Source organism: Bombus impatiens, unplaced genomic scaffold (assembly GCF_000188095.3).
Source record: "Bombus impatiens unplaced genomic scaffold, BIMP_2.2 scf_0136, whole genome shotgun sequence".
NCBI classification, from domain to species: Eukaryota; Metazoa; Arthropoda; class Insecta; order Hymenoptera; family Apidae; genus Bombus; species Bombus impatiens.
Window position 1 is genome coordinate 1,733,174 of NT_176555.1, and position 102,329 is coordinate 1,835,502.

General features: G+C 43.9%; 6 protein-coding genes across 9 annotated transcripts in view; all 6 read left to right on the forward strand.

Moving 5' to 3' along the window:
- The first annotated feature begins 4,652 nt into the window (after positions 1-4,652).
- On the forward strand, positions 4,653-8,363 carry LOC100744286 (L-lactate dehydrogenase-like). The gene is made up of 6 exons (XM_033319162.1): positions 4,653-4,717; positions 4,943-5,089; positions 5,163-5,280; positions 7,247-7,760; positions 7,836-7,959; positions 8,147-8,363. Exons 1-6 carry the CDS (start codon positions 4,658-4,660, stop codon positions 8,339-8,341), a joined length of 1,158 nt encoding a protein of 385 aa, XP_033175053.1. The 5' UTR covers positions 4,653-4,657; the 3' UTR covers positions 8,342-8,363.
- Positions 8,364-9,269: 906 nt separating this feature from the next.
- On the forward strand, positions 9,270-16,874 carry LOC100747280 (L-lactate dehydrogenase A-like 6A). The gene is made up of 6 exons (XM_003486992.3): positions 9,270-9,550; positions 13,342-13,459; positions 13,555-13,728; positions 13,822-13,995; positions 14,072-14,313; positions 14,388-16,874. Exons 1-6 carry the CDS (start codon positions 9,389-9,391, stop codon positions 14,562-14,564), a joined length of 1,047 nt encoding a protein of 348 aa, XP_003487040.1. The 5' UTR covers positions 9,270-9,388; the 3' UTR covers positions 14,565-16,874.
- Positions 16,875-23,942: 7,068 nt separating this feature from the next.
- On the forward strand, positions 23,943-27,576 carry LOC100747399 (L-lactate dehydrogenase). 2 transcript variants are annotated; one of them, XM_003486993.4, is made up of 5 exons: positions 23,943-24,297; positions 25,327-25,456; positions 25,543-26,008; positions 26,213-26,454; positions 26,615-27,576. In XM_003486993.4, the coding sequence occupies exons 1-5, from the start codon at positions 24,293-24,295 to the stop codon at positions 26,777-26,779; spliced, it is 1,008 nt and encodes a 335-aa protein (XP_003487041.1). In that variant the 5' UTR covers positions 23,943-24,292; the 3' UTR covers positions 26,780-27,576. The 2 variants fall into 2 exon arrangements, with proteins under 2 accessions (XP_003487041.1, XP_003487042.1); XM_003486994.4 differs by having other exon boundaries at positions 23,943-24,215.
- Positions 27,577-27,841: 265 nt separating this feature from the next.
- On the forward strand, positions 27,842-30,488 carry LOC100747594 (L-lactate dehydrogenase-like). Its single transcript, XM_012381829.3, has 8 exons — positions 27,842-28,068; positions 28,480-28,606; positions 28,864-28,981; positions 29,106-29,279; positions 29,388-29,561; positions 29,695-29,812; positions 29,888-30,011; positions 30,199-30,488. The coding sequence occupies exons 1-8, from the start codon at positions 27,842-27,844 to the stop codon at positions 30,361-30,363; spliced, it is 1,227 nt and encodes a 408-aa protein (XP_012237252.2). The 3' UTR covers positions 30,364-30,488.
- A 1,499-nt stretch (positions 30,489-31,987) lies between these two features.
- LOC100747717 lies at positions 31,988-73,348 on the forward strand. Of its 3 annotated transcripts, none has more exons than XM_003486996.4 (10): positions 31,988-32,399; positions 47,638-47,748; positions 49,848-50,019; positions 53,507-53,636; positions 64,150-64,388; positions 67,655-67,786; positions 67,875-67,982; positions 68,100-68,360; positions 68,521-68,779; positions 69,751-73,348. In XM_003486996.4, the coding sequence occupies exons 1-10, from the start codon at positions 32,329-32,331 to the stop codon at positions 70,833-70,835; spliced, it is 2,568 nt and encodes an 855-aa protein (XP_003487044.1). In that variant the 5' UTR covers positions 31,988-32,328; the 3' UTR covers positions 70,836-73,348. The 3 variants fall into 3 exon arrangements, with proteins under 3 accessions (XP_003487044.1, XP_033175040.1, XP_024221237.1); XM_033319149.1 differs by lacking the exon at positions 31,988-32,399 and adding an exon at positions 43,843-44,188; XM_024365469.2 differs by lacking the exons at positions 31,988-32,399; positions 47,638-47,748; positions 49,848-50,019; positions 53,507-53,636 and adding an exon at positions 63,289-63,682.
- Positions 73,349-88,879: 15,531 nt separating this feature from the next.
- LOC117151296 overlaps positions 88,880-102,329 on the forward strand; it is a 24,169-nt gene continuing 10,719 nt past the window's right edge. The window contains exon 1 of the mRNA XM_033319152.1: positions 88,880-90,686. Coding sequence (XP_033175043.1) covers positions 90,532-90,686 — 155 coding nt within the window. The 5' untranslated portion in view covers positions 88,880-90,531. The remainder of the gene's footprint in view (positions 90,687-102,329) is intronic.

The window sequence follows — 102,329 nt, forward strand, 5'->3', positions numbered from 1 at the left end:
CTACGACTGTGCTTCAAGGTCCCCGTCGCGGAGGAAGATCGAAAGAACGCGGACCGATTTTTAGTAACGAGGTAAACGTTGCAATTATGGCCGAACAACCATCTGAATACGCGTCCGAGTTCTAGCCGAGGGATGCTCTTCGAGAAAGTCCCTGTGAGTGGATCTTACGATGTAGTTTTTTCTCCTCTGTCTCTGAGACAGACACGCGTGCACGTGCGGCGTCAGGGACGTTATCCGATTGGTCGTAACGGTTGCTTTTACGAAGTTGTTTCACTTTTGCATCGAGCTTCGACTGATGTATCTGATGTTATACAAGCGGTAGGTTGAGGTTTTTATGATGGCAGGTTTTTACGACTCGCGGTTTTTTCATGTTTCACCGTGTTCTTGTAATTGGTAGTTTCTTCGTGATTCGTGGGCGGGAATGTTTATGACATGCGAGTTTACGTATTAAAATATTCGTAGCTTTGTTACGAGATTCTTTTTGAATTTACCTATATATCGAGAGTTGGCATGTTCCGCGCTATTGTTTAGTTTCTTCTCAAAAATTCGAAAAGAATGCTCAGAAAGAGTTCGAAGTAAAAGTAAAAGTTCATAATTTATCCAAAATGGATCGAGGCAAACCCCGTTTCTACATACTTCGTCTTATCATTCATCTGCCATGCACTCGCCCTTAACAACTGAAGAGTAAAAATCGAGCTAATAAAAGAACGAAGTTTGGTCACGATCACGAGATATTGTACTTAGGTAAGCGACGAACTTCGAGTTTGGTTGCTTATTTGGGAGATGGTGGCGGGTTTCTCCGGGTGGACCGGGTGCGGCCGTTTAATTCGAAGCCGAACCGGAGGCTGACCTAAAATAGAGGTACGATTTTAATTGGAATAAGTTCCGCGGAGCGTGCAAAAAAGTACAGAGAGCGTTCTTTCTGGCCGCTTCGGGCAAGTGGTCGGTCTCTCGCGCGCTCGCGTGCACGCGGTCCAGACGGACAAGCGGTCCGTGTCGGTTCTTGCGCCGGCGATTAAACCGAATCGCGGACCTGTCGCTTGCTAATTTATTAGGGCGCGTTACCGAGCAGAATACCCCGACCGGGACGGGGTGGTCGGGTGAATTAAATTCGTATTTCGCCGCGCAGGCGGCAGCAGGCGAAATTAGATTCGACGGAGATAAATCCGTGGTGGACGAACGGAGAGTAGTCGGGACGCGTTCACGCCGTAGTCAGTGCCGAGTAAATTGAGACATTCGCAATGGCGGCGTCGAAAGAAGATCGTATCGATGATTAATGTCCGTCGTGGTACCAACGCAACGGTTCGGTAAAAAGCGCGCAATTACACCGCATAACGCTTAATGACTCGATAAGTGGTACCGCGAAACGATACGTATTGTGATGCGGGATTATACATGCAGGCCCTCGTCCGGTCTCCGGCCGGTAATAACTGCAATTTCATCCGGTCTTAATCTTGCTTGGATCGTTTCAAACGGGGGAGGGAGGCATCGAAAAATCGTACCTCACTCGAGGCGCTAGCCATGGCGCGGCCTAGACGCGAGCAGCACTTCGAAACAAAAAGAGTCATCGCGCGGAGGGACCCGAAGAGAACGAAGGAAGAAAGATAGATTGGGCTCTCACCGAAGAGAAGACTTTCCTCGAGTCGGATTAATACCGCGTCGGTGAAAAGCAAACCAAACGAGAGAGAAAGAGGAACGGAGAAAAGGGAAGGGAAGAAACGGTGATCGTTCTTCTCCGGCAGGCCGGACAATAGCAGCGCCGCGAAGTGTAGCGGACAAACAAATAGCCAATTAAAATTCCGGTTGCACGGCGAACATACTTGTATCAGCTGCAGTACTACCAAGCATTGTGCACCAGAGGCATGCGCGAGCCAGTGTCTGGATCGGTTGACTGGACCCGAGTACCAGAAGATCGGTTGCTTACGACCAACCTTCAAGGACTATCTCGAGAAGGCGAATCGTTTGCACCGTTCGCTCAGCTGAATCTTGCTCCGCGCTCCGAAGAGACATCGTTATCGACCGATCGCGCTTTTATCGCGGCCGATTCCAGCTCTCCCGCTGTCACGTTTCGTGGAGATGGTTAATTAAAAAAGCGTTCGCTAGTTCCACGCCAATTAATCATAAGCGCCCGCGGCGATGCGCGGTTATTGTTGCTTACGATTCTTTCCTTTGCTTTCGTCTTCTTTTATTTTTCCGTGTCTTTCTTTAAAGACGAACGCTATAAACGCGGATCGTGATTCTACACGTAGTTGGATCGTCGAGACAGACTGGAAATTAGCCATAGACGGTCGGTCGTTTCGTTAATTGGAACAGATAGATCCGCGATAGTAAATCAAGCGGCACAACGAACGTGATAACCGATAAAATACTGACTCTTACGCTATCTTTGTTACTTGACCCAGCGCGATAAAATCGTGCGGATGATTAATTAAAGCGGGGAATTAATTATCTAGGTGCGGGTCGTTCCGCTCCCACTTGCCGCGCTTAACCATAAACATCCAACGTTAAATTACATCCCCGCTTCAGTATTTCTGGTCGATCGTTTAATCGATAGACATCGATTTTAACTAGTATCACGAGCGATCCCGTGTATCGTTGGCCTCGAAAGAAACACACAGTACGCATTATCCAATTACAATAATTCGTGATAACGGATTGTTGGAAAATCCATGGCTGATCGTGGAAAGATAAAACTGTTACAGCACATTCTTATGTAAGAAACTCACTCGAAGTTATCAGATATCGGTATTGTCACACGGTGGACGATGGCGTTTAAAAAATAAAGAAAACATTTACAGAAATCGAGCTGCTCCGATATTCGTCGAATCGTCGGCAAGAATGAACGATTACTAAATTACAACGCGCCCTTAGATACGATCGCGGGCCCATAATTGCAGGACTATTCATACATTATTGGCTCGTATATTATTTGACGCGATTCAATAACTCTGAACCGGGACGTTCGATGTTATCTCTCCGTCGTTAAGCCGCATTCGCAATATCGATCGTCCCTGATGAATGGCCGCATTTAAGCCCGTCATTTTTCCCGGTGATTATTAACGTTAAAATTGAATGTGTCCGGAGTGTAGCTGCTACGGCAGCAGAAGCAACAGCAGCCGCGTAGCCTGGCGCTCCCTCGCGAGGACCACGTTCGAAAAAAAGCCACCAGCTCCTTCCCGTTCTTTTTCTTCGATTTCTTCTTCCTCCTCCTCTTTCTTTCTCCACCGAGAGGAAGATCCATCTTCGAATGTGTGTTAAGGTCCCGCGACGCTCCAACTACTGGGAACGCCTCGGCTGCCGCTGCTCCGAGCAAACAGGGGGCGTAATTTATCGAAGGGGTCCAAGGTAAATGAGAAAGCCTCGCGCCAAGAGTTCGGTCACTCTTTGTTCACCGGCGAATCGAGTCCACGCGAATTGCTCGCATGTGTAAACTGTACGCTTACGCGAGAAGTGTCTGATGAACTTCAGGTGTCGTCCGTTCCAAACTGGAAGCGCGAGAATGTTGGATTAAGGAGGAGATTCTTGGTAGTGGACGGTTGATTTATCGATTCATATTGTGTATCGTATCGATGTTTATCGTATTGATAATAAAATGTACAAACCGAGTTGATCAACGTGTCATAATTCATAATCATAACGTGTCATATTCGAGCTATTTAATTACTGCTGGATAAAATGAATTTCCGCTAATTGAATCTATTTATTTGGACATAAATACCGATTATATGAACGGAAAATCATTCATTGGAGAATCAATGTACTCCGGATATATAAACTTCAGCTACATGAACTGCTTGTCTCTTGACAAAATCATATAAATTCTAAGCCCTACTGTATACATAGCAATATGTTCTAATATTTAGAAACAAGTAGATTTCTTTATTAGCTTAACTTTGACCATAATTTTACAGTACTTACTATTCCCTCAAAGTCGTAATTTTCATTAAGCACAAACATACGTTAAACCAGTCAACATTCCAAATGGAATGTACGTTGGTTAAAGATCGATAATAAAAAGCCGACGGCACAGCTTTTACAACCTGCCAATATACACCTATTCGAAACGTATCGCTGTTCGGTGCCGGTAAATAAAGACGCAGGGGGACCGTGGTTCCGCGATTGATGCACGAAAATAAGGTATTTTACATCGATGCGCGTGGGTATCGGGCAGAAATATATGAACAATCCGGCGCGATGTACCTGCGCTCCTGGGGCGACTACCTGCGGCTAATTTACAGCGAGGAGCGCGGATAACTTCCGTCGTTATTCTCTGTAGTTTCCCGCGAAGAGTTCTTTCTCCACGAAGAGTTTCTCGTAACGGGGAGCACGATTAGTCTGAAATACCTGAGAGCGGGAGGCTCTGCTCGAACGTCGTTATTGCGTAGGTTGATCCGGATCTGCATAAGAACCAGACGACGACCTTTCTCTACCTGCCGTTTTACCCTTCTGACCACGAGAACGTTAAGGAACAGCGACCACCTCGGCGATCTTGCGAATAACGATAACGTGGATGGAGTAGCTGGCAACTGGACTCGTGGAACGATTCTACTTGCACCCAATTAGCTGGCTAACCGGTAAATGCAAAGCTTATATTCGACCATCGAATCGCGCCAATGAAACAGGCGAATTAAACGCTTACGATTTCAGGTCTCGCAAAATGGATGACGCGGAAGTTGCCAAGAGCGAAGCTGAAACGGAGAGGGAAGAATGCGAAGATGTAAGATGTCTGAATATGTTCCTTATAGAGTCTTTGATACAATGTGGTTGTTAATTCGATCGTTTAGAAGCTGCACCGATCGACTCTATAAATAGAAATATAATAGAAAATTGCAATTACAAGGATTATTTGTTAAAATTCACCTTGCTATCTACAATTATTTACACCGTCTCTTATTACGCTATTTACGTTGTTCGGGTTATTCAACTATAGATCTGGTTTCAGGAAGAGCTGCCGATCACGACCACCACGAAGAACGCGTTGATAACGACCCAGCTTGGTCCCTGTGACGTTTATCCGCATCGCGTCAAAGTGTCCATCATCGGCGTAGGAAAGATTGGAATTGCCTGCGCTATCGCGATCTTGATGAGAGTTAGTATCAGTGCGGAGCGAGCCGCGCGGACCGCGACGCTCGGTCAACCGTCTGATTCCCCGTGATTTTTAGAGAATGGCCAGCGAGGTCTGCCTGATCGATCACGACTCGAACAAGGCTTCCGCCGAGGCCGAGGATATTCAGCACGTTGGAGCTTTCTTGGGGTGTCCTCTAGTAACTGGCACATCAGGTACTTGACAGTCTCATATACGTATTACATATTGTATGTATCTTAATCTGATGGATTTTGATGAATACTTTCATGGAAATTGAAATTGAATAACGAGGTACTCGTTCCTTGCTATTCCTTTTGCAATTGTTTTGTACAGTGTACTTCCTTTGGTCATCGGTAAAAAAAAGTTGTAGGACTTATCGATCGATTTGGTTATTTTATCGTTTAAAAAAATGAAATACTGACACATAAAAAATATACGATTTATAGTTTAACACTAAATCAGAGACTCGAAGACGACGAAGACATCCAACATTTACACGCTTAAAACAGGAACAACTAACGAAACGAATACCTAACGTTTCACGTACATACTCCGATCGTCGCTTGTCTGCTCGCTGCGGAAGAACCAGGAGTCGAAAGCTAATCCCTCGGCATGGTAATTTCTTCCGCGTGTCAGTGGACGTGACGACGAACTGACGATGCTTGGGGCGAGCATCGATCGCGATCGTTCGGCCCGATTCAGGACTGCCGCTTTTAAAAGACGCTGCCGTCGCATCGACTTGTTCGTCAAGAGACCTTCTGTCAACGTGCAATGGGTCAGAAAGAACGGTCACCGTCCCGAAAGGGGGGAATGAATTTTCGGGACGGCGAACAGAGTTCCGAGATCCGGAACCTTCTCTCTTCTCCTGGTCCTGTCTTTTAATCTCGTTGCTCATCTACATCGCCGCGTGCTTACACGCAGGACGCTACAGCAAGCGTTTCCCCGAGCTTTTCACCAGCCAGCTCGTAAATTCCGTGCCACTCTTATTTATCTCGACCGTGATCGACTCCACGATACATATTTTTTTTTTCTCTTTTTTCGGTCCCCTTTCTCCGTTCTTCGCGCAGAGCGTCCTTCTGTCATCCGTGCGCGGCCTCCGGCAGTAAACGTGGCTCGCTCGTGAAAAAAAAATATACCACCTTGCTCCGGAATTCGGGAACAAAAGCTTGGCTCTCTCGCGGTCGTCCACGATGGAAACACCGTCTCGAGCTGGCAATTTACCGGTCTGACGACGCGACTTCGTGAGCCACGATTTGCAGCTACATGTGTTTCCAGCCGATTTCATTTTGTATTATTTCGCGGTCGTAAATCTTCGGCTTTGAATTTTAAACGGGATGTTTCGATCGAGTGGATCTGGTGTCTCTCAGTTGTCGTTTTTGCACAGTTTACTAGCGAGTATACGCTGTAATCGTTGGTAAATTCGAATGCTCACGACGCTGTGATGCGATGTTCTTGAAATATTCTACTCGCAAATTTTTACTTCCCATCCGCACACATAGTTTCCTTTTAATCTCGCCCGCATCCGAGAGTAGCGATTACCGGTACTACAAGTAGAACAGACTCGGCTTTTTACCGACTAATTTATCTCAAGTGTCATCTCTACGTAGCAACGAGTGTATCTCGGTTGCGCTACAAGGTCGCATCATGCATCGTGAAGGTGTTAGCTAAAATCGGTGCTTCTTATTTGTCTTGACCACGTTATGTACTGTACGCGGTTATCGGCGCATCTCTATAGACAAAAGAGAGAATCCTCTCGGATACGGGAGAAAAGGTGCGTTCGATCCCTTCCAGCGTTTTGTATTCCAACAGCTTCCGATGGCTTTATTACCGAACGAGATATTTCCAGCGAGAAATTTCCAGAAAGGGATGCCCGACTTCTAACGATTCTTTCTTTGGTATTCTTATCTCGGCTAGGGTAGAACGTGTTTCGCATAAGCATTCGACGAATGCGCGTTAGCCGAATTTAAGACAGTTCTTCTTCGTGGTACAACCACTGTTTTCGACAGAATTCCACGATACTTGATCGGGGGAAAGTATGCGAGTGAGAATCTCGCCGGGTAACGAGTGAGGAATTATTTCGAAAATGCACGTGGAAATTTGTCTGCATATGGCAAGAAGTGCGTTATTACTTGAATAATTATCAGGAATTTTTACTGACAGATTTCAGTATGGTGAAGGAATCCGCAGTGGTGATAATTTGCACTCGCGAAACCGCACCTGGTGAAAGCCCAAACGTAAGACACAATTTCAAGGTCTTCAAGAAAATCATACCTGCTGTAGCAAGATTCGCATGTAAGTCCGTCATCCTGGTCGTTACTCAGCCGACCGATGTGATGTCCTACATCGCCTGGAAACTATCAGGATTTCCTTCTAATCGCGTCCTTGGCCTCGGTACACTGATAGACTGCGCGAGGTTTCAAGACTTCGTCAGCAGAAGATTAAACGTGGCGCGAAGTTCAGTTACTTGTATGGTGGTCGGGGCGCAAGGAGACATGGCTGGTATTTTATACTCAATAATGAACTATTATCGTATATTGGACCGTGTATCTTTTGTAGTTCCTATATGGTCGAGCATCCAAGTGGGTGGAATGAAGCTTCGGGATATAAATCCTAGAATAGGGGAACAAGACGACCCTGAGAAGTGGTACGAAATCTCGGAGAACGTAAAGAACGTGTGAGTGATCGTTACGGGCGAGATCGTTAAGGGGAACGAGATCGTTTAAACTCATTTTGCGCGGGCACGTTTCAGTGGCACACAACTGGAGGAGAAGAAAGGATCGTGCTGTTGGGGCGTTGCTGTTTCTACGGCGGAAATCGTCGATGCAATTGTTAGGAACACCAAAGTCGTGCTCCCGGCGTCAACGCACATTCTCGTGAGTCGAAATCCTCGCTTGCTACAAACTCCAAATTTTACGATGGCTATGAAAAGTATTATATTTACGCATATCATTACTTCTCAACGAAACTTTTCTCTTGGCAAACTTTCGCAGTACATGTTCGTCGATGTATTACCAACTACCGAGTTACATGCTTTTTAAAGAAGGAAAATACTGTCCACAGAGTTGCGCTCACGGTACGGACAAGGACGTGTACATGTCCGTGCCCTGTGTGATCGGTCGAGAGGGTGTGTACTGTACCGTGCGACAGAAGCTAAGCGAACAAGAGAAGTCGGCGGTGCAAACGTGTGCGGACAGTATTCGAAGTATACTGCGGGAAAGCGGAATTCTCCAGGAGACAAACCACGAGACGGAGTAGCAAGGAACGAGCGAAGAGAAGAAGAGGGACGTGGTAGTGTAATCGCGAGACGGTGGACTGCGTGCTACCGGAAATTACGCAGCAAGGAGTGCGAGATCGAGACGAAGGATGTAGCGTTTTAGAAGGCGTCTTCATCAATAACAAACGCGCGCACCTGGCGACCGGTTCTCTGTACGGGTACATAATAAATGACACTACAGGAATTGACTTTCTAGAAAACTATCGTGTCCCTCGCGAAAAACCGGTCGTTGGTGTAGTTTGTGTCCTATTATGAGCTATTCGTGGCGTTTGTCGATGGATCATCCGTGCGTTGATCACGAGATGCGACGTATCTCGATGGAAAGATGGAAAATGTATCTCAAACAGCCACATATATATAAACACGCACGTAGTTGGGATTTATTGTAAATTACCATTGTTGTATTATAACTTCACGTTGTTCGCTGTTTCATTCGAGGGAAGATCGGGGGCAGCTTTGGTAGTTACTCAACGACCGTTCGAATATTTCCGGCAATAGAGTGGTGAACGAGGAAGGAAGGGTGGTTCATGCGGAGCGCGGTGTTCAATTAGCAATTTAATATTCGTTCGTGGCTCATGTGGAGCCCAGTGCCACGAGCAATTGGATCTCAAGTGTCCGACGAAAAACTCTTCTCACGTGACCGGCAAAGCGGAAATTGAAATTCGCATACACGTTCGATAACGGCGTATCCCATCTGTGCCGATTCGACAGCTGTCCATCGATTTCGTACGTTCGTCATTAGCTTGGGCTATAGAGGAATCGAAAGAGCAGTTTTCTGAAAAGACTGTATAATCTTTGTTCCTTTCCAATCGATCTCGATCTTATCGCGAATCAACGTTTCGCTCTGTGAATAGACAACTTCAGACTTAAAGAATGATGCAACGTTTGACTGTCACTTTCGTTGTTTAACTTAATGGAGATGAAATTTATAGAGTATTACAGAGATACTCCAGGTTACTGATCTAGTTTCGGTTCAATCAAATCCTCGGGATGTTACACCTGAGTCCTGAGTATCAGGTTCATTGACGATGGCCGTACCCAAGAAGAAGTTACTCGATACCGTCTGGAACACCACGACGTTTTTGCTCACCAAGCAGCCGGAAGATTTCGTGGAGTGTCATCGCGTTAAAATCGTCATCGTCGGCAGCGGTTACACGGGTGTCGCCGTTGGAATCGCGATTCTCTTCAAGGTTCGTCGAATATTTTGTATCTCTAACCTATCTCAATTTCCCTCTGACTGAATAAGCGAATAAATTTCCTATTACTTCATAGAAATATGAAAATTTATAAACGGAAATCGTGGTCTTCGAACATTAAACATACGGTAAAACAAAAAAATTAATACAATTTGAGAGAAATTGGTGATCAAGCAACGAGTAAAACATAAAAAGGATTAAGAAAAGAAGAAATCAAGCGGTTGTTCAAACACTCGAAAAGACCTTGCGACGATAAAAAGCATGATCGTCTATAAACAACATTCAAGCCCTCGCCAGTCCACCAGCGCGCGTGATTCGTGTTTGCCCAAGGAGAATCATCGTTGCGGTAGCAAACCTACTAGATCTATATATTCTAGTGGTCGACAAAGGGCAAGGAGTCGGAGAAATACTTGGATAGGCGTGTGCGCTCGTGTACGTGCATTCAAGCGAGGGACGAAGGCTGAATGTGGGCTCGTTAGTGTGCCGGGATCAAATGGGATATTATGCAAATGATCCACGAAAGACCAGAAGAGGGAATTCGGCGACAAGAAAAGGCAGAGAGATTGGAACTTAAAAGCAGCGAGAACGAAGAAAGAATGAGGGAGGACGAGGAACGTGCTTCCCTTTGCTCGTTATCGGATCGTAACGCGAGCATTTACACGTCGGACGCCCCCGCAGGATCGTCGCGGCGCTGATTTATTCTAGTCGCCAGAGGAAGAAAGCTGAAATCCATACTTGTCTACGAGGACATCCAATCCTTATCGCATTCGCTGATCCAAGGGCCTGGTTTCTTCGTGCGTGCGCGGGTGGAGACCTTTACCTTCGTTTGTCCACGGAAGCGGTGGTTTAAACGAAATTGAAAAGTCCTCCCTCTTTGTCGATGCAAGGTCGAACGAATGACGCTGTCATTACGAATCGTTTCACTGTTCCCTAGAGTGTAACGTTTCATATTCTTCTCGTATAGCTAACGAGGGTGAGTCAGGTGGTTAACCCATTAAGAGCCAGCGTTGCGTTAACGCAACCTTTTCATTTACAATTTTGCCTTCAGTCGATTCACATTATTGAATTTTGTTTTTATGTGATTATGAAATGGAATTTGTGCGACTTTACGTCACGTTTCTGCAATTCATATTGCGTTACTGTTCGGTCCTTGGCTCCTCGACGAATCAATGATTAATCGAAAGATTGACCCGAATTAAACATACATCACTGCGCGTGATAACTGCGCGGACGTCGTTAGGTGAGAGAAAGGCCTGGGTAAAACGGGGTGAATCGTGGAAGGAGTGGCAGTCTGGTAATCGGAACGCTAGCATATTCCGGTAGGAGATAATGAACGTGGGCGACTAATTCCAGGTTTCGGTTTCCGTGGATCGTTACGAGGGCAAACAATGAAGGCCGCGCATGGTGAATGTCAGGGGCGGGTCTGAATGTCGTTATATTCCGCTCGTAGAGTAACAACGTTATACACGTTTACAATGTCCCTAATAGTGACCACGCTGTTCCCGTTTCCTACTATTTCAGTCTGTCATCAAGATCTATAATGATAGTTGCCGGGACGGGCACTCCTTTGGACGCTGCATTATAATTTTCCTTATGAAACCAAGTAATAAACGTTACTCGAAGATATTCTTAAGTGCCATCGAACTCATTAACGTCACCAGAAATGTTTGATATCACGGCAACGATGAACGAGGTGAATGGATCGAAGGGTAATATCGTATAACAAAGAAAATGATGAAGCAGAAGCAAGGAAGGCAAAGTGAGAAGGAATAATAAGAAGTGGAGACAGTGAATCGTGCGGTTGTTCCGTCGGTCCTGGCTTGGCAGATCGCATCAACGAGATGATCGCGAGGTACCAGCGTTCCAGTACCATCTCCACGACTTACTGTCCACCTTACGAGCCCGCTACACCCAACTCGCTCGGTAGTGCTTGCATAAGACGTTCATCTTCTTCTTGTTCTCGTCGCTTCCCAACCCGTTGTTACGTGTCATGTCCGTCGGGTCGCATTAAATCGTACAAACTATCTCACGGGTCGGTACTGATGGTGAAAAGTTTCCTGCTCGTGAAGCTATATTTCATTTCGAGTTACAGTTGTTACGATTCAGAGATTGAGAGAAAGTAAGTGAAATATATACATAGTTCGATTATTCGCATATGATCGTAAGTTTAAATGGTAATGTTTACGAGTGGACTACATCGGCTAGAAAATAGCGTTGCATACTAAAATTAATTCAGTGGAAGCATAATAAAACCTGACCTGATGACGGATCGAGTGTCACACCTTCGGTACCTTACGACCTGTGATCAGCTGCGCTTCTCTGAAGCGGAATCGACGAGGGTAGCCAAGAGTGAAGCGCTGACTGGCATAGGTAACTAGAACCGCATGAGAGACTGCACGAGAAGTAGGAAAGGATCGGCGATCGGTTTTACTCGATCGAATGCAAATTACACGACGCAGGTCGCTTCACCGGAATCGTTAATGCGTTCGTAGCGATCCTCGTCTCGGTTGTCTCGTACGTTCGCTCCCTCTCTCGCTGTTGTCCACGGTCATGCGTCATTAAAAATCTCGTTACAAAACACACACGGCGGAGGAGGGTTTTTGTGAGTTAATTACCGCTCAATATCGTCGCACGATACGTGTGGGTATTACACGAGGGATAGGAAGAGGAAAAAGAGAAAGTAGAAAAAAAAGAGGAGGAAAGAAGGCATAAGGGAGGAACATCGACGAGCTGGCGAGGAAACTTCATCAGCTGCGATATTATGCATGCTGCGGAAGTCATGCTTGATGAAGTATGGTGATTAAGCGGTGTACAATAACAGATTGGAAGCACAAGGGCGTAACGTAATATATTAAGAAGCCGTTTCTGTTGGTAGCCGCGGGTTTGTCTTAACGTGTGAAAGCACCATCTGTCAGAGAAAAATGTGTCCATCTGCTGGCGCGGAAACGAAAGCGGACGAAGCGTGCACCGCGGTATACGGTTCGGCTATTTGCTACGAAAACGTGTGTGCTCGTCCCACACCGATACCCTATTATTCAACCGGACGAATTAGACCGTGATTAAGAGAAATTACCGAGTTAAAAACGCGCAGCGATTGATGCCCGAGGTGTCGCTGAAAAAATTTCTACACGAAATTATAGACGTTAGACGATAGAGGAACATCAATTACCAAGAGGAAACGAGATTTTGACAAATACGTAATCGCCCCGGGGAACGTTCCTGATGCACGATCAATTATTTCAGCCGCGTTCCTTCGACGTTCGAAGCATCTAATAGCTCTTTCTTTGGACGAAGAATCGGTGCAATAGAAGAATTATCACAATACGAGGAGGAAGCTCAACGGGAGCTTTCTTTACTATTCATCCAGCCAGACCGACGAATATCGCTCGATCAAGACGTTCCGAGCAAAAACTAGCGATGCAATCTGCTAAACGCCAAAGATAATTACCAGGACAACGTGAAAAATCTCAAATTCCATCAAATTCGTGTTACGTAACATCGGCAAAAGGGAAGACTCGTGATCGAGCGAACGCCGACAAAGTGGTCCTCTCCTCTCACGGAATAGTCCGGTCTCGCTCGAACGAAGAGATGATCAGACCCTAACGATCCTTCGCATTAAGGGATCGCTCGAATGGCGCGATCGATCGCGCGCGCGACCACGTACTCTTAATGCGATTCCCGGGGGTCTTGATTGCGTAACGATTTCGAGTGCGTAATAACTCCCGGCCGTTGGCTAGTTCCTGTTAATTACTCTTTATAATCCCCGGTTCTGTTGCTCGTTGCAGCGTCTCGCCTCGGAGGTGGTGTTCATAGACGCGGACGAGGAATTGGCGAAAGCAGAGGCGGAAGACATCAGCCACGCGGCGGCGTTCCTCGGCAACCCGAAGATCGTCGGTACCAAAGGTGAAAATAAATTTCATCTTTCAGCCGTTTTTGTGTCCGAGAGATTGTTAATAAAGAAAATCGCGATGATTTATCAACCGTGGGACCATCCTTAGATTATTCCATGGCTAGAGATGCCACGGTCTGCGTGATCACCGTGGGGGATAGAGCTACGAGCGACGATGACGAAGCAACTTTGATGGATCAGAATTTGAATATTTTTAAAGACGTTATCCCGAAGGTCTGCAAGTATGCACCAAACAGCATACTTTTAATCGTGACGGCACCAGGTATAAGCTATCAGGCTTCGTAGTTGCACTTTACATTTTTTAATATCGATGCATGTACGTGGTGTGGTATAACGACGTTACGTCGTGTTTCAGTCGACATACTGTCGTATGCAGCCATGAAGCTCTCAGGCTTCCCACCGCACCGTGTGATGGGGTTGGGCACATTTTTGGATAGCTGTAGGTTTCAGTACTTCATCGCGCAGAAGCTTGGAATTTCGGCAAACTCGGTGCAGGCCTCTATAATTTGTGAAAACGGACCCACGTCTGGTAATTAGCGTACCGTATACTATCACTGTTACGTTTAATCGTTTCTGAAAGTGCGTTGAACGTTGACACCGAACAGTACCCATCTGGTCCGCCGTGACAGTCATGGGCATTAAACTGAAAGACATCAACAGAGATATCGGTACTAAATCGGATCCAGAATCGTGGGGTGAACTACATACAAAAGTAATCGAATCCGATAAAGATCTTATCACGAGGAAAGGATATCGCTGTTGGGGTACTGGTATTTGTGCGGCGGAAGTCGTAGATGCCATCGTGCGAAATACTTGTATTTGCATGACGGTATCTACCTACTTAAAGGTAACGATTTAATCCTTACTTCTACTTTCTTCTTCCGTTTTAACGCGCGATAGTTAGTTATCAATCTTTTCCAGGGTTGTAGACACGGTCTGGAGAAAGATGTCTACATGTCACTGCCCTGTATAGTCGGCAGAAATGGCATACAAACGCTTCTTCGTCATCCGTACACGCCGGAGGAGCAAGAACTTACGGAGGCCTCGTGCAGAGCCATTTACGAGACTCAAAAATCAATTCTTCATACTTTGGAGTGAATCTTTACGATCTCACCAAGTACAAACGTTTTCATCACTTTCGTCGACTCGTGCATTCGTTGGAAAGTCCATAATTCTAAAAGTTCACTCGTGACGCGAAAGAACAATGTTGTATTGATTAAATTACACAAAAACCAGCAGCGAGATGAGAGTTCGGTGGCAGAATCCATGCTTAAGAAGCACAGCCAGTTTGTTTTACAAACCGAATTTCTTTTCTTTTTCTTCGGCAACCGATGAATAGGGGAGGCGCTATAAATCGCACGCGCACGCCACTCGGCCGATTTCGGCCAATTTGCCAAGATTAATGTAGACCAGGGATAATTAATTGGCGGACGTACGAAGCGGTTAACCGTCCCGCCACCGGCGACCGGTCGTGATAAAACGATCGCTATTACAAACACAAAGAACGCCAGTTTCGAAGACGCGATGGTCAACGATACAGCAATCTTTTATAAAATTCGCTTTCGCCGATACCGGCCTTTTGTCTTTGTCAGCAGCGGCATTAGTCAACAAGTTCTCGCGTCGACGCTCCTCGACGCTACCGTCCTACCCCACAATTCGATAAAGTCGTTTCCAAAGGAATAAAGATACCCGTGTTCAATAATGAATCCGACAACGGTTCCTACTTACGCTACGGACTGCCAGAAGAAGAAATTTATTCATGGAATTCAGCGAAACATCGTTGTTGCCGGTATAAGCTTCGTACGAAATAATCGACGGTGATTCATTACCTCGATTACAGAGTCGAAATTTCGTCGAGCAAACCGGCCAACTCCGGTGGAAAAAGCGCGTGAAACAGAGACGCGATCGTGGCAATGCCGATGCCTGCTGCTTTTAATGGCTGTTCATCCTCTTTCTGGATTCATATTCTCGAAATGAGCAAGGAACCGTATAACGAAGAGAGGCTTATAATGTAAACGCGGCTCGTTGTCGTCGCGACGACCAACCACCAGCAAATTCTTCGTCGTTCTCTCGCAACAGGAGCACGGGGACACACCGGTGATTCATTATACATGCTAACGAATGTGCGTTACGAGAGAGAGAGAGGGAAAGAGAGGCTACGAAGGGTTTCCTGCGGCTGGAAGCCACACCAATAACGACGGGGAGTACGGCAACGTCTTCATCTCCGACGCACCGGCTTCTTCTCAGGCGAAGCCGTTTTTCTGTATTATCTCGATGACGAGTCTCGAGCACGTAATTTATATCGCAAACCTAATAACACGATTCTGTTCCTCCATGTCTTCCCTTGTCAACATCAAGTCGTCTATTTCCCTACTTTTCGCCTACCATCGCTAATCTTCGTTATCATTCAGTTTCTTGTTCGAAGTGTATAAAAATGAAACAAATATCGAATATATTCCTCTATGAACTTTCCAATCAGCAACGTTTGGGAAGTAATTTGGCGAGGAAAATTCATAATCCTCTCGGTGTCGGAATACGAGCGAAAAAGAAGGAGGTTCCCGAGGACATCGTTCACCAGCGAAACACCGCGGTAGGTACTACTAATTACTGTACTTTTTATTTCGCTCCGACATAATGCCCCGCCGGTTCGAGCAGCGGGTTCGGTTCACCATGAGCGGAGGTGGCCCGGCCGCCGCGTCACAAGGAGAAAAAGGAACACGTGTAGGAGTAAAAAGGAAGAACGAACGGAGAGTGGCCAGAGGCCGATGGAACACTGTCTGGCTCCCCTCTTGTAGTGCAATATCCGATGCGTTCGGATCATTTATGCAGCGATCACGACACGTATGCAAGCACGGCAGATCTTAAAGCATTCGGTCGACGTCGTAAAACCGCAGCGGTACACGACGGAGCGTGGGGGCCAGGTCGGTCCTTGATTGAGTTACGATTTAATTAGTCCGTGCGGCCAATCAGTAATTAAGATATCCGCTAATCAACGGACCCAAGAGCACCTCCGATCTCTTCACCCCTGACGCGCATTAGCAGAGGGAACTTTTCTCTGCTCCCCTCCCGTCTCGATGCGTACTTCCATCTTCGTCCTTCGTTCTTCTTCTGCTTTCTTCCCACACTTTTTACTACCTTATCCTTCCTGGTTCCCGGTCCATTGCCAAACCCGTGAATCAATCGACCGGACAGTTCGGCCGCCCGCAGGATTCTACGCGCGTGACTAATCTCCTCGTAAAAAACAAGGGATCTAAATCGATAGCTGGACAAAAAGTTGATAGCTTCGGGAAATGGTAACGAAAATTTGGTTCTTGCTGAGAACTTAGGCCTCTGATGTTTAGTTCGTTTATGTTCTGAATACATTTTCTGGGAGCTATGATACTTATGAGTTTTGTTTCTTTCGAGACAAGTATGGTTGTATTTTCTCTCTGCGTTGGTGTATTAAAAGCTCTGCAGTAATAAGGCGCGTTGATTCTGTTGACCGTACAAGAAAAGCCAATTACGTCACGTGTCTATTACCTGACATTTATGCAAAATAAATAAAGATATATGCGTAATTGCATGTCTAAAAATATAGCACGTAACATAACCACTTCCTTCGCATCTAATCAAATGACTCACGGGCCAACTTTTGCTCGGATTTGTGGATAAGATATGTCACGTCTCGGTGAAAAACACGCAAGATATCTCGTCCAAGCCATCGCGAGGTTTCTCGTTCATAAACGTGAAAGGATTAATGGATAAGCTAGGCTAGCTAACGATACAGAAGCATAACGTATGCTAATACATATAAGATTAATATACTGTCAATGGAGAAGAATATAAGATGGTTAGGTTCCAATACCCAGTTAAGGTTTAACGAACAGGGACTCTGTTACTCTGAAATAGATGTCACTTTAAACAAAATAGGATGCGTCCAGGCAAAGCTCTCAGGTAGAAATCATGGTGCGATTAATCACCTGTTCGGGTTCTTGCTATAGGTCTCGGTGCACTTGTTACCTCATTAAATCAAATATATGGCATCGGATCGCACAGAAATCGAACCGTAATTCATAATAACTGCGACATTTATGTACCCTGTGCACGCCCTGTGACAAATATTCTAAGTAATCGTTTAATATCTCGGTCTGTCCTCTCGAAGGACCTGCTTGATCTGAGCGAATCTCGATACGACTATTTATTACTTATTCGTGTCATCAAGATATAAAACATCAATTTAAATTCAAACTTTATTTGCTCCAAGAATAAATTCCTAGATCAAGATTATTCCAGTAATTTGACATAAAATATTAAGAAATATCAATGGACATAAAATAATATGTTTAATATCAATAGAAATTGATCTGAAAATCTTGTCGTAAAAATCTTTCAAAAAAATCTTCATAACGACGGCATCTGTCGGGTACAACGAGAACCCAGATAAACCCACTGCCTCAGGTGACTTATGGAAACTTTTCTCTTCGTTCCAGAATCTTTGTTCCCTTTCTCCAGTGACTTTTTTCAGCACGTCACTTTATCGAGTGTAATCGATCATGAAACAAGCTAATGATCAATCACCAGTATCTTCGTATAATTTCGAAATTTTTTAATAGCCATTCCATTTTGCAAGATTAGAACAGGGAACTTGATATGAATTCGGCCAGCGAAGGTTTCCGGACGCGAGATTAAACGTCGTATCGGTACCGCGTGCGTAAGATAGCGTTGATTGTAATTAATAGCCGGCCATTGCGTTAGCCCTGCAGCCAGTTAATTGTCGAGAGAAGATTAATGGCACAAAATCACGCCAATACTGGTCGATTGTCCGAAACCGATCCCTGTCTCGAGTCGTGCTCTCGTGTTTCGGCCGTGGCGGACGCGAAACTCGTTTCTCGTTACACTTGTCTGCGCGATAAACTCGAACGAGCACGCGGGACCACGCGGAAAATTATTCGCGACCGGTTACCCATGATATTTTTAATCGCATACAGCAGTCGGGTTCTCTATCGCGAAATTAATTAAGATTTATTAGAAGGGGCTTCTCGTATCGTATCGAATTGTTAAATAGTTCGCACTTGCCTCGAATTTAAGCAAAAAGTGCGATACGATACGTCGATACGTCGCGGGTATAAGTCGCTAAAGCTTTATGACGTTTCAATTATATTTTAAGAAAGATAAGCAAATCTGAGATTGTAAAAGCTTGATTACTTTTCAATTACATGTTAGGAACTGTGTCGAGAGATAAGAGAACCTAATATTAGGTGTGGATATTTCATAGATTACCAATCTGACGACGACTGAGTTAACCAACGTGGATTTCAGGGATTGTATAATCCCTCGGTAAGCAATTGGACAAAAACAGCCAACTAATCGAATCCCTATAGATACACGTTCGTGAAAGTAATTACCTTCTGCAATAATGCATCGTATGTACGAGATGAACGCGGTTGCATCCCTTAATACGATACGTGACCGTCTAGAGTCGGATACCGACTTCGAATCTATCAAAATCGTAGAAAAAGACCTAATTCCAGCCGCAAAAGATAGCCGATTAATTCATATAACGGAAAAATGTTTCTTTATCCTAACCTTTAACCGATGAAGAAATACAAAAGCACTTCGTTCAATATAGCCAGGCTACTCTTTCCTCATCGTGTTATTGAACTTTATTACGATGGGCAAAAAGCTATTGCTAAAGTCTGAAGGTTGTGCTTGAGATAGCACAAGGAGATATACTTAGGACCTTTTGTAATGATCAATCGGAGTTCAATGATAACTGGGTTTTTACAATACAGAAATTACAGAATACTTCGACTAACGATAACGATTCCCCTTCACGAACTGCTTAATCGTTGTTATAATTTTCCATAAAAACAAATGCAGCAATGATTTCATTTTAAATTTTCAAATTGATATGAAATTGTCTTGACCGTATCAGTCGGGACTACTTATCTCCTACTAGCTAAGAGATAACACATCCACGCATGTACGCTTCCTCCTTCTCGATCATGGTTCTTTGCAAACTCATCGACGAACGGTGTTTATAACCTGCGTGGATCGCATACTCGTGAAATTGCTGTCTCGAAGAGGTCAACACAGCCAAGATAATAAGACTAGGGGTTGTAATTCCAGCGGAATAATTTCTCTACGCGAGACCGGTATACGGCTGTTAGACGAGGTAGCTGATTTATGGCAGAATCCTGGATTACCGATCGTGAATAGTCAGATCCAGCTTTACCGTCGACGGTAAGCCGGCGGATAAAACGTAATCGAGAATGCACGCGCGGTGGATCGCGAGCCACGGAGCCTCGATCCGTGCTAGATTCCAGATTGTACGCCGATTATGCCCCGATTTCAGATTTACGAGCGAGCGAACCCGTTCCTCCGGCATTTATTTATAGTTACGGGGAATCACTTGTTGAGTTCACCGACGATCTACACCCTTTCTCTTTCAGTTCTCTATTTCTTTTGCACGCGTGAATGCACCTTTTAACACTGCGCTCATCCAACTGCGACCACCCGTGTTTAATGGATAAACGTAACACGGATCAAAGTAACAGGCTATCGGTCTTTTCGGATAATTTCATAGGAAATATTGCGTGTGACTACGTGTAATTACGTTCGTTTTACTGTGCTGTGTAAAAAACAGAGATAAAATAAATGTTCTATGAGCGAAGAAATATTTGATGTTGTTTATTTGGCTTGATATTACGTTAAAAAATAGAAATCAACAAGTTATTCAATTAAAGTAATTCTATTATCTATAAAATTAAATTTCCTACTTAAAGACAGGCTTAAAGCTACGTTTAATTCTGTTCAATGTGAAGATTATAAAAAAATATGACCTTTAGATTATTTGTTGTTGCTTATTTCGATAAAATCAAAGTATTTTACCTTTTAATGGATTAAAGTATTTATCTCTTAAACAAGGAACACTTCAACGAATAGGATGTGGTAACACAAGGAATTCAACGTTCTAAAATTATCAGTCATAAGAGGAACGTTCGGGGCAAATATGTTTAGTATTTTGTTGAAATATTTGGCACAAGCAGGGAATAAATTTTCGCTCGAGTAGTAATCCAAACGAAGATTTGTTTCAGTATCTCATAACTTTGGCAAAACGCATAAGAACACGTACATTCTCAGAGGCAATCTGGTGCGTCGACAAAAACGCAACATTGTAAGATCTCCGCCCAAGTTACTGCGCGAGATTATACGCAGGAGCAATTTGTATTTGCCCTTTTAAGATTGAAACGGCTGCCTCTTTTTCTTCCCTCTTTTCATTCGCTGCTCGTTGCAACGATTACGAGATTAACGGTTGCAAGACATCCGGTGAGAGTGGCGACCATAGTACTGTTCGGGAGAAAGAAATAAAAGGGAAAAGCAAGGAAGGACTTATTTTTACAATTTCTTGGTCGTAGCACACGAGGGATACGCAATTAGTCGGTCGATATCACGGCGGTTCAACGGATCGATACCGAATTGCGATGCAATTAGCAATATCGAATCACGGGAGATTTACAAAGTCCGGTTTTCGGATGCTAAACCTCGTCGATCGCCTTGCAAAAATACGTTGTATCCCAAATTGAGGCTAATTGGATGATTGACTTCGCGCTTTATGCGATCGATTAATTTATCATGACGCGATTTAACGAAAGACACAAATGGAACTGTGTACGCGACTCTCTACTAATTGGCAGTAAAGTCGGCGAATGTGATTATCCTGGTATCATGTCGTAAAACACCGTAATTAACTGTAACGTATTAGAATTAATCTTATTGAACGGAGCGATTAAGTGTCATGAACTTTGATTATTGTCAAGATTATTGTAAAAGAAATGTTATATGCAGAAGATATTTCCATATATTAATTCGACTGAATCTCAGTATCTTCAGTATCTGAGAGAATTTAAAAAAGAAAATTATTGATAACGAACGTAACAGCCTTTTGATTACGGATTAATATTAAGGCAATGATCGGTAGCCGCGGGGGAAAAACAATTACAGGAAGAAATATTATGGGATTATACGTTCACGAAGACAACATTATCTTTTTGTGAGATAAACCGTACTTGAATTATATTATAAATGCACCTGTCTGCTTGTCACGTGATTTCTGCTATCTAGAAACATTCAAACGCTGTACTTATTGCGCAATTCGTGCAAAGCCAATGTATCTCTAACATATGCAGTGTATGACATAGCAGTTGTGTGATATAAGAATTCAAAAATTTATCAGCTATTGTAAAAATAATGAAAAATTAATAGTAATCTTCGTTTCACTATATTAATTCATGAATAAATTCATAAACTCCTAATTATCAAACCAATCTTCTAATACTACTTATCTATCAAGAAAATAAGAAGATGCAAAGATTCAAAGTTCTCACCGTCAGTAGAGTGAATGACTCGAATATCGCACTTCCCTATAAACACACGTCTAACGATTAGATAGAATATAATATCATATACGTAACAATACATCCGATAGAAGTCATAGCTCAGTCTTGGCCAATTACAAATTACATGCTATTTTGCGACAAGTTGCCCTATTTCGCGTACGGCTTTTACAGTTATGTGCATAGATTAATTTCGGACGTTGACTCTAACTCCTTCAACTCGTTCATTATGCGTGGCATGTGATGCGAAGATTATGCAACCATACGCAGTTCGATAGTAACGCATTGTTCGATCAACTTAACTTTCAAACCATAAAAAAGTTAGAAGCGCTGCGTGTTCGCGCTAGGCAAATCATCGCTCAGGTTCCCTTCTAAATTTCTTTTCAATTTTCTCGCCAGTTTGAGAGAACGAAACGTGCTAGCCACGGCGATGCAAATGATTATAATTACGGGACGGATGGCGGCTCCGTTACTCGAGGAACGTCAATTTCATCCACAAGCATCTCTTTTTTTTTTACGCCGAGCGGCGGTCAAAGTTAATGCCCGGCGTGTAAAGAGCAATTGCAAAAACGCATTATCTCTATGAAATGTAGTAACCTTTCATCCCGTCTCCTTCCGATTAGATTATGGTGAAACGCGGAAAAAATTGAAAGTCTGCAATTTAAGCTTAATGTAAATAAACTAGAAAACATAAACGATATTCTGTTTTAAAGCGATATTTTATAATCTTTGAGAACGTAAGTAAGAGTATGATGGACGTCTTTGTGCATTTTTAAATATTGATCAATTTCGAAACCTAGTACAAAAATTACAAGATATTTAGTACAAATACATCTATATTTCGCAGTGATCACAAATATATTACTAAACTTCAACGCTTATTATATGGTTAAAAATGAAAATACCAAGATTATATTAGATATTGAGAAGCGGAATTCCTGTAATCCGTTAGACAACGAATAAAGAAGCAGTTAACTAATCGAGATAATTTTAATGTGATATTGCATCAAATTCAACGAAACTGAAAAACGTGACGCCTCTCACGTTTTTCCTTTCGTGACTGGCGCGAACACTATTTGTGTAGGCTGTAGAATCACGTGAGACGTTGGAGGAACGAAAATAACGCTCGAGAATACAAGAGAAGGAAGAGTAGATGAAAAGGTGCTTGTGATCACGTAGAACATATAGTGACGAACATGTGAAGATCCGTTGCGTCATTCTCGACTGCATTCATCGTGGTATTCCTAAATATGATTCAGCTAAACGGAACACGTGACGATATGTGTATTCTCCAACAAACCAGCAGATTCGCGCAAAATGTACGCGTCGATATTATATCTGCGGCATACTATCGACAAGATTATTCGATAAAAAAAGTTGATGGATGCTCTACTCTGATTCGAGATAAGTACTAGACGAGGTTTAATTTTTTGCACACGAGTTTTTAAATAAGTCTATTGTTTCTCGCGGGATTCCTCTTGTAGCAAATGTTGTTCAACGGGATTGGTCAATCCTAATCGTTTCATTCAATTGTCATGTACATTCCACCGCGATGAAACTTAAACTATGATTGCCGAGAATGACATCACTCTTTGCATTATCAGTTTTTGGAGCGACGATAATGAAAATTGGAGAAACAGTTTCAATAAAATTTCTGACGGATGAATCCAGACATACAAAATTAAGCTAATTAATAAATACAACATACTTACATATGTTCCCTAGAGTTTTAAAATCCCATTACCTCTAAAATTCCACTATAAAAATAATCGAGCGCGTCGACTAGATCCACAAGAACTCCCTTTTCAAATTATATAAATCTTTATGAAAACAGTTGGAGTAAATTTAACGCAGTACTAAGTCCAAACAAAATATCCAGTTAGATAGCATTCCACGGACCCCAATCGTATGTATTTTTAGTCCCCTTAAAACGACACACATCCTGAAAGCTGATTTTTATTAGCCGCGCAGTGGGGATCGAGAAGAAAGCACCACATGGATCGATAGACACTGTTTCTCGGGGAAAAAGGAACGCACGTTGCGTCATACGACGCGTGCGCAACGTCACCTTCAATTTCCGAAAATCTATGCCGCGATCTACGTACTTCGCCGCATCAGCCAAGTTACCGATGAATTCTAAATAACGTCCACGCGATGCGTGAACGATCGACACGTGACACGGGGTCAATGTGAAAATTTATCGGAAAAACCGAACGCGAATTTATCATTTCGGCGATACTCGGTTGTATTACCGGTTTCATCAGCCCCAACGCGCCGGCTGAAGCCTATGGGAGGTATAAAAGGCGGGGGCAAGGTCACCTTAGCAAACAGAAGTCTCTGAGCTGTCAGACAAGTTGGACGTACGGACCTCCTGGTAAACCGCCCAAATAACCTGCTTGGTGTTAGCTTCATTTCTTTCTCTGCTTTCTGTTTTTCTTTCTTAAAGCAACTATGAGGTTAGTGTATATATGTTTTATTCTTTACGTTCATCGTGTTTCAAGTTATTATACGGCGAGATTAGTCGATGTGTCGATGTTTGAAAGTTAGTGTATAACGACGCGTCGTATAAGGATGAATTCCGTTACGCGATGTGGGGCACCATTCCCATAGAAGAAACTGGGTCACAGCACAGTTCTGTATTCCGTGAATTGTTCACTTGGTGATACTTAATTAACAGAATTAGTTCGCTCGTTTTGCTAGTGTATTCTAGCGGTGATGGGTACTAATATCTGTTCTCGATGTTGTTTGTAGTTTCTTAGTTTGATTTATTTGAGTAATTGCTTGCAGTTTCCTGTGTAACCTGCATTTCTATAGTACGTATAACTTTGAACGTTGGTACACGTGCTTGACGTACTACTAGTGACACCTTCAGAGCTTGCTTGTATTATCTACGTTCTACGTTTCATTCACGTAATCGATATAGTAAACGAATAGATAACTATGAACGAGGAAAAATGTCGCTTCCTACCTAGCTGCTTTAAGCCAAACTGGTAAAAATTCATTTCTGATTCGTCTAAGTGTAAATATATAAAGCGCCATGTAATTAAAAATTAACGACATTATTTTTATTGTATTTTTCTTTCTTTTTTTCTTGTTTTCTTCTTCTTCTTTTTTTTTGTGTGACTAACATATTCTATTTTTTCTTCCTCTATTCTTTGCATGAACGAAACGTATCATTTGGAAGATGGAGAGATCACGAAATTTTCAAATTCTGAAATTTTTCGTAACCTTTCCGGCTTTGAGAGACTGATAAGCAAAAAAATAAAACGTTAGGAATTCTTGCAATACAAAGAGTAGCTATTCTGACACATACGCTGATTCAAGCACATTTTTGTAACAATAGAACGTTTCTAAAATTTTCGCAATAGCACGAGCGCACGCTATGACCTTTTTGACCTTCATCGACCTTTGCGTGCAGAAAATTCAAAAGTAGATAAGAATCAGCTAGCCTATTACACATTAGACAATATAATAATTTTTTCTAGGAGAATGGCATTGTTGAAAAATAAATTATTAAACACGGTGATAGAGCCGGTTGCCACGGGAAAAAACAAAGTTACCGTGGTCGGCGTCGGCCAAGTCGGTATGGCTTGTGCCTTCAGCATCTTAACAGACGTAAGTTTTACATTCCGAAATCTGAATATTTATAATTTACTAAACAACAATCTACAACCGAAATTTGAATTTTTTTCGTATTGCAGAATGTTTCGAGCGACTTGGTGCTCGTAGATGTAATGGCGGATAAGCTAAAGGGAGAGATGATGGATTTGCAACACGGTAGCGCGTTCTTGAAAAACGCGAAGATCAACGCCAGTACCGATTACTCTGCTACAGCGAATTCTAGTTTATGCGTTGTGACCGCCGGTGCTCGTCAAAGGGAAGGCGAGACGAGGCTGGATCTTGTTCAAAGAAACACAGATATCTTCAAAGGCATCATCCCGCAGCTAGTCAAATATAGCCCGGACACGATTCTCTTAATCGTCTCGAACCCGGTAGACATTCTGACCTACGTGGCGTGGAAGCTTTCAGGCCTGCCAAAGAACCGAGTGATTGGAAGTGGAACCAATTTGGACTCCGCCCGATTCCGCTTCCTTTTGTCGCAGAAATTGAACGTCGCACCCACATCCTGCCACGGCTGGATTATCGGAGAGCATGGCGATACGAGTGGTACGTTGATGCGCAATATTCAAAGGTTGATTGGTTTTTTAGTGCTCACAGCTGATTAACGATTGTTATCTGTGATAAGGAAACAAAGTGTCGCGTTATCAAACTTAAATCGTAATTTTACCGAATTTTCACGTGAACGACGAGTGAAATGTATTTTTATAGACTGCTGGTAGTTTGTAATATTTGTTTCATTATTATTTTCAGTACCCGTATGGTCTGGAGTGAACGTTGCTGGCGTCAGGTTGCGCGACCTCAACGAAAACGTTGGTACGGACAAAGACACTGAAAATTGGGGTGAACTGCACAAACAGGTTGTAGATAGCGCATACGAGGTGATCAAACTAAAGGGTTACACATCGTGGGCTATTGGTTTGAGCGTTGCGAATCTCGCGTCTGCTATATTGCGAAACTCCAACCAAGTTCACGCCGTATCTACCATGGTTACCGTAAGTCGATAACTCGTGTTTCTTATATAAGTAACGCGCGATTGTAGTATCATCGTGGATTGCAAAACGAGTTGCTGAAACGTCTAGACGTTTAAAAAATTGATTTGTTGCTGAACTGATCGTTCAGTGAGCAATGATCCTCATATTCGATTATTTTCAGGGATACCACGGAATCAAGAAGGACGTGTTCTTGTCTCTGCCTTGCACCTTGGGTGAAAGTGGTGTCTCGTGCGTTGTTCAACAGAAGTTAACAGAGGGCGAGACTGCTCTTCTGCACCAGTCAGCCGATATGATGCACGACGTGCAAAAGGACTTAAAATTCTAAATAATTCGTTTCATTTTGCGCGTTGAAATAACTCTTTCTCCTAAACAAAGGGAATCAATCATCTTGTAACTCAATGTGGTGTGTGTTTATGCACTCAAAGTATTGATTCTTGACAAGCACCTTTGGTTTCTACTTACAGTTTATTACTTAAGTTCATGTGGCCAATACTTAAGAGTGCTATTAAAAATATTTAAATTTTATTTATATACATAAACACGCCAAAAACACGCTCTGATTTGATGAATGATATAAATGATTCAACAATTAGAATAATCTTTTGTATAAAGAAAATATGTGTTCGCGTGACCACGAAGTATTAATTACTGTTGTATCGATGTTTAACATTTACAACAAATTTGATTGCATTCAGTTGGTTTAATATGACATTATATATTATAACGTACTAATTATATTATTATCATATATAAGTTATATGATACATTAATTCTACTATGTACGTAATTATGATTTGACGCAAGACAAGATACTTAATCGATAAGTCGAAGTACAAATATGTACGATAAACAATTATTAGCCACGATACGACTATCAGACAGAACTTGAAATAGAAATTTAAATTGATTCGTAATTTATGTTTGTCTTATACTTGTCAGAGATACCAGACGATTCTCAAAATGTTCAATGTCTACCTCACGAAACTCGCATAGACTGATCTGTATTTTCATACGAAATCTAGAGTACTATTTCCTAATTGATCCTGTTATCAAACGTATCACACATTGTCTTGTATATTTATACCAGTGATATAATAAATCAATACTGTTTAGCTAAGCCAATGAAACGATTATTTTTATCTTAAGATTTGTCATACGACTGTTTGTTATTATAAGATGAATCTATCACAATCATGCGCTGAAATCGAATCCTTGTAACCATGGATTGTTTAACAATTGATAAACCGACGCAATGACGATTCACTAGGCGCGTTATGATCGGCAGCGCCTTCTTTTTAATGAAACGTCAATTAACCTTGTGCGATGTGACATTTTTCGCGATAGAGGGGACACGGGAATTAAACAAAATCATCAGGTGTTAGAAGCAATGGTTTTGTCGCGCATGCTGTCGATTTCGTCGCTGCCGGCATGTGTGAAATGTACGATATGTACGATATCGAGGAGAAGCTTTGCCAGCAAACACTTTCGTCGTAGTTTACCGCCAACGATACTAAAGGACATTTTCGCCGGTGGCAAGACGAAGAAAATCGCGTCCGCTGATTTTGGCAAAGACGCCACCGCTGGAAACGATTTACAGAGAGCGGTCAGTTTCGTGTAAGCGATCTATACTCCTTTACCTACTGACCGCTCTTTCTTTAACACCTATTTAACATTGGAATTCTACGTATAAAATGCATATCTCAAATTACTTCGTTGTCACATTAAAATTAAACAATTTACCAAGTTATTTCTTAAATATTAAGTCAGTATAAAAATACGATCATTAAATATAACGCAAAGAGCCAATAAAGAAAGAATATTGAAAAGTACATTAAGAATTGGAATTCCGAGAAGTTGATCTTCATTAAAAATACATAGCTTGGAATCGTACCAACAAGACTGTAGCCTCTTTTAAACGCAAAATACCACTCATTTCATATGTCGTAACTGGACAAATGCATCGTGAATGTCGAATTGACAGAAGGTGTACCAGTGTTACGATAAAATGATAACTTTTCATTTTAGACCACCATGTCTGAAAGAAGAGCTGCTTTGCAAGTTTGCGGAACCAGTACGAGATTGCTGTCACAAGGTGACGATCGTAGGTTCGGGAATGGTCGGCGTGGCCTGCGCGAACTCGCTTCTCTTCCAGGTACATCGGTACCAACCTTTTACATTTTTCGACCCTTGAACGACGAACTTATCGAACGTTCGAGACTATCGAGTTTATTTTGAACACGAGTGAAAGTTCGATAGACGTCTCACGTGGTAAATCCGCGGCAACTAAGTCCAGGAATATGACAGAAGTCCTGGAAAATGTCCTCGTGTTACATACACGTGCATTCTCGATAATGGAAAGTCACGTCGAGTCACTTGGGCATTTGTAATTTTTCCGTTGCTTCATCGCAGAACATCACCCCGCACATTGCGATAGTCGATGCATTCCCGAAGAAGCTGGAGGGGGAAGGAATGGATTTTAATCACGGCGCGGTATTTTTAGGAGATCCACGCATAGATTTCGACACAGGTAACGATGTTTACTTTAAAAATAGTTTCATTGAGCATGTGACAACTTTCACGACAAAGGTTTAATTATAAAGAGCGTGGTAAATGATTAAACAGATAGAGGAATAAGAAGAATGTTGTTTCAGACTTTTGTATTACAAGCAACTCGAAGGTGATCGTTATAACCGCGGGCGCGAGACAAAAGAAAGGTGAATCGCGGTTAGATTTGGTACAACGCAATTCGGAGATTATGAAGAACATTATACCTACTTTGGTTAGTTATAGTCCGAATGCTGTGTTCGTGATCGTCAGTAACCCAGGTTAAGTATAACTTAAAAAGAGAAATCTTCAGATTTATCTGTACAACGGAAGACAATACATCGAAGTCAATGTTAAGCCGCGAGTAGAAACGGAACTTTTACTTTCAGTTGACATTTTATCGTGGATAACGTGGAAAGTGAGCGGACTACCGGCCGGTCGAATAATCGGAAGTGGGACTAGTCTCGATTCAGCAAGGTTTCGTTACTTAATCGCTGATCGTATAGGGATAGCACCGAGCTCGGTTCACGCGTACATCGTCGGCGAGCACGGGGACAGTCAGGGTGAGTTCGAAAATCGGCCACGTTTGCGGCGAATTCGACGCGTACTCTACGTGATCTAATTTTTTACATTTTGCCGGAGGAGAAAGCACACGTTACGTATCGCGTCTGTTTAAGTCCGTTTGACGTTTCCTAGTTCCACTCTGGTCTGGAATAAATGTCGCTGGTGTGCAATTTCGCGACATTCTGCCGAATATCGGCCTCGAAACCGACGAAGAAAGATGGTTCGAAATTTCCAAGGAAGTCGTCAGACTGTGAGCTCCTGTTTCCTATTATATCTCAAATTGGTAGAAAGAATCGGCAAAATGAATTTTTTCCTTGTTTTCCAGTGGCGCCACGGTTAGGTGTTTGAAGGGATATTCCAACACAGCAATTGGCCTTTCGGTTGCTCACATCGTAACGGCTATTCTGTCCAACTCGCAGACGGTTATACCGGTTTCAACTTTAGTTCAAGTATTAATTAAACTTTGAGCCTAAACTTTTTACTTAAACTGTGACTCAGATCGTACTTTGTGATCGAAGTCGATTACATAAAAATTTCAGATCAGACGTGATAAGGACTAGACAATTCTACGCAGAAGATTGCTTTGAATCTTATAATATCTCTAGTCGATTTTGATTGGACAAATTTCGTTTGTAGGGTCATCACGAAGTTTGTCAAGAGATTTTCTTGTCGCTGCCCTGTTCCATAGGTGAGAATGGCGTCACGAATATCGTGCGAATGCGAATTACAGAATTCGAGAAGAAATTGTTTCAAACATCAGCGAACGTTGTATACAACGTGCAAAAGGATATCAAAACGTGATCGTTCGAATCGTCTTTCTAAATAATATCGTATTGTTTAATTGTGATGATTAACTTTTTTGTAAAAAGTGTATTTAAATATATAATGTGCCATGCTGCTCGATAAATGATCGAATATTACATATTCGCGGCTTTCGATCGATTATTTCAACGAGAGAAAAATAACATTCAAACTACTTCCCCGACTTATCTCACCTGCAATCGCAGCCTGTCTCGAAGCACGAGTCAAATACGTGCGATGACGAAGCCCGCGTCTACCCGCCTTTTTTTTTCTCTCCTCATTTGTGAATCACTGATGTCGTTTTCATCCAATCGATGACGTCAATGACCTATCTACAGATGTTCCGAAGAACATTTAAGGATATTTCGCCGATTTGCATACGCATGAGTTCCCTGAACTCATTCTTAAAACGATATTTTTTCAAATGAAAATTCAAATTCATAGCTCTGTTGTTGCATCAAGGATTTAAGTATTTCGCTAAAATTCAGCATTAGTACACAATTTTTAGATTACGCGAATAGGTGCGTTCCCTATGGTACACGTAAAAAAGGTAATAGGTGACCGGTGGATGGTACCAGAAGGTCGCGATTCCGCCGCAGGCTAGGCCACGGCAAGGTGAGAGAACAGTGTGGAGATAGACCGCGAGATGTCGCATTGAAATGCTCGGGTAAGGCGACAGCCACACGAGCCGCGATGTTACAGCATTCGAACGCTAACAGTGCCGTAAGAACAGCGTTATTTTTCGAAGAATTCTCGTTTGAGAGCGTTTGGAGTTCTCCGAACAAAATGTTGCATCGTTATAAAATCTGTTCGCAACCACAAAGATCTCGAGATTATCGAGAAGTTTGATGGTTCTAATCACCTGAGGAGATTGTCAGTTAAAGATTAATGAAGGGATAAGAAAAGAAGGATTAACGCGATATCTCTGATTTAAAAACGTAAGAAGGAGAAGCAGGAATTGCGAAAATAAGTAGTAGTCTTGATATCGAGCAAAGAAGAAAACACCAGGTCAGAAACGCTCTCCTTTTACTTGGTTCGAAAGCAGATCCATTTGAAAGGCGAGGCGTGTCATTGATTTTTAAAAGAATTCTTCGTGAATTGTGTCGTAACACGCGCGCGAATCCTTTTGTCGACCAATAGAAATTCTTTCGATCGTTTCGGACTGGACGCGTGCCTTGGGACCTCGACGTGTCTCCAGGAATCGTAATTAGCAAGGAAAATATTTTACAAACGACAATCTGTTTGCTTGGCAAACCGAACCTGGAACTTATAGTTGATAAGCTTGACGAACCTTTGCTCGAGAGTACAGCACTGATGAATCTAATGAATTTTAATTTTAGAGCGAAGCTTTCCAAAATATTAAAGTATCCGCTAGTACGTTTACTGCATCAATCAGTATTCTTAATACGATATGCCGTTTTTAATATTACCATGTTAACGACTTTTACCATCGATCGCGTCAAATACAGAGTCCACAAAAATTAAGATAAATTGTTATAAGAAAATAAAAGAAAAAAGTAATCTCGGCTCGAGTGTACAAAACGATCGGCAAAGGAGCAAGGTAACAAGACACGTTTACACGGTACTGAGGCCCAGGTGGAGGTGGTAGCCGGGCCCCGTTCTCTGTTGGTCCTGTCGTCTGTCAGTGGAGCTCAGTCAGCAGACAGTCGGTCCGTCCGGTCAGCTGGTTCCGTTTATTCGTGTTAGAAGCTTCCTGATGGTAAGCCAAACGTGAAACACCTGATAGAACCCGGTAATCGAACCTCGATCATCAAGGATTGGCGAAAGACTCAGCGGCCCGCGCGCCGTATGTGCGCGAGTGTACAACTTCTCCACCGGAAACACCAACGGCACGGTGCGAGGTACCAACTAAATCGAACGATAGGAACAAGTGGCGGAGGAAATCGAAACATAGGAAGAAGATAGAAACGCGATAGGGACGGTGTATACCTGGTCAAGTAGAAAATGACTATATCGTACGCGAGCGAAGTGCCAAACGGCTCCAGCTTCGGTTGCTTCTGGAGGATCCTGGTCAAGTGAGTTTACGATATCGATTTCTTTCCCCCGAACGATCGTTCGTTTCTTTACGCGAAATCAGACGAATTTTACGATTCGTACACGCTATCGAGATTGGTCAGAAATTTGGTGACAGTGTGACAGGTTGAACAAATCTGATGCGCACTACGAGGCCTTAGCAACAAGTTTGTCAAGCTACGTTGTCTGTAGTTGTTTTCATTCTGCTCTGTTCTCTATCCTCGATCGTTAGAACACCACTGCTCGCGCTATCTGCACTTTGTCCCTTCATCGACTCCACCACGTTCTTTGGTCGCGAGTCGCGACATTATCGTCTCGCAGCTCGGAACAGTAGGAAACAACGCGACACGGTAGGTTACGGACGGTTCTCGACACACACGGAACATCGAAAAGGTGGTGCTCTCACTTTCCTTACGGTGGATTAATTTCACGCTGACTACGAAAGAGGACGAGACGCGACGGTCTGTTCGACCGGTCTCTCTAGCTAAAATTCGTACACGCTCGCGTTCCTCTACGTAAAGTAAACGGAGACGTTCTGTAACGAGAATGGACTTGCAAAATTGTCACGATTCGTGATTCGTATTTTGAGCAGAAACGTATGAAAATAGCAAAGCGAGCAAAACTTTCGACACGCGTGCGCCCGAGCCAAGCGTTCCAAGATACTGGAGCACGCTTCTAGACAGTTTACATAGTCGGCATGCCATGTAAGACGAAGATATTGCGATATTGTGACCAGTGGATCGTTGTGCAACGTTTAACTTTCGACTCGATGTACTGTGTTCTCGATTTAGAGCCCGGCTGCATAGGAGGAGAAGAAGGAGAGGCTAGCCGAGTCCTTGGACAAGGATTCTGTAAACGCACGTGTAGAAAATAAGGAAAACCAATAACGTATAGACTTTTCTGATCGTTGTTCTATTTTCCTCGTTTTTTTATATTTGTCGTTCGATCGATTCGCTATCTTTACGAGCGATACGTTAGATGGTCGTGGAACAGGCTGGTACGCGTCGAAACAGAAATTGTCCTGATTTTTTTCCCTCAGAACGTACGGTTATATGAATCACAGTAGCGGAGCACGTAAAACCCGCTAGCACAGAAATGGTGCTCGGTCAACGCTTGCCTGTACGTTTTAAGGAAATAAGGTCGTCGATACATTGATTTTAGCCGTAACGACTCGAACGTTACGTGGAATATCGGTACGCTGTTTCTGTACTCTTCTGCCACGGGATTTTCGTTCCAGTTGTCGCTTACGACCAAATGAAACGGTAGTATTTGAATACCCCTATGTCGTGCCACGTTTATTGTGTACCGTTCAATTGTATTATATTATCTAGATACTGATTCATCTAACCGTACTCGATATGAATATGGACTTGTTCAAAGTTTCGTTTTTTTTCTTTTTTAACTTATTTATGTAAATTTTTCGTGTCGACACGATGTTGTTAGGATCTTTTAAATATTATTTATCGTCGATGGTCGACTTAATTTCCGTTTAGGAAAACTATCCATTCATTACACAACTTTGCTCAGAACTCGATGACATCAATGCTCGCGTAGATCCAATGGCGCTAAATTATATGTTATACAATGAATCTTATGTAAATGTTCGATGATCATCTGTACAGTTAAAGACGGGTTTGTCTACCCGTCGAAGTCTAAACATCGTGCTAGCCAGAGTTCTCAGAACGGGACAACAGACGCACAGAATCACTTGATTAAATAGTATCCGTTCAACGGTATCGACATAGCTACATTTGTGAACGCGCGAAACGCAAACCTAAGTCTGTCAATAGACTGACGGAAGAAGCACGTGATGCACGTGTAGAATCACGAGTAAAATCGGTTTCCCCGTTTAGTATCTTGTCCAGATTTTACATCAGTTACGCGGAAATGTCTTTCTACGTGATACCAACATGACTCGACTTAATAATCGACAGGTGAAAAAAATCTATAATTTTCTATAATTTTCTGCGGTTGAAATAAACGACCGGGCATTAATCAAAGACATTAATAAAAATTTCGTGACGCAAGGTAAATTCTGTCGACGCAGAATCGCATCGCGAATTCCTCGCTCGTGATTGTTCGTGAAAACGCATAATCGTAGTCGGAATATCGTTGCATACGATTTGCAACGTCCTTGCCGAAGCTCGTTTATTGACATTTCCACGACCTTTAGAACCGCGGCGTTGGTGGATCCTCGGTTGATCTCGGTTTCTCTCCGGACTGTGGGCGCCAGCTTGAAAACGGCCTTAACGGCTTTCACGTAAGATCTCGCTTTCCTAGGCTCGTTACACGCCGCGCGACACACTCCTTGCACGCAGAGTAATAGCGACGACCGACGACTATCTATAAATAACCAGCAACTTCCAGAAATAGAAAACACTTTCGTGATAGCGCACGCAAAACGATACCGTAGTGTCACCGCTGGTATCTGTACGAATGCAATCTGTAGGTATTTCATGCTCGATTCAGAGGAGATATTGCCGTGTAGTTGGCTGTAATTTACCATCGAGCTCAGCAAGCTCAGAACGTTCACGAATAAGTACAATGTCCAAAAGCTAATTGTTTCGATATCGCTGTGCAATTCCAATATTCGTATTCGATCTTTCTCTTCTGAATAAGTATTGTATTTTCAGCCAAGGTACTTGACGTACCGTGTATCGTTGCATGCTGATTTACATACTGGCAGCTAAATCATTTTCGCAATAGATTATACCGTTGGCTTGCGAGGCAAACGTGTTGAACGAACCCAAAGAACAGGGGGACTTCTGCCGTGTATCTCAAGGTTGTGCCATTTTACCTTTTATTTCATCGTGTGTATACTGCAAATGTTCTTCGATCGTACGTACTCATCTACCAATACGCCTTCACTATAAAAATATCACGTAATAGAGAGGCAAAAAGACAAGGAATGGTCGTAAAGAGGCAGGCATACAGAAAATCTTGCAGTTTCAATATACGGTTCCTGATACCGTAGAGTTTCACGCTAGTCGAGATGGAACCGGCATGCGAGAAGCTTCTTTTTCTCGTGTAAGTCTTCCGGAACAGTCCATACCAGCTTTCCTATCCGCCTACCGGACTGGGCAACCAAAGAGAATGACGCGATCGAAGATCTATAAATACCCAGGAGAGTCCAGAACGATCTATAAATACAAATCCACTATCCAGGAATAGAAAATCGCGGCTGATTCTCCGCTGGGATGGTAATCATTAACCGTATGAATTCTCGAGGCTTGCCGATCTGTTATGAGGTTAGAAGCGTGGTCATTAAGTCGATTTCTGATTGACGGTTAGAAATAGTGCGTTCGCGTGTAGATTATGAGCTAGAAGAAGTTAAACCGACCACTACGATAGACACGATAGGCAACGGTAGAAGTTCGCGGGTGTTTATTTTTCTGATGTTTTGCCAGGTTTAGAATCCGAGCATCGATATAGAGCCACCAACGTGTATACCTGTATACACATGGACGCGTAACAGTTGCGCCGATCACGCGCGCTAAATAGGCCTAGCGCGTGAACGGAAGAACTATGGCAGCGAATCGCACGCGTGAAAGCAAGAACGGTTTTCACGGTGCACGGAAGACTGACCAAGATAAAGCGGCAGGATGACGATATTCGTCTGCAAGCTCGCGAAAAAGTGAAATCCAGGAATTCTTGCCTGATTTCAAATGACTCGTCATATTTCTCGTTCGCCGCGGTTCTTCTCGATCCCTCATCGCCGGCGCCAACTCGGAAATAGAATTTCTAACGGAGTGAAATCAATTTAGCATACCGAACGAAACACCGTGCGCACTTACTTTACGAAAGCATTACCACGTAGAATTATCTGTAAAAAGACGCACAGCGAGAAACTCTGTCTGATTTCACGTGGAAAATATTTCCCATCCGATGCTGATAACTCGAATCGCGCGAATGGCGATAAAACACGAAAAGAGAGAATTCCTACCGATAATCCATCGCTCATATACATTCGTAAACGTTACAAATTGTGCTAAAATTCTTTGCAAATATGAAATTACTTGTAGTCTAAATATCAAGACGACGACGATCGGCGACGATCGAACAGCCGAACGCGACAACTTTCTTCGATCGGCGACCGTGAGGAATCGTGCAATGGCGCGAGCTCGGGGAACTAGGCCATTGTCTCTCAAATTGGACGATCAGGAGCGTCTCATAAGAATGCAAAAAGCCGGGATCGGTTAGTCCGTATTGCAGCGGCGCGCATCGGTGGTCGGCGGCGCGTCGAAACGACGCTACCGATTGGTCACGTTCGTGCTCGTGTGTCGCGACGACACACCGTCCTGTCGTGTCCTGTCGTGTTGAGTTGTGTCGAATGGTGCGCGCTTCTCTCGCGAATTTAACGCTGCCTCGCGCCGTCTTCGTTTCTTTCACGAGGCTGCATCGAACCGGGTGCACGAACGTTGTTGCATTCGCACTACGCCGAATGACAATGAGACACAGACCGCGCACCGCACACACGCTCCTAGTGTATGACACACATTTCGTTCACCTCTCTTGTCTTCCGCGGACTGCAGCGGGTACTAAGCGCGGACGCGCGCGCGTTTCTCGCACGCCAGAGTACAGGTGTGTGTACGTGCACCGGATTGCTTGCGAGTATGTTTGTACTTATGCGAACGCGCTATCGAACCTCCTAGAAACATCGGGTGGACCAGAATTCCCTTCCTTCTTTCCAGGATCATCCTGGAGCAATTTCCTTAATAATTTGTGCGTTTCGAGACTTGCAAAGTAAATTAAATTCTGGTAATGTTTGCGAAGTTGAAGCCGAATTTTTGTTTGCCCTTGGAACACAAACACAAAGCCTGTGAAAGCACAAACAACTAGCGAGAATAAGTGTAAAAACCTTACACGTATAAGAACTGTTTAATTGTTTCCATGCACTTCTATTCGCGACCATTTGTTTTCCCTCATCAGCAAGGATTGTATGTGCACTTGCTTGATCATTTCCTGGAAGAAACTGAACACGTCTAAGAAGAAACAATTTAGTCTAACGATTTACAGTGTCAGATGCTGGCTCAAAAATTCATTACAAACTTTTCAGTTCTTTTGTGTTGCAAAATACCTATTACCGACTTCTATAGTTGACGTCAATTATTCAGAAGTCACTACAACAACCCATTTTTCTATTCGCTTCTTTTTTTTTACCGCAAGATACTCGATGCCTACATTAATTTACAAGCTTTGATAAATCAGAAAACTATTGTATCAAGAAGTATTTCCGTATTTTCACAATTTCTGAGACTATTAACAGCGACATAAATATTTCTGTCATAAGAGATATTTCATAAGAGTTATTCCATTAAAATTTACTTTCGTATGTTGCACTTTGACTTAAGAAAGTCCTGCAATTTGTCTGATATGCATCTCAATGCTTGTAAGAGGGGATAGACGTTTTTCGGGCGGGCACAGGCGCGGAACAAGAACAGGGAACTCGTTCTCTCTTCCGCGAAGACACTTGTGAATAGTTTCCATTGGTCCTTGATCGGGCCGCAGAAGAGTACGCGTACGCGGGTTAAACGACACGACACAGGGACGAGCGAAGCTCCTTTGCGAGGAGCAATGGCGAAATAAACGTTTTACTGCCAGACGTGTGACGGGTACTCAGCTTTGCTCGTTTACTAATTAAAATGTGTTTCGTCGTCCCCGAGATCACAGCGTGACCGAGGCTTACCGGTCGTACCTTCTGCTCCTCGGCAGTGGATATCATCAGCACCTGCCTGCCTTCGAATGTGTATTGCCTTTTGGATGCAATTGGATGGCTCGTGGATTCTGATTTACTTAGTCGGATCTGTCATATTTCAAATGTTCAAGGAATCCGCGTTTTCTCAAAGATATGGAGTTCCTGGTATTATCGATGATAGCTGTTTCAGGTTAAAGATAATATTGAACAGTTTATTCTATGAACAGAATATTATATTTTCTACTCAAGGGAGAGATTTTTATTGTCTTCTGAGAATTTTCCTTAGAAAAGGAAAATACATAGAAGGATCAAGATTGCTTAGTAAATCTGGTCTTATGTGAGAAACCGTTGTTACGTTTATAAAATTGCTATGTTCCATTATCTAAATTTTACTCTTATCTATATCCACGACTGTTCTATTACATAGCCCAATATCGTATTAATTATGCAACTTAACTTCTTAGTACTAGATTCGTTTCTTTTTCAAGTCGGACGTTGCTATAGAAATTTATGTTTTCAAAATACGGCACATAGAATAGAGGAACGAGAATCTCTATTGTTTGGACAGAGGGCCAATTTCACGTGCACGGAAGCATCGATATCAAGGAAGCGACCGAGAAGTTTGCCAAAGTGAGGACGAACGAGGAGCATCACTCCGTGGAGCGTGACCGGCGTTAGTTATGCAACGTTTTGTAGCCTCGCGTCCTTGTTGCCCGCATTGGTATTATCTTGCTTAGAGCGAGGAATCAATTACAATTTGTTGCCTTGATGATGATTTTCTTGCCGAAAGGTGAAGGAGACTACCGACCGATCAATATGCCGATGAGGCTTTTCAGAACGAGTCAAATGATTTTCATTTGATCGACAGATGCAAAACGAGGTCGTTGGAAAAGTCGCGAGACCGAGGAGAAACTTCTGTCTTTCTCTGTCCTCATAAAGAAAAAGAGGCGCCACTTGTTTTAACTAAAACACTTGCACAGTAACTCTTGCGAAATACGTACGAGCTAAGATATAATCTCGCATATCTGACAGAGACGTCTTCCACGCTATTTACGTTTCGTTGTCCTCAACAAGGAACGTTTTAACTAACAACCTACTTTGTACCAGTATTGAGACCCCCGTATAGATGAACGTGTAGAAATAAAAATAACGATTAAGAAAATATTCAGTCTTCGTCGAACCTCCTGAAAATCAGTAAGTCAAATGGAGCGACGAATTCGTGAGTCATCCCATGAATATCGACGAACCACCTGATCGTACCCAGAATTGACCTTGCGTCTGGCATTTATTCGACTCCACGTTTCCTTAAAATAAAATAAACAGGAAGATCCTCGGAAACGACAGATAGCGAGTACGTATCGAGCTCATCAATAAACAAAATAAACTCGTATTTTCTCTATGATTAAGAAATTCGTTGATCGTTCGAAACTTCCGCCGTATTGGGGCAGAAGTATTGATAAATGATCATCAGAAACGAAAAATTGATCAATGTAATATTTTTCTTCTGTTCGAACGACGATAAAAGACATGATACGAATGTTGGATGTTTGGCACGAATAGCGTGAGCTGAAGCAGCCAAAGGCACACACGCAATACCCGCGAGTACCTTCCACGCATAATCGACGCACTTCTCGCACCTCGGTTCGAGATACAAGGTTGCTCGTAACTGTGTCACTGTCAATCAAACTCATCGGTATGTATAACGCTCATCTAAACACTAGTCAATATGCGATTTAATTATTCTCATGGTCTGAAGAACGGGAAGAGAATGTGTCGTTCCATTCTATAATAGGGAAAAAGAATTTAGTACGAGTATCTGGTAAGAAATACATTCCTCTTGACATTGTCGACATAATAAACCGTCAATGTTTGAGTACTCTATTACTAGACATTTTTTGAAGGTGTTTTGTAATGCCGAATAAGTGTTTGATCAGCGGTCAACAACCACTTAGGAACCACTTATGATAATCAGGCGATCAATTCATTCCAAAAATTCTTCGAATTGTTTGGAACTGATGACACTTACCCATTAACAGGAAGACAGCGAGTCTTTATTCTTTGATCACATCATCGACACTCGAGATCGTAAATCGTAATCTACAGGATCGTTTCCTTCTACGACTAGCCGGTTTGATTTACCTTTCTGGAATTAATCGAGAAACGTTCATCAAATGGCATAAACTCGTTAGTAATGCAAACAGTAGGATGGTTCGCGTTTCTCGCGTGATTCTCTAGCAACTGCATATGTCTTGTAGCCCAGCGGAGCGTAATTTTCAACAGTCGAATCAACGTTCTTCCTCACAATGCGATTAATTAGCAACCAAATGGTCGATGCTAATCGTCCGCCGCGCTTATGTAAACTGGCCATGCCGCGTACTTCCGCAATTGCTTTCATGGGATTATAGCCAGCGTCTTCTGATGGAGGAAATTACGTCGAAACCGTGTTTTTTTTTTTCTTTCGGAATTCTGCTATCGAATCTGGTTGTATCTTTAGAGATGATGATTTCGAGATATCGCGTATTATGCGTCTGTTCTTGACGTAGCCGCATAATGGGAAAGACCCAATCCATCAGAATCGAAAATAGGATAATCTTATTTCTCGAGAGTTGCTTTGCATTTGTTGGAAAAGATCGATTCTCCTCTTTTCATATTTACAGAGTGCAAGCAAGTTCCTACATAATTATGAAATCAATGCATTTGAAAATCTAATAACTCAGTTGTCAAATTAGAAAACACGTTTAAAAGCTATTGCCAATACCTGCATGCACGCGTTGACGTTTGCATGCAACGGTGTTTTTGTTATTGTCGAAGACAATTGTGTGTGATTACAGACGCAAATCGGTATCTGTCACTGGTGATATAGTGATGCTGAGTTAACAGCGAGAAGATCGAAATACATCTATATTATTCGCTAATCCACAGCTTCATGTCAGTATCGGTTCTTCGACCACCTGTTCCGAGTTGGCTTTCGTAACAATACTTATCGAGATTCGTTCTCGTTACGAGACCGACCGCAACGTTCGTAGGCGGATGAGTTCTCTTCCTGGTACAAGATCGCAGCGTTGAATCACTTGCTACACTTGAAGTTACTTTTCAGATTCTGATCTTGTACAGTGATAAAAATACACGAGTCTGTCTATTCTAACTTATTACCAAAATGCTAATCCGTTATTTACTAATAAGAAATTCTATATAGAATAAAGATACGTTGACAAACAATCGCAAAAGTTCTTGCATCTTTCGAATTCCTTTCCGCTTGAACTTTCAATGAATAGCTCCGCATATTTCAAAGCGGTCACGTCTGGCTCGTTCAAAGGTTCGAGTAAATCGGCTCCGAACACAATTCATATTTCTCTCAAACGGCCATCACGATGAGAACTCCATAAATCATGCATTGAGCTACGATTTCAACGATCCATAAATCATTGGAAACGCCTCGAAGAAGGTGGTGCTTCTGCCCAGCCAAGGATCGTTCAGCGAGCCACTGTTCATCGTCGTGGATCCACCTTCCTCGGTTATTGTCTTCCAACAAATGGAAAAAAAGATCTTCGAACGGATAAATAAAAAAGATAGAGTCGACGAGTCGCGAGGAGTTCGACTAGTTATCGCATTCCACCTCACGGAACCGTAGTTGGCTCGTCTACTATATCCCGAGAGGCTCGTTTCCTCTACGTTCCTTTCTTGCTCGACCAGAAGCTTCGAGCTTCTTACAAACGAAGCGTTTATAGAAGCGCTTAAGCGTACTTTAGCCTCTAGAACAAGAGAATCCGTTTGCAATGCTCGTTTTAGCAGACGTTAGCATAATTCAATGCAGACCTATCCTTCAATGTCGGGTAAACGGATCGGAGCAAGGAACTATCGTAAAATACATTTCGATCGGATCTAACAACGAGTGAACCTTACACTCATCGATACACCGTCGTAAAGATTGCAGGAAATACATTTTTAATCTCGTGATTCAGCCGTCTGAAAGCTTAATTATGCAACACTGTTTCCAACAGATTTTTCTGTGCACTCCGTACAGCGTTCTGCTAAGATATCCTTCTAATAAAATGAAGCTGGGTAATTTCTTTCTGAGAAGTATTTATGCAGTTTCAAACATAAAAAATGCGATTAAGATGTTTATCGAAGCATTTGGAGGGCGTAGAGAAGGTACGTGTAGGCTTCAATGACCGTGACCATGAAAAACACAGGAGGAAACGGATATCTCTTCATCGATGGCTTGATGTATTGCGGTGGGATCATGACGAATTCTAAATACGTAGTTGAAATCACCAACTTTAGAACAAAGAATACATCGGTTCGAAAAACAAATAGCGTATCAGATTATAATGTCTTTATATGAGAATGCAATTTTGATGTTACGTCTCATTTCCCACTGCACTCTCCGTAGCGGGAAATTTTCAAAAGCGCATTTTACCACATCCCTTTGGTCTAACTATCCAATTGGTCTCAAATGTTAAAGAAATCTTTTTTCAACATCCAGCAAGAAGAATCTAAATGGATGGATTATGTCATTGAAAGAACCCTAGTACCCATCAGCTTCTTTGAATAAGAAAACAAACAATAAGACAAGTTCCCGCGGCCATTCATAAATAATTCACTAACGCTTGTAAAGCACGTACAACCTAGAAAAGATGGAACAGGCGATTCGACCATGTTTCAGCATCCATGTCGTGATTATTATTTCACTTCCGCTTTCGTATCGCACGAACGAGCCGTTTTGGTAAATCAGAGTGATGTAACTCTTGCTCGAGAGCGGTGCAAAAACGTACGCTCGTGTGAATTCAGCGAAGTGCACGAAGAATCCGGAAAGATGGAGAGAAACGAGAACCTAAGAAACAAAATCGTAGAGAGAAGTATAATGTAGTCTGGTCGACAAGAACGATAAAAGGCCTTGGCGAGCCTTGACCGGTGGACCGTTACTTTACGCCATCCAGGAGCGTGGATCAAGCTCCTTATTTCCCTCTTACCGGAGCAACTTCGTTGTATAGTGTTGTTGTTTTATCGTCTTGCCTTTCCTCGTTCATCTAAAGTGCCTTCCGTGCGCTAGGACACGCGACATCGCTAGGGTACGATGTCCAGCGTCTCCGCATCGGTAATAAATAGATTGCAGATTTTTACCTATTTATAGAAGATTTTACGGTATCTATATTCATAAAAATACGCATTTGCAAAAATATTCACAGCCTGGTAATAAAATTGGCATACCACGTTGATTCTCGATAAACGTTTCTCGTGTGGTAAAGCAATTGAGAAACGAATCGATCTACCGTTCTAAAATTGCCAGTAAAATTATTTGAGAGCGAACAAACGTTTTTCTGGTTACGTTTCCAAGATGATGTTCCACGTGTAATTATTTCGTAACCTGACGGAATTGCCGCGTTTACGCTATGCTACGAAAGCGCAGCTGTTTCGCCGTTAACGTGTCAAACGACGCACGAAGTCTCGCAACGAGATATACATTATAATACGGATCGCGTAAATTAACCAAAGTTTATTACCGTCCTGTTACACTGTGAAAAAGTGGCGACCGCCTGGCGGCATTACAGAGATCGCGATCTAGATCGTTTCGCGAACGCTGTCGCACAGTTCGTGCCCATGGTGGCGCAGCTACGATAGATAATCGACTTAGCGAAGGTAGAGAGTATTGTTGGCTATTTAGCGGAGCAAATGCAACGGTGACTCACGTTTCAGCAATATTTAGCATTCCGCGGTGCTACGAAAGCAGTTATAGCTCACCAGTCACTTCCTACGCGTCTTTGGCCGTCTCCGACCGGTATTTGTATTAACCTTCCTCGAAATTCATCGGCTAATTATAGAAAAAGTTCGCATGCGAAACTATCGATAAATTGCTTTCCGTTTCTTAACTGTTTTGTTTTTGAAGCGACAAAAACGATTACCGCGAACATAAAGTGTAATAACAACACTCGGCGTAGTAACATCGCTCCAAATTTCTCTCGCGGCGTTAAACAGTTGTTACGTAAACACTGGAAATGTGAAGAAACTTCGCGCATCGATGGAAACCGGAGTGAATGATTAAGATCATACCGCGAACGCGTCTTGTCCGTGGCATTTGCAGCACGGCAATCAGAAGTAAGCAACAGCGGTTTAAACTCTATTCGGAGTTACAGAAACACGCGAGGTTTAACCGCGCTACGGCTGATTTCGTGTTCTGAAACCGCGACAACCATGAGCCAGCGGAGAAAGGACGAAAAAGGAAATACTTTTGCGCCAGGCTAAATCACCGCTACGGCATTATGTTATAACGATCGTGCATAAATGCTCGACATCTGGTCTGCTATAAGATAGCCCTTGCCCATTCACTCGGGGATGAACGTTTTAACTCGACTACGCGCGTACATCGTTAACTTCTCGCTTCGAACGTCAATCTTTACGATCTGCATCAACGTCTTCTTCGCTTCTATTTCCATTCTGGTGGAATCTTTTGACGCCGATAAAAAATGTCTGTCGCCCGGCGGGGGATCTGAATTTATTACACAGGAAATTTACGAGGCTCATGCTAGTCTCCACACCCGTATTGACGGATAGGTATAAACGGAATAATTTCAATTATTTTTATGTTTTAATGTAAAATTACAACTCGTGAGCGGTATAGAAGAAGAAAAGAGTGAACAGTTTTTTGGGGAGGTCGAGTTTGAAGTTATTGGAAAAGCGTATTTTTCACACAATGAGTATTAAGGTTTTTTGTACTCTATATACGTGCGATTCAAAGACTATTCGTTTTGATGAAAATCATCAGTATTCGAAGTTCTATGTGAGATTTGTAGAGCGATAAAAATATTTGTAATGTTATTAGATAGTTAAACGTGACGTGAACCACGCTGTTTTTATAGTGATAAACGGCAGTTATCGATCACGTGGAACCACTATGTATCTAATTCGTAGAAAAATATGCGAGTCGCGCGAATGGGAAAACACCTTTAGCAGTGGTTCGCGATGTTTGTACCCTGCTCCGTAAAGTATCGTTGAACGAAGATGCGATCCAACGTACAAATTTATGTAAATCGTAGCCGGTCGATGACGCAATGTACATTATCTTTGACGACGCGGTTAGATATGCAGCGCCATCGGGTCGACCACTTAATTACATTCATCCTTGTACATCATTACGTATTATTTCATAAATTGTTCGGTGGAAGATCTTCCTGGATCGTGTGGATGTTGATCTACACGATCCAACGGATTTATCGGAAACGATCTACGTATCGATCTTACGATCGACGAATGATTTACAAAAAACTAATTTACCCAGCTATTTCATGAGTCTGCAGAATTTATCCGAGTGGGGCAAATCAGAGACAGGAGTCGAGTTCGTTAAATCACAGTAATGAAAAGGCTAGCGAAACGATTAATTGGAGAAAAAACAACTTAACTGCTGTATTGTTGTTTCCCTGTCAAATGAATCGATCATTGTGCTCGTTAATGAACGTGTTTACTGCCTTCGCAGGTCGTTAACGGTGCGTCTAAATATTCTCACATAAAACAGTGGTATTCCACATTCCTGATAAATCTCGTAAATATCGTAGAAGATCGATCCGTAGTCAATAGGCCGACGATGACGCGCAATCGTTTTGGCTCGCGTGTCGGCGTAATGGCTCGCGAACGTACGTAGAAACGTCGCGTAACGCGTGCAACGCCACGCACTTATACACGTGGGGGTTTCACGGGCGTGCGGTCGCGTATCGTATGAATGGTGTGGGACAATGCTTCTCTACCATGACCTACTGACATACAAATAAAGAAATAACTCGATATTCATAGACACCGCGATTTTTCTCATCTAGCAACAATGTTTCCGCGCGAGGAGTTACGCAACGATTTCGTCGTCTGCTGCAGCCACGTCGCGGTTTCGTCGCGATTCTCCACGAAAATTATTGAGAAACAGGGAAGAAGAGTCCTATGCGAGTACTCGGAATAGCGTGTTAATATTGTTTATGATGTTTCGAAACGTGTTTGAGAAACGTTGGAATTTTACGTATTCGTACGTGGTAAGATATGAAATGTACCGCTATACTTTCACTCGTTTCCAACGTATCATTTCTTCTTTTTTTCCTGTGGGATTTCCGAAAATATAAATTTGATACTCTTCGCGAGAAGATCTCATCATTGAAAAAACATGTTCCAAGGACTTCATCCATAACGCTCACAGGTAAATTTCGTACGTTGTTTGTACAATCTCTTACAACGATCGATGACTCGACGTGGACAAGAAATAAAATGTTCCAGCAAGATCTCGATAGAAAAACAATTCCTGAGAATCTTCTTGTGTGCCAGTCGACGATTAGAAAACCACGATCGAACGCTACCGCTTGTTACGGTCTTGTGAATACACTAGGATAAAGTACTTTCAATGCACCGGATATCCGAGATGGTTTTACATAGCTTTCTTTCTCCATAGCCATTTCAATGCCAATAAACTGTGTTCCCCTTTGTGAATTGTATTTATGCATAAATACAATTCTTTTTCATATTAGAATTTCCTACCACAATTTTATGATACAAGAGGTTTTTGACGATCGATAAATAAACGTGGTCAACGTGTTTACTTACAGCCAACAGCCAAACAATGTATTATAGATACAACAACAGAAACGGCCGTCGATAATCCACAGCTTTTCACTTTGGCCTCGTTTGCACTACGTTTCATCGTGCTATCTACAGTTGCGGGATTTGAATTTAAAGTCATTGTCGCTTCGCGATTGGTATTGACGAAACCTTCGATATAACCGTCCTTCGATGATTTCAACGTGCCTGCCGCAATTATATCTCTCAACGACGTTCCCAACCAGTAATGACGCCATAAAATACACGAATAACAATGAATCCAGAAGCGTGCACTTGCAATGTAAAGCATTGGGACCACATGCATGAAGTGTTTCGACACGAAAATATTGCGAATTCAATGTACTCTCGAAGCTCGTAAAATCGGTCTAACCCTGACACACATTTCACTGGGATTTAACAGTTCCCGAATGGCGTGTGTCCAACGTCGATCGACTCCTATCGTTATCGTCGAAACGATCGCGCGACAACATTCCACTCTTTACAATCTAATTTCTGAACGAGCAAAATGGCAGCTATCGAAAGAGCCGTTCGCCTCATACCTATTTCATCATAATCGTTGAACATCGAAAAGGGAACTCATTTCGTTTTGTTTTTGTGCGCTACTGCTGCATTTCTATCAAAACCAGTCACATTCTACACGAGTTCCTTTTCTAAAGTGCCGCATCATCGAGATTATTAAATGAGATACGACCTATCGACACAAATCTTTGAACTTTGGGCACGAGCCAAGGAGCGTGAGTTTTTGCATTGCGTTTTGCAAAGTGAAATAAGTAAAATGAGAATAGTGCTCGTAAAAGAGAAACGTACTTATCTAAATCCATGTGCATAAATTTGTTGAGCGATGAGAATACGACGTCAATACTTAATACGATTATTACATGAAAGTGACGATTATGTAAGTACCTACATAATAAACTTCGTTTCATCAGAGCTCTTTTTCTTTTTCTCCTTCACAGATGGCGGGGGTCCGTTTACAAGCTAATCTGGCGAGAATTGTTGGCCTACCTGTTCGTCTACTACCTCATCAATTTTACATATCGATATGGGCTGAACGAGCAGCAGCGGGTGTGAGTACATGAATACGTTCATTTGAATATCTTCTCGCGGTGAAGTTTCCTCCACGAGCCGAAGGTTGACGCCTTAACCGGTCGAGAATAGCGCCTCGCGATAACGCAGCCTATCTCCTTGAAATTAAGACGCACCGATAAAAACAAAGAAACGAAATCTTTCTCTCTGTTCCTTTCGCAAAACCTTCCAGAAAGATTCACGAATGGCAATGACATGGATCCTTTGAATTGAAAAAAAAAAGGATAATTCGAAGACAAAGACTCTTTCATCGCGGTTCTATCTGGAGAAAAACGGAGTGGATGAAACAGAGTGGTGTATCGATTACCACCAAGTTTACGCCGTGAAACCCACGCGACATCGACCTTGGTCGAGCAACAAAGCCTTCCACGCGTCGATCGACAGTATATTTCGCCGGTTAACATCGATATTACCGTTTTATTGATATTAACATTGCTGGCTCCTTTGTTCAGAACGCGGTTACTTAACCCCTCTCATCTTTCGTTTTCTTTTTATCGTCGCGTTTCGCATTCGTCGGTTCTCTCTTGTAGGACACTTTACGATGACCACGATAAACGCATGAAAATCGCTGGTAAAAAGAAACGACCGTCAATCGCGGCAATAAAAGCCAATATTTCAATTAATTTAAATAGAGATGGTGTTTCTCCAGAGTCACCATCGTGTAGAAATCACGATTCTCAGGAAAATCCACCGACCGTGGGTATAAACGTCATAATGCTACAACGATCGACGAGAACCGTGTCCATAAGAGAGAACATTTTAACGTTTCTGTTCCAGACATACGTATATCGCGTGTAGTTAAATTGCATGTATCGTAAATAAAATTGTTCCTCCCTTACGAGGCTCGCGTTTTGTATAATACGCCATGGAATGTGTCGACTCGTCCGGGCTCCGTATTAAAAAACACATAAAAACGTAACCTGTTATTTACGTCGGGATAAAAAAAGAAGCGAAGAAGCACGATGCACGAGGCTGGCGGATGTTAAAAAGGACCCTTCTTTGAGCCGCTTCGATTCGCATGGTCTAAATTTAGAACTGTAGGGCCGGTTCGTGGATGGCTTAGGGTCCAGCAGACCCAACGATCATAGGAAGGATCCGCCAATTCGAAATAAAGGCTTGCCTCATCGTATATATCAAGAATCTTCAGCGATAAATTATAGCTTTTTAGTGGAATTTTTAGTGTTACTATTGAAATATAAAACTTTTTTCTCTTAACAGCGTGTTTTCGACAGTTTTTAATCTATTTGAGGCTAAAATTTATAAAACATCGTTGAAATCCTTTTATATGTCATTTACTAACATTTCATATGAGCTTCTGCGATTTTTACGGACTTTTTACAAAAAAATCGATAATTTCTTTTAGGATCTTTCTGACCTTCTTAATGAAATTTAATGAAAATTAGATCCTTCTAAATTGCCTGATAATTCGTTTAGAATTTATTGAATTTCTTCGCTTATCTATCTATCGGGGAGTAAATAGAATTTGGAATTAAATGATAACCAAAGCAATGAATGAAATCTAGAAGTGCATTAACCTTACAATGCTCTAATTGCAAGCTAAACTCTTTGACTTTCGTATATATAACTCTTGTGCAAAAGCAAAACATGATAAACTCGCGAACGTAAAATGTACATATATAGCATCGAACGTTAAAAAGTTCCAATGAACATCGAATCTCATCATCGGTTACGTCGAGTGCTTAAGATAGATAGGACCAGCCGCTAACAGATTTTCGCGAGCAGCTGTGAAATCTCGATGGAAATTCCCAGTTAACAGGAATTACCTGTACATAAGACCGGTAGTGGTATCTCGTTCGATGACGGTATCACCTCAACCTTGCTCCACTTGTAAGCGAGGCGATATAAGAATTCCACCACGCGTATTACTAAACAAATATTTAACCGTACACACACATAATTTGCGAACATTCGATTCGTCTCGCGAAACATGTTTCGTTAATTGCTCGAATGGGTAGTACAGTTCTTTCGAAACTATTCGTTCAGGAGGAAAGAACACACGTGGAAGATAACAGATGATAATTTACATTCAATAAGGATTCGTGACGATTATCTGTTACAGAATCTTCGAAAAGATCAGGTACTACTTTGGAAACTCCAGCGAATCGATACCGATGTCATTCGTGCTGGGATTTTACGTGAGTCTGGTCGTGAAGCGATGGTGGGAGCAATATAAACTATTACCCTGGCCAGACAACTTAGCACTCTTTATCAGCGCAGCTATTCCTGGTAACGTAAGTATAAGGATGAAAGAAACATTTCGACGAATCCGCATTCGTGCTGAATCGTGGAACAGCGGGTATACTGGAAGATGAAGTTCCCAGTAAACGAAGCGGCTCAAAAGAACGATAAACGCGCAGCCTTGCACGGATAGTAGTTGTCGCTGCGTTTGTCTCATTACGCTAATGAATTGCCGTGACACGTTTCGGTGTCGTTAACCTAAGTAGGTGCCAGCTCTCGGAGTCACGCCACGCCCAGAAGTGAAAAAAATGCGAAGAGCGATCATCCCATAATTGGCAAGCGAGCAAATCTTCTTGTAACTCTTGTACATCCGCTTAACAGATAGCCAGGAACGATAGACGCGGTTCCTCGAGAAGCGATTCGCGTGACCCTTGGCATGTGACTCTAACTTCTGGCACACGTGTTCGCGCGCGACACGCTGCACACCTTACAAGAAATTCCCGCTTGTTATCGGTACTTTCTCTGATCGTCTCGCCTAAACCGAAAACGAAAGTTCGTTTCTATGAACGAGTGGTTCCTGAGTATCTTCGATCATTTCAAAATGCTTAGTTTCTGAACTTTAAGTCAACGACTAAGGCTTCCATGCTTGGTTGCCGCGATTACCGAGAATCTCAAATATTTTTAAACGAACATGGTAGCGACCAGTTCGGCGAAGTCGAAGACGAGCTTCGTGGCTCGAGTTTCGTGGCTCGTACTTCGAATTCGTCGAGGAAGGGTCTTCCAGCTGTGTGGTCAATGACACAATGTCGAAGTGAAAGTGCAACGTATACATCGTAGCAAGAAAGAAGGACGAACCTACGCGTTGTGCTACCTCGCGCACAAGAGAGTTACTCGAGAGAGTCCGTCCTCGTTGCTCTCTGCTAACTGCACCGCCATCAACGCTCTACAAAGATCGTGCTCGCACTATGTACCACCCGGTTAGAAACTGGTGAACGCGTACCAAACTGCGAAACTGGCTATAAGTTTCCGTGGCTAACGATATCGTATTAATAGAACGGGCCGATCAAGTACCAAAGGGTTTAATCGCTTCCTCGTGCAACGAAGTTCTCTTCGCACAGTGTTCTCCTATCGTGTCCGTATCGAGGTCCACACCTCGTACAGTATATACGGTATGTACGATGACGGCGAAACAATTACACGTGCCGATTTGATCGATGTAACGCGTATCGTAGATTCCGATTATCACGTCACACACACGAGAAAGTTACACGCGGAGAGTTCGAGACCGAACAATGGCAGCTGCCTAGAACTGCAGCTGAATTTCTACACGTTGTCAACGGACAAGGTCTCGAGGCGCGGAACGGGACTGTAGTTTTCTACGTATGTAGAAGAGAGCCGCGGTCATGTAGTCACGTAACGCAAAGTATCGGATTTGTGAATGAGCAGCGCCGAGTGGGCAGCACGAGCTTCTGGGCTGTGCCTTTCATTGAAATCTAATTGGAATTCAGGCCCCGAGGCGAGAAGGATGCCTCGACTCCCACCTTCTCCCCCGTAAGGAGGATCCTTTTCAAGCTGCCAAGCCGTGCATTTTTGCACGCGCGACGTTAAGTCGCTGTATTCCGAGGAAGAAGGGACGTTTGTCTTTTGAAAGTACAAAACCGAGGGGGGAAAAAAAGGGACACGAGTGTTCGTTACAGAAACACGAACCGCCTCGAAGCATCTCGAATCCCTTGACGAAATCTACAAGCTTCTACATCTTCGAGCGACGCGTCTTTATTCTCCGTTATTCGTGTGGATTTACAAAGAAGATTGCGATTAATTAGCCAAATTAAAAAAAAAAAAGAGCTCGTTTAAAGCCCAGCAAGCGAATTAACCTTTGTAGTGAATCGTTGCGCGAGTTTCAAATGCCTAGAGAGATTGATAGCGTAGCATTGCTTCGGGCGAAGAATGCGAAGAACCTGTACGAAGGTGAAACTAATTAATCTATAACTATGACTCGTTCAAAAAAAAAAAAAAAAGAAAAAATGGAGTCTCTTTATAGAGCGCAGCGAAACCCTATTTTCTCACATTTCTGAATATTCCTCGAGAATAGAAGTCTTTGAAAACGCGGATAATGTAAAAAGTAAATTCTTTAATTACAAGACTATGTATGCAGCTGTATACATTTACTTGTAACCGGTATGCCTCTAACTAACGTGCCAGTCATTCATATTTCGTAATTAACGTAAAGCTCAAGAAAGCGTAATTCGATCGTCGAGGAGTGCAAATGAACGGACGATGTTGAAACATTTGCGGAACACGCCACGTACGAGTTTAATTAATCAGGAATAAATTGCGTTTCCTCGGACTTTCAGTGGATCGCACGGCTCAGTTCGCAGCGAGCAACTTTCTTCGTTCAGATCGCGATACGCGATCGTTCTAAATCAGCACGTGGCCTCCGCTGTAGCGTTCACCGTCCACGTGTTATTAGCTAAACGAAAATTTTAGTTTCGACAAACTTTCTTCAGTCGTTGCATGCATTATATCGAGCGAACGAGACGTGCCTCGATCCACAAAATGCTTCATCTGAATCTCGTCGTGTTCTACATACGTAACGATTCGACCGATCGACCAGTTGTCCAATTAACGATTACCAACACGATTACCTGCTACACGATTGCCAATGGTGATTGCGGTTAGCGGCGGGTACGACAATCGTTTCACAGAGGCGTTCCATTTCATGTAAACGCATTTACAAAAAGACAGTTTTTATCGCGCGTGGAAAATTTCGATCCAGGAACCGTTGGCTGCGATTTCCGACTAAATTGACATTCCAGCAAGCGTGCGCGATCGTTTACCGCGATGGTCGTTGATTACAAAACGCGCGGCCGATTACAAAATGCGCACGCGTCGTTGGCCAGAATCGAAAGGAAAAATACGCGGTAGGCGCCACCGTGGATTTTTCTCCGATTATTATTGGAATCGGCTCGAAACCGGTGACGATTCGCGATCACGGGCCAAAAGAACAAGGGGAAAGTGTGTACAAGACATGGGAAACGTGTCCGGCATTCATGCAGCCTCGGAAACGAATTTTGAAGCAGACACGTCCCGATGATACCGATTTCCTTCGATTCTCCCATGCTCATTTATTTAATCTGTGCTTATAAATATTCCATTGTAATAGACGTGTGATAAAATACCGTTCGATGGCCTTGAGAGATATAGCCAGACAAGAAACGAAAGAAATGTTTGCTCTGCTACTTAGTCAAAGCTTTGGTGAAGTGGTACTTAATAGAAACGGTATCTCGCGTTTTTGAGTTCTTTTTCTACAGAAAGTACTTTGTTTGGTGCGTGAAATCATTTTAGCTTCGTGTAATTAAAGGCATTAAAATTATTTGTCAGAATCACGTGTTACGTTATTTTTCTGTAACCATTAACAAAGAAATTATTGTTGACGCATGGTCACGAATAGACACAGTTTGATGTACACTAAGCGTCGTAAAAGTAGACATCTAAAGAGAGTGCCCGAGGTAATAATTTTGAAACATTTTCACATTACAGGACGAGAGAGGCAGACTGATGAGGAGAAACATCGTAAGATACGCGGTGCTCGCGTACGTCATTACGCTTCAGAGGATTTCCTTGCGCGTGAAGAGACGGTTCCCGACGCTTCAGCACATCGTAGACGTTGGTCAGTGAGTTACTCGTTCATATATATTACCTAAATCGTTTTACTTTCTTTTATTCGACGAGAGCAAGGAACGTGTGTCGTTTTTAGAGACTCTCATTTTGAGTACTCATTCCGCTATTTACGGAATTGAACGTAAAATACGAATGTATGTATTAAAACGCAGCGAGGAAGAATAAATATTTTTGTTGTAACGCGATGAAAAAAGAAGAAAAGTAATAACTTAATGGAACAACCGATAATATAAACTTCTGTCCGGGGCAGACATTACAAAATATTTATTCCACTGTTATCTACATTCATAGACTGATATGTTACGTAAGAATGGTTTCTGACGAGGAGTATTAAATCGTTACTTCACTTTCTATGCGAATGATCTTATCTGTTATTCACCGCTAAACGTTTTGTCTACATTTGCATCTGTACGTTGACTAGCAAACAGATTCGAACACGAAATTTTGACGAAGACTGAAGAATTATATTTTTTATTATCAAATGGATTAACTAATAATACCGTTAAAGGTTTAAGAGTTCAATGCAAAATATAACTTGGGAGCGGACTCGGTTGCTACTTCAAGGACGCGTAGTCAATTAACACACATGTCAATTCCTATACAATTAAGCGACTCTTATGGTAACAAGGACAGTTCAACGACAAACGTACGCGAATTCTTTCCAAAATAAAAGAGTCGTCAAGATTTTTGGCATCCGCAGAAGAATTACAATCAGTCCTTAATAAGTAATTCGTATGGATCAATTGTATGATAAGCAACGTTGTATTTGCGTGATGGAACCGTTATTTAATCGAAATTGAACCATGTGTCATGCATAACCTTCGAACGATTGCCCAGCGATCTGTAACTGTATGTCTCTGATGGAAACGTTATTTATACACATGTTTCAAATCATTAACGCTCTTGTTACTTCGTGTTTCGACACTTTCTCTTCATATTTGAAAACCTTGGAGCAATTTATGAGTTTACGATCTGTCCTTACTACCGATAAAGAGAGAGGAAGATACGCCAACTTCGAACACTGGTAAACAGTCTTCAAAATTCCGATAATCATGCAATCTATTCACAAATTACACGACTCACCATTATCGTTGCTTGTGGCCGCCATTTTCTTCAAAATTTCCTTTCTTCTACATTAGGATTAGAATTGGCGATCACTTTTGCAGATACGTAGTTATGTTGAGCCAATTTTTTCTGTATTATACGTATTTGTTTGTTTTATTGTGAACAAACAGACGTTCGTGATTTAAAATACTGTATATGTCAAACTCACTAAAACACAACTCCCTCCCATCAAAGAATCCTTTAGAATATTTGCTAAAATAATACTTGACACAATTTGCAAGTATTATAAATTATCATTAAAGTAACTACTGCTCACAATATTATCGTTTTGAGAGAGAACTATGAGTATTATTTTAAGAAAATTTCACAAATATATTAAGAGGCATGTCACGAGTTAGAAGACATCACACTGTCCCTTTACTTGTCCACGTGCATTCTGATTCCAGTTACATAGACTAATAAACCAAGATTTATCACACATTCTTTGAATACGTACGTGGAAAGAACAAGTCAGATATGCATTCCTTTCGTTCTATGAACACAAAACAGTCGTGACAAATTTCACATTCAGAACAATTCACACACGACGCTGGTACCACTCAATTCGCCATACTTGTTTAACATCGGCATAGAAGCGCGCGCAGCTAAAACATAAAATACTATGGCGCTATTTTCGAAGTCACACTCCATACTCTCAAACGTGATTTTCATATAAAATTCGAATAAAATGCTTGAAAAGGAGTTTAAAATCTGAATGTAATATGTAAAACTAGATTATAACATATCAATTTAAATCTTAATTAAGAAGTGTAAAGTAAGAGATTTGAATTTGCAAATTTAGATTTACTGATTTGGATTTGAAGATTTAAAGTTAAAGATATCGGTCCGCAAATTTAAATTTCTAATTTGAATTTCTAATTTGAGTGTGACTAGATTCTTGTAACTGTTCTTATCTAAAACGTTGTTAGAGGATCTAGTGCGATTGACAGAAATTGCGCCTAACGATTTTCACAATTACGCTTACGGTATCTTTAAACATTTCTCGGGATGCAAAAGAACGACTCGAATCACCGTGGTTTTTGTCAATTGGCGGCGGCGGCGGCGAGGATGTGCATGTCGACTAGAAATAGCACGCATTTTTCAGGCGCCGGTTCCGCGAATCTTCCATGAACATGAGCATGCTCCCCGTGGCCGGAGAAATAAGTGACGAGAGCGATAACAAGAAACGATCCTTCCGTGGAATTATCTCCGCGGACACGTGAACACGTTAGCATCACGCACACTAGTCGCAAAAGAAACGTGCCGTCGGTTCGCCGGTGCCACGGTAAAAGAACTCCGCAAAGACGATCCAAATCCGTTCTGCGGCGACTCTGGAAACGAGCTTGTCTCGCCAACAAAACGTTGCGGATCGTCGCGTGAGATCTCCATCAATAATTCATGCAGCGAGAATGCAACGTATTCCCCAAGCTTCAGGAAAAAAGACGATACAGTATTTCAAGCGACTGCAAACACTACTCTAAATGCGAGACGTTGAACGCCGACCAGTAACATCCAGACGTAATTGTGATTTTGCGGTGTTACGTCCTTCCGAAGGATTGTGCCGATATTTATGGTCGCGTAAATAAAACATAGTACATAGTACCTAGCCATGATCTTGAGACAGGAAGAAGTTAGAGGACAAACGAGACATTCGATCGTTCACTAGCTACATCTCAGACTATACTGGTCCTGGTTTCTAGTTTGTCTTTCCTGAGATATGTCAATGGTAATGCTGTTGCGACATCGATGAACGTATTTCGTGTTGTTTTTAGATCTGTCAAGTAAATAGCACGTTTTGAAACAATTTCTGTTCGTGGATAAATGCAACGTTGTTTGAAAGCAAATGATGCTTAACAGGGACATGGAATACTAAGAAGGTCACTGGTAATTTTAGAACAGTGTCCTATGCATAAAATAGTAAACATTGCGTTCTATTTATAATGTACGATCGTGTTCTTTACCGAAATTGAAAAAATGTCAACTACGTCCGATTGCGATTCTCCACAATTGCAATGAGTATTCCGGGCGCAACAGTACGAAAACGTGTGCACAGCAGATTTTAGAGCGCTTAAATTGCAAACGATTCTATTTACTAGTCGCATCGCAACGCAACCGTTATGGTCGTTGACTTTTACTGTAGTTTGCGAAAGACGCAGATGCAAATCACTACTGACACGGAATAGGTACTGGTATCAACAAATGAAAAAGAATTACTGAGCCTTATTACAGCCTCTTGTGTTCTGACGATTCAATCAAACGTGGTACAATCGTACCCCACGAATATGAAACACCTGTTTACAGGTTTATGTTAAGAATATTACGCTGCTAATGATCGTCGATAAACGAAAGCATCGAAGTAGGCGTAAGTAACTATTAAAACAACAGGAACGAATTTCATGAATGTCGCTGCCGATCTGTTAGCATCGAGAGATCCGCGATATTATTAGCAGGGCGTACCAATTCCGCGAGGATCGCGGTCTGGAAATTCCCATCGGTTCGAAAGAATCTCGAGAGCTGGGTCGCCGGTGTAAATCGAACGGCACGACTCACGCCGCCAGGCAATTTTCACGTGCGTCCGGGTAATTTTCAAGAAGCGAGCCGAGGCCTTAGAAACGCGGAGCGCCGGCGCCAGTTCCTCATCCTTTTCCTTTTCCTTCTTGGCGAGATATTCGTTTTGCTCGCGGTAAGCGCCGACCGGACCAGCGCCATGTAGTTTACAGTCTATTCCCGGATCCCAACCGAGTCCACGTTACAACAGGCTCCTTTTTATTACCTGCTATGTCGTCGTCTTTTTTTCTTTTCTCCACGCGATCTCACTCTCCTTCCTCTTCGGGTATGCATAAAAATAACCATCTGGTAATTATAGTCCATCTCGAATACCGATACTATGTCATTTGATAAGATAATCATCATCACCGACTGTCTTTGGTTTCCTCGAAGGGTCTATCGACCGCGTGTCTCACGATTCTCGGTCGTTCTCTTGCCGATTTCTTGATCGGACGCCGCGACCTCCCATCGCTGCCATTGATTTTCACCGTTACCATGGCGCCTTTCGAGTTCTCCAACGCGTTCCCCGACGCATTCTCGAACCTTCTCCGATTTATCGCACGTCATTAGTCGTATACACTAGTTCCATAGATATACCGTATATACTCCATTAATTTCATCTCTTAACGACCTTGCTTTTCCTACGACTATCGTGCTAGTTCTGATTGCCGTTTTATCGAAATCGGCCAGTTTATGTCCTCGTAGCACGCTATCAACGGAAAATTGTACGTCCATAATGCATCGACCAGTTATATATATATATATATATATATAAAGCCTTACAATTCCACGTACAGCCCCGAGATCTACATACGCTCATACGCGACTACTGGATCCAACCAGGCGATAGGATATGTATGCAGACGACGTTAAATATAGCCAGACATAATGAGAGCCTTAATCTATCTTCGGCTACAGGTGGTAATTGGCTAGACTAGTATATCGAGCTCGCGATAGATGTGGCTTCGGCTCGCGAGAGTTGCGGTGGTGGCGCGTGAGCCAACCATCATCATCATTATCTTGAAGATCGACGTCGTCATCATCGTGGCCATCCACATCGGCCTGAGCAAGAAACTCGAAAACCCGTTTCCTCTTCTTCTTGACCGCTTCTTCGTCGCTCCACTGTCTCCATACCCATCCATGGACCCGGTCGCATGCATCGTCTTCTCGGTCGACCGTAATACGCCGCACGCGCTACCTATATTTAGCACAAATTATTGTTCCGACGAGAGTTTCTCTCCGCTATTATGTCGACCGATCGGCGCCTGTTCGATACGCAAGAAAATAATTACTCGCCTGGAGAGCGTGCGTGCGATGGATCTGCGAGCTAGATTACGATCGCGGGATTTTAAGAGGTGTCGACGGGCGTGGAAAATCAAAGAGCACAATGCTGCGAATCCTTTCAATGGGAACGGAAGATCGCGAAATTGCGAGGCGGTAACGCGCAAATTCAACGTTCTCACTGATTTAGCACGTATTTAGCAGTTGATTAAAAGTCGCTGCTTGCATTTTAAATGGTGGATCGAGAGAAAAAGTATCGACCATGGAAACGATAAAGACGCTGTTCTAAAATTAACGGAACACTCTAGCTTCTGCTTCTGTTTCCTTGACCTTTCCACGAACAGTTAGAATGTACATGTTCTTGAGCGTAAGATGGCCTGATTTCCACTTCTGGTGTTTCTGAAATGCCGGAAAATGCGGCGATTGTGAGGCGTCCTTGTAGAGGGTCAGTCTTGTGAAAGGTCGGATCTTTCGATCCGATTCGGATCCGCACGAACAAATAAAACGGAGCAATAAAAAACAACTAGCCATTTCTCTGTTTAAATAAACGTTTATTGGTTGTTCGATTCTCGTAGAATTTTGTCGACTTCTTCTATCTCGTCTTCGTATTGACACTTGTGTTAGAACTCTGATTTGAATTCGATCACGTGAACGAAGCGTTATTAACTCGTCGATGACGAACTACTCAAAACACCTCGCATCTGTGTAAATCGATTGTATTTTCATACTCGTTTATTATTCATCGTTTTATCGCTCTTCTGCCGCGAGCGTCAGAAGGAAACAACGTGGCAGGTTTGTAGAACATTTCTCATGTTCGTATATTCGGAAACAATATATCTGAAGTGTCAACGCGCTTCTTGCAGTTCTAAATATAACGATAAAATTGAAAGCTATAAACAAACGTTAACTTCAATTTATTAAGACCAACATACTCGAGATATGCATGGGTAGAGAAAGTAGACTAAGGTATACAAATATCAAATACCTCTCTCAGACTTACCAGTAATCTAAAAAGCAATCTTTATAGGACACGAGATTCTTCTGACGAAATCTCAAACCGACTATTTTAGCCGATTTTTATTATCGCTGAACACAGTTCGGAATTTTCTAGACGCCATGGAACTGTGAAAGGTTCTAACAAATTTCACCAGTCAGACTTTGGTCATTCGTTGATAGTGAAATCGTTAATGACGCGCGGTATCGTGACGGTATCGTATAGTTCCACGTGTCTGCGAATAGTCGCCCGTACACGCCTTCACGGGCGTGGGCTAGTCGATTTTCTCTTTGGCAGCCAGCTCTATTGACACCCAGGGCGCATCCATGATCGCGTGTGCGCGCAATGATTTAAACTTGCCCGCTTCTAATTACGCGGTGATATTTCCTAATCAGTCCAGTTTCACCGGCGCCAAGCGTCGATACCCTGCTTGGCTGAGTGTCCGGTCGTGCGCGCCAAAAACGCGCGTATCGCGATGTCGCGCGTCCAGAAAGTTTATGAAGTTCAATGTCGATGGGTGACTCTGCGTTTTCGTTGTTCCGCTGCGGATCGAAACGCAGTTTCACCCTTGAAATTACGACCGCGATGACGAAACCATTGCTGGGTTACACGTTGTGGATCGGGCTTAAAGAAGTACGAACTGGACTGGGGGACTGGTTTTCTTCGAAGGATGCTTTTCAGCGTCGGTTCGGCGCGGTGGAGCGGGCAGGCACGGATGAGGAGGAGAGACGAGGAGCATGGTTGATTTTTTACCTTCGTGGCGACCTTGCCAGCCGAGCAAGGATCCCCGCGTTTATTGACCCCTATAACCATTCTCCTCTTTAAGCCCGTTGTGCATCCGAGTTGTGCTCGGACCGCTCCCTCTCTTGCTTATCTCCGTCTTCAGCTGATGCTTTCGAGAGGTAAACATCCTTCAGAAACGAGTATGACTTCTTCTTATTCGTCGAAGCGGTTTCAATCGGTGAACTTGCTCGTTGCGCGACCACGTAATTTTCTTAGATTCCGCCTTGGTCGCCGCGTAATCGTTTCTGAAAATCAAACTGTTTTGCTCTTTGCTCGAGACTACTGTTATCCGTTACGTACAGGCTCGCCTAGCTCGATTAAACTGATAATGGAACGCCGCGTTTGCCGACGTTCGGAAATTTTACCGTCTTTATTGCACGATTAACGTGTCATTAATAACGATCGTACACAGCCTGTTGCACCGTTTATATTCGATTCGCGATGACTACACAAGATCCATGTTATTGACTTACATATTCGAGGTGTAAATAACTCGCGCCAAGATCCGATTCGCTTCCACGCGAATGCTTTCGTAATTAACGTCGATTTTGTCTCGTTAGCGGTTATTAACTGCGTGAAATAACCGACGAGATTCTCTTTCGAAATTTGTCGCGTTACAGTGTCATCGACATTTTCATCGAATCGTCAGGTCATTGTCGTCATTTCCAACGATTCCACTTTGCTTATAAATCGATGCCACGAGCTAAGCATAAAGCCCGTGAAAGCGAGTACAAGTTACTTCCGAACGACGATATTCGCGCGCTTTCGAAAAATTTCGTTTCGAGCGGATGGCGTCGCGTATTTTTCCGCGTGAAAATCGCCAAGTGTAACGTGCGAAAGCGGCTGAGTTTCGTCAAGCCCGAACGATCGTCAAATATTTTTTTTTAATCAGGGCAAAGCTAATCTCTTTAACGTCAATTTCCAGGAATAAACCGTATAGAATAATAAATAGTTTCTTTTCAGTCAATTTTATCGCTCATTTATTAACATAAATTACAGCTGTGTAATCGATTTGCTATCAGCCAATTACTCTTTACGAAAGGGACGCTATGACATTGTTTCTTGCGTCGAAGTCATTCCTAATTACAAAAATCAAGCATCTGCATCTTCTAGTTGTCGAGCTAATTGACAAAATGTCAGGCATTATGTTAATCGTCTCAGCGTACTTTAGGTGCGTTCGCAATGCCGTATTCGTGACTTTTGCGTGACTCATACGATGAGTTATCGCTCACGACTCTCTCAGTTGCAAATTCTCGAACTCATTGTATAGAAGCCATGTGACCATGCGATTGCATCAAGGTCGTACAGACCGAATAAAGAACCGATTGCATATCGATTCAGTCGGTAGCGCGGCGTACCGTTTCGATCGCATAGAATGCTCGTGTGACGTCTATAGTCGATTTCGTTCCATCGGCGATCGATAACTCTCGACGCAAAGACGCCATCGATAACTTTCATCTAACAGTAAAATATCTGTACAATTTATCCTTGAGATAGATTTTAACCAGCTATAAACGGCTGATATGAATTTCTTTTATGCGAGTCTCATAACGATAGGAACAATAAATAGGAAATTCGTCGCCCGAAACAGGGACGAGAAATGGTCCACGCACGTCGAAAAACGGGCACGTACGCGAGCCATATTGGTACCAACGGCATTTTGCGCGTTGGTTTTTCCGATTAAGGTCATTACCTGAACCTGCTCGGTAACATATGTGCCACCATTAATAACTAGACGTCAACACTTGCGTTTCTTTGATCGAGCAGACTGTTTCTTTCAGATGGCTACTTGTCGGGGAACGACGCCACGAGTTATTTCGATAACTGCTCGAACGATGGCGTCGCTTTTTTCGGCCGTTTGCTCCTAGCTTCGTTATAGATACCGTCCGTACAGAACGCACCCGTTTCTGCTGTAACAATAAAAAGATTCCCCTCGAGAGAAATTATCAGGATCCCGTTAACCGATCGAATACCAATCGAGCGTAGTTACGATGCTCACTGCGGTCGCCTGTGACTTTTAAGATGGTTTTTTCGTCTGAGGACGATCGTTAAAGTGTCCACCAGGATAGAGCCTGGAACGTTTCTGTTGCATCCATAAAACACAAAGCGTCGCATAATGTCTCCAATTGTTCAACTATCGGCGACGATTCGTTCACGTGACTGGTCGCACAAGAACGTCGTCACTTGTTTATACGGGGTGTTTCGATACGATAGGATACAAACTCGAGACGAGTAACACGCTTAATTAGCTGGTAGAGCACATACACGGCGGAGGCAACAAAACAATCATAATAAAGATAGACTGAAGATCAAGCGCGTAGCTTTAATTTCGCAGACATATACGGACGCGTAACGTATTCCTACAAGAAAGCAACAGCTTGTGAAATCGACTGTTATTTATGATAGGTGTTTTCTCACAATGCTTTTTCACTCATTATTTGTTGCACACCGCTAAGAAGGCATATCGATTTCGAGGTCATTTACTAATTGTCGGCATGTTAAACTCTCCAGGCGTTAGGCGTTGCATGATACCATATGTTATTCTAACTTTGAGGAAAACTCTGTCAATTGTAATACCTATATGCTTTTTATTTCATAATCTGTGCAATTTCAAAAACGTTTATATATAAATATAGCTTCATGATTAATAGGATCGTTATATTGTAATACTGTTTGACGAAAAAGATGAGATAGCTATACTACGTGAGAACGAAGTTCATCAAGAAATTTCACTATCTTATCGAGCCACGTTCCTTCTGCAAAAATTTTACAATAATATTTCACTTAGACGCGTAAAAGTTTCTATAACATTGCTAATTGTAACCACAACATTATCACGTTTCAGGGAAATATCGGTTAAAAGTTATGTAATAAATACGTAATGCGAATTGTGAGCGGAAATCGGCAACTTAGCATTCTTCCAGTGAGTGTTTAGTTTTCTTTCGGAAATCGACGGCCTTACATTTAGCGGCGTTATAGCTAACTATTCGACGTGCTCTTCTAAACGGGACGACCATCGCCTGACTAATAGCGTATTCTCGATTGCGCTCTTGGCTACGTGCAATGTGCATCATTCTCCACGTGTTTCATGTTTACGAACCGGTCACGTGAGCAGCCACAAGCCATTATATAATCGTCGTATTGCCTGCTGATAAACAATCGCCCTTTCTTCCTATAACGCTAATGGATACCATTTAACGATCTCTAAGTGTTCGAATTTATCACGCTCGTGGATTGTCATATAATCTTTGTAAAATATGCCGACAGAAGATTTTATGGACAATGTAGAAGGATTGGAACGTTACAAGCATCGAACGGTGTTAATAGTAAAATATCTAGCATGTTCCGAGAAACCACGGATATATAATTAAACAATGATGCGCGAATACACGTGGCAACTACAGGGTCGACGAGTTTAAAAAGTTTCGTATACATTTGCATTCGCATAACGAGTAAAGTGACTACGTAGCGGTGGATCCACGCGCGAAAGTCGCGTTGTGAAGTACAGATCGCTCGATAACGCGACACATATGCAAACGCGGTCGTCGATTTAACGAATCACGGATGAATTTATCCGATGGAGACAGCTTTGATTTATTGTCACTCGATAACTATTCCTCTTCACGTCCCGGCCAAGTTATCGGTTTGCCAGCGACAATTCGGTAACCGTCCGTTCGGTGAAAGTTCGCGGGAGATCTCTATGCCACGTTTCTACTTCGATATAGTTTCGTCTTCACGCTCGAAAGTTTTAATAGAGTGAAAATGACCTAGCGATCCCGCTGTTTCTTTCCAGGTCTGATGATGGAGTCGGAGAAGAAAATCTTCGAGATGATGAACAAGAAGGCGGCCATGTCGAAGTACTGGATGCCTCTGGTTTGGGCGACGAACATTATCAACAGGGCCAGGAGGGAAGCCTTAATAACTAGCGACCAAGTAGTGCAAACCCTCCTTGTCGAGCTAAGCGACATCCGGAAGAGGCTTGGCGCGCTCATTGGTTACGACACTGTTTGCGTTCCTCTCGTTTACACTCAGGTGAGTATCGAAATATTCTACAAAACCGTGTCACCGTTCGAACACGTATCAGTATTAATACATTTTATAATTCTTTTAATATTCTGTTCGATAACACGTCGAATGATTGAAAACGTGAAGGTGGACTAGACACGTGAAATTGTTTGGAAGGCAAACAACATTCACCGGAATGAAATTTTCGAATCTGCCGATAGATCATCCAAGTTTAAAGTTTCTCCTCGTTGACAAGCGTTACAAAAAGCGAAGATTTAATCAAGGAATGGCACAACGTATTATTCTGTTTCCAATCTCATTCAGAAATCGTGGAGAAGCCGGGTAATTGCGATGGCGTTTACCGTCATTGAGAAATGCCAAGTGTTTTAAACGAACGTCTTCATCCCGAGCTGATTCTCATCGTAACCACCTCGTCGCTTTGATACTGTTGACAGTGTGCAGCGCACGCTTGCGTAAGTCTTAATTCCGTTGTTAGCTTCACAATGCAGCGTTTTCTCTCGCCATTTCCTCTAATCAAGTTTTTCCAATAGAATCTCTCTAACATCTTTCTAACGCTTGTAAGCTTGTTTCATGCTCATCTCTTAGCGAGAGTTTCAACAAACGCGAGTCGACACGTCCGGCGTTAAGGGAACGGCCGTTCCTTCGAACGGTGCATTTCAATTTGCCCGGCCGAGCGTAGTTTCCATAGCAAGAAGTTAACGAGCTTCGAGGCAGTAGCGATCATTAGAAAGTACGTCACCTCGTTGCAACACGATATCATCGATAAAAGACTCGATGCGTAATTGCGGAGGCCGCCGACGCTCGAAGATCATTCATTTAATATACGGCAGACATTAAAAAGTTACCAACAACCCAAGATCGATGTTAACAATGTGCTCGTGGCTCTCTTTATCCAGTTCGAAGGACTCGATTTGTTGCGGCGCAGTAACAAAACGGATCCATTCTTGGAAAGATGTTTCGTATTCGCAATTAGCAGGCACGTATTCATTGTGCAACGTTAATTGCTCATCAGCTAACGTCCCTAATTGTCGGCTACGAACGCCATTATTTTCGCGGTATTAAAGAGTTGTTCGCGTCATGATCTTGTATATACGTGGCCAATGCCTGGGAAACGATCTTCGTCCAGGCTTGATAAATTCAACTTTAAATGCATTCTCTAAAACTGGTTAATAAGCACAGATCTGAAAAGCGTGATGAGCAACCGAATCAATCACAGTCGACATTGGATGAACGATGAGAAAATTGTTCATTCATTGTGCAAAATTACGTCATCGACTGCCAAGGATAATAATAAATACGAAATTGAAACACATCGAACGAGGAAAAGTATGATAAGAAAAAAACCGATCGCCTTTTTCCTTCGGGGATACACTAATACGTTAATCGTCGGGGATTTCAATACCGATTACATTTAGCTCGACCACGGACGATGGGGTAAGCCACTCGGTTAGTCAGCTGCATAGAACGGAGCTCATTTTTATTCCCGTAACTCGTACTCGTCACATAAATTATACCGGTAATGGAACTGATCGATGATTCGCGTTCCGCATTAGTTTATCAGTCGGTGGGAGAATGCTTGGGATTCTTGGTTGGAAAATAGAGCATGCTCACGCGAGGAAAACGTGCTATTAATCCGTACCACGAGAGTCAAGATGGTAATTCACAAACCAGAGACGTTTCATTACGAAGATTTCGAGAGATAAACGCACGGTCGGATTGCTTTGAATTAGCGAAAATAAGGAGAAGTGTACGCGGAGAATGTTCAGGAAGAGCAACTCAACTGTAATTATTTTCCTTGTCGTGTTTTCGTGTCGAAACAGAACCGTGACGTGCGTTCGTCTTTCACCAATCGCACTTTGTCTCCGTGGTAAAAGCAGGATAAAATCGCATGGTTAGGCGTAAACCAGTACGGTTCTGCGCGCTGTGTAATAATACGTTTACCGAATACTGTTCGACCTGCGTGGTTTACTCGTATCCATCGGTTAGCATGCACGTTTGTATAGCATGTATCCGCTTACAGAAGTTTTATAAATTTCCAAAGGAAAAGCGAGATAGAGACAGAAGGACGGAACAATTTACCTGGGATGCGACAATGCGCTTTAATTACCAGCGAATACATTGCGCTGGTTATCCTTTGTCTTCCAACACACTTTTCTCTCAAATGACGTTATTATTAAAATGAAGCATCTTGCGTCATAAGTTGAAATTCAAATGATTTATGCGTCTTTCTGTATCTTTTCCGAGCAATGTTTTTGCACGGAAATAAGTACATTGTCGATATCGTATGAGCGAAGAAGACAATACGCATGGTCAAGGATGACAAATGAGTCGAGCGGCAATCTCGTCGCGGTCCGTCGATACGGCGGAAATAAATTTCACAGTCAGTTCAACGTGCGATCGATCCTCTTCGTGTGCGCGACGATCAAAGTCTAAAGATAATCCACCGATCGTACTTTTTCTTTTATTCACAACGAGTCTTTGCATAAACTATCATTTCCTGGTGGCCTTCGATGAGAAAGGCTGTATTCTTGATGACCTTGATATGATTTCATTCAAACCTGTTCGTCCACGCGTATACAACGCGAAAAAAGGACGAAACCGACAGGAACGTAATTCTTTGCCAAGCTTGACATTACTTGCCCTTTCACAAAGAAACCTTTCACCTTAGAAATGGCCAACGTCTATCGTTTCATCACGATTCTAATTCTTTTACGAACTTCAGGATATCCAATATTACTTTCTCCGAGCCCATCATTAGCTACAGCGTAGTTTGTCCATGAACAACGTACGTGTTCATCGAGGCACTGGCGTTCCTGTATTAAGTTTCATAAAGGTATTCTTGAAAACGAACGAAGAAAGTAATTCTGAGAGAAGCGGTATTTATAGCGATGCAGGCGACGTGGACCAACGATGGATACTTGTTTCTTACCTTCGACCGCGTTTATTCGTTCTTCCTCAATACGCAGAAAGTATACGACACTCGTTCTAGGAATCAAACAATATGATGTAACATCAAGCAATATCTATCTATAAATTTCTGTCGTTTAATTTACCCATTTGTCCTCTCGGTAATCTCGCGCTGGGGACATTTGATTAGCAAATTATAATGAAGCCATTTGTTTTTTTCCTTCTTCTATCGCGCGTCGCAAAATTAACGATGACTCAATTTTATTTCGCCAATTACTAGTAGTCGACGTAACGCCGTTTTTAGGACCGTGATATTCACGGTTCTAATCGAACGAGTTTGAATACCTTTTATTTACGTTTTCCAGGTAGTCACGCTATCGTTGTACGCGTATTTCTTTTCCGCCTTACTCGGCAGACAATTTATCGAGCGCACCGACGTCGGAAGCGGAAAATACGAGGAACCGGACATGTATTTTCCATTTTTCACGGCCCTGCAGGTAAGAACATCGATCGTAAAGACGCTTGCAAAAAGACGATCCCGTCTTCGATGAATAACTATCGATCAATCCGATTCATTCGTTCCAGTTCTGCTTTTACGTGGGATGGCTGAAAGTTGCCGAGGTATTGATCAATCCTTTCGGCGAAGACGACGATGATATCGAGTTAAATTGGCTTATAGATCGTCACATCAAGGTACGAGACCAACTTTCTCCGGTTCCACCGAAATTTAAGTTAATCGTATAGAAATTGAAATTCAACTGTTTTGTCACAAGATTCATATTTATTAGCGGTGACGCGTTTATTTGATAGGCTGGATACATGATCGTGGACGAAATGCACGAGGAACATCCAGAATTGTTGAAAGATCAATATTGGGACGAGGTCGTGCCAAAAGATTTACCGTATACGGTGGCTAGCGAGCAGTACCGACGAGAAGAGCCAAAGGGTTCAGCCGAGCATTATAAGGTCAAAGACAGCGACGCTCTGTATGCAAACGTTATATTGGGCCCACAAATCCATAATCACGTTCAGCATCGCAAGACCCACCAGGATGACATGTACGCCGATTACGTAAGTACACGTCACCAGATGAACTTGAAACTCTCGATGTACAACCGGCTACCTGTATTTGGTGTCACGATCGGATCGTGCAGCAAACACGTTGGAAAAATATTTATTCCAGAGAAGTATTTATACTTGATATATTCATATTCGTTTACGTGTATTATAGGAAAGCGTCGATACTCCGTTGGTCGAGCGAAGGAAAAATTGGCTACAACGACAAATCACTAGAATGGGCTCTGTACGTAGTTCTTCGACCACTTACAGCAGCGGTGGTGGTTTCTTCTCCAGAAATCGTCACAATAGCGTTTATAGCAGCCCTGAAACTGGAGGTTTACCGCAAACGAACAATCCGAATCTTAAGATGTCCCTTTACGATAGGCTAGTTGGACGGAAAAGCATTCGAAGTCAAAGAATGGGTCGACAAGGCAAGTGATTTACGCAAATTACTTCCGACGTGTCTTCGTACGCGACAAAATAGAAACAAATAGAAGGAACTTAAAACGTAAGGAATTGCTACGCAACGTGATAATATAATTCTCAAGCGTGTCAACAGAATGGTGCACAGTCTGGAATAACGTTCGTCGTAATGACGTTTATTTAACTATTTAAATGATAATGATACGATCTTACGTAACGCCTGCGCATTCACGTTAACAGTATCTCCCGTTTCTATGAATTAAAGTCAATAATCGGTGCCTCTAACCGAACCGCGTTGTTCTTTATGAAATGATGAAAAACAATTCTTTGTTGTTATTACAAAAAATTGATTTTCAGAAGAAAAAAAAGAGCAAACAATTTCAGTTCCGTTACTCCAGCGATAATCGTATGTATTTCCGTTTTTCTTCGCCGGTATTTTCAAAGCTGCGATCTTTTTGCACGTTCCAATGTGGCACGAGAAAAACATCTTTCAATGAAAGTGTCGCGAATGTTCGAAGTTTTCCCCACCCGGCTACATGCATGCAAGGAATTATGCAATGAGTAACCTTGTGTAATCTGAACAATTTCCGCAATCGCGAATCATTCTTCTCGAAAAAACTTTTCTTAAGACCTTGTGCTTCTTTCTCCAATCGTTCCTCTCACTTATGACAGAAAAAAAGGAAAGCCACGCCAGTGGCGGAAAAATACCTAAGCAATTATACCTAATCGCATTTTATCCATCCATTCTATTCTCAACCCGATTCGAGGCGGTCGAACGAAGATTCGTTTCCTTGCTCCATAGCGGACCGTTTTCTAGCGGTAAAATAAACGCAGCCGCAAAAATTGGCATGATCATCGTTAGCCTCGTTATTATTGCAGCTGCCGGCGCTAAGAATAGTTTAATCGTAGGCTTAGAATCGAGACGCGGACTCGATCATTCCGTAACAAGCTTGTCTAATTCATGTTCGTTTCCCGACAGGTACCATGACGAAGTTGAATCCGGTGCCGGTTTCTCTGAAGAACCGACCTCGCATACCGACGCCGGACGTGACGAAAGAAGTAGTCGACCGTGAACAGAGATTAGCTCTATCAGCGACGAACGCGGCGAACATCGGGGCAGGCGTCGTAGGAGTGATACCGGCGAACGGCCACTATCCGGATCTATCGGTTGTACAGGTCGTGCTCTCGCCCATTCAAGAAACGGAGGGCACGCCTGTAACTGGGAAATCTGGAGCGGCAGCGTTGGCGCAAGCTGTTCTCTCGCCTACTTTGACCAGTGCCGGTCTCGTTGCTCCTGTCACTTTAACACCTGTCACGATGTCGCAGTTAACGCAACTAGGACTGATGACGACAACTTCCGCGTCCATGATCAAACCAACGAATCAAAGCAACGGCGTTCCTAACCAAGCCACCTTAACCGAGGTGAACAGCAGCGAGGAAGAGGGATCAGGCAGTGGAAGCAGTAGGAGTGGCAGCATTACAGGACAGGAAGAACGTTCCACACCGTTAATAAGCCAAGACAGAAGCACTCCTCTGATAGGAGAAAGGTCCAGTCCTGTGGGCAGCGACGGTAATCCGTCTACCTTCGACAATTATAACGATCGCTCACCCATTCTGATAAATCCCGAGAAACTCGGTTACGTGGTTACCACGATGTCGACTACTCAAGATGGTAAGATAGATCCACGTGGCAGGCGATCGGCTTCGTTGCCGGGTCCGCCAGTTGTGCAATTGCGAGAGGACAGGAGTATGTCTCTGCCACAGTCGCCGGGTCTTCAACCGAGGGAAAATCGCGCGGCCTCGGTATCGAATGGCCACGAACCTCCCAATATAGATAGGCTCATAGTGCACGGAAAGGACATTCGACCGAGAACTAACAGCATCGGCCACGATCTCTGTAGACCGAGTCATCGTATCCAAGACACTTCGAGGAAGATCAGCAGCGTGTCTTGTACCAACGCGTCGCTCTCCAGCGGCCTAGGTACAGCACCTATCACGGCGACCACCATAATGCCAGCGACTACTCCGGTTGCCGGTAGCAAGAGGGGAGAGGTGTACGTTTGACTCGTAAATCTAGGGACAATGTGGTAAATTATACTTGGTCGTGTACGGCTTTGATCGTCGTGGGCGATTCGAACGTGCGTCGCACTTGCCTAAAATCCGACTCCGTCCATTATAGCGACGATTTGGCGTTTTATACGCGGTGAGAGTAGGAAGCAATTTTCGCGCGACAAGCGTGAACGATAATGGGATTTTTTATCGATCGAGCTCCAAGAGCCGAGAAACGCTTCGAACGATCGTGTCACTCCGATGTAAATACGATCTTAACTTATGAGCATTTCGATCGACGAGGTAGCTAATTATCGATACAGAATTGACACTGGTATGGCGTGTTGATCGTTCGACAATCGTAACTATTACGGAAATAACAGCGATGGAATCGAATTCGTCGATTCCTGTATGTAGCAATCGCGGAAGCGCTTCTCTTCCTTTTGTCGTAAGTATGTGCAATAACGCGGTAGCAAGATGACGGTGCGTAATCGACATTATGAAAATGGTGTCGTTCTCAAGTCCTTAGCGTAAAAATTGTAACGTTCACGCGACAAGTGGAAGAAAGGGGTAGATGTTGCGAATACATCAGTGTCGCAGATACGTGTCCTATACACGATATGCGGATAGGATACTTTTTACTATTTGTGCATGCTTTACTTTGGCTGCGTCGTAACATTGTGATACGAAATATTTTTGCTACGATAAACGCAGGGGCGAATTTAAATGTGTTTCTTCTTCTTCTTCTTTCCGCGAATACGTACGTCGAGAAATGGAATCTCGATCGCAGATAAAGTCAGGTTACGCTTGTAAATAGCCGATCCTCGCGAGACGCCACATGACTCGTCGTTTTCGGCTTCTAGCATTTAGATGAAAGATTTTCTCTCTCATCTGAGCCGACTGTGTATTTATTCGATGCGCGACGGTAACTCGGGAACTCGACGTTATTAATCTGTTCGTGAATGGAACGAAACGCCTCGAGTCAGGCTCTATTGCGAACTGGAAAATGACGAGTGCATATATGCATGTGCATGAACACGCAACGTTTGCCATATTTGCCATACTCGGAGACACTTTGCGTAAAAAATTTGCGTGCAACTGTAATCGCGAATCTTCGATCGGAGCGATTTAAAATTGGGCTACAACTTCCACGATGCTCTACGGTATCGCCGGTTCGGCACGCGATCTGCATCATTTATTACTCTATAATAATTTAGGAGTTAGTAAGTTAGTTTTATCGATACGAGAAACGTTCGGGAACTCGTGTGCGTGAAGAGCAAGTGCAAACTGCGGTAGTCAACGAACAAACTCGGCTCAAAAGAACGAATTATTTTAGAAAAAAAGGATATTCTCGATGGAACCATCGATTTTATTTTTTTTACTGCAAACTGCACTTGCTTTTTGTTCACCGTGTATTCAGTCACGCGTCTCTGGAGAAACGCGTGACAGCTCAAGCTTTTTCTATATAAATTCGAGATCACGTAAATGTAAGTAACGATTCGATGTATGTACATGGTGAATGAAGCTGGCGATAGAGCCAACGAACATGTACATAGTAGATGAATTAAGTTAAGGTTACTTGGTGTATGAGATTATGAACATGCTCAATGCACGACACCCGATATTTGATAGTCGATGTGAACCGAGCGTTGTCTTTGTCTTCTTCGTTGGTGGGTAAAGTCGGTTTCACACGGAGATACGCGTATCGTAATACACATATGGCAATCTGAATATTGTATGAATATCACCATTTTTTGTAACGTTTCGTCTGTCGCCTTCATACGAAAAGTATCTATCGTAACCGAAATACGCGAAGTGAGTATGATATGATATTTAGTATCTATCATACGCGTATCTCCGTGTGAAACCGGTTTATGAATTGTAATTTGCAGTGGAAAGATGTGTAAATACGGACGTATTTTTAATCGATTTCTTATTCCACTTTTTTCTCCTTCTATCTTTGCGATGTTGTAATTTAGGCAAACTTGAATCCAGATCGAATTCAATGGATTTAAAGATATAACGTCGAGATAACGTTATATAAATCTCTTAGCCGAGACGATTGTTAAGTAACGACGATTATAATTCTAATTAGTTACTTAACGTACGAGATCACGCGAACCACTTTTTGTTAACTTAAAAGTATTATTATCTCTCGACCGAGATAATATTCTGTTCAGAGTTCCGAAAGTATTGAAACGTGCTCTACTTTATAAATAAAAGAAAAGTACTTAGAATGACTTTTCTGATTTGAGCATTCGTCGGTACTCAAGTGTTACTACGATCATGAACTTCGAACAAATAGAAGCGTATCAGAACTTGTAGATATTTGTACACATAGTATTTGTATATAGATTACATCTCGTTTTCGTTATGATATCTCCGATCTGACTATAAACTATATAGGTAAAGAATTGTTTCGGTGCCTGAGTCGCGTCAGCGTGATGTAAACGAACCACATGTAAGAATAGTAATACATTATTCTTATTATCTATATTCTGCAATAAAAATAAACGTTTCCAAACGCATCAATTTCTTCTGTTTCCTAAGTATAGTAGCAAAGATTTTGAATTCGTGTGGCTGCATGATTCATCGTGCATACTGGAGATGACAGGAGATTCCATAAATTCCAATAATCTCAGAAATTCTAGAGGTCTTCGAAGCTTCCTGTGATTACGCAAACGTTAGGGATTCAAGGAGGTATTGGAGATCTCGTCCCTTGGGAGGTTCCACAAATTTGAGAGGTACGTTTGCAATGGCGAAGATCTCTCGAGATCTCTCGTACCCATAGAATTTCCTGAAACTCCTGATTGGCATCTTCGAAGCGTTCTACGATTCCGCTATTTGTTTTATGTTTTATAGTATTTTTAATTTAGTAATTTTAAACTTCCCGTTACTCTGATTCAGTCTGAACAAATTTAGACTTTAAATGTCTCTGATCGTTTAGATTCTTTCCATTACGAGCTCTTTGGAATTTCTTAATACAAGTTCCTACTAGAGTTACCAATTATAATCCCTTATGAAACTTCTATTGCTTAGTCACTAACATCATTTGCAATGCAAATATAATATTGCATTATGAATGAAACATTTCTCGGTGCCAGAGCTACATCTCCACGGCATGGGGATCCAGGTTTTCACTGGTGACGCGCGGCAGTAGTGGGACACCCCGTGGTGGGGTGCTGTTACCACGGGTCTAGTTGAATGTTCGTCACTTTCGCTCGTTCAGCCGTGCCGGCTGGCTGGTTATGTTTTTACCCCCTTCTCATTTTGGTTTGCTATTTTCATTCTTTATGCTTATGCATACTTATGAATACATCCTCCGTCTCAATTTTAATCCTTCGTTTTCTACCTTCTATCTTGACTCTCCGCTTCCACTTCGGTATTAAGATGGTTATATATTCAGAATGCTGCTAGGTTATATTTAGCTAACTAAATGTTTATTTTAATCGGTATTACATGTACGTACACGCGAATCTTATATCGAATTGATCAGGATTCTTATTCAAATAAATCAATCCACTTGGAATAAACTCTAGAAAGGAGTGGCTTCTCCCGCCCACCCTATCTCTGTGATTAGAAACTCTGCATCGTCTAAAGTTGGTAGGCAGCAATCAACATCTAATCGAGGATCACGCGGAGCAACAGTGTCCTTCTTCCTTGTGCCTTTTCCCCGAAGCGGTACCATTCGCTAGAACTAATCACGCTGGTCTGGATCGAGGAAGCCAGCGGAATTGTATTCGTCACTTCGAAGACGCGCCTACGTTCTTCGTCTACGTTGAACGTATTCGTCGCTGAGCAATTTCTCGGATCGCTCGCAGCGAGAAAACGCTGTCCCAGAGCTAGCGATCATCTCAACTCCGCGTGCCTGATGTCCGTAGCTTGTCCTCTGTTCTAGAACAAATAAGAGCCGCTCACGCGCCGTTATCCACGATGAACTCTCGAACACGCGTGATACGCTAAATATTTATTAGATGCAACCGACGTACTGACAAGTCCATCGTTTCACTAACTTGTAACACGATATCAATTTCCGTGAAGAGACCGCTCTAGGTTATATTCTTACACGCTACAGAACATTTAATTTGACCATTAGAACGCGTGTAGTACCATGAGAACGTTGTAGTAACGTTGTTAAGTAAAGTCTAGTAGTTTTTCTACTCTTCTACTTATTTGGGTTATGCTAAAAATAATCTAGAAATAATTCGATCTCTTTCGGAACTTTACTTTTCATTAGACCAAATTCAAAACCGTATCGAACGAACGAATTTTTAATTCTCGCCGCATAGTCACTCTCTTCGCTCTACCGCGTCGTCAGCGTGCAAGGACCACGTTAGTTTATCTCTTGATATCGTATTGGGAACTGTGATCATCGCGAGGCTAGTCTCAACGCGTGGTTCTTTGACTTGACGCAATAATAAATCATTACGCTTGTCACGGATTATCGGATTGGCCGCGGTCGGTCGCGTGATGGGTGGCGAACGGCCGCTTATCACCGACAGCATGTGTTTGCACTCAGCTATGCTGGTGAGAACTTTTCTTTTATAGAACCACCAACCTTGTTACCTCTTGGCCACTTTTGTGCGCGTGTCCTGTCCGCTTCTTCTCTCTTTTTCCACCGTGTTTCTTCTGTGTTTCGTTTCTTTCGGGACACCTCGCTACCGAGATGCCGGATTGCACGAACATCAGACGGGGTTTTCGCGTGGGAAACCGTCCACGAGGAGATTTCATTGGTTGAGGGAGATCCGGTTTGTACGCGATATTGTGAACGTCAATGAAGATCGACAGTTCAGATAACGACAACGGGGATGCGCTATCGTTCGATGCCTAACGACCGGCATCGAGATTCGGCCGACGTTGTCGTTAACAGAGTTGGACAAAAATCTCCGTGACTGAGAGCAACACGGGTTCCAGATAGCGGAAACAAATTGGGGAGATATCATTTATATACATTATAGAAATTTATCGCTTAAGAATACATTTATTGCTCCGTCGTTCAAGATAAAAGCAGCTCTTACGACGGTTCACAACGCTTTACGACGTTTCGCGATATACGTCATTGTCACGCGAAGATACTTTGTTACAAAGATTCTGAAGACCATGATACCTTATTCTCCACTTCGTTCCCGATTATACATGCAATGAATAATGACACGAGATGGTAATTATCGTTATCTTCGAACAGTGAATCCCTCCGTGCGCGAAAAATCAAATCTTCTCTAGCTTGTAGGCGCAATCGACGAAACCAGTGAAAATCGTTCGTCGATCATGGAGCAGCTGACAATCCGGGGACGGTCCTCGAAACGGTGGTCTGAACGCTGCAACGCCTGTAGCACAAAGGCGCGTGCGTCGCCAGCTCGCCACGTCTTCAAGACGCGTGGGTCGGCGATTGCAAGCCAGCTCGGGCTCGCGACTTAACGATTTCCAGCGACAAGGTACGAACTCGTGGAGAGCGAACGCGGAGCCGCGAAGATTTCACGGATGTCGCGACCCGCGAGTGGGTGGATCGTAGAAAGCGGAATAACGTGACATTAACCACCCTCGGGAGCGTCTCCCGGCAAATTTTCGACGTCCGCGGAATCGCGAACCACTTAACAGCCCAATTCAGCTACCAGACGATAAAGATAACCTTCTTGACTGTATCCGTGACATTTATGCACTGCTTGCACGCGTACATAGATCAGTGTTCTATGTACATACACATATGTATATGCGAAGCATCGCGTTTGGTTAAATTCCAAAGAATACCGCGAGCAACGAGAAGATAAGTGCACCCATTTTCCCAAATGTCGATGCAATTTCATCGGAATTTGCATCCTGTGATTGTACAACTCGTCGAAGATCAGACTTTGTACCGAGCATCGATTCTTGTGTTTGTACACAAGGTACCAGAAGAACCGCGAACCGTGTATCGGGAAATGGGATCTGTTAAATCGTTTAGGTAGATGGCAAGCAAAATCAAAGGGTCCACGTTTGGCAGGATGATTCTCCGACCACGACGACGATGAAATCAACTCGTGGCTGGCTTTTTTAGACGTAATGTCGGTGGTTAGAGTCTGGAGCGGTCTTCTGCGGTCTCGTGACCGTCGATGGTGGGCGTGGGAATCGTAGAAACTGCGAGGGCACGCTCATTCTCCTCTTTCTTCAGCCTCATCTTCGTCGATTCCATTTGACGAGTCGATTCATCGCGAATCCCGGTCGAACCGTGATCCAGAGGATCGTCGGATGATTGCGCGTGCCACGATCGACGCCCACGACGTCATCGTCGTGCCTTCGACGTCGATAGCCGCGAAACTGATCATCTGCTTTTCCGCGCTCATCCGGACCCTTTATACGGTAAGCACCGCGTCTCGTTATTGCACGTGAAATTGGAGACGCAAGCCATAAAAGCGTATCTTGGAAACGCACGGCAGTGGGATCCCGTCGGAGCCTCACCAGCTGATCGTTTCTCATGTTGAACCGCCATTTTTTCGATGTCCTGTACTATACTATGGTTTAATCCGGAGATCGGTTAGCCTACGATTGACGCCTACACCGGCTAGCTCCGCTCGGCAACCGACCGGAGATTGTGCACGGCCATTTGACGGATCGTTCAGCCGAGTTGCCGGTCTGTCTCAACGGGACGAATTAACTCTTTCACCGCGACAATCGCGTCTCGTTGATTCCCTCGTGTACAGAGATTCGATAGAGAAATCGATGAAAATCTATTCGCGTTCCTATTCCCTTTATGGTTGTATGTCAAACACTCGTGTAATCATTTAAATTTTCTGGACCACTTAAGTCGATTTTATTCGATATCATTTTATCTATTATACGTGTAAAGATTTGGGTCTTTCGAATTGAACTTCAGGGTATAATTAATGCGCGGTAAACTGTCACGCCTCTGGCAGGTAGACAACCGGAATAAATTCGTTTCGCAACCAAGAACAATAAACGCGTTTGGGCGTTTAATGCGCGTTATGGTTGCTCATAAAGTATCCGGGTACCCGCTTGAAAACGTCTCTTGTTCTTCGTCTGACCAGATTTTTTTGGCCCGAGAACACGTGTACACCTAATCCGGCACACTTTAATTTTCAAGCGTAACAGGGACAGCGAGGAAACCTCGTGGAATGCCAAAGCCGAGGTAACTTAATCGCCTCTTTATTTGATTTTACGTTAAAACTAGCGGCCCGACGCGAGAACGGCTTTATTCGTTGCAGGCGATTCGAACAATAACTTTTCCCCGATAAGACCGCGAGGCTGAGGGGCGCGTGGAACATAAGGGCTTTGCTCGAAAAGAAAATCTTCCCGGTAGATATTTGATCTGTTGAAGCGGCGCTTCGTAAATCTTCCAGCTGTTCTCAGCGGCGAAGAACTGTTGGGCACCGACAATAAATGGACTGGACGAATGTACCGATCTTTTACAGATGTATACCTACTATAAAGCCCAAGCAGAGTACCTACGGGCCCTACGTGTCCTGCGTGCGAGGTCGTATAATCGCGCTGGTCGCGACGTGTTCGCTTGATTCACGACACCCCGGAAGCGTAGTGACTGCGATACGAAATGCCATGACACTAGACAGTCGGCATCTCCGTACCTCCTATAAGACCCCATAAATCACTGACAACAAAGCGACTGTTCGAGCATTAAAGGCTTCCTTCTCGCGGCTTTTCCAACGCTATCCCTGAATTGCGCCGCGTTTTAAGGATCCCATCGTTCGTATCCTCGCCGAAACTTTCGTCCCTCGAATCCTTTCCGCTCTTCTCTCGATGGCATCTTTCCACGAAGTTGCCAAACACGGTCGTTCTCCGTCCTGGAAACGGTACGACCGAACGAATCACCGTATTTGGCCACCGACGAAACCTTTCCAACATCACGGAGCTTCTGATTACGGAGCTTCGTGCCGCGAACTATGTCAAACAGGCTGAGAGGACGGGCAACCAAGTCGCGGCGCCACGTACGGTCTGCAATTTTGCGCAATTTTCCCGCGCGCGCGATAGAAAAGTGTATAATGTGATAATTCGAAATTGTTACGGGTGAACCGGGGAAGATTGGCGCATAATTTACACCTCTCGGCGTTCCATGCTCGCGTACCTACGCTGCCAGCTGCGTACTGACAACGACGGATAGGTGCTATCATCCTGTCGTATCTATATACGTACAGCCATTTCCTCGCAAAAATGACGATCGTTTGTGGAATACTTTTTCCGTAGAACAAAGGCAGCACGATGCTCTCTGTATTTAAAATGTACTCCTCTCCATAGTAATCGCGCAATCTATATCACGGAACGGAGAATGCTTCCAATTTATAACCCCTTTCGAATAGCAGATATTCATTGAACGAATCGTCCGATTGCGGGCCAGGTAAAACCGTACTCCGGAAATCATTCGAGTAGCGCTAAACAACGGAGCGATATCGGCGCAAGGCCGGCTATCTGGCAACGTAATACACGGCTTATCGACTCCATTCGCGGAACTACAATAATCATACGCTTGCCTTGCGCCAGAATTGGCTCGCATTCGACTCTTTTTCGAATTCGAAAATGGTCGCGACGATATTCGCAGGCAGAGGAGCGCGCGCAACAGCGTTGTAGCTGTGTAACGAGAGGAAGGAAAAGAAGATGGAAAAGCGAGGTAAAGAAGAGGAAAGCAGCTGAAACGTATGTCGCGGGTACCTGAACCTCCCTGGTCCCCGTGGCAACATCTGTCAACCGCGTATATATACTTGACAGGCCGATAAACTGGCTGACGGAATCACGGACCCGCCTTGCATTATGCAACCGAGGCGCGCCGAGCTTTTCTTTTCAAGGTGTTCAGGAGAGGCAGCCAACCGACCAGTCAGGAAGGCAAGCGAACGAGGAACGGAGCAAAGCACGCCAGCAGGGCCGGCCCTTTCGTATATACCTTCTACCACCTGCGGCTACGAAAGGGCCACACCGCGAATATTATTATCCGGGTGCAGCCACCGCGACCAAGCGAGATCGCCGATCTCCGCATCATCTTCTCACCTTCTCCCACCGCCGGCTGAATTAATTGTCCTAGCGCGATGCACCGATTATGGGCCTTCTACGACGGGCTCGACTAGTGCACCGCGAAACAACCCAGGAACTCCGAGACTTTACTGTTTAAAGCGGCCTTCACACGGTGTGCCTGTCAGGATCTGTTCTTTCTTTCGCTGATGTTACTACAGTTAGTGGATATTAAGCTAGCGATAGAAGGAAATTTCATTAAAAGAGATTCGAGAGTTCCGAGAACTATAAACGTTTGTAATTTATGTTGGTTTTAATGTTTCTTCTATTCCTGGTTGCGAGCTCTCATTAGGAAATGATATCAAGTTCATTTCGGAGGTATGCGATGGAATCGCTGAGAACGATCGCGAATTCTTTGATCCTGAACATCTCCGAACATCTTCCTACGATCTTCCACGAATTAGATACAATTAGGTATATGATTATGGAAGTATTTCGTTCCGATCGTTAGAAGGATCTCGGAGGAACGACTTTCATAAATAATTAAACAACGATTCCAAACTTACGGATGGCAGCGTTATACAAATTGTTAGGGTTATCGTGTTATATCCGCTGTTTCTCATACGAGGCATGGTCTGCTCCTGATTTATAAATAATCGATCGATCAACATACACCGTGAACCGAGCAATGAATAGGAAATGATTGTGACACAGGCTGGACGTGAAAAGGAGCCTTTGAAGAGTTGTCTAGGAACAATGACACTGACAAAAAGAGAATTGTTCTCGATGGCAGAATAATTAATGTCTAAAATGATCGCGCTCGTTACGTACAAGGAAGAAAGATATAATACAGTGCACGGCGTTCAAGTGTGCTTGAACTGTTCTTTATGTCGACACTGGATTGTGCTTTTGTATTTTTAGGTACTCTCCCTTTTGAGAAAATAGTTCCACGGATGCACGTTCCGGTAGTGTCTGTCCTATTTTCATAACTTTCTTCGTTTCTGCTCTTATCATGTAGCTTTACGAATTCGCTTTCACAAAACTACACGAGCACGAAGATCGCATAAGCGTTCAGGAATGAGAGACCTTAAATATGTACCGGGTGTCGTAATGAAGAAGTATCTTTTTTACAAGACTCCTTTACAAAGTATCAGAGACATAACAAATTCGTTAACTTCATTAAAAACTTTCCAACATCTGTCTAAATACCTTTAGCTTGATATCTTTTAATTATATCTTGTCATAATTGAAACGTTGAAGTAGCGAACTTATACTTTCCAGAGGGAAGCTATGAGAAGACCCAGACTATCTATCTCATTTATTTACATCTTCTTTCCAGTCCTAATCTTTATGTGCCTAACCTACAAACCGGTGTGTGTATGTGTGTGTATGCATCTCGAATTCTGAATTTTCTTTACGAACATGATACGGAAGAATAAGTAAAGATTAAGATATTCGATTGAGGTTCTATAATGAGAGATTTCGATGAAAATCTTGTTGGTACACCCTGTATATCTTTCTCCCGCCCTTCCGCCCCCGCTGTTTCAGCACGGAGCAACGTTGGGGGTGGCTGCATCGGCAACGTTGCACTCTGCTGGCGTCGCATTACGTTTATTAACCTAACCTTACCAGCACGGCACATACACGGACGTTCCATGCACACGCGAGGGCGAACCTGCATGGAACCTTTTGCGATTACACGTACCTACAGCTTGCGTCGTAAACGACAGCTTTTGCGTACGCGAACAAAGCAGAGACCTGTTGCGCCACGAATCTTCGTTCGCATTTTTAATGGTCACCGTTTTGCGTCTGACAAATCTTTCGAATAAATTTTTACGATACCTCCTCCTCCTCCTATTTATCTTCCTCGTTTGACATCGAAGCCTGTATTCGCTCTCGTCGTCCTCTCGATGGACCGAATTCGAAAGATATAAGCGAGCATATTTGCTCGATCTGTCACGGTCAACTTTTCTTTCTGAATTCAATACGATTAGGTTCTAGGAAATTCTCATTGCGATCAAGGCGTTCCGTGCAGAAAGCTTCAGCGATCAAACATCCATAGCTTAAAGAGCGAATAACGCGAAAGAAACGTGTTCGATCGGTGGTCGCGAGAAAATCAGCGCGAGAATGCACACAACACGGTATCTCGGCGGTTTGTTACGTGCTTCGATTCGATCCACGATGATTCACGCTGTCCCACCGGAACGACCAACCGTGACAGCGGGTGTGATTAGATTTGCCCGCGAATAATTTAAGCGCGTAAGTTAAACGAACAAACGAACGTAAAACAGATCACGAATATTATTACCGCGGTGACCAGTCAAGCGAAGCCTATGAACGTTGCGAGTCGCCCCGCGATTGCTACCGTGCTATCTCGTTAAGAAATTATTTTCTTTCGCCCTTTTTCCAGGAACTCTGATCGATCGGGTCATCGGACCGATAGCCGTTTCAATTTCACGAACCATCCAGAGAAACAATTACGAATCGATTAGACATTTAGTTAGCATAATGTAGGACCATATCAGCGTGTCATCCGGCAAACGATTCGTCGTGAAAGATAAGTACAACTATGGCCCGAAAACGCTGGTATTCCGTCAGTGACAGGTCTTTGTTGAAACTATGGTTTCGAAACGAAGCTCCGTCACATGTCACTTCCTCGTCATTCTCCAGTTCGTAGACGTACTAACGACCATCTGACAGCGTCACGAGCAGCGAGAATTCTTTTCAAAGCGTAATTATATCGTCCGCTCTATAGTCGTGGAACTCTCTAACTGCCCAGCATTGTCTCGATCCGACGGTTACGACGCGCTAAATTAATCTAACACGAACAGTTTAAGACCACTCCGACCCTTAACGCGATCAATGAATCTCCTCGTCCGGCTCACGATCCTTCGAGATCGTAAGACCGACTCGACGTGACAAAGTAGCCCCGTCGTCGAATTAATACGAGGGAAATGAAATATTCCTAGGATTACGAGGTTCCATTGAGAGAATCCAGCGGAAGATGCACGGTCAACACGATTCTTTCGAGAATGCCACGCAAGCTGACCTTTAACGACTGGACTTAATGACTGTTTGGTGTCGTAACTCGTGCTCGCGTGCGTGGGTTCCCAAGACACCTTGGCTCGGAAAATAAAACATTAAAATGGTAGCAATATCTTTCTTGCTGCGATATCGGCACACTGTACCGTAATGGTTATCTCGACCTAAATAATCGAAGGTTCCGTGGCCGCGTACCATAGGTCGTCTTCGAACCGAACGCGACTTCACGAAGCTCGGTAGCTTCCATTCCACGTACAGAGACATCGTCGTTACACGAAGAGAGCCAGATACGATGCTATTCGAATCGTCCAGTCACGATTGCTCTGATTCTCAAGATTATTCGGTACCGAAATAAATCATCGTTCGATTGTTACAAGAGGGAGCTCTCTCTTTCGAATCATTTCGGTCAGAAGAAATTTTACGGTTATCTGCGCGCGTGTAACTGTAATTCATTGGATTATGTACTGTCATCTTCACTGGGAAAATACAAGTACAGGTATAGATGTCGACAGTAGACTTAACCCTTAAAAACTAGAAAGGTTCGAATCATTCTTCCGAGACTGTCTCGGAGAACCTTGCGAAGAAATTAAAAAATATTTTGTCTCGCCATCGTATAAGGAAACCTCGTCGTACTTAACGATCCACCATAGTGGCAAAAAAAGAGCTTCTCAAAATTGTAACTAACCATAATTCAGTGTCAACCATAAATCTACTCGGTGGACAGGGAGGAAGAACGAGGGCGGCGAGAACGTAATTAAAAATAAAGCAGCACGGAAACATTGAGACGTCGCTGGTGTAAGCTGTCTCCGTTGCTTACGAACGACGACCACGGCGAAGAAGAAGCTCGTCCGTGGAGGTGGACAACATTCTCGTCCCACGTTCGGCTTGGATGGTACATCGCGAGGTTCGTGAAACCAGCGACGGAAAATCGACCGTCGATCGATCTCGATAACAACGAGACAGAGCGGATCAACCACCCACTCGAGTTCCGGAACACTCGTAGTCCGGTGAAAGTGTATTCGCGACGTCATTGTGATGAAACTAATTAAGATCTCATCTTAATGACTTTCACATAAATTAGCATACGGAGACGATTCGTCGCGGTTGCTATTAATCATTTTTCATGGCCGTGCACGAGAACGTGCGCAACACTAGACAGACGGTGTTCGCGTGCAGCGAGTATTAATTTCCTAAGATTCTGGGTTTCATTTGCGACGTCGCATCGCCTCGTGCGAGGACGAACTTGCGTCTGGACACGCTACGTGTCCGCCGGGATTTAGATGATGGCCTTCTATTAAAATCGTAGCGTAATCGTAGCAGTTACGGAGACAAGACTCCCCATAGTGTGCGAATAATAGATGAAGAATTCGCCTGACTGCTTCTGAACCTGGTCTTTGCGAACGACACGATATCGTTCTCAATATCAGGTTCCTGGATGACTTTTTCGCGAACCTCGTCGCGGTTCGTACGTTCTCTCTCCCTACCGGTGGATGCAAATAGAGTAACTGAACGGGTTTGCAAATATGATCTGGCGCGGTGGAGGAGACCTGGTCTCTTAGTGTGTCACAGGAACGCTTAATTCAACGTCACTGGCTCTATTATCGTTAATTTATCGCCAGCCGGCTTAGGTCCGGTACTGTCGCTTCGACTTTTTTTCAACTCGCGACTACAACGCCGAACAAATTGCCGAGATCGCTGGAAATTACGTTACACCCACTAGAGGCAGATTTTAATAGATAGGTACAAATTACTCTTTCGAAGTGTCGTCCAGAGAGAAGACCTCCTAACCTAGATACAACGTCTACTACAAAACCGGACGTCGCGAAGAGTTCCTGAGGAAGCTGCTAGACGCAGCTAGACAGTGTGCGCCAGAGCGTAGCACCAACACTGCTATTTTCTTCTTATATTCGTGGCTTTCCTTCTCGTTCCGCTTCCATACTTTTTCCACCGTAACAAACACTTTCGCGTCATTTCCCATGGAAGGCGATCTTGTAGGTGGTAGGCGGCTCGAACAACAGGGAAACGTGCACTTATTGCCAAGAGGTTTCCTGTTTGGCACGCACCTTTTCAGAGTAAACTACCGTCAGCATGATTTGTCACGGGCGTCACTGGCACGTGTTACTAAGTGTTCGAAGGTTGTTGTTCTTTCTGAAGAAAGTCGCTTTAGTCATCGTCAGGGAATATTTCAACTCTGAAGTGCTACCGTGGAACCAGGTTAAATATGTACATAGTTTGAATGGGCATCGACCGAGTGACTATTGTTTCGAGTTGAGCAAAGTTTGTAACAGAAGCACGCGGCTGCGTGTGTAAATCACTGCAACATGTTGTCCCTTCGAGCGTGGACATCTTACAGACAACGCGAGATAAGATTCGCTGGAGACCGGTGTTCTAGCAACCCCTTTGTATCGCACGCTTACTACGGTACCGTTCAAAGTTGGATTATACTTTTTACGAAATATACATTGCACAATCGGAGATAGTCGAATCCGGCAGTCCTGTAAAAGTTTAGAAATCACCTGACCCATAAACGACTACGTACAACGTCCATCCGAAGAACCGTTCTAATCACCGCATTCCTCTCGACTTCGCTCACTTTTTCTCTTTTACGTGGCCCTATCACGAGCGTAAAATCAACAAGAGCAAAATAATAGTTGCTTGTTACCAAAGTGTAAGTGGCATTCTCGATTCGAGCCAGCAAGAACCACTCCGATGCTGTCCAGCTGACGGATGCGTGGACAGCGTCCATTCTATTTTAATCGGCCGGTTAACGAAGCAGCGGCTGGCTCCATTGTCAGCGACGCCTCTCGAACGGATCGATGCTCGGTCTCCTCGACTCCGTATAATTACACCCTGCGATTGAATGGACCGGCGGATCTTGGATACGCGTGCGCGCCTCGCTTTCACACGGACAAGTCGCTTCGTCGCCGGACAAAAGCATCAGGCTCGACCCTTTTTAACCCGCGTTCCTCGGAAAGCGTTCAACGCCGGCTTGCCACTTGTCGTGCCGATGAAAGTAAAGAATATACAGACGGGTACGATGACGGAGAATCACGCGATAATTATCGTTCTCGTCCGCGTAAAACTTGCTGGGAATTCGACCGTGTCGTTAGCTTACAAGCTTTGTGATTCGACTGCATCGTGGAAAAGGAAATGCTTAAAATTGTAGCGACTTGGAAGGTTCAAGATACCTTAGAATCAGCGGTATTTTCATCGCTGGAAATCTCACTTTGTTTCGTCTGTTCTATGATGTTTTATTTGTCCTTCTTTTTATGGTATTGCTTGTTGATTCTTATGTTCGTGGTATTCTTTTAGCCACGTAACTGGTAAGAAATGACCACTAGTTTTGGTAGCATAGACTAGCTGCTAACGCTGGTTGCCGCCGATATTAGATTAGTATATAATAATGTAATAGTTATTTGTTTTCTTTATCATACATCCTGTCAAGCAAATTAACGCAAATTTAAGAAAATAAGGTTCTGAAACCTTAGTCATTGATCGAGCAATTTAATTTCTTTCGAAGTCTAAGACAATGTCGGCTTGGTTGGCATATACTTCGCATTATCACGGCATAATTCCACGCGGTAATCGTCTCGAAACTTTCACCAAGGTCGGTGCACGTGCAATCGAGAATAGAATTTTTCACGGTAGTATCCGGCAGGCATCGGACGTAGTGAGAGGAAGCAGACTGAAAATAACGTCGGATAACGATGTTTTCTTTCAATTTATCCGCGTCGATAGGCACGAGCTTGCGGCGTAGCGTAATTGCAAGGGTCGTGCTATGTGTGTATAGACGACGTAGCCGTGTAGCCGACGAGGCTGTATCGCGAAATTCGTGGGCCCATTATCCTCTTTCACGGGCGCTATGCATTAAGCACCGTGCACACAATCGCGGTTACGACCTTGCTCGTGACCGTGACCCTCTGCTCGTACGAGAGAACCATCCATGCTCTCCGTGGTTCGCCACACTCGACGGCCCTGAGATCGACTTCCACAACGTGCTCGCAGACTCGGGGGCTGTCGGCCGTTACTCACCTGTTTTCACCGTCGAACGCGCTTGCTCTCCCCTCGGTTGCTTCTTACTTCTTGCTTTTCCTGCGCTTGCTCGGCTATTAAGCATCGTGCACACTGCCCTGCCACCCGACGACAACTGCTAATGGCCGATCGTTCGAAAATATTTTGCATGTCCCACTGGACAATTGCGCGTCGTTAATACGTTTGTAAAATATTTTCGATATATTAATACCGGGTTTTTATTCTCGTCTTCTCTCGCGTTTCCTTTTATCTTTTGGTTAAACCAGGTACCTATCCCTCGATGTATCTTTCGCCTGTACTCGGTTGGTTATGTTCAAGGTTGAATTTACAACAGCGCGTGGCTGCAGCTCGTCTTCGGCCGCGCTTTATAGGTAAACTACATTTATCCTTTATTCAGCCTGTTGTTCGCTTTGTTCTTGTATTTTCATATGCAATAAAGAAGCGTTATTATTATTATTATCCACGGGTGGATCCAGAAATTGGAAGGAGGCAACGGGTATTTTTCGAAGGGAAATTGCGTGCTTTAACGAGGAGTATCTCCTCTTCTTGTAATGCGATTCTTTTCGCGAATGTAATTCCTCCTCCTCTTTTACTATCATTCTCGTTATGGCATTGCGAACTGAGGTCACGGATAAGCGATAATTTATACTAATACTTTTCCAATTTTTTGCCCCTCTCTTCGTGTCTACCAACTGCCTATTAACTCATCGTCTAGTAACTTATCATTTGGTCAACCCATCGTTAAACTTTCTTGAGGAACGCGTGTAAAAAACACGATCAGATTTCACAGCCATCGAGGACAAATTCTCGCGACATCGAGATCATCCCGAAAACGTTCGACATTCGCAGGAGCCGTTGCACAGGTGCAACGATCGCCGGCGATAAAAAGAGAAGAAAAGGCGGGCGAGCGGCAGTGGAATGAACTGTAGCAGCTTATCCGCCCGGCGAATTATTGTTTCCGCTTTCTCAGTTGATATTATCGTGACGCAACTCGATTATAATGCAGCCGTGCCTCCTCCGTTTCTTCGTTCCTTAACCGTAGTATCGAGTAATGTCTGCTTATAGCGGCGGAATAATAATGGCACGTTGCTTGCCACACTGGTCGCCACCAGTTACCCATAAATTCGCTGTAACCGTGCCAAAAATGGTGCGGATCGTTTGCCACGTTTTCTCACGATCGATTTCCTGCCTGGTATCTGCCTAATCGATGACTGGTATCCGACTCTCCTTTCATAACTTAATCGTTCGCGGTAGTTTCGATCGGAAAACGGCCAGAATTTCGAAACGACGACCGACCAGGTGAGCAATTAAGCTCCAGCCTTATTGGCGAGCGCATCGCAGGCGATCCACGCTCGTTACCGTCGTCGCTGTTGTTGTCGATGCAACTTGGCCACGGCGTACACATACACAAATACACAAACACAAACACGCACACAGATACACAGAACGATACACATATATAGGTACGTATACAGTCACCGAACCAAGTATTCGACGAGCTCGGCGACGGGCAGAAGGATCGGAGCGCAAGAAAGCCAACGCGAAGGAACTCGAACTCGAGCGCAGGGTTAGGAGAGAAAAGGGAACGCCGGACAGTTGCTGTTGGTACACCGCACGGCCGCTACGTGCTTTTATTGCGAGGATGTTGCTCGATCACGTCGATTGACGCATGTAGTTTTATTCCCTGTAATAATCGTTAAGATCCTCTCGCGTCTATAATAGAGACGCGACCAAGTCGACAGACTGGCTTTTTGCCTTCGTTAATTGGCAAGTGTATCGAAAAACGCGGCTATCCAACGGATCAACGAATAAGTATATTAAAAAGGGGTCTGTACTTGTGATTGATAATTATCGTTGCTTCATCCTGTGTATCTTCACCGTGGGTGTCTCCGTAATTGGAAATATCGTTACAAAGTATTCGCCCCGACAAGGAACACGAATCGACGAAACATCGTCGAAGATTAAACATTCGAACAAGCATAAAATTCGTAAAGAGAGATATCGGTGGCAATTTCGCGGGCGATCGCATCTCCTTTCGCTGACGCTGCATCGATGCCCCTTAACGATCTAGAAGCAGCGGCGAGGGTGTTCACGGTCCCGTCGTTATCGAGATAAACAAGAGGAAGGAGGCGGCGGAAGGGAGACGAGCGGCCGAACAGCGGCGTGGAAGAAGGCACGAGAAGAAGAGGAAGAGGGTAGCGTCTCCTCACAGGTGTCGCTTCAGAGCGCTACCACTCGAGGCCACATTTGCTGCTGGTACCGTGAACGCGAACGGTGAACCGATGCACCGACGCCGGTATTCCACATCGAGCGTGCGTTCAACGTCACTACGGAACATCCTATCAGTGCGGTAACGAGCGGCCAGACGCTCGTCTCGCGCGCGTACACGCGACTTTCCACGAAGCCGGAACTGCCGCTGTTGCGTAGCGTTCCGATTTGGGAAAACGGCGCACGATCGGCGCGAAACTGTCCAACATACGAACCGTATCGATTTCGGCATCGAGATCCAGAATGCGTGTGTCGCGATCTTCCAACCGGGTCGCCCGAAAATCAGCCCACAGCTTGAGATCGTGAGACGACGTATCGTGCGGAACCGTACGAAAATCAGCGGTATTCGGCATCGTGATGGCGTCCGCTCGTGACCGTCCGCGCGAAAACTTCCGGGTCGGCCCACGAAATACGAGATCGCGAGTTGCCGGCTACGAGGTTCGATATCTCGCTGGATCGTGTTTCTCGGCGTATTCGTCGAGGTTACGGCAATAGTTTCGCTAACAAGAGTAGAGACTTTGCTCGTGGCACGTTTGGCCAGTATCGTTCGGGGCGTGCATGCGGTGTTTCGTCGAGCCGGATGTTCGTCGTAGAAGGGGAGCACCGAAGAAAACACCGTTAACCACCGAAAATTCGAATTCGTGGAAGACCCTCGTACCTGGTTCTGTCGAGCGTTGAAAAGTAGAGGGACATCGACACGAACACGAAGCGAGCGCGGCATAGTGTGCGAAGGTAAGGTGCGCAGGGTGGCATCGGCCGATCGTTTGGTCAAAGTCGACTGGTAGGACGAGAAGACCGGTCGCGCGAGCCGCGGGACCGAGCACACTGTCACGAGCAGGCTCGTGCGTGCACACGCGCGTCGCTGCGTGCGTACGAGGATGGCCGTTATGTAATCCGCTTCGGCCTACGCCACGCGCATGAGTAATCTGAAAATCGCGATCAAGAGCAATTTAACGGGTACTCGGAGATATTTCCACGAGCGTCAGCGTAATTTCATCGGGGAATGATACCGGAAACGACGAGTACAGGTCAGTCTCTCCATGGAAAATAATCGTTTCGAGAAGAGAGATATTGTACGAACAAATCGTTCTACTCGACAAAGCAACGTGAGCACGGTGAAACGAAAGGAATACTATCGATCAGACGGTAAAGATTCTGACTATTACTTTCCGCAGTCCGATGCTCGTTTAATCAAGAGAGACGATCAGCATCATCGCGAGAAACTTGACCGATCCGTTAGAGGTTAAAGGCTGCTACACACTCTGCCATGAGACCGCGGCAGGCTGCAAACGTCGCGGTTCCATTTCTCGATACGGTCGTGATCGTACGGACGACGAGGGTGCGGTAAAGTGACTCCGGAGAAACGTAAGAGAGACCGATAGGAACAATCTCCGGCGCGACGATCAAGGGTGAGACAGATATGGATGACAGCGTGCAGAATGGCCTACAGGCCGAGCAGTGGCTCCCAATGTTCGAGAAGGGAGAAAAGAGAGCGAACTCACTGGGCAGTGGAGCGTTCAGGTTCATCCGCACGCGTAGCAGTATCCGGCGGGAACTCAAGAGGCAGTGCAACAGGTAAGAAAACAGACCATTCGCAAGAGGCACGGCCCGTAAAATTACACCTGTTACGAGGTAATGCGTCTAAGTAGAAACGTACGAGGCTAGAATCGCCGAGATTTATTTTATGCAATGAGTAGTTTCTTTTATTTTCTTGGCTTTACTGGGGCAATTTGATTCATCGGATTAAACGAGGTTTACAAATGACGTTTAAAGTATTTCTAAAATTGAAACTTTTTCCACCTACTAATAATATTGTGCTGCAGCGAAGTGTTGAATCTTCTAAAGTAGGTTGTGTTTATCGTATTTAATATCATCGAAGTTTTAATGTATACGCTGGCCAATTTCGAAAGAAGGAATTTCACGGTTTCGAAAATACGTAGGCCGCGATGGTCGACACTGGCAAAACGTATGAAATTAAAATCAGGAGACCGTTATGCGGCTTATTAATGGTTCCACAATCCGTGACGTGAACGTTAGCGTAAAGTCTGGTAGTCGAAACATATCGCATTTGAATTTAACGAAATTACGTTATAACATCAACGTTTGTCACCTTTTTTCAACGATGATCTCTAGATCAAAATACGAACAATGATACCTCACGACGATTCTCTCCCTACGATCCTATTCCAGCCTAACGTGTAAATAACCATCGACTATCATCAGAGAAGTATCAATTAAATAACGCTATATCTCAATTTGTCCTTTCAAATTAAAACGTCAAGCCACCACTATGCATCTATGACGAAACTGAACGTATGAAAGCGCAGTAGGATCAATGTCTAGGTGCAGGATCGATTGGCCTTCCTTCGAACGGTTCCCTCGTACGGTTCCCAGTTCGTAAATCAGCAGACGTCATCAGTCTCGAAGGGATTCTAGTCGGTCGGTGGGAACCCTCCGACAATCATTACCCAACTAACCCAACGTGGTCGCCTAATCTGCTCGCAACGTCCGTGCATCCAGTCAAAGGATTCTTCGGATTATAGCAACGGTATACCGGTTGATCGGCAGCCGGAGAATGAGCCGCGATGAAGCAGGAAGCTGAAGTAATCTGCAGAATTCGCGGTCCTTGCGGTGCGTGAGAAGACCTAGGTTTGCTAATAATCGACCGTGGAATCCGAGACAGTCGGCTTCGTGATTCCAACGACGGGCACGATGCCTGTGAAAGTAATTATCATTTGTAGTTCAAGAAACGGTCGCGAGATATTATCGACAGATACAGCCGTGGACTCGATCGTATGTGCGTGCGCGCGTGTGTGTATGTGTGTGTAGGCGATGCAAAGGGATTCGCATCTTGGTAAAAACCGCGACACCTTTCGCGACGACTACTGAGAAATGCCGTGTTGGCTGGAAATGATTTATGCGACTGGCTTTTTTGTGAAATACTCGGTGTAGGGGTGTATTGTCGTGGGTAGACGGTCGAGTCTGGAGTCGAGTTCAAGTAAAAGATGAAAAGACAGGTTTTAAGATTGTTAGGAATAACAGTTCTCGTAGTCGATGCATCGAACGAAGAATATGAAACTTCTTTAGTTAGTTAAATTAATTTCCTCGGAGTATGTGAAAATATTTAAATATGTTGCAGGTTTCTAAAAATATTGAAATATGCAGTGGGTTTTCATTTTTCATTCAAATTATCATAATTCAAATACGTATGAACGATGTATGTTTCCTTACTATTTCGTATTCGGTACTCGCTTCCAAAGAGTCGCCCACGCGATCCTGCGAACATATATTCCAAAAAAATGATTTGAATCGAGGATTTTTTCCTCGCGCCCGTCGAATGAAGAACTCAACGCGTGTAGCCTCGTGATTTACTGCGACACGACGAAACTATTCCTGCACCAGGACAGCCGATAAACGATTCACACGCGAAACACACCGGGAAGGACATCGTAAATTGGTACAACACGGTAACAAGCCCGTCGAAGAACAACGAGGTTTGTTGGAAGAATCACGGTGAATTAATAACGCTATCGTGTTCCAAATAAATTCTACCTCGCCAAGCTAGACGATCGCGGTGTTCTTATTAATCTCGATCAGGCAATCTAACAGGGCATCGTGTAGCAAACGAAATTCTGGCGATAAAACGAGCCTCTAAATTCTAAATTATGCACATTGCTGCGAACACGAAGAAAATTTTACATCAGGTATAGTAGAAGATTGGAGGTATTAATTAATCAAGTAGTCAGCCTTCCGTGATATTCCTTCGCGAAAAGGAATTGCAGTATATATCTTGAAAGTGTTCCAGATCCGTATCATTAAAAAAAATCTATTAATAAGAAAAGAAATTAGAATGATCACATCAGCCATTCCATTTTGTACACTCCCGCTAGAAAATCTTAGAACACATGCTACGCTTCACGGAGCTTTAATATTTAATGCAGATCATCAACTTTAAATTATTTTGCAGTATAAATTGGAATACATTGGATAGGTATTTTCTTATTAAGTATTCTCTTTGTCACATGTAGCGTCAAGTCAAATGATATTTCTTCGTGTTTCTTAACAATTACTTCGTTGTTTCTACTTTTAGCAAATATAATTAACAATTGTTCCGAGACATTTAAGCGCGGATGTGTATTTTTTACAATTTTTAAATTATAGCTAGCATGGTGCGATCAGGATAACAGTGGTACGCGTTGGAACGCCTCGATTCGCGCTTAGAGCACGCAGTCGTCTGGAGGCTCGTCGAGGAACGTCCTTCTGATATGCCATCCGCTTAAGGAAAGAGGAAGAGCGCGGTGACTGCCGATACACGATCCTTGGCCGGCAGATCGAACAGAAAGAATTACCGCAATATATTCCGGGTTTTAATGTTGAGCCGGATCGACCGAAACGTCGAGTTCGCTCGTCCAGGGGCCCCCGTCGCGCATAATAAGGCCCTCCACCGTGGCCACAGCCGACTTTGGCCCTGCAGCCTCCTCAAGCGGCGCACACACACCCGGGCCACGCACGAACAAGCTCTCTCACACACGCACAAACACGCACACACTGACCATCAAGCCGACACACGTCGAGGAACCGTGCGGTTCGAACACTTCCGTGTTGTACGACTAATGAATCGCCTTCTCTTTCTTCAGACCCTTCTACCCTCCACGTCTCGGCCTCTTTTCCCCTTCGCTCGCGTTCGTCTGGTCATCGCGACGAACGATCGCAGTCGCGCTTCGCCCAATCAATCGCATACGCGCATATTTATCACTCGTATCGATCCACCCGATAAATTGCACGAACGTTATCCGCGTCCCTTTTCGACGATGCTGTCCTTGAATCTACGTTTCTTCGTCATGATCCAGGGATGAATGCGTTTTTATTATTTCAGGGGATATGTAGATTCATCGGGGGTGCATTTTAATCGAATCATTTGGTAATATAATGCCAATAGTTGAATCTTCTCGGATAACGGTGGACAGAATTATCGAAATAAGATTATCGATCAAGAGGAGACTCTTCTTTCGTAATTCTACGATCTTCGAAGCGATCTTCGTTATTTATGACTTGGAAATGGACAATCAATGCGAATGTCAGCCTTCACGGCTTCCTGGGAACGACGAAAGTCTTCTGCATAAACAGAGATTCAGTTAGCCGCTCGGCGAGAAAATCGTTAGTCGATTCCATTTGCTGAAGTAGCTTCGGCTCTTCCTAGTGATATAGATTTTTCTAAAAAGGAAAGACAGACTCGAAGACATAAATTACGCAAAATACATACAAACGACTATAGTTGGACACGATGAACTTATTTTTACGCTCGTCTTACGTATTTTATAATCGTCATCGTTTGCATCCGTGTCGATAAATTCTCCTTCGTTTCTCCAATATACACCGTTGATTTTATTTATCGAACACGAGGTCATGCGAACGAATACACTTGTTCGAACCTGTTATGCGTGCATTTCATCGCGATTTTATCGGTGGGTACGTGAGAAATCGAACAGGCAGGCGAGGCTCGATCGACTCCGATGTTCCGCGATTAGGGAAAAGTAAGTCGACTCGACCGACCGTTAGGCTCCTTTTAATGGAGCTTCCGTTTATGTAAATCATGCTAATGAGCTTTAAATCGATGAACATCTGAGACGAGCGACCACTCTTCCCGCCGGTCTCAGCGTTCGATTAATCTCGAATAAGAAACGGTCGAAAGGTTCGTCGTCTAACGTGTAATTTCTGCACGGCCTGAGAAACGAAACCGTGAAATGCGAAAGTAGTCTCTGATCGATGCGGCCGATTCAGGAAACCAGCGTTTATGGCTGTTTCGTCTTTCAGACAGACCAGCTGAAAGCAGGCTGATCCGACTGTACCGTATAATATGTAATCAAAATTATAAAATACGTAGACAAATAACTGCAGAAAATCGCTTTACAATAGATTAAAAGGGGCAAATTGCGCGTTTATCGAATAATAGGTGCCTTAACAAACGCTCGTCCAAACGAAACAACAAAATGGATCATAGATTATCGTTGTTCGAAGAATGGGCCGATGGAACGAGAGAGAGGAAAAAAAAAGAAATCGATTTAATGAAAGAAACATCCGGGTTCTGGACCCGGTTCGGCCAGTCGATCGATCCATCCGTACGGTCGAAAGATCGTCAACAATATTTTTGTAGCAATATCGAGCTCTAAGAGTGGACCAGAGATGCTTGCGTAACCGGTACAGACTGGTACCACGGTATTGTTCGTTGATTTTGCATTCCGTCCGGAACAAATTTGAAAGGAATCGCACGACCGTGGTCGTCGTGGTGTCGTGATGGCACAATAGACAAATCGGTGGCAGAAAATTCTAGCCAAGGTAGATAATGCGTAACGGGTTGCGGCAAGTTCGGTACCTGTATCTGAATCTCGTATTCCCGTGTACGGTTCACCGGATCCGACCCCGCGCCGCCACGATCTCTGGCTATTACTCATAACCATTACGTTCAGGTTCAGGCACCGATATTATCCGATGAAGACTGATAAGCCGTTTAGACGGTTTCCAGCGTGCCGTTCCGTGCTTCATTGTTGTGTACTATACGATACGCTGGATGGCTTATAAAACCGGGGAAGGGGGAGGAATCCGCGCGGTTACAGGCCGATCCGGATAACCGATAAGCAAGGACGTGCTTATGAAACTTGGCACCTCGCTATCCGACTCTCGGATCTTCCGCAGCGAGCCTTCGAAATAATCCATAAATGCTACATCGCTGTCTATCATTAGTTTACGTAATCGAGTTACAGATCTGCACGGACCCGATTCCGACGTTGATCGAACGTCGTCGTGCTCCGTTTCACTTTGGTCCTCTGGAAACGTTCGATTTCCTTCGATTCAATGGAACGGTTCGTAAGTCTCCGTACGTATATTCCGTTCTGTGAACTTCGTTCGATTCATGACTTCTTAAACGGAACAGTTTGTATATGTATACATAGGTTCGTAGATGCGATATTGCCAGCTACGTTTTTCCATCGTAGCAATCGACGCGGATGGTATCTGCGTGGAAGTATTCGAACAATGGTATCCACTTAAGAATACGTCCGTACCAGGCGGTGATAAATGGCATGCGATTCTCTGGTTTCTGCCCTTGACACGAGTCTATCGCAAAGTCTCGCGAACCAACGTCCCACAGTCGATGTCATTCTGAAGGTTGTGAGCCTCAGGGGAGAACACGCACACGGCACCGGACGCTCTTCGTACACTGAATAAATGATGCATAACGCCGTGCGGCTATTCTACGCGGTCAATGCGAGTTTTAACAGCTATTCCTCGAGGGGTGAGCGCGAGAATCAACCGAAGGAATTACATCGGATCCCCGGCGAAAATTAGGGGGAATGTTTCAGTGGATACAATCGACGGTTACCGGCGATGTCAAAACGTGTTACTCCTTTCCTTCATCCTACACAGATAAACTGTCGGTACATCGATTTTGTACTGCGAGTTGCTGCCAATGCTGCCTCCGTAGAAGGCGATTCCTATTAAATACACGAACGTGGGATTGCACTATTAAAATTATTACAATCTAAAACGTAAATGTTCTACAGTTGGTTGTAATTTATAATTCTATAAAGGCATTTATTTTAATATTATGTGATTCGATATCTGAGAACCTCTGGTCTATCATTTACTTTGCGCCCCGTTAACTAAGTGCGAACCATTTCGTCGATCGAACGCCCACGCGCATCGGTGGACGGTGTTTCCTCGACAATGCAAAATCGCGCCGACAACGATCCAATTTGATACGTTCTAAATGACGAAAGACGCTGTCGCAATCGTTGCTGCGCGCCGGGGCTTTAAAAGGAGGGATTTTTTCCTGAGCAGCGTGACACGAAACACGCCGTTGAACGAACGAACGAATTCTCAAAGGGTATCCTTGACATTTCGCCGGAACATTATACTCTCGTTACGGCAATTTTCTGTTATTACACTCGGTACACGAGGGAGGGTAAAAAAAAAGTGGCGAGTACGCGATCGTATACCTATCGAACAGTTCGCGTCTCCGCGGCTGACCGTGGTCACGACAGGAAACTAAGCCAAAGACACGCGTGAAACGCTCGTGCGTGCTTCCACGTTGGTGTGTACCGTTATCAGCGATGATCTGATCGCAAGAAACGTCGAGGAACAGCGGCCCTTGATAAATAACATCGGGAAGCGTCTCCTTCCCCTTCCTCGATCGCGTCGTTTCGGTGGTCTTCAAAGGAAAGTGATGAGTCAAGATAACGGGCAAAACTGGCTCGGAAGCTGCGCGAGCTGGTTCGATTAAAGACGGTTCCCGTGTATTACGTCCAAACGGTTTCGTGTCCTGAGGGTCGGCCAGACCGTCTCTTGCACGCGCGAATTCGAATAATTGCCGAGTACTTAACGCGGGAATTACAAACACGGGGTGGGTGAGCGGCACTGTTCGATCGTTAACGAGCTAAGGCGTATTATTCTTCGTTGCGTGAACGTAGAAGGAAGGGTAACTGGCGAGGGTAACGAAGCGGGAAGAGATCTGGTAGCCGGAGTGGATGCGGCGTATAAAGTTTAGCTGAATATTCGAATAGCATCGGCCTATGTTTCTTTGCCTATTACGGCACACTTAAGGACGGAGAGAGGCAGAAATTCACAGGTAATTCAGCGGGCGGTGAGTATCTCGGGAACCGATAATGGCTCTCGAGGAGGTTTCAGGTTCACTGGAGTACTCGCTCCTGACGGGGAGGATCGGATAAAGATCTAAATGCCTGCATAGCCGTATGTACGGCACGCCAAGGAAGATCCTTAAATACTAGCAAGGTAACGAAGGTAAAGGTTTCTCGTGACGTCCGCTTTGGTGCCGGAGCCGTCAGGGGTCAGTGAGCGCTCCGGTCGGCAAACCCGACTGCTCTCTGAATTCTCGATCGCTCGTCTCTTCTTCCTCTCCTCCTTTTCCTTCCTTTTTCCCTTTCTCTCCTCTTTCGTTCTTGGCCCGCGTGCACTATGTTTCCCACTACTCGCCAAAGGGGACTGCCAACGAATATTTCACCCTGATAAATCCCATAACGCGATTTATCGCGCAGCCTTCGGGGACGAAAGCTTCCTCGAAGTGGAAACTATTAAGCGCGGGTCTAACGTGGCGCCACGGATCGATAGAACTGAATGGTCGCGGATCCAGAACCGGAGGTCGGACAAAGTACTTGCGCGATTCGTACCGAACCAACGATTCTCTCGCAGAAGTAAAGTGGAAGTTATAAATCGCGCGCTCGGTCGAACGAGCTCTGATTACTGATCGAACGGCTATTTGAAAAAGGGACTGTACCGAGGGTAGACTGCGGCTTGCTTACCGTTCTATTAATTTCCTAGTCGACCATCTTCGAATTACCTCTCCCTTTCGTAATTGCCGATGCTCTTCGACTCGTTTCCTCGGATAATCGCAGCTGAATTATTTATACGCAATTGTTTGATATATGGATACAAGGGATACAACGAAACCACGTGGAAAAGGAATTTCTTTTTTCTCTTCTCTCTTAATAAATGCCATAGTCGCGTGATTTACGTCACAGCGTAATTAATTGTTGCGCGACGAGAGAGAGAGAGAGAGAGCGAGCGAATATCGTGAATGTCGTGGATGAAAAATAGGAATCGAAAGGCGCAGATGCGTGCCACGTCTCGCGGGTTAATATCATCGGTCGCTTACGTAAAAGTAATTGGCGAATTGTCGAACGCGGATAAGATGGGATGCACGGCTGTTACGCGATCAACAAACTGCGGCCACGTTCGCAGACTTTCTAACATCCGCCCACCTAAATATCGTATTTAAGCTACTATCTAACGCCTCGTGTATTCCGTAATTTCTCTACAATCCTCGGAAGACGTTTCTACCCGAGTTTACGATTGCCATTACGTTTCCGCAATCTTTAACTCCTGATGTGGTTCTCTCTGGTGGATTTTGCGTGACGTATCTATGCATTTGTTCGATCATTGTTAGATAAGAAAACTACGTGTGGAAGCATTTTCGAAGGCGAAACTGTATCTAGAATTAGGTAACGAAGAACCTGAGCCATGAAGGGAGATTCGCGACTCGAGATACGTCACTTTACACCGATCCTAATTACTTTAGCATGTCATTTTACACCAGCGTCTAATCAGCGCCGCAATCGGCTTAGCGGGAACCTCGTTACGGTGGTTAATAGGATTTTTCTTACGTTACTGCTTTGACAGACAAGTCCCGAAGCTTTTGTGCGCCCCATGTGTGGTAGTGTACGCGATACGCGATTAGAGGTGTTCGTGTGCGCATCGTGAACAAAGGTTTTTAATAAAGCTCGCCGTGCAATCGGGGAGACTGAATCAGCCAAGCCAAGAAGACCGGCGGGCAAGTGCACACTGCACATGCAATTAAAGCCCGAGGGGATTCGTTCGATTCTTATTTCTTCTTGCCGCGAATGTTCTAAAGAAAAGCGAAATGAATGGCTTAACTAAATGGTCAAGCTAACGGGAATCCACGGAAACCCCTTCAGCCAACGTTTCTTTCATACAGCTTTACGTAGAAAATGATTTGCGACTCTTACAATTGACACTACCTTGACTTTTCTGCAGGTCCTATTCAAATAGAATCTATCTGGAGCTGATTACCAGTATTTAAAACAGTGGGTCGCTCGATTACCTTGCTGACTATTTAACAAGTCCTAGATGAAACCTACTTTCCTTCACCTTTACCCTTCTTGTATTCTTTTCATTCTCTTTTCCACCCTATTACAATACCAAATTAGCAGCTCCCGCAAGCAAAGAGCGCACGAACGAGCAACGAATCGGAACTCCAGACGCGTCTTTTGTCTGTATGAAACAAATTTTTCTCGATTCACTCTGAATACAGAAGTTCCAACCTCTCCAGAGAAGCTTCTAGAGCCTCTCTTCTCACCTTCTCATCCGCCACGATCTCCGAGGCATCCGCGTCTTTCAAGGAGGCTCGTCGGCTGTACTAGAGTCGTCCGTTTGACCCGACCTCGTGAACCACGCTCCACCCATGGAACTCCGCTAGAACTCGTGCAAAACCCGAGTCGCTTAAAAGGATCGGAGGTTCGTGTGGTTGCCGCTTCCATTCGCCCTTCCATCGGTGCCGGGTGCCGAGTGCCAAGCCGTTCGGTAACCATCGGCGACGCGATCTCGCGGGAAATGGAGCACGCCGGTCGATTATATTCCAGCGAGGTCGAAGTCAGGCCGCCATCTGAACTCTACTCGCTCGGCTCTCTTGCATCATGGATCATGCTGCCTTTTGTGGCACTGTTATCCAACGGGAAGCACCGTGTAGAGAGGCGTCCCCGTGTAATTCAATTAAAAATAAACCAGCCGCGCAATTATTCGCTGAAGCCGGAGCCGCACGGTGAACGTGATACCAGCATCGTTCGGTCGCCGTTACACCAATTTGCGACGGATTACAGTGAAATCGCTGGCATAACTGTGCTCTATCGCCGTTTCTTGTCGCATTAACCGATTCAATGTGTTCTACCAGCTCGTTCGCCGGCGATTATCGCTCGTTCCCTGGTTAACACGTTCCTTGCCGCGCTGCTTTCGTACGATTTTCTAGTCAGCCTCCGTGTACCACCAATAATAGGTGCTGATGTGTTTAGAAACGTGTGCTTTTTGTTCAAGAGAATTTACATCATTACGCGAAAATGTTAAATATAGTAGTTAGGATGATACACGATCTTCCAATATCTCAAATTAAGTCGTTTTTCTTCTAAAATCTTTTATAATCATTAAACTTCCATCTTCCATTATTTACATAAAATCTCCGGTATTTCTCCACGAAAATCGTAATACATATTCGTAGTTACCGGGCGAAATACTAGGCTATCGCACGAACACAGCACGTAGTCCGTTGCGTGGGCCGTTTGTATAGTTATTCTTAGGGCGAAGAAACGTTATTAATCTTCCCTTCGATGCGCTGGGGCCTGTCGACGCCGACCACGGGAACTATAGCAGCGTGTTTCCGGCTCGACCCGGGGTCGAGGTCATCCACGTAATTTCACCTAAACAAATCGACGTGCCTCGCTCGATCGAACCTCCTCGTACAGCCCCCATCGTTTCGCGCTCCTCCCTTTTTCGACGCGCACGTATCATTTTCGCGAACACGAGTTGTGCACGCGCTGTTTACACGTTGCATTACCCCCGAAGAACGATCGCTCCTCGATCATCGGATCGTCCACTTCCTCGTTCGAACTCTGCGCAAAAATAAACTTCAGCCACGGAGAACGATCCCTCGTAGATCGTTACAGCGATTTCGCGTGCGAGGACGACGTTCTTCCGCCATCGCGAAATTTATTCCGCGAGCATCCGTTGTAATTAACGCGTTTCCAGCGACGATACGTCGATCCGCCATGGAGCGCAGGAAATTGGCGTCGAACGTTTGAAACAGTTACGCGATAGTCGGGATCTTGGATTACGTTTGCTGAAATAACTTCATCGCATCGTGTCGTTTATCTCTGGTTAAGAGAATTTTGTCACAAATTGTAACGTATCTAAAGGATACCTATATATAGCGACTTTGTTTATCTTTTTCTATCGATCACAGTGCGAGTTTAGCAGTTTAAAGAAATTCACTTTCACGTTCACGCCTTAACCCGGGGAACGATTTTTCTTTACACCCGGAGTTATCGTTTCCTGAAGTCGTGTCTATTCCGGCCTCTCGAAATCACGACCGGATCGAAGCCATTCTAGAAGCACGCCGTAAAGCGAGAGTCGCGGCAGCAACCACTTGTCATCCACTTAATCAACATAGCGCCAGATCGAATTCCGTGAGAGTAACAGCGAGCGGTCGCGTTTCCAACAGCAGCCCCAATGACCTGAAAGTAGCGGAGCGTAATGAATATTTTATAAGGATAGAGAGTCAACCTTCGAACCTGCGATGTCTGTATCTTCTTACACCGGTACTTCGCTTAACGGATTGACTTCTCGAACTTCCTTCATTCCGCTGGTTGTAACCAGAAGCAAACGAATCGTTGGTAGCTTCACTCTTTGAAGTGTCCCATCTTTTCTCAAGATTTCCAAGAAGTAATCACGAAGGAAGCGGTAAGCATACACCGTAGCTACTCGATGGTATCCGAGACTATGTCTGTATCGAGAACTCTCTAAGACCGCCTGAAGTCTCAATCCGTACGCGTCTCAGGCGTTTCGTCGACGGGGTCGCGCACACCTCGTCGTGCATATCGCGGTGCCGTGATTGCTACGTATTTCACGGCGGGGTCATTT

Coding starts and splice junctions, on each gene's coding strand:
- LOC100744286 (XM_033319162.1), top strand. CDS start 4,658: ATGGATGACGCGGAAGTTGCCAAGAGCGAAGCTGAAACGGAGAGGGAA. Junction 5,090..5,162: donor CTATCGCGATCTTGATGAGA/GTTAGTATCAGT, acceptor CGTGATTTTTAG/AGAATGGCCAGCGAGGTCTG. Junction 7,960..8,146: donor CGGCGTCAACGCACATTCTC/GTGAGTCGAAAT, acceptor TACTGTCCACAG/AGTTGCGCTCACGGTACGGA.
- LOC100747280 (XM_003486992.3), top strand. CDS start 9,389: ATGGCCGTACCCAAGAAGAAGTTACTCGATACCGTCTGGAACACCACG. Junction 9,551..13,341: donor GAATCGCGATTCTCTTCAAG/GTTCGTCGAATA, acceptor TGCTCGTTGCAG/CGTCTCGCCTCGGAGGTGGT. Junction 13,460..13,554: donor GAAGATCGTCGGTACCAAAG/GTGAAAATAAAT, acceptor GACCATCCTTAG/ATTATTCCATGGCTAGAGAT.
- LOC100747399 (XM_003486993.4), top strand. Junction 25,457..25,542: donor CCTTCAGCATCTTAACAGAC/GTAAGTTTTACA, acceptor TTCGTATTGCAG/AATGTTTCGAGCGACTTGGT. Junction 26,455..26,614: donor CCGTATCTACCATGGTTACC/GTAAGTCGATAA, acceptor GATTATTTTCAG/GGATACCACGGAATCAAGAA.
- LOC100747594 (XM_012381829.3), top strand. CDS start 27,842: ATGGTTTTGTCGCGCATGCTGTCGATTTCGTCGCTGCCGGCATGTGTG. Junction 29,813..29,887: donor TCCAAGGAAGTCGTCAGACT/GTGAGCTCCTGT, acceptor CTTGTTTTCCAG/TGGCGCCACGGTTAGGTGTT. Junction 30,012..30,198: donor CGGTTTCAACTTTAGTTCAA/GTATTAATTAAA, acceptor TTTCGTTTGTAG/GGTCATCACGAAGTTTGTCA.
- LOC100747717 (XM_003486996.4), top strand. CDS start 32,329: ATGACTATATCGTACGCGAGCGAAGTGCCAAACGGCTCCAGCTTCGGT. Junction 32,400..47,637: donor TTCTGGAGGATCCTGGTCAA/GTGAGTTTACGA, acceptor TCTCCTTCACAG/ATGGCGGGGGTCCGTTTACA. Junction 64,389..67,654: donor TTCCTCTCGTTTACACTCAG/GTGAGTATCGAA, acceptor TACGTTTTCCAG/GTAGTCACGCTATCGTTGTA.